At 50.5% G+C, this 144,179-nt stretch overlaps 2 protein-coding genes across 2 annotated transcripts in view; both read left to right on the top strand.

Moving 5' to 3' along the window:
• Positions 1–49,017: 49,017 nt before the first annotated feature.
• On the top strand, positions 49,018–93,260 carry LOC119974471 (mitochondrial import receptor subunit TOM40 homolog). The gene is given in 10 exon segments (XM_038813386.1): positions 49,018–49,369; positions 53,925–53,992; positions 57,673–57,765; positions 70,053–70,154; positions 70,602–70,707; positions 78,253–78,375; positions 80,662–80,738; positions 81,217–81,319; positions 92,854–92,925; positions 92,928–93,260. Coding segments are annotated over 10 exon segments (1,128 nt in total). The 5' UTR covers positions 49,018–49,167; the 3' UTR covers positions 93,110–93,260.
• Positions 93,261–141,557: 48,297 nt separating this feature from the next.
• The window catches only part of LOC119974895 (apolipoprotein A-IV-like), a 6,581-nt gene continuing 3,959 nt past the window's right edge, over positions 141,558–144,179 (top strand). Inside the window, exons 1-3 of the mRNA XM_038814229.1 lie at positions 141,558–141,653; positions 142,264–142,337; positions 143,982–144,135. Of these exons, the coding sequence (XP_038670157.1) occupies positions 141,607–141,653; positions 142,264–142,337; positions 143,982–144,135 (275 nt within the window). The 5' untranslated portion in view covers positions 141,558–141,606. The remainder of the gene's footprint in view (positions 141,654–142,263; positions 142,338–143,981; positions 144,136–144,179) is intronic.

Below are 144,179 nucleotides of genomic sequence, written 5' to 3'. Positions count from 1 at the left end.
TCCATGCCGAGAAGGTCGATGTTGATGGTTCCAACCAGAAATGAAGTGGGACCCCACAGTGTGTTGGCAATAGAATTCTGTAGGTATACACAAATGCCTTCCAGCGCTCAGTTAGTATTATATCATTCGCATTATCTCTAATCCTTTCTCATCTGCATCCTCTCCGTGCCTTTGTCTGTTCCTGTGCTGTAATTTCCTTTGTTCTTTGTTCTTGTTCATATCCTGTGTCACCCTGGTGGCTCATCTACAAATCCTAGTTATCCGGTTTTAAAGGATCTCATCTCAGGACACCCCTCTTAAGCTAGTTTACTTGCTAGTGTGGTGGCTCCCCTCCTGGGGCCGATCTATATCTCCCCCCTGAATGCTGCATTCCTTTCTCTTTCTCGTGTGTTCCCCACCTCCTCTCCATGCGCTCTTCCTCTTCCTGCACTCTGCTGCTCTCGCCCCCTCCTTTCTGGGTCCTGGTTCTACCATTGAAAGTGAGGCAGTACAGTCCCGTGTATTGTCCTAGCTCGTTCGGTCGTTTGACTCAGCGATGGGTTTGTTGCTGTCTTCCCAGCCCGTGTTTGTGGATGAATCTGTCTGCGTCCACAGGCAGTGAAATAGTATTCCCTGCCCAGGAAAGTCACCCAGAACTTGGCTGGGGACAGCATTGTAAATTTGACACTTGTAAAGGGCTGCGTTGGCCCTGTTGAACTCTGACCGGCTTGGCCAGGTCTGCCTCAATGTCTTGGTACACCCAGATTGAATGTCCCTCCCAGTTGCAGAATTTTGTCTGCATAGCCCAGTTCAAGATATTTTCCCAGTCCTGGTAACGGTGCAGCTTTGCAAGGATGGACCTTGGCTTTTCCCTAGCTTTGGACTTTGGCCAGAGTGATCTGTGGGCTCTGTGTATTTCTGGGGGTCTTGGGGAACTGTCTCGTCCCACCAGGTTACCCAGCATTTGGGCCATGTACTCCGTGGGGTTCCTGTCCTCAGTCCCCTCATGTAGGCCCACTATGCAGCGGTTCTGGCGTCGCAAGCAATTTTCCTGGTCCTCGACCTTCCCCTTTAGTGTCCTTTGTGCCGCCACCAAACTTGCTACCTCTGTTCCTAAAGCATTGATCCGGTCACTCTGATTGGTCAAGGCTTTCTCCAGCTCCTTGATTGTAGAGTCCTGTGTCTCCAGCTGCCTCTTCACCTTTTTGAGGGCCACCTGAAGGGTGATCAGTTCCTCTGCCACAGCCACCTTCACCGTTGCCCTCATGTCAACCTCAATGGCCTCCTTGAGCTCTTGGAGCTCCTGTGAGGACTTACCTCTATCTGCTGGTCAGAGGGGGAGGAGCTCTGCATGTGGCCTGGCGACCCGCCTCGCTAAGGTGTGGCTGGGTAATTGTTGTCCCTCATGTTTTACGTCTCCTTGTCTTTCCTATCCTGGCTTTTGTTGTTGGCTCTGCCATCTTTTTTGACCTCTGGAATTGCTGCCGCTTGGCATGGCTTGTCTTGGGGGGGGGGGGGGGGGGGGGGTTCCTCCGGTTTTTAGTGTGTTATTTTCAGTTTAAAGTGCCTGATTCCAGGTTTTCAGGAGGAGAGCCACCTTTTGTGCATCCGCTCAGCACATTCCCATCATCGGGAGTCTCAAAAGACCATAACTTTTACTTTTTTTTAAAACGTGGAGGGGTGGAGTCACAGGACTGCTAATTAGTTTTGACAACACAAAAAAATTATTAAACGTGAAAGTTTGGATGATACTATAATACTTCCTTCCTCCCCCTTCGTTTAACAAATACGCACATGGCGGGATTTTCTGGTCTCCTCACTGTGTTTCTCAGTGACGTACCATTCGCTGGCACTGTGATTTTCTCTTTACTTGCCAATGCTATTTCTTATTGAAACCACCCTATGCCGCCAGAAAACCCTCGGGCGGGGTTGTGCTGCCAGTGGGAAAAGAGAATCGCGATGGCCGGAGAATTCCAACCACAGATTTTAAGATTAACAGACTACAAAATACATCTGAAGCTACAATGGTCTCAATATCACAAATTCCCTTTAAGAACACATTGGCTGTGCTCAATACACTCCATTCTGAGCCAAAGTAAATGTGGATTTCTCCTCAAAATCGCTCCGGATGATTGCCATGTGAGAGTTTCCAAACTCCACTCCAAAAAAAATACTTTCAAATCTTCTTTCACAACAATGCTTTCCATCAGTGGTGTGCATTCCAAAATCCAGTCCACGTTTTCTAAATGATTCTTTGAAACAAAGTTTCCACAACAGTTTTAACACAATCCAGGTTTTATAATTCAATTTTCAGGATTTCTTTGCCTTGACTGGATTTTATTGGTTTATAAACATGTGTAACGAGGTACAGTGAAAAATATTGTACTGCATGCAGCTCAAACAGATCATTCCGTACATGAAAAGAATATACATAAGAGGGCAGATATAAAATACACAATGTAAATACAAAGACACGGGCATTGAGTAAAGCATACAGGAGTGTAGTACTACTCAGTAGAGGCGATGTATGAAGAGATCAGATCAGTCCATAAGAGAGTCATTTCGGAGTCTGATAACAATGGGGAAGGACTTCCGGTGGCGGCCATGGAGGAGTAGGTCGCGCATTTGATAGCTCCCGCCTGTAACGGACATTTGGACGTTTTTCCCCCGTTTTGTTTCGGATTTTATGGGATAAATTGGTGAAAAGTGAAACAGTAAGGAGAAATCCCCCTCCGGTGTATGGAGAATTTGACCAGAAGTGGCCTTGTGAGAAGACAAAGTCCTGTGAGGTAGACGCAAGCAGAGCTGGTAACATGGGACAGCATGGCGAGGCAGCAGGGCCGTGGGGAAACGACACAGTGGTCGACGGATCAGCTGGTGAAGTTTTTCGAGGATTGCTTCGCGAAGCTGAAGATGGACACGCTGGGCCCGATTAAGGCTTCGATTGATCAAGTGGTTCAGAATCAGTAAACCTACAGGAGAGCGATCCAGGAGGTGGAACAAAAGTTGTCCAAGCACGAGGAATATATAACCGTGCTGGAAAACAAGGTGGGGATGATGAATGGCCGCCAGAAAAGAATGCAGGAGAAGCTGGAGGACCTGGAGAATAGGTTCAGGAGACAGAATCTCAGAATTGTTGATATCCCTGAAAGCAGTGAGGGATTGGATGCGAGGGCTTATGTGATGGACATGTTGGAGAAGTTGATGGGGACTGAGGCGTTCCATAGGCCCTTGGAAGTGGATAGAGCGCACAGAGGCCTCGCGATGAAGCTCCGAGCAAACGAGTCGCCGAGGGCCATGGTGGTACGTTTTCACCGTTTCATGGACAAGGAACACATTTTGCGGTGGGCCAAGAAAGAACGGAGCAGCAAGTGGGAGAACTGTGAATTGCGCATCTATCAGGACCTGGGAGCGGATTTGGCCAATAGGCGAGCTGGATTCAATTGGACAAAAACGACCCTTTTTAAGAAGGGAGTGAAGTTCGGGATGTTGTACCTAGCCTGTGGGTGACACATGAGGAACGGGACTTCTACTTTGAAACGCCAGACAAAGTATTTAAAGAAATGAAGATGGAGGTGAATTAAAAGACACTGAAGCCTTGGAGAAGTACAGTGGCGGCGATTTGTGGTGCTGGATTGTATAAATTTAAGTAGCTCTATGTGAAATAATGGGCTGTATGGATGGTTAAAGGTTACTTTGTATCCAGGGTCCCAGGTTCGATTCCGGCTTGGGTCACTGTCTGTGTGGAGACTGCACATCCTCCCTGTGTGTGCGTGGGTTTCCTCCGGGTGCTCCGGTTTCCTCCCACAGTCCAAAGATGTGCAAGTTAGGTGGATTGGACATGATAAATTGCCCTTAGTGCTGGGTGGGGTTACTGGGCTATGGGGATAGGGTGGAGGTGTTAACCTTGGGTAGGGTGCTCTTTCCAGGAGCTGGTGCAGACTCGATGGGCCGAATGGCCTCTTTCTGCACTGTAAATTCTATGAATAATAATTCTATGAATTGCAGGAACCTTGTTTAGGGGGTGGGTGGGGGGGGGGGGGGGGGGGGGCTTTGAATTTGGTTCTGCTTTTGGGTCACTTTTTCTAAAGTGACTGTTTCTTCACTGTTTTTTCTGATGTTTGTTTACTGAGGAATGTGATGCTTTTAAAATGTTCATTCATGTGGGGGAAAAGAAGAGAGAACAATAGGGAGACTGACTGCTTGGTGCCAGGGGCCGGAGCTACCAAGTCAGCATGGGTCAGCTGACTCTCAGAAGTATAGTGGGGGGTGAGCAGTTGTTAAGCTGGAGCTTGACTTGGGGGATTGGGTGTCTGGTGTTGTTGCTAGGGGCGGAGGAAGGGAGTGGGAGGGAGTTGCTTTGCTGACGGGGGGAACTGTTACTAGGGGACAAATGGGAGGTCAGGAACGGCGACTGCCCGAGTGGGGACTCGAGGAAGCGAAGGGCGCGAGCTCGAGGCCGGCCTAAAAAGGGTGATGGCTAGTCGGCAGGGGGGGTTTGGTGTTGGAAGCCTCCCATCCAGGCTGATCACATGGAACGTGAGAGGACTGAATGGGCCGGTCAAGAGGACTCGTGTGTTTGTGCATTTGAGGGAGCTGAAGGCGGACGTGGCAATGCTACAAGAGGCACACCTCAAGGTTACAGACCAGACGAGATTGAGGAAGGGGTGGGTTAGCCAAGTGTTCCACTCAGCACTGGACTCAAAGACCAGTGGGTAGCGATCTTGATCAGCAAATGAGTGGCATTCGAGGCAGGGAGAATCGTGTCAGACAAGGGAGATAGGTACATAATGCTGAGTGGAAAGCTGGAGGGAGTGCGAGTGGTACTTGTGAACATATATGCTCCGAATTGGATCGACGTGGAATTTATGAGGGGGGTGTTAGATAAGATCCCAGACTTAGTCACATAAACTGATCATGGGAGGGGACTTCAATACAGTCATTGATCCGGAACTCGACCGGTCAAAATCCAGGACAGGGAGGAGGCCGGCTGCGTCAAATGAATTGAAGGGTTTTATGGAACAGATGGGAGGAGTAGACCCATAGAGGTTTGCACAGCTGAGGACAAAGGAGTTTTCCTTCTTTCACATGTCCACAAGGTATACTCTCGCATCGACTTTTTTGTTCTGAGCAGTGCGCTAATACCGAAGGTGGTGGATATTGAGTACTCGGCAATTGCAGTGTCGGATCATGCCCCGTACTGGGTGGATCTATGGGTTAGTGTGGAGAGAGGGCAACACCCGCTGTGGAGACTGGATGTGGGGTTGCTAGCGGAGAAAGCGATCTGTGGGCAGGTTAACAAGTCCATCCAGAACTACCTGGAAACAAATGATACGGGGAGGTCTCTGCAGCGACGGTCTGGGAAGCTTTGAATGCAGTAGTCAGAGGGGAATTAATCTCGATACGGGCTCACAGAGAGGCACAGGTTAGTTGAGGAGATACTCCACGTGGACAGGAGATACTCGGAGGTCCTGGATGTGGGACTACTGAGGGAGTGGCGGAGGTTACAGGTGAAGTTTGGACTGTTGACCACAGGGAAAGCAGTGGAACAGTTGAGGAAGGCAAGAGGGCGATCTATGAGTACGGGGAAAAGCAAGCAGAATGTTGGCGCACCAGTTCAGGAAAAGAGGCGGCCAGGGAGATAGGTAAAGTAAAGAGTAGAGACGGCAATACTGTCCTGGACCCAGCGGGGGTGAACGAGATGTTTAAGTACTTTTATAGTAAATTATATGAGTCGGAATCGCCGGCTGGGGTGGAGGGGATGAGGCAGTTTCTGGATTAGTTGAGGTTCCCGAGGGTGGAGGAGAACCTGGTGGAGGGGCTGGGAGTCCCAATTAAGATTGAGGAAATAATCAAGGGGCTGGAGGGCATGCAGTTGGGCAAGGACCCGGGGCTACCCGATGGAATTCTATAAGAACTTTTCAGGGATATTTAGCCCACTGCTGTTGAGGAAATTTAACGAAGCAAGAGAGAAGGGAGTCCTCACCCCAAGAATGTCACAGGCCTCGATTTAATTGATCCTGAAACGGGAGAAGGATCCGGAGCAATGCGTGTCATACAGGCTGATTTCTCTACTGAATGTGGATGCCAAATTTCTGGCGAAGATACTAGCCACAAGGATAGAGGACTGTGTCCCGGGGATGACAGGCGAAGACCAGACGGGATTTGTTAAGGGCAGGCAACTCGAAGACAATGTTCGAAGGCTTCTAAATGTTATTATGATGTCCTCAGAAGGAGAGGAGGTGGTGGTAGCGATGGATGCAGAGAAGGCTTTTGATCGGATGGAGAGGAATTACCCGGAGGTGTTGGGAAGGTTTGGGTTTGGTGAGAGCTTTATTGACTGGGTGTGGTTGCTCTATCAGGCACCAGTAGCGAGGGCATGCGTACGAACCGGCTGAGGTCGGGGTATTTTAAACTACACCGAGGGACGAGGCAAAGGTGCCCCCTCTCCCCGTTACTGTTTGCTCTGGCCATAGAGCCATTGGCCATGGCATCAAGAGCCTCTAGGAACTGGAAAGGACTGGTTCGGGGGGGCTGGAGCACCGGGTCTCGCTTTACGCAGACCCATTGGAGGAGATGGGGGAAGTTATGCAGATCCTCAGGGAATTTGGTAATTTTTCGGGGTATAAATTGAACATGGGGAAAAGCGAGATGTTTGCGATCCAGGCAAGAGGACAGGAGAAGAGACTGGGAGAGCTACCACTTAGAATGGTAGGGAAGAGCTTTCGATATCTGGGAATCCAGGTGACCCGGGAATGGGAGGTACTGCACAAGTTAAACCTATCCCGGTTGGTAGAACAAATGGAAGGGGACTTTAAGAGATGGGACATGCTCCCGCTATCACTGGCGGGGAGCGGACAGACCGTGAAAATGACAGACCTTCCCAGATTTCTGTTTGTCTTTTAGTGCCTCTCCAGCTTTATCCTTAGGGCCTTTTTCAAGCGGGTGAATAAGATTATTTTGGGCTTTGTGTGGGCGGGTAAAACCCAGCGGGTGAAGAAAGTGTTGCTGGAGTGCAATCGGAGGAGGGTGGGTTGGCGCTGCTGAAATTCTGAAATTACTACTGGGTGGCTAATATAGTCATGATTAGGAATTGGATAGTGGGGGAGGGGTCGGTATGGGTGCGGATGGAGGCAGCGTCATGTAGAGACACCAGTTTGGGAGCATTGGTAACGGCACCTCTGCCGTTCTTGCCGGCCCGATACTCTACGAGTCCGGTGGTAGTGGCGGCTCTGAGGATCTGGGGGCAAATGAGGAGAAATAAGAGAATGGAGGGAGCATCGATTTGGACCCCAATTTATAATATCCACAGGTTTGTACCGGGTAGGCAAGTTGGCGGCTTCCGGAGTTGGCAGAGGGCAGGGATTAGAAGGATGGGAATTCCCGTACCAGCCTCCCCGAACAGGCGCCGGAATGTGGCGACTAGGGGCTTTTCACAGTAACTTCATTGAAGCCTACTCGTGACAATAACCGATTTTCATTTTCATATTTATCGATGGGATCTTTCCCGGCTAGAAAGCTTTGGAGGACAAATTTAAATTGGCAGCAGGAAATGGTTTTAGGTATTTGCAGGTGCGAGACTTCCTGAGAAAACAGGTGGTGGGTTTTCCGCTGCTGCCGCCATGGGGGATACAGGATAGAGTAGTTTCCAGTACCTGGGTGGGAGAGGGAAAGGTATCGGATATTTACCAGGAACTTTCAGAGGCGGAGGAGACCCCGGTCAAGGAGTTTAAGGGCAAGTGGGAGGATGAGCTAGGAGGAGAGATAGAGGCAGATCTGTGAGCGGATGCCCTAAGCAGGGTTAATACCTCCTCATCATATGCCAGGCTTAGCCTGATAACATTTCAGGTAGTGCACCGGGCACACATGACAGAGGCTAGGATGAGTCAGTTCTTCCAGGTAGAGGAGAGGTGTGCGAGGTGCACGGGAAGCCCAGCAAATCATGTCCACATGTTTTGGGCATGCTCAACGCTTGAGGGTTTTGGCAGGATTTTGCTAAGGCAATGTCCACGGTGCTAAAAACACGGGTGGTGCCGGGTCTGGAGGTAGCGATCTTTGTGAGTGTCAGAAGATCCGGGAGTTCAGGGGGCGAATGAGGCCAATGTCTTGGCCTTTGCCTCCCTGATGGCCCGGAGAGACCCGAAGCTCCCGAGTGTAGAGACCTGGGTTAATGACATGGCTGGGTTTCTCAGTCTTGAGAAAATAAAGTTCGCCTAAAGAGGGTCAATGTTCGGGTTCACCCGGAGGTGGCAGCCATTTGGCGACTTTCCCGGGAAAATTAAAATGTCAGCAGATGCAGTATTCAAAGTGAGGGGGGGTGCGGGCGGATTGTTGTTGTATGGTTGAGGTGCATGAGATTGGGCTGGGGGGGAAATGTTTATTTCAAAAATGTTGACATCATTGTTTATGTCACTGTTATAAAAATTTTCAAATACTTCAATAAAATATTCTTTTAAAAAAAACAGTGGGGAAGCTATTTTTGAATCTGTTAGTGCATGTAATGACTTCGACCAGGCCTTTGAGATTGGCCAATTAGAATACAAGTTCCCTGATTAGTGGCCCAATCAGGGAACCCCTTTCTGTGTATATAACAGGGAGTGTCAGATCCTCTGCACTCCTGGTGTAGACAGCAGACTGAATGGTCATAGTTGTTCAGCTATTGGGTTTGTAAATAAAAAAAATTCTGGTGACGGGACTTCTGCCTCCGTGGACTTATTACAGCGGCGACGAGGAAAATGGAATGACCTGAAGAAACCTGCTTGTCAGCAACTGCCGCATATTGAAGGTAAGCCACTGACAGGCAAAATGCCTTTATAGAACATACAGTGCAGAAGGAGGACATTCGGCCCATCGAGTCTGCACTGACCCACTTAAGCCCTCTCTTCCACCCCGTAACCCAATAACCCCTCTTAGCCTTTTTGGTCACTAAGGGCAATTTATCATGGCCAATCCACCTAACCTGCACATGTTTGGACTGTGGAAGGAAACCGGAGCACCCAGAGGAAACCCACGCAGACACGGGGAGAACGTGCAGACTCCGCACAGACAGTGACCAGCGGGGAATCGAACCTGGGACCCTGGCGCTGTGAAGCCAGAGTGCTATCCACTTGTGCTACCGTGCTGCCCTAAATTCAGAAAGTTGGACTGTTTTGGCCCTGCAGTGGAAGACTGGGCCCAATATGTAGAACGGATGAAGTACTTCTTTGGAGCAAATGATATAATTCCGGATGAAAGCAACGGGTCATTCTGCTGACCGCGTAAGGGCAGGCAGCCTTTGCCATTATGCGCAGCCTCACTTTTCCGGAGGCACCAGACACGAAAACATTCCAGAATTGGACGGACTTAGTAAAAGAGTACTATGACCCTAAGCTACCTCTGGTCCTGCGAAGGTACCGGTTTTACTCAGCATTCTGAGGCATGCATGTAGTTCCAGAGGCAGTCCCAAATTCTACAAGGCCTGACCAGTACATTGAGGCAGAAAGTCGATATGGAAATAAAGCGATTGGAGCGTGAGGCAATAATAAAACCCGTCCAGTTTGCAGAATGGGCGGCACCCGTGGTGCCTATCTTTAAGCCGGCCGGCTCGGTCCGCCTTTGTGGAGATTTCAAACAAACGATTAATCGCTACTCACAACTGGACAAATACCCAATTCCCCGGATTGAGGATTTGTCTGCAAAGCTGGCTGGAGGACTCCTATTCTCAAAGCTGGATACGAGCCTCGCATATCTACAGTTGAAGCTGGACGAACAGTTCCAAAAATTCTCAACGATAAACAGCCTGAAGGGCCTTTTTCAGTATACACGATTACCCTTCGGGGTATCGGCAGCTTGTGCGATATTCCAGAGGACAATGGAGAATATATTGCAAGGGCTACTACAAGTCGCCATTTACCTGGATGGCGTCCTCATTACAGGAAAAACAAAGGCAGAACACCTGGAAAAAGTCCTGAGGAGGTTTTCAGCAGCAGCAAGAGGGAGAAATGTGTTTTCCTAGCACCTCAAGTAACCTATCGGGGTACAAAGTTGACAAATCAGGGCTCCACCCTATGGAGGATCGGGTAAGGGCGATTAAAGATGCCCCGGCCCCCACCACAATCCAGGAGTTAAGGACTTTTTTAGGACTAGTGACATATTATGGAAAGTTCATACAGAACAGAGCTTCCATCTTGGACCTCCCACACCAATTAATAAAAAAGGGGCAAGCCTGGGAGTGGTCCGCCCGCCAAGACAGGGCTTTCAAGAAGTTAAAAGAACAGCTTTCCTCAGAGAACGTCTTGGCACACTAGAAGCCCAGGAAAGAGTTGGTGCTCACGTGCGACGTGTCTCCATATGGCGCTGGTGCAGTTTTGGCAAACAGGACAAAACGGACAGGAACGACCCATAGCGTTTGCTTCCAGGACGCTGGCAACAGCAGAATGAAAGTACGCCCAAATCGAAAAGGAATTACTGGCTGTGATCTTCGCAACAAAGAAATCTCACCAGTACTTGTAAGGGCGCAAATTCACTATATAATTACAGACCACAAGCCATTGTTGGGTTTGAAGAAAGAAGACTAAGCAATACCACCAATAGCTTCGGACCGGATCCAACGCTGGGCCCTCCAATTGGCAGCGTACCAGTACCAACTGGAGCATCGGCCAGGATCCTGGGTGGCAAACGCTGATACACTAAGCAGGCTCCCATTATCGGACGCCCCGCCATTAGTACCCAAAATAGAGGAAACTGTGATGACGTTACATTTCCTCGACACCCTTCCAGTGGCTGCACAAAACATCCGTTTATGGACCCAAAGGGACCCGGTTTTATCAAAAATAAAACATATGGTGCTAACTGGGGATATGGAAATACTGGTCCAGGCAGAATTCCACCCTTAATGGAGCATAAGAGAGCAGATCACCATGGAAGACGGGATCCTGCTATGGGGGGGGCTCGAGTAATAGTTCCAAGTCAAGGCCGTCGAGCCAGACTGGCTGAACTGCATCATAGGCACCCTAGAGTCTCAAAAATGAAGGTGCTGGCCAGAAGCTATGTCTGGTGGCCGAGCCTGGACACAGACATAGCGGCATGGGTAGGTCGGTGCCAAGAATGCCAACAAGGGCAGAAGGGGCCACCAGCAGTCCCATTGCACCCATGGGAACGGCCAGGTAGACCATGGTCGCGACTTCATGTTGATTTTGCAGGCCCGTTATGGGTTCAATGTTTTTATAATAGTAGAAGCCCATTCCAAATGGCTGGATGTATACAAAATGAACTCTGCAAATTCAACAACTACCATTGGAAAAAGTCCGCACCTCCTTTGCAACCTATGGTATCCCGGAAGTGTTAATTTCGGATAATGGATCGGTTTTCACCGGCCAGGACTTCACAAAATTTATGAAGTTGAATGGCATTTGGCACATAAGGATAGCACCAGCAGAGCTACTCATGGGCAGACGACTCTGAATCTGGCTGAGTCTACTATTCCCGAATTTAGGTGGCATATTCGAGCGACACGAAGAGGCCAATGAATGGGGCCATAACAATACTTACTGAGACAGGCAGTTCGGAGAACACTTCCGGTCGGCGAGCGGAGCAGTTGCACGGAGAGGGGCTCCCACAGGGTAACTAAGTCGGGGCCTTTCCACAGCGGCAAGAGCAGGGAAGGGGACCCCCCCCCCCCCCCCCCCCCCCCAACGAAACTGTCGGCGGAGGATCCTCGGCGGCAGAGCGGTTCGGCGGAGGCCAGCGGCGGCGGTGGCAGGTCCACCTTCCCCCACCCGCCCAACGCAGGCCAGAAGCAGCAGCGGCCAGGACCGAAGCGGGGCCCAGCCAGCGGAACGGAGGGCGCAGAGGAGTGATCAGCGACCTAACCACCCCTACCGTAAGGGTGCGACGTGCGGCAGCCCGAACGGAGCAGCGGGGACCGACCCAACCCCCCCCCCCCCCCCCCCCCCCCCCCGGCCTCCCCCAACCGGCAGCGACCACCACGAGGCAAGAACAAAGAGACTCTGGACAAAAGCCTCTCTCTCTCTCTATCCTGGGTAAGTTAGGGGAAAGGAAGAAAAAAAGACTTTTACAAAAACCAAACCCAAAAGAAAACTATTAAAGAGTGGGGGGGAGGGGGAAATATATTATTTTCTCTCTTTTTACACTCTCCTCTCCAATCCAAAACAAGCACTCCTTAGAGGAGTTGTATAAAAGAGGGGGGGGAAAAAATAAAGTGGTAAAGGAAAGAAAGGAGGAGACAAGAAAAAGGGAAGAGACAAAAAAAAAATTAAAAATTGGGTGCGGAAAAGGGAGGAAAAGAAAAACAAGGAGAAGAAAAGATGAAAGGGAAGGGAGAGGAAAAAATGCCAGAAGGGAGCCAAGGCAGAGGGAGAGGGGGCACCAGAAGCAGACGGGGCAAGGGGCAAGCCAGTTCAGGCGAGCGAATCAGCACACTAAGCGGCGGAACGGATGTATCGCCGCATCAAAAAGAGCTGGACAGACAGGTACCCTCTCCCCCGGGGCCGGGGGGTGGGGGGGGCGGCTGGAATTGGAAGGCAGCCTTTACCGAGGCACTGAGGGAGCAGCTGCAGGTAATCAAGGCAGAGGTGAAAGCAGAAATAGAGGCCGCAGTGCAGGCAGCAGTGACGAGGGCCATGTCAGGGGTGCAGCAGGCTCTGACCAGACTGGAGGAGAAATTGGATGCCAAAGGGGAGAAACTAGAAGCCCAGGAGGCGACCATTCAGGAGCTGGAGAAAGCAGCGACCGACATGAGCGACCGGGTCACGGCCCTGGAGAGGGAAGTGGCGAGACTGGGCGCAACACAGGGGAGCCTGAAGGGCAGGGTGGATGACCAGGAAAATCGCTCGAGAGGGCAAAATGTAAGGATATTGGGCCTGCCAGAGGGGTTCGAGGGTAGAAACCCCACAGCATACGTGGCTGAGTTGCTGGGCAACTTAGTGGGGAAGGCAACTTTCCACAATCCACCAGAATTGGACACAGCGCATCGGTCGCTGCGCCCGAAGCCCAAAGCAGGGGACCACCCAAGAGCCGTCATAGCTAAACTGCACAGATACCAGGATAGGGAGTGTGATGATCGGAATACCTTGCCCCTTTAAGAGGCTTGGAACCCTGGGGGACTCCGCCTCTGGCTACGCCCCCTGGGAAACAGTACTTAAGATGAGACTCCATTTTGTGAGCACATTTCTCATGGAGGCTGCCATTGTTCACTGCTTATTAAAGCCTTTGATTACTGACCTAACTTTCGTGTCATAATTGAGAGTGCCTCAGGGAGACAATCCTGCGCTGGGCCAGGAAAAATAGAGCCTGCAAATGGGAAGGCCACGCCATTCGAATTTATGAGGATCTTGGGGCAGATATAGCCAGGAGATGGGCTGAGTTCAACAGGGCAAAAGCAGCTCTCCACAGGAGCAACGTGCGTTTTGGTATGCTGTACCCAGCGAAACTCTGGGTCACATATTAAAACAGGGAGCACTTCTTTACAGCCCCCGCTGAGGCAAACAGGTTCATCGAAGAGCACGGGCTGGAAAACCACCAGCGAGGGTAGGGACGAGGGGCCCCTGGCAAGGGGCAACGATACACCGACGGGGGGGTGTGGAGTGGCGAGGCAAGGCCACGCCCCCTCGCCATGGCAAGAACACCCAGAACAAAGAGCAAACCACTGCCCGTGGGACCGCTCCAGTTGGGAGGCCAGGCCCCAGCACGAGGGAACGAGAGCAATGGAAAAAGGAGAGCAAGCGGGAGGGGTGCAGGGTAGGATGGGGGAAGAACGGGCAGAAAACCATAGAGGCCAGGTGGGGGAGAAGCGAAACAATAACCCCCAAGAGGGGGGCCACCATACTAACAGGAAAGCTAGCGCCGGGGGCACGCAACAAAGCAGGGCTGCAGCGCGCCCCCAACAGTGGGGAAGGCGCCAGGCAGGGGATGGGGGCAACACCCGTCTGAGCCGGGAGAGCAAATGGGGACAGGAATAGGGGAAAGAGGGGCAAAGGAGGGAAATACGGGGGAGGAGGGAAAAGGGAGAGACCGGTGGGGGGAGGGGTACACAGGGAGCAAGAGACCGGGGAGGTGGGATGCAGTGAAGGAGGGACAAAGGAGGCTAGAAAAGGAACAGGGCTACAAAGTGCCACAATCAAGGGCCCGAAACAAGGAACTGCTGCAAGCACCCACCCAGTACGGTCTTTGGGCGAAGGGAGGCCCCGGAGTGCTGGGGACTACCTGCATGGTGGACACATAGTGGACGGCCATGGCAGGTGCCCCCGGGACAAGGGGAAACCCCGGAGCGCAAAGACCCGACCGCTTGGAGAGAGCAGCGAAAGCGGCCATCCTGGACGGCCCCCCCAACAAAGGGAAACCCCAGAGGGCAGGGACGCGTCCACCAGATAAGTATGGCTAATCCCACAGGAGCAAGGGGGCAGCAGCCTCCCACCAGGATAGTCACCTGGAACGTAAAGGGACTTAACGGCCCGGTGAAGAGATCCAGAGTCCTCACCCACCTCAGAAATATGAAGGCCGACATAGTCTTCCTCCAAGAGACGCACCTGAGGGAGCAGGACCAACTGCGGGTAAGAAAGGGCTGGGTGGGACAAACCTACCATTCCTGCTATGGGACAAGGGCCAGGGGGGTGGCGATCTTGATCGGCAAGAGGACGATGTTTAGGGTGACAAGGCCGGTTACAGACCCGGGGGGACGGTACGTCATGGTCAGCGGGGCAGTACGTCATGGATGGGGCACCGGTGGTACTAGTCAACGTGTACGCGCCCAACTGGGACGACACGAGGTTCATCAAAAAGACCATGGCAGAAACCCCGGACATAGCGACGCATCGACTAATCATGGGGGGGGGGACTTCAACTGTGTACAGGACCCAAAGACGGACAGATCAAACCCCAAAACGGGGAAAACCTCAAGCATGGCAAGGGAACTCAGTCACTTTATGGAGCAGATGGGAGCGGTGGACCCCTGGAGGTTCGCCCACCCGGGGGAGAAGGAATTCTCCTTCTTCTCCCCAGTCTACAACGTATACACCAGAATTGACTTCTTTGTGGTGGGGAAGACGGTGCTTCCAGGGATAGACAAAGTGGAATACTCCGCAATTGTGATATCAGACCACACTCCACATTACATGGACGTGCGGCTAGAGACGGAAAGGGCCCAGCACCCCACATGGAGGTTGGACGGTGCCCTACTAGCTGACAAGGCCTTCAGCGAAAGGATAGTGCGGGACATAGCAGAGTACACGGAGAACAACCAAAACGGGGAAGTCTCTCCCTCCACGTTCTGGGAAGCGCTAAAGGCCGTACTAAGAGGGGAAATCATCGCTTTCAAAGCACAAAGAGATAGGGAGGAAAGGGTGGCTAGGCAGCAGCTGGTAGACTCCATACAGGAGGTAGACCGTAAATACTCCGAGGCCCCGACCATAGAGATCCTGGCGGAGAGGAAAGAATTACAAAGGAACTTTGACCTGCTCTCCACCAGGAAAGCAATTCACCAACTCCGCCAGGCCCGCGGGACCCTGTACGAACACTGAGACAAAGCCAGCCACCTGTTGGCACACCAGCTGAGAAAGCAGGCAGCCACCAGAGAAATTGCGCAAATCAGGGGTACCAGAGGCATGTTGGAAACGGAACCAGAAAAGATTAACAAAACCTTCAAGGCCTTCTACCAAGAGCTGCACACCTCAGAACCCCCCAAGGGGGGAGTCTGGGATGAAACGGTTCCTTGATGGACTGGACATTCCAGTCGTGGGGGAGGGCAGAAAACAGCACCTGGAAGCACCACGAGCACTGGGAGAGATCATGGACAGTATCAGCTCCATGCACACGGGGAAGGCGCCGGGACCGGACGGATTCCCGGCAGACTTCTACAAAAAATTTGCGACAGCGCTGGCCCCGCACCTGCGGGAGATGTTCACAGACTCGCTAGCTAGGGGCACACTGCCACCCACGCTAGCACAGGCCTCAATCTCGCTGATACCTAAGAAAGACAAAGACTCAATGCAATGTGGGTCATACAGACCCATATCTCTGCTAAACGCAGATGCCAAAATACTGGCCAAAATCCTAGCCAAAAGGCTAGAAGACTGTGTAGCTGAGGTGGTCACAGAGGACCAGACGGGCTTCGTCAAAGGTAGACAGCTTACCTCGAACATCAGGCGCCTGCTGAACATGATAATTACCCCCTCCGGGGAGAGAACACAAGAGGTGATCGTCTCCTTGGACGCAGAAAAGGCCTTCGATAGAGTCGAATGGAAATACCTCAAAGAGGTACTGGAGCGGTTCGGGCTTGGAACAAGGTTCACCTCTTGGGTAAAGCTCCTATGCAACGCTCCCATGGCGAGCGTACGGACCAACAATACCAACTCCCAATACTTCCAACTGCACAGGGGCACCAGACAAGGATGCCCACTGTCCCCGCTGCTGTTCGCCCTGGCGATCGAACCGCTAGCAATCGCGCTCAGGGCAGCAAAAAGTTGGAGGGGATCCGAAGGGGAGGCAGAGAGCACAGAGTCTCACTCTATGCAGATGACCTGCTCCTCTACATTTCGGAGCCACAAAGCAGCATGGACGGAATCATCGCGCTCCTGAAAGAGTTTGGAGCCTTCTCGGGCTACAAACTCAACATAAGCGAGATCTTCCCAGTACACCCGCAAGTGGGGGGGGCAGCACTAACGGGACTGCCGTTTAAACAAGCCCGACACAAATTCCGCTACCTGGAGATCCAAATAGCCCATGACTGGAAAGGGATCCACAAATGGAACCTCACCAGTCTGACGGAGGAAGTAAAAAAGGACCTGCAAAGATGAATGAAATTAAAATCGCTTATTGTCACGAGTAGGCTTCAATGAAGTTACTGTGAAAAGCCCCTAGTCGCCACATTCTGGCGCCTGTTCGGGGAGGCTGGTACAGGAATCGAACCGTACTGCTGACCCGCTTGGTCTGCTTTAAAAGCCAGCGATTTAGCCTTGTGAGCTAAACCAGCCACTGGAACACACTCCCACTCTCCCTCGCGGGGAGAGTCCAGACGATAAAAATGAACGTACTGCCCAGGTTCCTCTTCCTGTTTAGATCCATCCCGATCTACATCCCCAAGGCCTTTTTCAAAGCGTTGGACAAACTAATCATGGCGTTCGTATGAGGGGGGGTAAAAATGCTAGCATCCCAAAGAAGGTCCTCGGGGGGGGGGGGGGGGGGGGGTGGCTAGCCACCCCAAACCTACAATTCTACCACTGGGCGGCAACAGCCGAGCGAGTAAGGGGATGGATCCAGGAGCCAGAAGCTGAGTGGGTGCGTGCGGAGGAGGCCTCCTGCGTGGGGACCTACCTCCGGGCCCTCGCCATGGCAGCACTCCCTTCCCCACCTAAAAAACACTCCAGCAGCCCGGTGGTGACAGCCACCCTCCAATCCTGGAACCAACTGCGGCAGCAATTTGGCCTGACCAAAATGTCTGACAAAGCTCCCATCTGCAACAAACATAGGTTCACATCAGCAGTGACTGACGCCACCTTCAAACTGACAGTCAGGGACCTATACATGGACGGCAGGATCGCAACACTGGACGAACTGACAGAGAAATTTTGGCTAGCCTGGGGGAACGAGCTACGGTATCTGCAGCTCAAAAACTTCTTACGAAAGGAGACAAGGACGTACCCACAACCGCCACGACAGACACTAAGACCTACTGGACACAAGTATCCTAGATAAAGGGAACTGTAGTGACATGTACGACCAAATGACAGAAAGGGCCCGTACTGGACGCAACAAGAAAGAAATGGGAGGAGGACCTGGGGATTGAGATAGGATGGGGACTCTGGAGCGAAGCACTGCATAGGGTCAACTCCACCTCCACGTGCGCAAGGCTCAGCCTGACTCAGCTAAAAGTGGTACATAGAGCCCACTTAACAAGAACCCGAATGAGTAGGTTCTTCCCGGAGGTGGAGGATAGATGTGAGCGGTGCCAAGTAGGCCCGGCCAACCACGCCCACATGTTCCTGGTCTTGCCCCAGACTGGTGGAGTACTGGACAACCTTCTTCGAGGCTATGTCCAAAGTGGTGGGAGTGAGGGTGGAGCCATGCCCGATAGTGGCGGTCTTCGGGGTCTCGGACCAGCCAGATCTATTCCTGGGGAGGAGGGCGGACATCCTTGTCTTTGCCTCCCTTATCGCCCGCCATAGAATCCTGTTTGGCTGGCGGTCAGCAGCACCGCCCAGAGCTGCAGACTGGCTGTCCGACCTCTCGGAATCTCTCCAAATGGAGAAAATCAAATTCGCCATCCGAGGGTCGGACGACGGCTTCCACAGAACGTGGGAGCCATTCACGCGACTGTTCCTGGACCTGTCTGTGGCCAACGAACAAGAGGAAGAATAGCCAGGTAGCCAAGAATCAGGGGAAATTAGTCTAGAATCAGGAGAGGGTAGCCAAGGCATGAAAGGGAGAGAGGGCTGGGAGGGAGGAAGGGGGGAGGGGGGGGGGCTAAACCTGAAGAAAGAAAGGCGAACCATAAGGGAGGGAGGGGGGAGACAGCTGAACCTGAGAAGGGAGGGGCGAACCGTGGAGGGAGGGGGGACAGGAGAGGAGAACCAGCGGGATGGGGCGGGGGGCAGGGAAACGGGAGCCGGAAGGAAGGCACGGGGTGCCAAAACGTGCATGACATCTCCAGGAGAGGGGAACGAGGAGGTTGGGGATGGAGGACGGGAGGAGCAGCGGGGGACGGTGGCGAGAGCCGTCCGGGAGAGGCGGGCGACAGCGGCATGTGACGCGGCCAGGTATCACACACTGTGGTTATCTCCCCAAGTCCCCGCCACCCCTACTCCCCCTCCCCCCCCCCCCCCCCCCCCCCCCCCCCCCCCCCCCGCTAACAGTCACGTACTTACGTGGTGTAAATAATTCTGCCAGATGCACAGAGCTGCCGCTGTCGAGCTGGTGCACAGTACCCCACCAGTTAGTCTCTTTCATATTTTATTGTATTCTATGTTGGGGTGTGCCCTTCTCTTTTAAATATGTGTGTATATATATATATCTTTCTTATTTTGTGTACATAACGGTAATTATACCTTGTTCAAAAACCCAATAAAAACATTTATTAAAAAAAAAGAGAAAGGCAGTTCAACACGGGTGAAATGTATGGGTCAGAAATTATGTGAATAGCCCCACATGGGTAGCAGGAACAGTCAAGGCCAGGACAGGACCTGTTGTATGAGATACATGTGGGAAAACATGTAATAAAGAAACACCTGGACCAGGTGCGGACCTCAGATTCATTTCCTCCTCAGACCAGCATACCAAGAACCGTGGAGAGTCCTCCCTGACAAACTATTCACGCTCCTTGGACATCATTGGTGAGGACATCGGACTCAGATATGGACACCATGGATGATGCCGCAGCTGTACCCCTGCCGCCGGAGGAAAGGGGCGAACCGCCCCTGAGGTGCTCAAATCGGAAAAGACGGGCGCCTAGCCGTTATACTCCCCCCCCCCCCCCTACGTCAGAGGCCGAAGTGGAGGAGCCGGACCCAGTGCAAAAACAAAGCAGGAGACCCGTGAGTCACAAGGACCATGGGGGCTCCTCAGACTTTGGGGAGGAGGGGTGTAATGACTTAGGCCAGGCATTTGAGATTGGCCAATTAGAATACGAGTTACTTGATTAGTGGCCCAATCAGGAAACCCCTTTCTGTGTATATAACAGGGAGTGCCAGATCCTCTGCACTGCCGGTGAAGACAGCAGACTGAATGGTCATGGTTGTTCAGCTGTTGGGTTTGTAAATAAAAGGAATTCTGGTGACGGGACCTCTTCTTCCGTGGACTTGTTACAGTGCGTGTTCTCAGACTTTTGTATCTCCTGCCCGATGGAAGACGTTGGAAGAGTGAGTTAGCAGGGTGGGAGGGGTCTTTGATTATGCTGCCCACTTTCCCCAGGCAGCGGGAGGTGTAGACAGAGTCAATGGATGGGAGGCGGGTTAGTGTGAAGGACTGGGCGGTATTCAGTACTCTATGTAGCTTCTTATGGTCTTGGGCCAAGCAGTTGCCATACCAGGCTGTGATGCAGCCAGATAGGATGCTTTTGATGGCGCACCTGTAAAAGTTGGTAAGAGTCAATGTGGACATGCTGCGATTCCTGAGGAAATATAAGTGCTATTGGGCTTTCTTGGTCGTAACATCGACATGGGTGAACCAGGACAGATTTTAGGTGATGTGCACGCCTACGAATGTGAAGCTGCCAACCATCTCCACCTCGGCCCCATTGATGCAGACAGGTGTGTGTACAGTGCTTTGCTTGCTGAAGTCAATGACCAGCTCTTTAGTTTTGCTAACATTGAGGGAGAGATTGTTGCCATTTGACCACTCCACTAGCTTCTCTATCTCCCGCCTGTATTCTGACTATCATTGTTCGAGATCCAACCCCCTACTGTCGTGTAATCAGCAAACTTGTAGCCTTGTCACAACCAACGAGAGTCTGTCACGCTAGTCTGTGACTCTAGCTTGGTTTGATATTGTCTCTCGCCATCCCTGATGACTTTGAGGAGGTTGTATCTAGATTTCATGTACAGGTCAGGGTCGCCTGATTTGAATACCTCCGATCTGACTTTCAGTAGGCTGTCAATCCTTCGATTTGCTGTACAAACTCCTCACAATTGCTTTAACTCTCGATTCCCAGACTCTATTAACATGTCACTAAACTTTTGATTTGCCTCTGAAGTCTGCTTTTCCACTTTAATTCTGGTTACTGCAACTGTTCCTTTCTCTAGAACACTTTGTCTGTTTTCCCTTGAATTCTCCTTTTAACAGTACCTTGATCTCTGTTCTCTTGACTTCAGTCTTAAGACTATAAGGGCCCTTCCTGTTTATTCCCTTATTTCCCCTTTTTGTTGCCATTATCATTTTTAATCCATGGATGATTATAGGACATGTATCTTTTAGTCAGCAATAGAATGAATGAGAAATTCAGAAGTTACAAGAAAAAAAAACACTCTAGTTTTTGTTTGTTTGAACAGGAGCTTCAGAATTTTTGGCACCAGAGAGAGAGATGGGGTGGGAATCGGTTTGATTCATTGGCTAGGAACAATTAATTAGCCAGAAAGGCCGTATTCTGCCCAGTAGCGGGAGGTAATTGGATCTTGTTCCAGTGAAATAATTTTCAGAATTCCAAGGAACTCAGTTTGATTCCTGGAAGCACATGAACAAGGACACTTTCTCCTCCAAGTTTTCTCAAGAAAGGCTATATTTCAGGAACTGCAGAGAACCTAATGAACGAATCTACAGGAAAACCATTACAGGCTGCAAACAAAGACTAGGTCCCTCTCCGGAAAGGCTTTGAGTTCTGTATTTCTGAAACTACAGAAGCTTAAATGAATCAACAGTAAAGCTTCAGACTGATAGTAGAGTTTGAAGAGGAGTAAGGTCCTGCATACAAACATCTGAAATAAAGACTCTTTCCTTTTTACTCCTTTCTTCCCCTCTGTGTTTTTCTGTCTTGTGTGTTGAGGGTGGGTGCGGGGCAAGTTAAAGCGGGGAATTAGCGAATAGTTAAACAGCTGTAATCGTGCATACATCATTACAGTTCTTGTTATTAATAAAAAGTAATTGCTTTTTACAGACCTGTGATGAGACCATCAATTCACGCGACACGTGGTTAGAAGTGAACAGTGGTTTTAATCGTCTTGCAACAGAGCCTGCCTGTGATGAGGTGAACTCTAGATGAACTGGCAGGCAGGCTCAGACTGCCAAGCTTTATACAACCGGGGGGGGGGGGAGAGGAGCCATGGGCGGTGCCAAGGGTGGAGCCCAGTACAAACTTCCGTACACTCCCAGTACATCTCCCCCTCGGGGCAGAGCCGTGCAACAGCTCGTATGCCGAGCTTACAGAGGCATAGTACAACATATGTAATAACAGTGTGAATTACGCTATTGTGATTCACCACAACCTGGTGACTAATTATTGGGCAGCTTCAGTTGTGACTCCATGTCACGTTGGGCAGGAATGTACCGTGCAATAGTCCAGGGTGTCATAACAAGGCATTCTTTCAGTCCGAATTCCTTTGTTATCTAAACTGTACAATGCAGTTCTGGTCATTGCATGCAGTTTTGATCACATTATCAGAATGATGTGTAAGCTTTGGACAGAGTGCACAGATGGTTCAGCAGGATGTTGCCTGTGTTCGCTATGAGGAGAGGTTGAATAACTAGAATTGTTTTTATTGGAAAGATAGAGGCTGAGGCAAGATGTGATAGAGGTTTACAAAATTATAAGAGGCATAGACAGGATGGATAGTCAGAGGTTTTTTCCAAGGGTGGAAGTGGCACAGGTTCGAGTTGAGAAAGGGAAAGTTTAAGGGAGATGTGTGGGGTAAGTTTTTCATTGTAGCGGGTCCCCGCGTCGTTCCGTGGCCTCCGGATAGGCGCCATCAGCCACGACTGCAGCAGATAACCTCTGTGACCCAAGAGCCAACCCAACACCCAGGGAAGCGTCTCGAAGGTGTCAGGAACTGTCAAGTGTGCCGGAATGAAGTTGTCATGCACACTACACGGGTATCAGGCATAGACGTACATGATGTGCATCTTGTGGTCACACACCAGCTGCAGATTCATGGAGTGGAACCCCTTTTGATTTGTGAAGGCAATCCCTTCATGCGCTGGTGGGGGATATGCGTCCCTTCGATCTCCCCCATACATGGGGCATCCCAACTATTGCGGCAAAACCGACTGCCGGGGCATCTACATTGAAGCTGATATGTTGTGCCGACTGAGCATGCAGGGCCTCCATGGCGGGGCGGATTCACCTATGCACCGAGGTCTGCGAGATCCCTGACAGGTCCTTATTCGGCTCCTGAAAAGATCCCATGGTGTAGACGTTCAGGACAACCATCACCTTGAAGGCCACCAGGAGCGTGTGTTCTCCCCATATCCCCGTGGTTCCAGGTGTGCCATGATCTGGCAGATATGCCCGTATGGTCACCCTGCTCAGCTGGAGTCTTCAACGCCATGCCCGGTCCGGCAGGTCCTCAAATGACATGTACTGCCAATACACATGAGGCCTAATACGGCGCCTCCTTCCCACCTCACCCTCGGCCTCTTGGCGGCTGGTTTTCCATCCTCACTGGCTGGCTCCTGTTCTCTGGTGTAGGCTCCGCTGCTGCAGGGCCCTCCCCGAGAAGCTGCTACTCATACAGCCTCAAGTACGTCCCCCACGGCTGGGGCAGCTAGGATGATGGCAACAATTCCTGTTTGTATTCCGAAATCCATTGTCTGCAGGGGGTGAAAGGCAGACATCTTAGCATGATGCATACACCTGTGCCCAGCCAGGTCCAATGAGCTGCATGGTAGCCCCTGCCTGCACTGCAGCTCCTGCCCTTGCATATCCCACTCGTTTCCCTCCTCCCCCATCTCCACCACCCCCCCCCCCCCCCCCCCCCCCCCCACCCCCCCCGACCATTTCTCCTGGCACTCTAACCTCCGTACTGGACCTCTGGCCTCATCGGTGCTCAGCCTCACAGGGGCCTCTGTCCCCAGCACCCAATCCTGCCAGCAGGGGTACCGGTGGCTGGCGCTACCCATGCTAGAAGTATGCTCTTCGGCCCCCATCCGGCGTTGGTGGAGGTGTGGTGAAGTGAGTGGGGTGGGTGCACCCATACGGCCGGTGTTGCTCTACTCAACCACAGGCCGCGGTGGGCGGTCAGTGGGGTGTGCAGCAAGGTGGATCCCTTGCAGGCCGTGGCAATGGCTATCCATGCCTGGACACCCTGGTCCTGGGGGTCACCCCAACGCCACAGTTCATCCCCTGGTCAACCTTCCTGCTACTCCTCCTGGTCCTGGATGATGCCCGCCCCTCCCAAGCTGACATGGCAGCGGTAAAACCGGCAGCCACGGACGTGCATCTGTGAGCATGACCTACCTCCACTCTCTCTCTCTCTCAGAAGCCAGGTGCCTGTTTCCCAATTTTTAAAACCACAAGTGTTCCTTGCTGTCAGAGCCCCAGGAGCATCGCGGGAGCCCCAGAGAATATGAGGACGGGCCCGTTAATTATATGCCAATAATGTTTACTGTACGTGCATCGGTGAATCCATTCACACCGCTGTCGCGGCACGGGTGCATGGGGTTCTGTTGGGCACCCAGCGCCAGCGTCGATTTGTGGTTGACATGAGATTCTCTGCCCAATCGCATTTCCCGATTCCGGCGTCAGCCGACGGAGAATTCTGCCGCCTGTCTTTTGACAAGAAAGAAACTGACCATATTTTCACCACATTATATATATGCTGCATACTGGATGTTGTGTCATGTGAGAGTTTCTTTAAGAAATGGATGTTTAAGCAATGTACCTTTCAGAAATTGAGCAGCTCATTTTACTGAAGTGATGTCAGAGGGTGGGGGGGGGGGGGGGGGAGCTGAGCTGAGCTCATTTCTGCTTTTTGGGAGTTTTACTTTCAGTTTTGAGGAAAAGAGCTTGGGTGTGTCTGTGTTTGCAGTCAGCTGGATCTGCTGTGATCTCTGCCAGGAAAGAATATCTCTGAATCATTTGGGTGATTTAAACTCATAATAGTAATGTCTTTAACCTGGTATGTTTCTGTTTAAAGGTGTTAAGTCTTTTGGAGGTTTGAAGGAACATTTTGAGGGATTATTTAGTGTTGAATTATTTTCAGGGTTATCTTTGAAGTACGGGGTGTTAAGGGATCCAATGTTTATTTAAAAAGGTTAAGTTGAATTCATGGAAGAAACATTGTTTTGTGTTTGAAAACCCACGTGTCCATAATTGTAATACCACACCTGGAGACTAAGCCATGTGCTTCAAAAGCAACAATACATTAAAGGGAGAGGTTGGTTGAACTCTATGATACATTTTGGGGTTCTGAAAATGCCACCCCCATAACAATTGGGGGCTCGAGGGGGATCAAAGTCTATCTATTGGATTGGCTTTTGTAAACTTAAAGACAGTGAAGGTTTGTTGCTTTTCCGGTGTGGTATTTTAGTTTAAGTGGGGAGAGTGTTGTGAACAATGGCTCTTTCAGAGGCTCAGAAGTTTTTGGGGGTGGAGAATGTCACATGCAGTACCTTACGGACAGAGACAAAAAGCAGACTGTTAGGTTTGGCAAAAACATTGCAGTTAACATTACCTGACAACATGCGAAAAGATGAGGTAATTATGGTGGTGGTTAAGCCTTTAATGTTGCCTGAGATAGTCTGACTCATTGGAAATGGCAAAAAGTATGTTGCAAATTAAACAAATGGAACATGAGAAAGAATTAAAGCGGCTTGAATACAAAAGAGAGAGAGAGGAAAAAGGAAGAGAAAGAGAGAGGAAAAAGAAAAGGAGAGAGAAGAAAGGAGAAAAGAAATACTAGCCCTAGCAGAACAAAAAGAAAAAGAAAGGGAGATACAGATCAGGGAAAAAGATAAAGAGAGGGAGTTTGAACTTCAGAAAATGGCCATGAAACATGAAAGTCAATTAAAATTGGCAGAGATAAAGGTTGGGTGATAGTGATGAGGATAATGAGAAAGAGCGTCATAGTCGAAGGCTTGGTGGGAATCTATTTAAATATTTCCAAGCATTGCCAAAGTTTGACGAGAAGGAAGTGGCAGCCTTTTTCATTTCATTTGAGAAGGTAGCTAAACAAATGAAATGGCCACAGGACATGTGGGTGTTACTGATTCAAACAAAGCTGGTAGGTAGACCTTGTGAAGTGTTTGCATCACTACCGGAGGAGGTATCTGGAACATATGAGGAGGTGAAGAAATCCATCTTAAGTGCATATGAGCTAGTGCCTGAAGCTTACAGATAAAGGTTTAGAAATTTAAGGAAATAATTTGGTCAAACATACATGGAGTCTGAAAGGCTCAAACAGAGTAATTTTGAAAGGTGTATAATGGCTTTGAAAATAGACCAAACGTATGAAATGAAAAATGAAATGAAAATCGCTTATTGTCACGAGTAGGCTTCAAATGAAGTTACTGTGAAAAGTCCCTAGTCGCCACATTCCGGCGCCTGTTCGGGGAGGCTGTTACGGGAATCGAACCATGCTGCTGGCCTGCTTGGTCTGCCTTCAAAGCCAGCGATTAGCCCAGTGAGCTAAACAGCCCCATAAGCTCTCAGAGAAATTGTACTTTTGGAGGAGTTTAAAAATTCAATTCCTGATGTAGTGAGAACTCATGTGGAAGAACAGAGGGTTAAAACTGCGAGATTAGCAGCAGAAATGATTATGAATTAGTTCATAAATCAAAGATTGGTTTCCGACATCAGTTTCAGCCGGTGAGGGATAGAAACTGGGGGCCTGAGAAATACTCAAGTGGTAAAGGTAAAGGTGATCTGATGGGAGACAATAAAAAGAGTGTACCTCAGATTAAAAAGGAAATCCAGGAGGGTGGAAAAGAGATGAAAAGTTTCAAATGTTTTCACTGTAATAAACTAGGACATGTAAAGTCACAGTGTTGGTGGTTGAAGAAAAGCACTGGGAAGGCTGATGTGGTAAAACAGGATAAAACAGTGGGATTCATTGGAGTGGTAAAGGAAAGCCCAAGGGAAGCGAAGGAGGTGCAAACGATTGTCCAGCCTGTTCAAGACTTAATTGTTAAGAAGGTGCCAGATGTCTTTAAAGAATTTACTTGTGTGGGTAAAGTTTACTCATGTGTATCAGGAGGAGCAGGTAAAGAAGTCACAATTTTAAGAGATACAGGGGCTAGTCAATCTTTAATGTTAAAAGATGAGTTATGTAGTTTGGGAGTAATGTTGCCAGAAAAGGTGGTGATATGTGGAATTCAGAGTGAGAGGAGTAGCGTTCCATTATATAAGATAAGGTTGGAAAGTCCAGTGAAGAGTGGTGAAGTGGTAGTAGGAGTAATAGAGAAACTATCTTGTCCAGGAATACTGTTTATCTTGGGTAATGATATAGCTGGATCGCAGGTAGGAGTGATGGCTATTGTGGTTGATAAGCCAGTGGAAAATCAGACAACCGAAGTGTTGAAGGACAAATATCCTGGGCTTTTTCCAGATTGTGTAGCAACCCGGTCGCAAAGTTACAGGTTAAGACAAGAGGAAAAATCAAAGAGTGAAGATGAAGTTGAAGTGCAATTTCAGAAACGATTTTTGATCAGATGTTTGAAAAAGAACAAGAACAGGTGGAGGATGAGGCGGAAATTTTTAGTTCAGGAAAATTGGTGGAGTTACAATAGAAAGATGTAGAAATTAAACTCATATATCAGAAAGCATGTACGGAAGAGGAATCTGAGAGTATACCAAAGTGTTATTACGGTAAAAGTGATGAGAAAATGGAGACCTGTACATATGCAGGCGGATGAAAAGTGGGCAGAAGTTCATCAAGTAGTATTGCTGCTAGGGTTTAGAAAGGAGGTGTTGCGAGTTGCACATGAGGTACCAGTGGGAGGTCATTTGTGAATCAGGAAAACTCAAGTTAAAATCCAGAAACATTTTTATTGGCCTGGACTACATAAAGATGTAGTTACATTTTGTCAATCATGTCACACATGTCAAGTGATAGGGAAACCTCAAGCAGTGATAAAACCAGTGCCCTTAATACCCATTTCAGCATTTGAGGAACCTTTTACAATGGTCCTAATCGATTGTGTAGGACCGCTTCCTAAAACAAAAAGTGGGAATCAATATCTTTTGACTATAATGGATGTGTCTACTATGTATCCAGAGGCCATTCCAGTATGTAATATTACAGCTAAACGGATTGTGGAGGAGTTACTTAAATTCTTTACTAGATATGGACTACCCACTGAAACTCAATCAGATCAAGGGTCTAATTTTGCTTCAAAGTTATTCAAAGAAGTTATGGATGGATTTGGAATAAAACAATTTAAATCAACTGCATATCATCCAGAATTGCAGGGAGTGTTAGAAAGGTGGCATCAGATACTAAAGACAATGTTGAGGGCGTAGTGTCAAGATTATCCAGAGGATTGGGATAAAGGAATTCCATTCGCATTGTTTGCAATTAGGGATGCACCTAATGAGTCTACCAAATTTAATCCTATTGAACTAATTTTTGGTCATGAGGTAAGAGGACCGTTTAAATTGATTAAAGAAAAATTGGTGGGTGAGAAATCAGAAATTACACTATTGGATTACGTGTCAAATTTTAGGGAACGATTAAATAGAGCAGGTGAATTGGCGAGACAACATTTGAAAGTTGCACAAAATGTGATGAAACGGGTAGCAGATAAGAATTCTAAAGATCGTAGTTTTGTCAGTGGTGATAAAGTCTTAGTGTTCTTACCAGTGGTAGGTGAGCCTTTAAAAGCTAGGTTTTGTGGACCATATCACATTGAAAGGAAATTAAGTGAGGTGAATTATATGGTAAAAACACCAGCTAGAAGGAAGACTCACCGAGTGTGTCATGTGAATACGCTTAAAAGGTACTTTGAAAGGGAAGGAGAGAAAAGGGAAGTTTTAATGATTCTAACTCAAAGTCACGAACCAAATCCAGATGACTGTGAATTTGACCTGCCTCAAATTAAATTGGAAAATGAGGATGTTCTTAAAAATTATGATGAATTGTTAAGGTACCTTCCAGAGGAAAAACAAATTGACCTGAAAGAGTCATTGATAGCACATGGGCCAGTTTGTAGAGAAAATTGGGAAGTACTAAAATGGCGATACATGATGTAGATGTGGGAAATGCTGTTCCTATCAAACATCCATATAGACTTAATCCTTTAAAATTGGCACAGGTTACATTGGAACAATTGGAACAGGGAGATTGAGAGTATGCTGAAAAATGGCATAATGGAAGTGGGTTGCAGCCAATGGAGCTCACCCATAGTGATGGTACCTAAACCAGATGGTACCCAACAGTTGTGTGTGGACTATCGAAAGGGGAATGCAGTTACAAGAACGGACTCTTACCCTATCCCATGTTTGAAGGATTGCATTGAGAAAGTGGGACAATCTGCTTTTATTTCCAACTTCCAGATGTGGAAAGAACATTTAAAACATCGTATGGAGTTCTTCGATCGACTTCAGGAGGCATGTTTGGTGATGAACCTGGCCGAAAGTGAATTTGGAGAAGCCCGAATCACTTTCCTTGAGGAGTTTCCGATAACCTCAAGACAATGGGAAATAATGCAATTTCTTAGCATGAGTGGATTTGATCGAACCTTTGTGCAAAGATTTTGTGGCGTGGTTACTCCATTGATGGACTTGCTAAAGAAACGTCAAAAATTTCAATAGACAGCAAACTTTCAACAGGCATGTGACTGCCTGAAAGCTGTGATAACCGATGCTCCTGTATTGGAGAATTGCAAGGGACTCTGTGATCAGATTGAACTGAAGTATCTAACTTTAAAGAGAATGGCCGAGGTGTAGAGGAATGGATGGATCGTGCATTGACTTGCTTGTTCAAAGAGACTGTCAATTGAGAAGGATTTTGGTTGAAGGAAGAACAGGAAAGATGGACTTTATTATTATGTCTGTTTGCGTGTGTTGTTTTTTGTTTGTGAAACAAAAAAGTATATTTACTCTGTACATTTCTTAGTGGATGGTGCAAAAGTGAAAAATGAAATCATTTTGAAGTTGATGGTTTATTTTTTTTTCTTGGGGGGAGGTGTCATGTGAGAGTACCTTGAAGAAATGGATGTTTAAGCAATGTACCTTTCAGAAATTGAGCAGCTCATATTACTGAAGTGATGTCAGAGGGTGGGGGGAGCTGAGCTGAGTTCATTTCTGCTTTTTGGGAGTATTAGTTTCAGTTTTGAGGAAAAGAACTTAGGTGTGTCTGTGTTTGCAGTAAGCTGGATCTGCTGTGATCTCTGCCAGGAAAGAATATCTCTGAATCATTTGGGTGATTTAAACTCATAGTAGTAATGTCTTTAACCTGGTATGTTTCTGTTTAAAGGTGTTAAGTCTTTTGGAGGTTTGATGGAACATTTTGAGGGATTATTTAGTTTTGTATTATTTTTGAGGTTATCTTTGAAGTACGGGGTGTTAAGGGGTCTAATGTTTATTTAAAAAGGTTAAGTTGAATTCATGGAATAAACATTGTTTTGTGTTTAAAAACCCACGTGTCCATAATTGTAACACCACACCTGGAGACTAAGCCATGTGTTTCAAAAGCAACAATACATTAAAGGGAGAGGTTGGTTGAACTCTATGATACATTTTGGGGTTCTGAAAATGCCGCTCCCATAACAGTTGTCACAGGAACGAGGTATTCGGATCGAAAGTAAACAGGAGGACAGAGTGTCTAACCATCTCCAGCAGTGGATTTGTGGTTCAGCAGCTTTTTGTCACCAACTTGCAATAAAGATCTAGAATGAGAAGTGAATTCATTGGTCAAATATTTCCTACCCAAGTTATCGTAAAAGAGTTGGAATACTCAGTATACTGAGATGGAAATTCTTCTGCTTTGAGTCCTCGTACATTGAAAAGAAGAATGCTAACATCATGGCCACAATAAAATTAGTGTTTCTAGACAAGAAGAACATTCTGAGAAAGCAGATATTGCCAAAAATGTGTGCCACTGTGATCCAAAGAAATCAACAGTAATATTGGAATTCTGCACCCAATTGTTTGGGAGGGATTGGGAATCAAATCCATTCATTCTCATGGGCTTCCTGGCAAAGATTTAGTTACAATATATAAAACAACGAATAAAGATGGGATGCTTTCTGCCTACTCACTATGGTGTTTGTCACTGTCACCCATTGCCCCAAGCCACTACAATAGTCTCCATTTTCTGCACATCTTGGGTATTATGTTGCAACGTGGCAGTGATAGATTTATCCTTACTTTCAATGAAATCCCAATCCTATTTAAATCTTCGACAGAGCTTCTCATTATGGCTTTCCCATTATCAAGTCTTGTGTCTGTGTATTCACACACCAACAGTGAGCAGGCTTTGAGACAGGAGCGTTTATAATGTGGGTGACTGGAGAATTCAAAGGAGTCTGACTAATGCGATTGCAAAAACAAATAAGTGCTTTGCCAGAGCTCTGAATGTTACGGATCTTCAATGCAGCTCAGCTCAGTGATGAAATGAGAAAATGGATCTACCACTGACCATTTTGTGCAGATCTCTGTAATACATCAGGTCCACAGTAAGAACATAAGGGAGACGTTTCTAATGCTGCTGACTGCAACACAATGAGAGTTTGGAGATAAAAGATGTCACCTTGATATCGCTTGCCATTGATGATATTCATTGGAGTCTGGGAGATTTTTCTAATTCCAACAGTCTTCAGAATACTAAAAGTGTATTTGATACTCTTAATGATGAACCTGGACTGGATATGAATAAACCTAAGACCACATTGGACCAATGTGATGCGAATACAGCATTTGACACACATTGAGAAGCTAGATACACCCACAACCAGTACCCCCACAGTATGATTAATGGTTACCCAATTAATTGCGAGTGAGTGCTGGTTAAAGACTGAATCTAGAGTTCTCAACCAATGTTTGGCCTGATAAAGGCCAGAGGTCTGAGAACCAGATCTGAAGGGGTTAAAAATCATTGAGTCCTGCAGAGTTCCTTGTAAAGGTCCTTCCTGTTCTTTCTTGTTTGTTCTTTTATTTTTCCTGTTACATTTTTGATCCATGGATGTTTAATGGACCTGTGACTTTTAAGACAAAGCAGCAGCCTGCACCTTTAATTCATACAGACAGATCTAGAAGGCTTGGCTGTTTTGGACTGACAGCTGCGATGACCTGGATTGATTGGTGTGTCTGGTGACCAATGTAATGGTCTAAAAGGCCATCTTCTGCCTGGTAACAGGTGGTAATTGGTTCTGTTCCCTCTGAAATGGTTCAGAAATCTAAAGAGCTTTCAGATTCACTTTGTCAGCTAAGGGAGAAAACTTCTCTTTTTCTCACTCTCTGTTTTCTCCAGAAATAACTAGCTAACCATGGTGGAAACTGACTCGCTCTGCAGAAAAGGCTGATGCAAGCAGAATACAGAATCTGATAACTCTCTCTGCAGAAAAGACTGATGCAAGCATAATCCAGAATTTGGTAACTCTGCAGAACTGGCTGATATGAAGCCAAGGCCTTTCCTGAAAAGCTGTGAGTAAGATATTGCTAACTGCAAGGAAGATTATTACAGGGTGTAGACCAAATACTTTAATCCACACTTGTACTGTGAAGAAAGTGTCCTAAAGAACTCATCATCTGAAAAAAGGACTCTTATCTTTTGACCTTTACCTTTATTATTTTTACCCCTTTCCACCCCTCTGTGTTTGTCTGTATTTTGTGTGTGGGTAGAGGGTGGGGAGGTTAAAAGAGGAGTCAGATATTAGTCTGTCACTCAGCAGCTGTATTTACTATGTATTTCATATTTGTTCTTGTTATGAATAAACAGTAGTTGTGTTTAAAATACAAACCTGGTGACTGTAATTATTGGACAGCCAAAGGCTAAAGATTTGGGGTAATTTTATAAGAATTATTAATTAATTCACTGGTGTTGTGACTCCAGGACAAGTGGGGTTGGAATTGACTGCGCACTTGCCCACGGCATCGTAAAATCCTGGAAGCTACGAAGACTGCAAGTTACAAGGTGTAAAATCACGGAAAACAATGGATAAAGAGGAACATTAATAAAAACCATCAGCCACTGCTCTCCAGACAACCTCGTACCAGCCTCCCCGAACAGGCGCCGGAATGTGGCGACTAGGGACTTTTCACAGTAACTTCATTTGAAGCCTACTTGTGACAATAAGTGATTTACATTACAACGGTCAAGGAATGTGCATATGTGTATTACCTAATGATTGGATAGTATAATTATTTTAAAGTGCCTAAGTAGTAATTGGATATTGTAATTAGGCAAGAAGATTGATGCTGTAATTGGTTAACTGAAATCATGCATTTCAAGTGTCATAAGTAGGTAATAGGCTATAGAAAGGCGGCATGGTGGAGTAGTAGTTAGCACTGCTGCCTCATGGCGCCGGGTCACTGTCCGTGTGGAGTTTGCACATTCTCCCCGTGTATGCGTGGGTCTCACCCCCACAACCCAACGATGAGCAGGGTAGGTAAATTGGCCACGCTAAAATGCCCCTTAATTGGAAAAAAAGAATCGGGTGCTCTAAACTCAAAAAAATAAAAGAAAGGTAATATACTATAGATAATAGTAAAATTAAATGTTCATTTTTGATTTGTATGTGTAGAATCACCCAGGTGATAATTTAGAAGTATAAAACCGGATGTTAAATACTATTCTGGCAGTCCAAAGCCGTATTTTTGGTTATGGCTCTCCTGTATGCTTGAATAAAACTGGTGAAAGAAGAATCCCGGCTGCTCGTGGTCTCTCGGGCTGAGGAACCAAACCAAGTATGGCTGGATAGCCGATAGTTCCCTAAAAGTTAGGCCAGATAAAAGCCAGAGCTCTGATAGCCAGATTCCTATATTAAAACCACCCGGAAAATGCACTTAGAATACAGCAGGAAAAGGGAGCTGCTGACATACATAGAGGCTTAATTACGAGGCTGATCCATAATTTACTTCACATGTCTTGTACAACTGTACCCAGAGTCAAGCTCAACTAACACCTCACAATTACTTGAAACCTGGACCAAAGCTTTTACCGTGGTATTTTCAAAAACAGCACGAGACAAAAGCACTAAGAGACTGGGATGCTTTACATGGAAGCTTTGGCTGCCCGGAAATATCTTTTAAAGCAAACATTGCACCAGGACCTATCCCCTGAATGTACGTCCTACACAATGAGGTTAGCCTCTTCAAATTTACGAGTTCTACTTTAGGTTGTTACCTGCCCTTCCCCAATATTAATTTAAGCCATATGATATCACTCTGACCCAAGTGTTCCCCCACAGACACGTGATCATCGAAAATCCCGCCCCCACCATGTCCAGAATTCTCCCACCCGCAAAAAGTCGGCGTGCCGCCAATCCCGAACGGCGGGCGGGCCAGTGCCGTGGGGGCACTTTTTCTCTTCCGCCTCCGCCATGGGTGAAGCGGAAGGGAATCCCCCAGCGCGCATGCGCCGGTGGTGACGGCAGCTGCCACTGACGTCACCACCGGCGCATGCGCGAACCGGTGAAGGCCTTTCGGCTAGCCCCGGCGCCGGGCGGCGGGCGTGAAAGGCCGTTGGTCCCGGTTTTGGCACCAGTCAGTGTGGTGCCAACTGCTGTGGCGCGGGCCTAGCCCCCAAAGGTGCGGAGAATTCTGCACCTTTGGGGAGGCCCGATGCCGAGTGGTTGGCGCCACTCCGCTACACCGGGACCCCCCCACCTCGCCGGGTAGGAGAGAATCCCGCCCCAGATGAGATCAGTTAAGGGATTTCAACAGACAGCTTGGAAGTGGTTTGAAGGAATTATTTTAAAAGTATAAAGTTGATTTTTGATTATTGCATCGATCGATGAACAATCAGTTCTTGTATGTTTTGTTTCCCAAGTAGATTGCGTCTTTCTGGAATGGCATTTTACTGTTTTTTTAGTGTAGTTGGCAGGATGTGTGGCTCATCTTTGTCATGCCCCAATTTCTGGTGACTGCAGTCAGAGCAGCAGTTTAACAATTTAAAAAAAATTTTTGGAACCAATAGATGAACTCAAACCAACACTGATTACGCTTGATTGTTCTCTCCATGCTGCTCTTTGTGAGTCAGTGGGCAAGAATTTCTCCAATATCAGTGTGGCGCTAACAATTATACTCAAAGCCGAGAGACTAGTACAATAGAGGCTTTATTGCTGTACGATGTTGTCCCTCCATCTGCAACAGTAGACTAAGGGTCTGAGCAGCTCTCATACATTTATACATAAGCTCCCTGTGGGCGGAGCTAGCCGGCAGGGGCTGACCGGAGGAACCTGTATTACTGGTACAGGCATACATCCCCCTACTGCAGTACACATAACTACAGTGGTTATCTCACCACAATCAGCAAAGGCTGATGTTGAACGGGACAAACAGCATTCAGGCCACTGAACAAATGGCAGCTTTTTTACCACATGGTCTGGCACTTAGGGAAAAATTGCGGCCACGAGTTGAACGATGTATGGCTGGCATACGGCCTCTGATTCACCTGCCCTGCCATCAATCAGCCACTTGATGCTCTGGGTGCCATTTTGAAAGGCAGACAGCTAGCAAACCAGTAAACAATCTTCACCCAGGTGCAACCAACCAGCATCAAGTTACCAACCCCTGAGACCCTCAGCATCAATCTGGCATTACCCTGGCACTACCCTCTTCCCCTGAGCACTGAAGTCATCTCCGAGCTCCCCGGGAGTGCTGTTCACCAGGTTCGCGCCTTCTGAGACCAGTTGTGCTTCATGCCGTTCTGACATCATGTCATGATGGATGGACCTTTTGATATGGAACTATGATTCCGGCATACGTGCCTGATAATATTTCATATATTATAGTTGGGAAATGCGGCTAGTTACTGATTGCCGGGAGGGTGGCGATTGCTTCCTCCTATTACCTCATTGTGAAACATAACTTTGGCCTTCCCGCGATTCTTTCTGCTCCAGTTGCCGAACCCGACAAACACGAACAGGAGCAGAAATTCCCGGCCCATGAGTCAGTTCCCTGACTGGGTTCTGAAATTTGGTGTCTCTTGGTATTCAGCAGCCATTTGGTGGACACAGTGACCTTTTAACCCAATGTTTTTAACAACTTACCTGTCCAATGCTAATATTGAATGAGTTCCATATTTTAAATCATGACTATGGTTTACTTCACAAGCCTTCCCCACAAGAGTTAAAAAATGGAAATTCTGGGGTGGGGGTATAATTCTTTTCACAATTTAAAGTACAGGAATAACACATTCATTCAAACATCTGCACTTAGGTCTTATGGTTACTAAGGTAGCATTGTCTCCAACAACCACCTTACATTCTAGGCAAAGGGTGTGCGCAATGGCATTGTTTTTGCAATATAAAGGGTTAACAGAATGGTTATGCTAATCTATGAAGTACATGATGATGTAGCAATGATATCAAGCAAACATGTGCTAAGTCCTCCCAGTTTAGTTCAGTTGGCTGAACAGTTAGTTTCTGATGCAGAGCAAGGCCAACAACGCAGTTTCAATACCCGAACTAGCTGAGATTATTCATGAATGCCCTGCTTTCTCAACCTTGCCCCTTGCCTGAGCTGTGGTGATCCTCAGGTTAAATCACCACCAGTCAACTCTCCCCCTCAAAAGGAGAAAGCAGCCTATGGTCATCTGAGACTATGGCAACTTTACCCCTAGGCAGCAGACAGTAGCCCTGAGAAAGATATGCCTTCTCTGTAACCACGATGTGGAGATCTTGGCACAACATGAACAACATGGCACAATGAAATTTTGAGCAACAAAAGAACCCTGGCCTGTTTTTCCACATATGTCTGAAAGTGGAAGGGCAGGTTAATAGGGATGTGAAAAGAGCACATGGGACACGTACCTTTATCAATCGAGGCATAGATTACAAAGCGGGGAGGTCATGTTGGAGTTGCTTAGATCTTTAGTGAGGCCACAGAGGAAATATTGAGAGCAGTTCTGGTCGCCGCATTATAGGAAGGTTGTGATTGCACTGGATGGGGTGCAGAGGAGATTCACCAGGGTGTTGTCTGGGGTGGAACATTTAAGTTATGAAGAGAAGTCGGATAGGTTTGGGTTGTTTCGATGGAGCAGAGAAGACTGAGGGGTGACTTGATCAAGATGTACAAGATTATGAGGGGCACTTCCGGTGGCGGCCATGAAGGAGTCGGTCGCACATTTGGTGGCTCCCGCTCGGGACGGACCTTTGGACCTTTTCCCTGATTTTTTCTCAGATTTTACTTGAAAAATCGATAGTGGACGCGGCCGTGAGGAGCAGTCCCACATAGTGCATGGATAGGCAGACCAGTAGTGTGAAGGAAGAAATAGGCGAACAGAGAAGGCTTGGGTTGAAGCTGCAGAGGGAAAAAGCTTGGCAGATGAGCAGAGTTCTGGCTCGATGGAGCAGTTGATGAAGTTTATCCAAAAGGGCTTCGCCAAGCAGAATGCTTCGACCCGATTAGGGAATCGATTGCTCGGTTGGAATAGAGATTGAATGCTCAAGATCGGGCGATCCAGAAAGTGGAGAAGGCACTGACCGAGCATGAGGAACACCAAACAGCAGTGGAGGTGGAGGTGGAGATGCCGAGAGACCAGCAGAAAAGGTTCCAGGAGAAGGTGGAGGATCTAGAGAATAGGTCCCAACCGCAAAACTTGAGGATCGTTGGTCTCCCAGAGGGGTCCGAAGGAGCGGATGCAGGGGCATATATAGTGGGTATGCTCGAGAAGCTAATGGGGATGGGACGTTAACCCAACTCCTGCAGGTGGACAGGGCGCACAGAACACTAGCGAAGAAGCCGCTTGTAGGTGACCCTCCGAGGGCGATAATAGTGAGATTGCACAGGTACCTGGATAAGGAGCCTATTCTCTGGTGGGTCAAGCAGACACGGAGCTGCAAGTGGGAGAATAGCATCCTGCACATTTGCCAAGACCTGGGCACGGATGTAGCCAGGAGAAGAGCGGGATTTAGCTAAGTAAAGTCGACCCTTTTCAAGAAGAAGGTGAAGTTTGGACTGCTGTAGTTTGGACCCGTCTTTGGGTCACCTATGAGGAGCAACACTTCTATTTTGAGTCGCCTGAGGAAGCGATGGACTTTGCCAGTAGGAAAGGGCTGGCATGGGACTGGGGTGTTTGAACTTTGCTGCAATGTTCACGTTAAAAATACTTTTGTTTTTGCACTATATTTGTAATGCCTTCTGTATCAATCCTGGAGCCGCCGCGTATTTTTGTAAGTTAAAGTTTGCATTTGTACTGGTGGGGGATGGAGGTGTGAATTTTCAATGTGGGGTTTCTCTTTTCTTTTTGTTTCTTTCGGTTAACTGGGATGGGAATGTTTTCTCTTGCATATGTGTGTCCGAGCGGGAGATGGGTGGGGGAAACAATAGGTGGGAAAATGTTTGGTGCCATGGGCGGGGGCTACCAAGCTAGCATGTTTTCCCACACGTATCTCATACGACACAGGTCCTGTCCACGCCTTGACTGTTCCTGCTACCCATGTGGGGCCATTCGCATAATTTCTGACCCATACATTTTCACCCGTGTTGAACTGCCTTTCTCGGCGAGTGTTGTCATGGCCCCTGCATTGGGCCTGTTGGTGTTGCTCTATTCTGCCACCTAAATTCGGGAATAGTAGACTCAGCCGGGTTCGGAGTCATCTGCCCATGAGTAGCTCCGCCGGTGCTATTCCCGTTGTGGCGTGTGGGGTTCTTCTGCAGTCAAATATCCAGCGCAACAGTTTGGTGTCCAATGTTGCTGCTGACTGTTTCTTCAACCCGACTTTTAAGGCCTGGACGGCTCTCTCCGCCAAACCATTTGATGCCGGGTGGTATGGTGCCGTCCTTATGTGCCGAATGCCATTCGACTGCATAAATTTTGTGAAGTCCTGGCTGGTGAAAACCAATCCAATTTGTTATCAGCCAGGGTTGAGAGAATCCCAAAGTGTATCATGGAGCTCACCTGACCCACAACGTTTAATCGATTGTGGTATGGGGAGCACACGGCCCACTCTGCAGGTGTGGTAGCAGAAATGGAAAAGTATTCAATTCAAATACAACACCCAAAGAATACAACACTGAGTAATCCTTAATAAATTCCCAAACAACATTCAGAAGACAAAAGACCCTTTTAACACAAAGATCAGGTTTAAATTCACTATCGAGAGCAGTTACCTCTTTGAAAACCCCAAATGAACATTCATAAGCTTGCAGAGATTTATACACATCCTGCTGTGATTTCAGTTTCTCCAAAACTAAAATGAAACCCACCCTGCAGGAAAAAGCCGAAAGCAAAAGTAAAAAGCTGACAGACAGCCCAGCTCCACCCACTCCCTGACATCAAGGCAGTAATAAACACCCATTTCTTAAAGGTACTCTCACATGACAATTGTCCGAAACTGACACCTCCGGGATACCATGAGTTGCGAACGAGATGCGGAGTTTTTCAATGGTACTTATTGAATTTGCAGAGTTAATTTTGTAGACCTCCAGTGTTGCTCGTACTGGGTGAGTGTGCTTAACACTCGATTTGGCTCTGTTTCATTACTTAACTTTGGAGTTGGCAGGTATCGTTAAGATACCGCCACAAGTTTCAAGTTCAAGTTCAAAGCAATAAAACCATACACCAATTAGTAAGTTCAAACAAATGAGTTTATTATAATACAATTCTAAACTACTCATGCACACGCTTAGATAACTAAACTATTCCTACCACTAAATAGACCAATACTTATCTGAATAAGGAACTGCCGGATCAGGGGAACAATGGCCTCTTGCTCTGCACTGGGTCCGCAGACTTCAGGTTGCTACGGGTTAAAAGGGGTCAGGAGTGTCTATCTCTGGTAGCGATCATTGTGAGACACTTACTTGCTGGCGGCTGCTGTCCAAATCTCTCCTCTCTCTCGGTCAAGGTCTTCTTCGGTAAAGGCTGGTCGAGAGGGCTGGTCAAGAGAGGAGGGCTGGTCAAGAAGAACAAACTGAGTTTGGGACCTGTCTTTTATAGGTCCCAGGGCTTCGCGCCCTTTTGGGCGGATCCTCTATCTGCTTGGGATCGATTGGGTCTCTTCCCAATTGATTTGTTTGAATCCCCCCAATACTGAGGCTGTCCCTCCACTACTGGGCGGGCCTTCAGGTGCTTTGTCTTCGAACCCCGCTGGTGCCGGGGTGCCTGGCTTCCCATACAATGTTGCAATCACTTCCCTAGTTGTGTCCTTTGTCCCTGGGATCGTTCCATTGCTATGCTAACTGTCCCGGAGATTGCTTCATTAGTATGTGGAATGTTCGTTTCGGTGCTGTCTGCTCTCGTAGCAGACAGAATACACAGTGGCGTGTTGCAGCCTGCTTGTGCTGCAAACTGTCCATTTTACCCTGCAAGCTTTGCGTTCCTCCATTTTGTATTGAGGGAATGGCCAACTTCGGTGGCTACACCAGCCATTTGGAATGGGCGTCTACTATTATAAAAAACATTGAACCCATAAAACGGGCCTGCAAAATCGACAAGAAGTCGCGACCATGGTCTACCTGGCCATTCCCATGGGTGCAACGGGACTGCCGGTGGCCCCTTCTGCCCTTGTTAACATTCATGGCACCGACCTACCAATGCCATTCTGTCTGTGTCCAGGCCCGGCCACTAGACATAGCTTCTACCCAGCATCTTCATGTTTGGGACTCCAGGGTGGCCATAATGTAGTTCAGCCAGTATGGCTCAATGGCCTTGACTTGGAACTATTACTCGAGCCCCCCCATAGCAGGATCCCATCTTCCACGGTGATCTGCTCTCTTCTGCTCCAGTAAGGATGGGATTCCGCCTGGACCGGTCTTTCCATCTTCCCCATCAGCACCATGAGTTTTATTTTTGATAAAACCGGGTCCCTTTGGGTCCATAAACAAATGTTTTGCGCGGCCACTGGAAGGGTGTCCAGGAAATGTAACGTCATTACCGTTTCCTCTATTTTGGGTACTAATGGCGGGGCGTCCGATAATGACAGCCTGCTTAGTGCATCGGCGTTTGCCACTCGGGCCGATGCTCCAGTTGATACTAGTACGCCGCCAGTAGTAGGGCCCAGCGTTGGATCCAGGCCGAAGCTACTGGTGGTATTGCTTAGTCTTCTTTTAAAAACCCAGCAATAGCTTGTGGTCTGTAATTATAGTGAATTTCCGCCCGTACAAGTACTGGTGAAATTTCTTCATCGCGAAGATCACAGCCAGTAATTCCTTTTCGATTTGGGCGTACTTTCATTCTGCTGCTGCCAGCGTCCTGGAAGCAAACGCTATAGGTCGTTCCTGTCCGTTTTGCCCTCTGTTTGCCAAAACTGCACCAACGCCATATGGAGACACGTCGCATGTGAGCACCAACTCTTTCCTGGGGTCACAGTGTGCCAGGACGTTGTCTGAGGAGAGCTGTTCTTTGATCTTCTTGAAAGCCCTGTCTTGGAGGGCGGACCACTCCCAGGCTTGCCCCTTTTTTAGTAATTGGTGTAGGGGGTCCAAGATGGAAGCTCTGTTCTGTGTGAACTTCCCATAATATGTCACCTGCCCCAAAAACGACCTTAACTCCTGGATTGTGGTGGGGGCCGGGGCATCTTTAATCGCCCTCACCCGATCCTCCATAGGGTGTCGCGCTGACTTGTCAACCTTGTCCCCCTGATAGGTTACTTAAGGTGCTAGGAAAACACATTTCCCGCTCTTTAGGCGCACGCCTGCTGCTGAAAACCTCCTAAGGATTTCCTCCAGGTTTTGCAGGTGTTCTGCCTTTGGTTTTCCTGTAATGAGGACATCGTCCAGGTAAATGGGGACTTGTAGTAGCCCTTGCAATATATTCTCCATTGTCCTCTGGAATATCGCACAAGCTGCCGATACCCCGAAGGGTAATCGTGTATACTGAAAAAGGCCCTTCAGGGTGTTTATCGTTGAGAATTTTTGGGACTGTTCGTCCATCTTCAGCTGTAGATATGCGAGGCTCGTATCCAGCTTTGAGAATAGGAGTCCTCCAGCCAGCTTTGCAGACAAATCCTCAATCCGGGGAATTGGGTATTTGTCCAGTTGTGAGTAGCGATTAATCGTTTGTTTGAAATCTCCACAAAGTCGGACCGAGCCTTCCGGCTTAAGGATAGGCACCACGGGTGCCACACATTCTGCAAACTGGACGGGTTTTATTATTGCCTCACGCTCCAATCGTTTTATTTCCATATCGACTTTCTGCCTTAATGCGAAGGATACTGGTGGGGCCTTGTAGAATTTTGGGACTGCCTCTGGATCTACATGCAATGTCGCCTTTGCTCCCTTTATTGTTCCGAGCCCTTCTCGGAAACTCTGGGTATTTGCACAGGAGTTCGCTCAGGCGGCCATTTTCCAGCTGGAAAATGTTTACCCAATCCAGATGGATCTCTTTTGTCCTAGTTTCGTCCCAATAAGCTTGGCCCCACACCTTTCACTACCATTAAAGGCAGCCTAACCAGTTGCTCTCCATAAGCCACAGGTATATGCGTTGTGCCCAACACTCTCAGTGGTTCCCCTGTGTATGTCCTCAGTTTTGCCGAGGTCCTGGTTAGGGATAAGGGTAGGAGTCCAGTGCAAATTTTATTGAATACTGTTTCCCCTATCACTGATACAGCTGCTCCAGTGTTGACTTCCATCAGTGTGGGACGTCCATTCAGCCTTATGGATAATTTAATGGGTTTTGATTTCACCATTGTTACACAATTTAGTTATTCCTCGTTGGAGGTAGGTGGGTCTTCTAGGGTGTGCATTCTCGTGTACCCCGGCCAACATGACCTTCTCCAAGACGATGGTTTGGGGCTTCTATTTCTCCTCTCTGGCTCCGATCTCTGGCAACAACTGCAATATTTTGCCGGGCGAAAGGCTGAAGGGGCTGCCGTCTGTCTGGACCTAATTTTCCCGTGCTTGGGAGGGCTTCTGCAAGTGGTTAACTTAGTATCCGAGTCATTCCTGCGGGTGGCTATGCAGTTGCCTTTCCCCAGCGGTAGTCCCTTAACTCACTTTCACTGGTGTGGCCGTCTACCTCCATCGGAGTACCCAGTAACTCATGCGCTCCGCTTGCCGCTTTTTCTAAGGACAAAGCCAGCTGCAATGCTCGTTTGCAATCCAGCTCGGCCTCTGCTAACAGACGTTTCTGGATTGCTATATTATTTATTCCACATACCAAACGGTCTCGGAGCGTCTCATTTAGCGTCAGGCCAAATTTGCAAGCCTCTGCTAATCGCCTTATTCCTGTTAAAAAGTTTGTAACTGACTCCCCCATGTCTCAGAATGCCGAGTAAACCCGGTACCTTCGCAGGATCAGAGGTGGCTCAGGGTCATAGTACTCTTTTACTAAGTCCGTCAATTCCTGGAAAGTTTTTGTGTCCGGTGCCTCCGGAAAAGTGGCAAAAGTTGCCGGCCCACACGCGGTCAGCTGAATGACCCGTTGCTTTTCATCCGGAATTACATTGTTTGCTCTAAAGAAGTACTTCATCCGCTCTATATATTGGGCCCAGTCTTCCGCTGCAGGGCCAAAACAGTCCAACTTTCTTACCACCCAGCCCTTTCTTACCCGTAGTCAGTCCTGTTCTCTCAGGTGCGTCTCTTGGAGGAAGACTATGTCGGCTTTCATGTTTCTTAGGTGAGTGAAGACTCTGGATCTTTTCACTGAGCCGGTGAGTCCCCTTATATTCCAGGTGGCTATCTTGGTGGGGGGGTTCTGTCCACTCGCTCCTGGGGGATTAATCATATTTACCTGGTGGACGTGCCCCTGCACTCCGGGGTTTCTCTTTGTTAGGGGGTCATCCAAGATGGCCACTGTCACTGCTCTCCCCATGCGGTCGGGTCTCTACGCTCCGTAACTTCCCTTTTTCCAGGGGGCACCCAACATGGCCGCCAACATTGCGTTCGCCACGTGAATCTGACCCTGCACTCCAGAGTCTCCCTTTGTCCAGGAGGCACTCAGCGTGGCCGCCCGCTGTGCATCAGCCTCGTGGGTAGGCACCTGCACTCCAGGGTCTCACTTCGCCCAGAGGCTGTACTGGGTGGCTGCTTGCAGTGCTTCCTTGTTCCGAGCCCCTGGTTGTGGCCCTTTGTAGCCTTATTGCTGCTCTCATTCTAGCCCTAATTTTCCCTCCCACCACCACACTTATCCCCCCCCCTCCCGTTTACGGGGCTGTTTAGCACAGGGCTAAATCGCTGGCTTTGAAAATAGACCAAGGCAGGCCAGCAGCACAGTTCAATTCCCATAGCAGCCTCCCCGAACAGGCGCCGGAATGTGGCTTTTCACTGTAACTTCATTTGAAGCCTACTTGTGACAATAAGCGATTTTCATTTCATTACCCCTCTTTTGTCCCGCTTTCCCCCAGTCCTATCCCCGTTTGCTCCCCCCCCCCCACCCCGGTTTGGCGCCACCCCCCCTGTTAGGGGCCCCCTGTGTGGCCCTGCTCTGTTGCATACCTTTTATGTTATTCTCGAAGTCTGAATAAAGATTGTAGACTTCCAGTTAACACAAATACTTTATTCAGTGGGCTTGTTCTGTTTTCAGAGCTCAACTGGATATAATAGAGTCAAGAGGTATGACCAGTAAAGCTAAGGTAAGCTGCCTGTGCTGAGCTATCTTTGTCTGCTGCTGCTCACTAGCCTTGTACTTCTGAAAGAGGTGGATCCTCCCTTGGGCTGGACCCTTTATACCCGTCTCTGATGCTGCCCTCAAGTGATGCTATGGCTGTATCACCTGTGCTGTCGTCCCTGGTGTATGTTCAGATGTACAGATCACTACACCTTTGGCGCTAGCTTTCCTGCTAGTGTGGTGAACCCCTTGAGGGAGTTACTGTCTCGATTCTCCCTTGCCCATTCTCTGCGGTTCCTGCCCGTTCTTTCCCCATCTTACCCTGCACTCCTCTCGCTTGCTTTCCCTTCTCCGCTTGCTCTCTTGTACTGGGCCATGATCTTCCACCTGAAGCGGTCCCTCGGGAAGTGGTTTGCCTTTTATCATTCAGGGTGTGTTTCCTGTGGGGGGGGGGGGGGGGGGGGGGGGGAGGCTAGGTGTTGCCTCAACCCTCACCACCACCCCCACCCCTCATGCTTCGATGTGCTGTGATCCTTGACTGGGGCCCCTTATTGCTTCCCCTGCTGTTGGTTTTACAGCCCCCATTCCTTGGCAAATGTGTTTGCCTCGGCAGGGGCTGTGAAGAAATTCTCTTTGTCTTGATGTGACCCAGAGTTTCGCTGGGTACAGCAGACCAAACCGTACGCCGTTCTTATAAAGGGCTGCTTTTGCTCCATTAAACTCAGCCCGTTTCATGGCCAGGTCCGCCCCAATGTCTTGGTATATCCTAATACTATGCCCTTCCCATTGGCAGTCCTTGGTCTGTCTGACCCAGCGCAGGTTTGTTTCCCGGTCTTGGTACCGATGCAGTTTGAGCCATTCATTTATGATCATGGCTGATCATTCAACTCGGTAACCTGATCCCGCTTTCCTACCGTGTCCTTTCATACCTTTAGTCCCAAGATCTGTATCCAACTCTATCTTGAAAACATGCAATGTTTTCACCTCAACTACTTTCTGTGGTGAGAATTCCACAGGTCGACCACTCTGGGTGAAGAAATTTCTCATCTGTCTTAAACAATCTACTCTGTATCCTTAGACTGTGATACCCCACCAGTAGGAACACCCGTCCTGCATCTATCCTGTCCAGTCCTGTTAGAATTTTATAGGTTTTTATGAGATCCCCCCTCATTCTTCTAAACTCCTGCGAATATAATCCTGAGCCAATCAATCTCTCCTATGTCAGTCCATGTGCAGTTACTTCTGTGATGTACTATTTAGAATTTGCTATGATTCCCTCCCCTGCCCCCCCCCCCCCCCCCCCCCCAGAAATGGCAGGGGCCAGATTCAGGAACCGGACATCCGGATTCCTGCCTCCGCATCCATTTTGGCTAAGATTCTCTGTCTGCATGAAAATTCAGGCTTTTGTTCTTCTGCAATTATAGAACTGCTTCAGCCTTGCTGTTCGATGTGTGTCAGTGAGAATAGTCTCTGCATCTTGTTTGTCCATCTTCAGAGCTCTGCTCCATACCAGGGGGACCATCGGACATGAACATGCAGCATTCACTGACTGATTCACTCAAAGCATTTCAAAAATTGTCAGGCAATACAAAATATCTTGAATCCTTTCTCACAGTTCTAAATATTCAAGAAACGTTTTCAAGACTCAGTCCCTGAAGTCTTGTTCCCCTGTCACTACAATCTAATTCCCCCCTAGATTTATAGAATCCCTACAGTGCAGAATGAGTCCATTCGGCCCATCAAGTCTGCACTGACCCTCCAAAAGAGCACCCTACCTGGCCCGCGACCCACCCCCGCCTTGCCCACAATCCCACCTAACCTTTGGACACAAAGGAAAAATTCTAACAGGACATGGCCAATCTACCTAACCTGCACATCTTTGGACTGTGGGACAAAACCCATGCAGACACGGGAAGAACGCGTCTTTCCATTATCCACAGTCACCCAAGGTCAACCTTTCCCTCGTTTTGGTGCCCCTTGCAGTCTCTTCCATTCCTCCTACTGCCACCTCCCTACCCTCACCATCTTTACAGACTAAGTTTTTTCAAAACATTACATTGAGGCACTGGCCGCAGGTGAGCATAAAAGAATACATGGCCGCTGTTTCAAAGAACCGCATGAGTTCTCTCTAGTACCCCACAAAATATTTATCCCTCAAACAATATCATGAAAAGATCAGCATTCAGGTCAATATCTCCTTTTTAGGACCTTGCTATATACAAATTGACTACAGTGTGTGGTAATATGCGTGTGCACATCAATATACAGTAAGAAGTCTTACAACACCAGGTTAAAGTCCAACAGGTTTGTTTCAAACACTAGCTTTCGGAGCACTGCTCCTTCCTTCACCTGAGGAAGGAGCAGTGCTCCGAAAGCTAGTGTTTGAAACAAACCTGTTGGACGTTAACCTGGTGTTGTAAGACTTCTTACTGTGCACACATCAATGTACATAGTGATCTGTCAATGTATATAGCTATCAGTACAACCTTTGACCAGCAGGTGGCGATAGTGATCCACCATGTGACTGGAGATATCAGCAGTCAGTAGTGAGCCGTGCTAGAGGAGTCGCATTCGAAGTAGCTCCAGGAGAATTCAATCAGTTACCGTTTGTATTGTAGTTTGTTAGTTATCTTTCCACGTGTTGATCATATTAATAATTATTTTACTAGTCAAGAAGTAGATATTCTGTGTGCAGCTATACTACGGCCATAACACAGAATATAACACCGTTTCCTACATTACAAGTTCATTCCAAAATAACATCCTTTTGTTATTTGGGGTATCTCTGAGATGGTGAAAGGCACTATATGCAAGTCATCTCTGGTCTCCAATGCACTCTTATTCGCTGCACGATTGTTGGCTATGCCTTTAGAAGATTCAGTCCTAAACTCGAATTCCTCACCAGAAGTAATTTCTCAATATTTACTCTATCAATTCCTTCCAACATTTTCAAATACTTTGATTAGATCACCACTCAATCTTCCAAACTCAAAAGAATTTCAGCCAATTTCTTCAATCCATTCTTCTAATTTAACGTTTTAAGCCCTAGCATCGATGATAATCCAGTTTGAGGGATTGGGATATGTGTTTCCAATATTAGGGACCATTAGCTGTAAGAAATAATCCTTGTAGCTAACAAATCTAACGGGTAGCATTAGAAACACGACACGCTTGTTAGGTGAATTGGACATTCTGAATTCTCCCTCAGTGTACCCGAAGAGGTGCCATAGTGTGGCGACTAGAGGATTTTCACAGTAACTTCATTAGTGTTAATAATAAGCCTACTTGTGGCATTAATAAAGATTATTATTAAATGCTTAATTTGACTTGCAAAATTCAACTTTCTTAAATGGGTTACTCATAGATATTGCCAAAGGTTAGAAGACTGATCTGTGCAGGTTAGTAAAAGGCTTGTGTTTATACACCGCCTTTCAGCATCTCAGAACATTGCACAGCATCTTTGCATTTTTGGGTAACATGTGGTTCGCGCGGCTGTCTCACAGCACCAGGGATCCGGGTTCCCTTCTGGCCTTGGGTGACTGTGTTCTCACTGTGTCTGCAGGGGTTTCCTCCAGGTGCTCCTCTTTCCTCCCACAGTCCAATATGTGCATATTAGGTGGACTGGCCATGCTAAATTACCCCTTAGTGTCCAAGGATGTCCAGGTTAGGTGTGGTTATAGAGATACGGCAGCGGAGTGAGGCTAGGAAGGGGGCTCTTTCAAAGGTTCAGTGCAGACTCGATGGGCTGAATGGCCTCCTTCTGCACTGGAGGAATTCTATGGAAAAACAGTTTCCTGTGACAGAGCAGCACTCCCTCAATACTGCCCCGACAGTGCCGCTCTCCCTCAGCATTGATCCACTGAAAGTGCAGCACTCCCTCAGTACTGACCCTCTGACAGTGCAGCACTCCCTCAGTACTGACCCTCTGACAGTGCAGCAACCCCTCAGTACTGACCCTCTGACAGTGCAGCACTCCCTCAGTACTGACCCTCTGACAGTGCAGCACTTCCTCAGTACTGACCCTCTGACAGTGCAGCACTCCCTCAGTACTGATCCTCTGACAGTGCAGCACTCCCTCAGTATTGACCCTCTGACAGTGCAGCAGTCCCTCAGTATTGACCCTCTGACAGTGCAGCAGTCCCTCAGTACTGACCCTCTGACAGTGCAGCACTCCCTCAGTACTGACCCCCTGACAGTGCAGCACTCCCTCAGTACTGACCATCTGACAGTGCAGCAGTCCCTCAGTATTGACCCTCTGACAGTGCAGCATTCCCTCAGTACTGAGCTGGGAGTGTCAGCCTGCCCTTTTCAATGCAAGCTACTCTCCAATTTTAAATGTGCACCAGAAGCTGACAGATACAAATCAAAACACGTTCAATGCAATAGTTTTGCAGAAGGCGACTCAAAACATCGTTTTTCTCTCTCTACAGATGCTGCCAGACCAGCTCATTATTTACAGAACTTCCAGTTAGTAAACTCCTCCTGGCTGACTGACTGCAGCTTGCAAACTGCTTCATGGCTCATCGGCACTAAATGTGCTTCTGCTTTAAAAAAAAGACAGTAAAGGTGTTTGTGGGGAGGAGGTTGCCAGAGAGACAGCCCTCAGGGTGGCTGCCCATGTGACCGGATGTGATGCTGCAGCAGCCTGACCCCTGACCCCAGCCCCATTCATTCACAAATGGCTGCGCGTTGCCTTCTGACCTTCAGAGCAGCACATGGAAGGCAGGACGCAGGGGCGCAACCTAACCTAAAACCGGCTCAGTCCCGCCCTCATCCACCTGACAGACAGCGGGCTGCACCAATCAGGCGGCGGCGCCCGCCGCATCCCTCCAATCAGCTAGCGCGGCAGCGGCGTAAAGTTTGTGTGCGCCGCGTGCCGCGCCTCAACCCACCTTGAGCTTGACCCCTGACCCCGCGCCAGGATGGACAGCCCTTCTGACCAATAGACGGCCAGAGAGGTGACGTCTACGTTGGTGGCGGACCAATAGTAAGACGGCGCGGGTGGAAGGGGCGGGACTAACGGGATGGGGCGGGACCAGCCGAAGAGTTTGGTTGCGCTTTGCCGGTTCACACACACACACGGGGGAGGGGAGGGGGCTAGTTATATTGCTAGTTAGTGATACCTTCCCCCCTCCCTTTGACTAATTAGTGGCCGAGTGGGAGCAGGAGCGTTCGCCGGGAGATGGGGAACGTGTTGGCGGCCGGCTCGCCCTTGCCTGGGGCCGGCTTCGCGGTGCCGCCCGGCTTCTCGGTGCCCCCGGTGCCGACGGGCCCCGAGCAGCAGCAGCGGGCGGCGGCTGGGCCTGCATCCGGTCCACACAGCCCGGCCCAGGGCAAGCTGCCCAATCCGGGCACCTTCGAGGAATGTCATCGCAAATGCAAAGGTAGGAAAGAGCTGAGGGTCGGGCGCGGGGGGAATGGTCAATGCACCCTGACCTTTGACCTCCCTCCAGTGTGTCCCCCACCCTCCCGTCTCTCGACCTCCAGCTTTTAACATTACATTTTTAAATGATGTATAAACCCCACCAATGGGGGTGAGTTCCAATCCTCTGCCCCACTTTCAACCCACAAGAGGTAAATTGCTTGTGGCCAGGGTGAGTTGGCAGGGGTCACCCTGCCCCATCTCTGACCATAGTTTTCTGCACCCACCTGCCCATCTCTTGACCATGACCATGGTGGAACCCACATCCCGCACCTGCCCATTGATGACTGTGATTTTCCACAATCCTCCCCCTAATCTCAGACTGTGATCATGGTGCTTTGTGGCCACCCCACCTCTCTCCGGGTTCATGTGGTCCAACCGGTCAATGCCCTTTCTGCCAACCCCCCCTCCTTTCTAGACTGCAGCTTGTGACATAGGCTGGCACCCCATGGTGCAGAACTGGGCCGGACCTGCTGTCCCATCATATGGTGCGACCACTTGGGTGTGGTGACACCATATTGCAGTCCACTGTCTCCTCTTCTGTCAGGGTGATCAGGATTCCGTGGTGCGTGTCCTGGAGATTTTGGGGATCAGTACTCACTCCCTCAGCGAGGTGCTGTCACAGAAGCAGATCACCCCACCCCTACCTGGCACGCTGGAGCAGGCCTGAGGGACTGAATGGCCTTCCTCCGGTTCCCTTGGCCATAGATTGTAACCTGGACTGTGCAAGAGGAAAGACGTTGTAATGTATACCATGTGTTTCACAAGCCCAGAATGTCTCAAAGTGCGTAGTGGACATTGAGGCACTTTTTGAGGTTGTCGCATGTGGAGTGAAGGAATTATTATACTTCTTGTTTCTGAAACATTTGTTGTACTTTTATTCTAGATCGGCAGATTAACTTTGTGATTTGGTTGCAAGGTTCCTTTTGATGCTTTTCTCATTTTTCCAGCTCTGAGCATCTTGCGGTGAGCTGGGTTTTGGATTCTGCAGTATGAGCTGGAGTAATGCTGGATCTCCCCTGATTAATTCACAGGAAGTGGGACCTGAACAAAACTCAGACTCGCACTCCCTGTGCCAGCTACAAGGGAGGTCTCCTTGGCACTGTCTGGTAGACGACAAAAATCCTACAGTCACTCTGAGAAGAGCAGAGTATGGTCAGGGATTGGGGTCTCCTCGCACATGAATCACAACAGACTGGTGTAAAGGTTCAGAGAATACTCAGGAAAACTGATGGAATGTTATTGTTTATTGTGAGGGGAATTGATTACAAAAATAGGGAGGTTATGCTTCAGTTGTACAGGGTGTTGGGGAGACCACATCTGGATTAACAATAATAATCTTTATTGTCACAAGTAGGCTTACATTAACACGGCAATGAAGTTACTGTGAAAATCCCTTAGTTGCCACATTCCAGCACCTGTTCGGGTACAGAGAGGGAGAATTCCGAATGTCCAAATTAATTAACAGCACGTCTTTCGGGACTTGTGGGAGGAAACTGGAGCACCCAGAGGAAACCCACGCAGACATGGGGAGAGCATGCAGACTCCACACAGACAGTGACCCAAGCCGGGAATCGAGCATTTCTGGTGTACAGTATTGGTCTCCTTATTTAAGACATTACGTAAATGTATTGGAAACAATTCAGAGGTGATTTAGTCGACTAATTCCAGGAATGGGTGGGTTTTCTTGTGAGGAAAGGTTGGAGAGGTTCGGTTCGTGTCCACGCGTTCAGAAGAGTGAGAGGCGACTTGATCAAAATCCTTAAGATACTGAGGGATGTTGACAGTGGATGTGGAGAGGATGTTTCCTCTTGTGGGAATCTAGAACTTGGGGTCACCGTTTAAAAATAAGGGGTTTTAAGGTGGAGCTGAGGATTTTTTTTCTCTCAGGATCGAGAGTGTGGAACATTCTTCCTCAAAAAGGAGTGGAAAGGGCAGCACGGTGGCCTAGTGGTTAGCACAGCTGCCTCACGGCGCTGAGGTCCCAGGTTCGATCCCGGCTCTGGGTCACTGTCTGTGAAGAGTTTGCACATTCTCCCCGTGTCTGCGTGGGTTTCACCCCCACAACCAGAGTAGGTGGATTGGCCACACTAAATTGCCTCTTAATTGGAAAAAATAATTGGATAATCTAAATTTATTTAAAAAAAGAAATGGAAGCAGAATATTTGAATATTTTCAAGGCCGAGGTCGATAGATTCTTGATTAACAAGGCGGTGAAAGGATATCAAGGGTGAACCAGGAATATGGCGTTGAAGTTACAATCGGATCAGCCTTGATCTTGTAGAAAAATAACAATATAGATATTAACTTATGTTGCTTTAATACAAATGTCGCTGGCAAAGCTGGCATTAATTTCCGAGCCCTAATTGCCTTGAGCAAGTGGTGCTGGGCCCCCTCACTGACAGCTAATTATCTCGCTAGGACCATTTAGAAGGGGTAATTCAGAGTCAACCACATTGCCGTGGTTTTGGAGTCGCATGTCGGCCAGACCAGGTAAGCCTGCAGATTTCCCTCAATAAAGGGATATTCAGGGCAGCACGGTGGTGCAGTGGGTCAGCCTTGCTGCCTCATGGCGCCGAGGTCCCAGGTTCAATCCCGGCTCTGGGTTACTGTCCATGTCGAGTTTGCACATTCTCCCCGTGTCTGCGTGGGTTTTGCCCCCCAACCATAAGATGTGCAGGTTAGGTGGATTGACCACGTTAAATTGCCCCTTAATTGGAGAAAATGAATTTGGTACTCTAAATTTAAAAAAATAAAAATTAAGGGAGATTCTCGGAGCAGGTGGGCTTTGGATGACAATTCAGGAGTATCACAGTCGATTCCAGATTGATTCATAAATGAATTTAATTGCTGCTGGTGGCTGTGTCTCTCGATCAGTTGTCCAAGGCACTGGATTAAATGCTGTAATATAACTACTAAGTTAACCACAATGTCACATTTGCTGAGCAGGGTTTTCTACATCACAATTGTGGCTTCATTTCATAAGCGCACTTTTGATTGCAAAGTACTTGGGGTGTGGGGAGGGGGTGTACTGTGGTAGTGGAAAGGGCTGCAGAAGTTAAAATCCCAAATTTACGTGTATGATTCAAAACTGAACCGTGTTGTCGAGATAATTTGGAGAAATTTGCTTGGACAGACACTGGTTAATGACAGGGCATCAACTTAAGATCAGAATCTAGAGAAGAAAAGGTAGAGTTCAGTGGAAATTGATTCGCACTGAAAGATTTGTGCATGCGGAACGGCCGACCTCAGGCAGCGGTACAATTGGTATCCATACGAGCGTTTAAGAAGAGAATTGGAAGGGACCAGGCAGTGGGACAGATTGTGTGGAGAGCCCTATAAGTGAGTGGTGGCCTCTGTCCTGCTGGTCGATTCAAACGTTTAGTAAACTTGCACAGGATATGGCACAGTGCAGCTCAGTGAGCTCCTTCCTATGATACCAATTTGTGCCTCAACATCACTTACAATAAGGCGCACCAGCAAGATCAGGACTCTGCAACTGTCTGCACCCCTCTCAGAACTGCTCCTCCAATTCTGACCGATTGCAAATTCCGTATGTGCATCAAGCTTACAGTTGCCTGGAAACGTGAGCACACTTATCTAGGCTGACATTTCTGCTGACAGTGCTGAGGGAGTGCTGCACCGTCGCAGGGTCAGTGCTGAGGGAGCACTGCACTGTGGGAAGCTAAGGGAGCACTTCACTGTGGGGAGCTGAGGGAGCACTGCACTGTGGGTGAGAGAGGGCTGAGGTGCGCTGCATGGTGGGAGGGTGGATTCTGGTAGCGTGCGCGGCAGGTGGGTGCTGAGGGAGCACGCACTGGGAGGGTGAGGGCTGAGGGCGCGCCGCACTGTAGGAGGGTGGGTGTGGAGAGGGCGGTTCACTGTGGGAGGGTGAGGGCTGAGGGAGCGCCGCACTGTGGCAAGGCGAGGGATGAGGGTGTGCCGCACTCGGGGAGGGTTGGTACGGAGAGGGCAATGGCGCTCTGTTGGAGCCAACTGTAGTCCCTATCTCGCACCTCCAGCCCTTTCAATCTTTCCTCTCTCTCTAACTTCTTCCAACCCCGACACCCTCCCTATCCCTGTAACCTCCTCCAGCCCCTATATCCCTCCCTATCTCTGTAATGTCCTCCAACCCCTACAACCCTCCGAGATCTCTGCACTCCTCCAATTTCAGCCTCTCAAATTTTGCTGATTCCCATTGCTTCACCATTGGTGGCTGTGCCTTCAGCTGCCTGGAGCCCGATCCTCTGCTAAACCTTTCCTCTCCCTCTATCTGCAGATTCTTTAAGCCTTCCCTCTTTGACCACCTGTTCTGAATATATCTTGATGTGATTTGGGGTCAGATTGTATTGTGTCCCCTGTGAAGTTGCTTGCAATGTTTTATTCTGTTATTGGTGCTGTATAAATGTGAGAAATTGTCCTGAGGCTTTGCCTATTATCGATAAGGTGGAATTCTTTGTGCTCCGGCACTGTGTTAATTGTTGTTTAATTGCGTGCTCTATATTTTTTATTCCCAGAACTTTTCCCAATTCAGATGGAAGGTGTGAAACTCATCGTCAACAAAGGTTTGAGCAATCACTTCCAGGTCAGTCTACCCAAGCGGTGCATCATGGTGTTTGTAATGGGAAGAAAGCCATGACGGGAGTGCTGAATCCACGGGGCAGGTTTCTGAAGGGGTAGGGGGTCAGCAGATAGAACAAATAACAATACAGCACAGGAACAGGCCCTTCGGCCTTCTAAGCCTGTAGCGGTCATGATACCAACCTTTGCCAAAACCCTCAGCACTTCCTTATGCCGTATCCCTCTATACCCATCCTATCCATGTGGTTGTCAAGATGCATTTTGAATGCCATTAATATCTCTGCTTCTACAACCTCCCCTGGCAGCGCATTCCAGGCACTCAACACCCTCTGCGTTAAAAAACCTGCCTCGCACATCTCCTCTAAACTTTGCCACTCATAGAATCCTCATAGATTCATCCAGCAGCGAAGGGGGCCATTCCGCCTATGATTCCTGTGCCGTATCTTTGAACGATCTCTCCAATTAGTCCCCACTCCCCCCGCTCTTCCCCCATATTCCTGCAAATTTTCCCCGTTCAGGTATTTCTCTAATTTCCCCCCCCCCTTTTTGAAAGTTCCGATTGAATCTGCTTTCACCGCCCTTTTAGATTACAACAACTCGCTGCGTAAAACTAAAATTCTCGTCCTCCCCGCGTCAGGTTCTTTGACCAATTCTCTTCAATCTGTCTCCCTCTGGTTACTGAGCCTCCTGCCACTGGAAATGCTTTCTCCTTATTTACTCTGTCCAAACACCCCTCAATACTTTGAGCATCTGGATGAAATCTGCCCATTAAAATTCGCTGCTGTAAGGAGAACAATCCCAGCTTCTCCCAGGCTCTCCGAATTAACTGAAGCCTCCCAACTATGGGAACATTGAAGTAAATCTCCTCCGCACCCCCTGCGAGGCCTCGACATGCTTCCGATAGTGTGCGCTGACCATAGTGTGCGCTGACCATAGTGTGCGCTGACCATAGTGTGCGCTGACCATAGTGTGCGCTGACCATAGTGTGCGCTGACCACAGTGTGCGCTGGCCACAGTGTGCGCTGGCCACAGTGTGCGCTGGCCACAGTGTGCGCTGGCCACAGTGTGCGCTGGCCACAGTGTGCGCTGGCCACAGTGTGCGCTGGCCACAGTGTGCGCTGGCCACAGTGTGCGCTGGCCACAGTGTGCGCTGGCCACAGTGTGCGCTGGCCACAGTGTGCGCTGGCCACAGTGTGCGCTGGCCACAGTGTGCGCTGGCCACAGTGTGCGCTGGCCACAGTGTGCGCTGGCCACAGTGTGCGCTGGCCACAGTGTGCGCTGACCACGCTGACCAGAATTGGACAGGATCCTCCAGCTGAGGCCTCAACAATATTCTTTCCATGTTTGCAATAATTCGGTCTAATGTAAATTCTATTTTTCACATTTGTATGTTAAATCTTCCAACCTGGAGAGATTTGAACACCCATTTGTCCTTCTCCAATGTAAGAGGCATCTTTATATCAAGCCATTGCATGTTCGGAAACCTCAACACCTCCAAACTGAATTGTCTCTCGAAGTATGTGGTCATTGTTACAGGAAACAAGCTGCCAGTTTGTTCACTATCTCCCACACACACAGTGAAATAATAATCAGCATATCTGTCGGGATGGGTTGGTTGATAGGGTCAGCACCACTGAAAACTCTGCTTTTCCAGAAAAGAGTGGTCGTGGTATCGTTTCTATCTGTCCGAGAGGTAATACAGGTCCTCTGTCTGACACATCATCTGAAACATGATCTAACTGACAGTGCAGCGCTCCCTCAGCACTGAGCCTCTGACGGCGCCGCGCTCCCTCGGCACTGAGCCTCTGACCGCACCGCGCTCCTTCGGCACTGAGCCTCTGACCGCACCGCGCTCCCTCAGCACTGAGCCTCTGACGGCGCCGCGCTCCCTCAGCACTGAGCCTCTGACGGCGCCACGCTCCCTCAGCGCGGAGCCTCTGACGGCGCCGCGCTCCCTCGGCACGGAGACCCTGACGGCGCCGCGCTCCCTCAGCACTGAGCCTCTGACGGCGCCGCGCTCCCTCAGCACTGAGCCTCTGACGGCGCCGCGCTCCCTCAGCACTGAGCCTCTGACGGCGCCGCGCTCCCTCAGCACTGAGCCTCTGACGGCGCCGCGCTCCCTCGGCACGGAGCCTCTGACGGCGCCGCGCTCCCTCAGCACTGAGCCTCTGACGGCGCCGCGCTCCCTCGGCACGGAGACCCTGACGGCGCCGCGCTCCCTCAGCACTGAGACCCTGACGGCGCCGCGCTCCCTCAGCACTGAGCCTCTGACGGCGCCGCGCTCCCTCAGCACTGAGCCTCTGACGGCGCCGCGCTCCCTCAGCACTGAGCCTCTGACGGCGCCGCGCTCCCTCAGCAGTGAGCCTCTGACGGCGCCGCGCTCCCTCAGCAGTGAGCCTCTGACGGCGCCGCGCTCCCTCAGCAGTGAGCCTCTGACAGCGCTGCGCTCCCTCGGCACCGAGCCTCTGGCCGCGCTCCCTCGGCACGGAGCCTCTAACGGCGCCGCGCTCCCTCGGCACGGAGCCTCTGACGGCACCGCGCTCCCTCGGCACCGCGCTCCCTCGGCACGGAGCCTCTGACGGCGCCGCGCTCCCTCAGCACGGAGCCTCTGACGGCGCCGCGCTCCCTCGGCACGGAGACCCTGACGGCCCCGCGCTCCCTCGGCACGGAGCCTCTGACGGCGCCGCGCTCCCTCAGCACGGAGCCTCTGACGGCGCCGCGCTCCCTCAGCACGGAGCCTCTGACGGCGCCGCGCTCCCTCAGCACGGAGCCTCTGACGGCGCCGCGCTCCCTCAGCACTGAGACCCTGACGGCGCCGCGCTCCTTCGGCACTGAGCCTCTGACCGCACCGCGCTCCCTCAGCACTGAGCCTCTGACGGCGCCGCGCTCCCTCAGCACTGAGCCTCTGACAGCGCCGCGCTCCCTCAGCACGGAGCCTCTGACGGCGCCGCGCTCCCTCAGCACTGAGCCTCTGACCGCACCGCGCTCCTTCGGCACTGAGCCTCTGACCGCACCGCGCTCCCTCAGCACTGAGCCTCTGACGGCGCCGCGCTCCCTCAGCACTGAGCCTCTGACGGCGCCGCGCTCCCTCGGCACGGAGACCCTGACGGCGCCGCGCTCCCTCGGCACGGAGCCTCTGACGGCGCCGCGCTCCCTCAGCACTGAGACCCTGACGGCGCCGCGCTCCTTCGGCACGGAGCCTCTGACCGCACCGCGCTCCCTCAGCACTGAGCCTCTGACGGTGCCGCGCTCCCTCGGCACTGAGCCTCTGACGGCGCCGTGCTCCCTCAGCACTGAGCCTCTGACGGCGCCGCGCTCCCTCGGCACGGAGACCCTGACGGTGCCGCGCTCCCTCGGCACGGAGCCTCTGTCGGCGCCGCGCTCTTTCGGCACTGAACCTCTGACAGCGCCGCGCCCCTTCGGCACTGAGCCTCTGACCGCACCGCGCTCCCTCAGCACTGCCCTTCGACTTTATTCTGGGGTAATTCACTTTTGAGTGGTGTCTGAAATCACTGACTGAGGACTTGAGTGGAATTTACTGAGTCATGTGTAGCAGGGGAACTCCTAAAGCAACAAACTCTCTTTACGCCATGAACACATAGTGATGTGTTTTACCTGTTGCTACGTGTTTTCAGTGTCATCACTTTAATTTAAGTGAGAATATCCTTCTCTCTCCTGGTATAGGTTAATCACACCGTTTCCCTCAGCACCTTAACAGAATCCAGCTATCACTTTGGCGCAACCTATGTCGGCACGAAGCAGCTCAGTCCCACAGAGGTAAGAGCAACTCTCTCTCAAAATAGAAGAAAATTGATTCTGACAACATTATTTATATATATATAAGAGCCCAATCATCTAGCCATGTTGATTCATTTCGAGAATACCAGGTATCAGGGAATGAGTTACAGACTGGAATCTAAACCAGGTGTTCTGTGTGGTTTATATACAGAATAACAGATACCCAGGAGTGAGTTACAGACTGGAATCTAATCGAGGGGTTCGGGGTGGTTTATATATAGAACAGATACACTGGAGTGAGTTACAGACTGTAATCTAATCGAGTGGTTCGTGGTGGTTTATATATAAAATAACAGATACCCAGGAATGAGTTACAGACTGGAATCTAATCAAGGCGTTCGGCTAGTTTATATATAGAATAACAGATAACTGGGAGTGAGTTATAGACTGGAATCTAATCGAAGGGTTCAGGGCAGTTTACAAATAGAATAACAGATTCCCGGCAGTGAGTTATAGACAGGAATCTAATCGACGGGTTCTGGGTGGTTTACATATAGAATAACAGATAGAGACTGGAATTGAATCGAGGGGTTCTGGGTAGTTTATATATAGAATACTAGATACTTTGGAGTGTTACAGACTGGAATCTAATCAAGGGGTTCAGGGTTGTTTATATGTAGAATAATAGACACCAGGAGTGAGTTACAGACTGGAATCTAATCGGGAGCTTCGGGGTGGCTTCGATATAGAACAATAGATACCCGGGACTGTGTTACAGACTAGAATCTGATTCAGGGTTGTTTTTGTATGGAATAACTGGTATCAGGGAGTGAGTAACCAACTGGAATCTAGTCAAGGGGTATTGTGGTGGTTTATACATAGAATATGGCTTATAAATAGAATAAAGAATAACAGATACCCGGGAGTAAATTACAGACTGGAATCTAATTGAGAGGTGCGGTGTGGTTTATATAGAGTATAACAGATACCCGGGAGTGAGTTACAGACTGGAATCTAATTGAGAGGTGCGGTGTGGTTTATATAGAGAACAACAGATACCCAGGAGTGAGTTACAGACCGGAATCTAATTGAGAAGTGCGGTGTGGTTTATATAGAGAATAACAGATACCCGGGAGTAAATTACAGACTGGAATGTAATTCAGAGATGCGGTGTAGTTTATATGGAGAATAACAGATACCCAGGAGTGAAGTACCGACTGAAATCTAATCAAGGCGTTTTGGGGTCGTTTATATGTAGAATAAAAGATACCTGGGAGTGAGCCCCAGACTGGAATCTAATCGAGGGGTTCAGGGTGGTCTACATATAGAATAACGGAAACCCGGGAGTGAATTTCAGACTGGAATCTAAACCAGGCTTTCTGGGTCGTTCATATAATTTTTTTAAAATTCATTTGCGGAATGTGGGTGTCACTGGTTAGGTCAGCATTTATTGCCCATCCTTCGTTGACCTTCAGAAGGTGGTGGTGAACCTTCTTGAACCGCTGCAGTCCTTCGGATGTAGGTACACCCACTCTACTGTTAGGGAGGGAGTTCCAGAATGTTGCCCCAGTGACAGTGAAGGAACGGTGAACATATTTCCAAGTCAGGGTGGTGAGTGACTTGGAGGGGAACCTCCAGGTGGTGGGGTTCCCAGGTATCTGCTGCTCTTGTCCTTCTAGATCAGGGGTGGGCAAACTTTTCTGTGCAAGGGCCACATTCAGAAATTCACAATTCACAAAGGGCCGCATAGTATATTAAGTAAAATAATTACTTCACCCGGTTATGATTCTGGGCACCTCATATAGAACATAGAACAGTACAGCACAGAACAGGCCCTTCGGCCCTCGACGTTGTGCCGAGCAATGATCACCCTACTCAAGTCAACGTATCCACCCTATACCAGTAAGTAACCCAACAGCTCCCCCCCCCCCCCCATTAACCTTAAAAAAAAATTAAAAAATTAAAAAAAATTTTTTTTTTTTTTTAAATGACTTGGTGGGCCGCAGAAATACCTTTGGCGGGCCGCATGCGGCCCGCGGGCCGTAGTTTGCCCACCCCTGTTCTAGATGGTAGTGGTCGTGGGTTGGAAGGTGCTGCCTAAGGAACCTTGGTGAGTTACTGCAGTGCATCGTGCAGATGGTACACATGGCTGCCACTGTTTGTCGGTGGTGGAGGGTTTGAATGTTCATGGAAGGGTGAGCAGTCAAGTGGGCTGCTTTGTCCTGGATGGTGTTAAGCATCTTGAGTGTTCTTGGAGCTGCACTCATCCAGGCAAGTGGAGAGTATTCCATTACACTCATGACGTGTACCTTGTAGGTGGTTGACAATCTTTGGGGGGGGTCAGGAAGTGAGTTACTCACCATAGAATTCCTAGTCTTTGACCTTCCCTGGAAGCCACAGTATTAATGTGGCTAATCCAGTCCTATTTCTGATCAGTGCTTAAAAGCAAATTACTGCGGATGCTGGAATCTGAAACAAAAGAGAAAATGCTGGAAAATCTCAGCAAGTCTGGCAGCATCTGTAGGGAGAGAAAAGAGCTAACGTTTAGAGTCCGATGACTCTTTGTCAAAGCCTTTTACATTTTCGAAGCACCATTTTGGAAAGTGGCATCATCGGAACAAATGCGACGGAGGCGAAGGAGTTGAGAGAAAGGGATGGAATCCTTACAGGGTGTAGGGTGTGAAGAGCTGTAGTCCAGATAGCTGTGGGAGTCAGTGGGCTTGTAGTGGATATTAGTGGATAGTCTATTGCCGGAAATGGAGACAGAAAGATTAGGGAAGGGAAGTGTCTGAGATGGGCCAGGTGAAAGTGATGGAGGGGTGGAAACTTGAAGCGAAGTTGATGAATTTTTCCAGGTCCGGGCGAGAGCACCAAAGTAGTAATCAATGTAAAGAAGTTGTGGCGGGGGCCCGGATAGGCCTGGAACAAGGAATGTTCCATATACCCCATAAAAAGGCAAGCGTAGCTAGGACCCATGCGGATACCCATTGCTCCACCTTTGATTTGGAGAAAGTGCGATGAGTTAAAGGAGAAGTTGTTGAGAGATAGAACGAGTTCAGCCGGGTGGAGGACAGCAGTAGTGGATGGGAATTGTCCAGGTCTCTTTTCGAAAAAGAAGCGAAGAGTTCTCAGGCCATCCTGGTGTGGGATGGAGGTGTTGAGGGATTGCGCATCCATGGTGAATAGAATGCGGTTAGGGCCTGCGAACTGGAAGCTGTCACTATCACGCAGTGCATCAGAGGAATCCCGGATGTAGGTAGGGAGGGAATGGACCAGAGGGGTGAGGATGGAGTCGAGATCAGAGGAAATAAGTTCGGTGGGGCAAGAGCACGCTGACACAATGGGCCTGCCGGGACAGTCCTTTTTGCGGATTTTGGGAGGTAGGTAAAAGCGGGCTGTCCGGGGATGGGAGACTGAGGTTGGAAGCCGTAGGGGGAAGGCATCCGGTGGAAATTAGGTCACTAACGGTGTTGGAGATAATGGCTTGATGTTCAGTGGACTGGTCATGGTCCAGGGGGAGGTAAGAAGAAGTATCTGAGAGTTGGCGCTCCGCCTCTGCGAGATAGATGTCAGTTGCGCCAGACGACAACAGCACCCCCTTTGTCGGCAGGTTTGATGACAAAGTTGGGGTTAGACCTGACGGAGTGAAGAGCAGAAAGTTCGGAAAGAGAGAGGTTGGAATGGGTGAGGTGGGCAGAAAAATTAAGACGGCCAATGTCCCGTCAACTGGCTTTGACAAAGAGTCATCAAACTCAAAACGGTATCTCTTTTCTCTCCCTACAGATGCTACCAGACTTGCTGAGATTTTCCAGCATTTTCTCTTTTGTTTCTGATCAGTGGTAACCCCCATGTTGATTGTGGGGGATTCAGCGACGGTAATGCCATCGAATGTCAAGGGACGATGGTTAGATCCTCTCTTGTAGGAGATGGTCACTGCCTGGCACTTGTGTGGCGCAAATGTATCTTGCCACTTGTCAGCCCAAGCCTGGATATTGTCCAGGTCTTGCTGCATTTGGATATGGACTACTTCATTATCTTAGGAGTTGCGAATGGTGCTGAACATTGTAGAGTCACCTGCAAACATCCCCATTTCTGACCACCTGATGGAAGGGAGGTCAATGATGAAGCAGCTGAAAATGATTGGGCCGAGGACACCACCCTCGAGGAACTCCTGCAGTGATTTCCTGAAGCAGAGATGATTGACCTCCAACCGCCACAACCATCTTCCTTTGTGCCAGGTATGACTCCAAGCAGCAGAGAGTTTTCCCTTGGATTCCCATTGACTCCAGTTTAGCTAGGGTTCCTTGAGGCCATACTCGGTCAAATGCTGCTTTGATGTCAAGGGCAGTCACTCTCACCTCACCTCTGGCATTCAGCTCTTTTGTCCATGTTTGATCCAAGGCTGTAATGAGGTCAGGAACTGAGTGACCCTGGCGGATCCCACATTGAGTGCCTGTGAGTAGGTTATTGCTGGGTGAGTGCCACTTGATAGCACTGTTGATGACTTCTTCCATCACTTTGCTGCTGATGGTGTGTAGACTGATGGGCCGTTACTTGGCTGGGTTGGATTTGTCTCGTTTCTTGTGTACAGGACATACCTGGGCAATTTTCCACATTGCTGGGTAGATGCCAGTGTTGTAGCTGTACTGGAACAGCTTGGCTAGGGGTGTGGCAACTTCTGGAGCACAAGTCTTCAGTACTATTGCCGGAATATTGTCATAACCCATAGCCTTTGCAGCATCCAGTGCCTTCAGCCATTTTTTTATATTACGTGGAGTGAATCATTTTATTAAAAAATATTTTTATTGAAATTTTTTACAGACAATGTAACAACAAACAATAACAAGCAACAATAACACAACATAATAAGTATAACACCCCCAAGACCTTAGCAACACATGTATCGCACCCCCCCAAACCCAGTAAACAACAAGAGAACTTAAAAATAAATTAAAATTAAATAAACATAGTCAACGCCCCCCTCCCCCCCGGGTTGCTGCTGCTGCTGACCCAGTACCCTATCGCTGAGCCAGAAAGTCGATGAAAGGTTGCCACCGCCTAAAGAACCCTTGTACCGATCCTCTCAGGGCGAATTTGACCTCCTCCAGCTTAATAGGGGCTGGTTTAGCTCACAGGGGCTGGTTGAGCTCACTCAGCCAAATCGCTGGCTTTTAAAGCAGACCAAGCAGGCCAGCAGCAAGGTTCGATTCCCGTACCAGCCTCCCCGGACAGGCGCCGGAATGTGGCGACTAGGGGCTTTTCACAGTAACTTCATTGAAGCCTACTCGTGACAATAAGCGATTTTCATTTTCATTTCATTTCATTTCATAATAAATCCCGCCATGTCATTGATCCAGGTCTCCACGCTTGGGGGTCTCGCATCCTTCCACTGTAGCAAGATCCTCCGCTGGGCTACTAGGGACGCAAAGGCCAAAACACCGGCCTCTCTCGCCTCCTGTACTCCCGGCTCCACCGCAACCCCAAAAATCGCGAGTCCCCAGCCTGGCTTGACCCTGGATCCTACCACCCTCAACACTGTCCTCGCCACCCCCTTCCAGAACTCCTCCAGTGCCGGGCATGCCCAGAACATATGGGCATGGTTCGCTGGACTCCCCGAACACCTGACACACCTGTCTTCGCCCCCAAAGAACCTACTCATCCTAGACCCGGACATGTGGGCCCGGTGCAGCACCTTGAATTGGATGAGGCTAAGCCGCGCACATGAGGAAGAGTTAACCCTCTCCAGGGCATCAGCCCATGTCCCATCTTTGATCTGTTCCCCCAGTTCCCCCTCCCACTTAGCCTTTAGCTCCTCTACCGACGCCTCCTCCACCTCCTGCATTACCTTGTAGATATCAGATATCTTCCCATCCCCGACCCAGACCCCCGAAAGCACCCTGTCACTCACCCCCCTCGCGGGAAGCAAAGGGAATCCCTCCACCTGCCGCCTAGCAAACGCCTTTACCTGCAGGTACCTGAACATGTTCCCCGAGGGGAGCTCAAATTTCTCCTCCAACTCCCCCAGGCTCGCAAACCTCCCATCAATGAACAGGTTCCTCAGCTGCCTGATGCCCGCTCTGCCAACCCTGGAACCCCCCACCAATGTTCCCCGGGGCGAACCGATGGTTCCCCCTTAGCGGAGCCTCCATAGAGCCCCCCACTTCCCCCCCATGTCGCCTCCACGGCCCCCAAATCTTGAGGGTAGCCGCCACCACCGGACTCGTGGTATACCTCGTAGGAGGGAGCGGCAACGGCGCCGTTACCAGGGCCCCCAGGCTTGTGCCTCCACAGGACGCCATCTCCAACCTTTTCCATGCTGCCCCCTCCCCCTCCACGACCCACTTGCGCACCGTCGACACATTGGCCGCCCAATAATACCCCGAGAGATTGGGTAGCGCCAGCCCCCCACCATCTCTACCCCGCTCCAAGAAGACCCTCTTCACCCTCGGGGTCCCATGCGCCCAAACAAAGCTCATGATGCTGCTAGTCACCCTCCTAAAAAAGGCCCTAGGGATAAAGATGGGCAAACACTGAAAAAGGAACAAGAACCTCGGGAGCACCGTCATTTTGACGGACTGCGCTCTACCCGCCAGCGATAGCGGCACCATGTCCCACCTTTTAAATTCCTCCTCCATCTGCTCCACAAGCCTGGTAAAATTAAGCTTGTGGAGAGTCCCCCAACTCCTGGCCACCTGCACCCCCAGGTACCTAAAACTCTTCACTGCCCTCTTAAACGGGAGCCTCCCAATTCCTCCCTCCTGATCACCCGGGTGCACTACAAATACCGCGCTATTGCCCAGATTCAGCTCATAGCCCGAGAAGCTGCCAAACTCAGCCAACAGCTCCATCACCCCCGGCATTCCCCCCTCTGGGTCTGCCACATATAGCAGCAGGTCGTCCGCATACAGCGATACCCGATGTTCCTCCCCATCCCGCCCCAGACCCCTCCACCTCCCCGACTCCCTCAACGCCAAAGCCAGAGGTTCAATCGCCAGTGCAAAAAGCAAGGGGGACAGGGGGCACCCCTGCCTGGTCCCACGGTAGAGCCTGAAGTACTCTGATCTCCTTCCATTAGTGACTATACTCGCCATCGGGGCCTCATAAAGCAGCCTCACCCATTTGATGAACCCCTCCCCAAATCCAAACCGCTCCATCACCTCCCACAGGTACCCCCACTCAACTCTATCAAACACCTTCTCTGCATCTAGCGCCACCACTATCTCCGCCTCCCCCTCCACCGCCGGCATCATAATAATATTTAACAATCTCCACACATTCGTTTTAAGCTGTCTTACCTTGACAAACCCTGTCTGATCCTCGTGTATCACCCCTGGCACACAGTCCTCTATCCTGGTGGCCAGGATCTTCGGCAGCAACTTAGCATCCACATTGAGGAGCGAGATAGGCCTGTATGATCCACACTGCAGGGGGTCCTTATCCCGCTTCAGGATCAAAGAAATCAGCGCCCATGACATCGTCGGGGGCAAAGCCCCCCCTCCCATGCTTCATTGAAGGCTCGCACCAACAGGGGGCCCACCAGGTCCGCATACTTTTTATAAAATTCCACCAGGAACCCATCCGGCCCCGGGGCCTTACCTGACTGCATTTGTCCAATCCCCCCGACTAGCTCCTCCAACTCAATCGGCGCCCCCAGCCCCTCCACCAGCTCCTCTTGCACCTTTGGGAAACGTAGCCTGTTCATGAAGCTCTCCACACACACACACACACACACACACACACACACACACACACAACCGGTGGCTCCGACCGGTACAGTCCCTCGTAAAAGTCCCAAAGACCCCGTTCACCTCTGCCCCCTTCCGCACCACATTCCCACCCTTATCCATCACTCCACCAATTTCCCTAGCCGCATCTCTCCTGCGGAGCTGATGCGCCAGCATCCTGCTCGCCTTCTCCCCATACTCATAAACCGCGCCTTGCGCCTTCCTCCACTGTGTCTCCGCCTTTCTGGTGGTCAGCAAGTCGAACTTGGCCTGCAAGCTACGCCGTTCCCCCAGCAATCCCTCCTCCGGGGCCTCCGCGTACCTCCTATCCACATCCAGGAGCTCCCCCACCAGTCTCTCCCTCTCCCTCCTTTCCCTATGGGCCTGGATGGAAATCAGCTCCCCCCGGGTCACTGCCTTCAGAGCCTCCCAAACCATACCCACCCGAACCTCCCCCGTGTCGTTGGTCTCAAGATACCCCTCAATACTTCCCCGGACCCTCCTACACACCACCTCATCAGCCAGCAACCCCACGTCCAGACGCCACAGCGGGCGCTGGTCCCGCGCCTCCCCATCTCCAGTTCGACCCAGTGCGGAGCATGGTCTGAAATTGCTATGGCCGAATACTCGGCATCCTGCACCTTCGGGATCAATCCCCTGCTCAGGACGAACAAATCTATTCAGGAGTAAACCCTATTCACATGGGAGAAAAAGGAGTACTCCCGCGCCCTCGGCCTCCCAAACCTCCAGGGATCCACCCCTCCCATCTGGCCCATCAACCCCCTCAGCACCTTGGCCGCCGCCGGCCTCCTATCCGTCCTTGAACTGGACCGGTCCAGTGGGGGATCCAGCACCGTGTTAAAATCTCCCCCCATGATCAGGCCCCCTGCCTCCAGGTCCGGAATGCGGCCCAACATACGCCTCATAAAGCCAGCATCATCCCAATTCGGGGCATATACATTAACCAGCACCACCTTCTCTCCCTGCAGCCTACCCTTCACCATAATATATCTGCCCTCCTTGTCCACCACCACCTCAGACGCCTCGAACGCCACCCTCTTTCCCATCAGAATTGCCACCGCCCGGTTCTTCGCATCTAATCCTGAGTGGAAAACCTGCCCCACCCACCCCTTCCTCAGACGAGGAACCTGGTCCGCCACCTTCAAGTGGGTCTCCTGGAATATAGCCATGTCCGCCTTCAACCCCTTCAGATGAGAAAATACCCGAGCCCGCTTAACCGTTCAGCCCCCTCACGTTCCAGGTGATCAGCCGGATCAGAGGGCACCCCGCCCCCCTCCCCCGCTGACTAGCCATAGCTTATCGACTGCTCGCCCCAGGCCAGCACACCCCGCCCGACCCGTTCCCCATGACGATACCGCCTCTCCTCTACCCCCCCGGCCCACATCAGGTCATTCCAGCAGCAACCCGGTACCCCCCCCCCCCCCCCCCCCCCCCCCCCCCCCCCCCCCCCCCCCCCGGCTAGGACCCCTCCTCGCCGCGACGCACCCTCCATGGTACTTCCGTGAGTCAGCTGACTTCTGCTGACCCCGGCAACTCCCGCCAAAACCCGGCCCCTCCCGACATGGGGTCATCCCCCCCTCCTGCCACACCTCCTTGGCACCGCTTCAGCGTGGGAAAAAACCAGTAGAGGCCACGCCCCCACCGCCAGCTCCACCCCTCCTGCCCCGCAGCGCGGGAAACCAGAGGAAAGCCCGTGCTTTCGCACTGCCCCACCCAACCCTTCTGACGCAGCTCCCGAACTCCAGCTCCACCCCAGCCCCGTACAGAAGAAAAAACAAACCCCCAACATTCCCCACATAACACAAAACCATACCCAACAGAACCACCCGGAAACAGAGCAAGAACCAGCATAAAAAACACATACCTAAATTACAAAAACTTCAACAGGAACAACTGTAGTACACAGGGCCCCGCAGCCCCCAGACCCTAGTTCGAGTCCAGCTTCTCCGCCTGTACAAAGGCCCACGCCTCCTCCGGGGATTCGAAGTAGTAGTGCCGGTCCTTATATGTTACCCACAGACGCGCAGGCTGCTGCATTCCAAATTTGACCTGCTTGGCATGCAGCACCGCCTTCGTCCGGTTAAACCCGGCCCGCCGCTTAGCCACCTCCGCACTCCAGTCCTGGTAGATTTGCACTACCGAGTTCTCCCACTTGCTGCTCCTCTCCTTCTTGGCCCAGCGCAGCACACACTCCCGGTCACTGAACCGATGGAACCGCACCAGCACCACCTGCGGGGGTTCATTTGTCTTGGGCCTCCTGGCCAGCACTCTGTGGGCTCCCTCAAGCTCCAGGGGCAAATGGAAGGACCCCGCCCCCATCAACGAATTCAGCATTGTGGCCACATAGGACGGAAGATCCGACCCCTCCGCCAGGCCCAGGATCCTCAAATTCTTTTGCCTCGTGCAAAAGTCCAGCTCCTCCAAGCGGTCTTGCCATTTTTTGTGAAGTGCCTCGTGCATCTCCATCTTTCCCACGAGGACCACGGCCTCCTCCTCCCGATCAGCGGCCTGCTGCTGCAACTCCTGAATGGCCGCCCCCTGGGCTGTCTGGGTCTCAAGCAGCTTGTTTGTAGTTGCATTCAGGGAGTCCAGCAACTCAGCCTTCAGCTCCGCAAAACAGCGCAGAAGAGCAGCTTGCTGCTCCTGCGCCCACTTCCACCAATCCTCGGGTGCTCCGCCGCCTGCCATTTTGTCCTCCTTCCCCCGCTTTTTCTGGGGAGCTGCTGCAGCCTTTTCCTTTGCCCCACTTCCGGTGCGCACCATAAATTTCGGGGAATGTTCCTCCAAACACCTTCCCCCACCGGGAATCGTCGAGACAGCGCCGTTTGGGGCCCTAAAACAGGGCCGAAAGTCCTTTGGTAGCGGGAGCTGCCGAACGTGCAGTTTAGCTCCGCATCACCGCAACTGGAAGTCACGTGGAATGAATCATATTGGCTGAAGACTAACATCTGCGATGCTGGGGACCTCCGGAGGAGACCGAGATGGATCATCCACTCGGCACGTCTGGCTGAAGATTGTTGCGACTCCCTCAGCCTTGTTTTTTGCACATAAGTGTGTTGCTGTATTTATTTATCTCGGTGAACAGCAAGCCTTTCTCTTACATCGATCAAATGACCACACAAGCAGTTAGTTAGCTCAAAATATGGTTTATTTACATACACAAGAGTTATCTCAACATGCAAACACAATATCTACTAGGAGTTAAACTACACCTATCAGCTACATTAACCTATACTTAACTTCAGGGCGACCGGCACTGTGCAAATGGATAAAGGCCTTTATCTGGATTTCACTTGGCTGGTTCGAAGAAAGTGGCTCTGTCTCTGCTGGGCTCATCCGTCAGGTAGCGATCGTTAGTCTTGAACTTAGCTGGCTGTTCCTGCTACAATAGGGTTGGCACATGCCGGATCCAAAAGAGACAGAACACATGGCTGTGTTCTCTTTTATCCCTCTGGGATTTCGCGCTATTTGGGGCGGTCCTTATAGTTGGTCCCAATAGTTCGACCGGGCTTGGATTACTCTCTTCGATTTTGGCCAATAAAGGGGCGGGTGCCTTGGTGGCTGGGCGTGTCCTTAGCGGTCATTGACCTTGGCAGTTGTGCTTTCTGAGTAAGGGGAGTGGCGCCGATCAGTCTGTGGCTGTACCGGTTGCTTGATTTGAATTCTATTGTTCTGGGGAAATGGGCCATTAAAATATAAACGAGCGGGGGTTTCGATCAGGTCTGGTTACCTGTGTTTTAGGTACACATAGGCTGTTATCTGTCTGAGTCCTGGGTTGGCCACAATTCCCATGATCCTTTGCAGGTGGCCACCTTAGATGGCTACAAGTGCTAGGCTCCTCCATCAGTGAGGATGGGGATATTTGTGGCGCCTCCTCCTCCAATGAGTAGCTTAATTGTTAATGCCGTTTTTTGTGATGTAGTGGTTAGCAGTGTGGTTTCGCAGCGCATCGGACCTGGGTTTGATTCCCTGCTTGGGTCACTGCCATTGAGGAGTCTGCACATTCTCCTTGTGCCTGTGTTGGTTTCCTTCGGATGCTCCGGTTTGCTCCCATGAGTCCCGAAAGATGTGCTAGTTAGGTGAATTGGGCATTCAGAATTCGCCCTGTGTACCTGAACAGGCCCCATAGTGTGGCGACCAGGAAATTTCTCAGTAACTTAATTGCAGTGCTAATGTAAGTCGTCTTGTGGCACTAGTAAAGCTTATAAGAGGAGTAAATTACAGACTGGAATCTGATGGAGGCGTTCGGGGTGGTTTATATATAGAATAACAAATATCCAGCAGTGAGTTACAGACTGGAATCTGATCGAGGGGCTCGGGGGGGGGGGGGGGGGGGGTTTACATATTCAATAACAGATTCCTCCGAGTGAGTTACAGACTAGAATCTAACTAAGAAGTTCAGGAGAGTGAGCTGCTATCACTGATAACCAGGAGTGAGTTACAGATTGGAATCTAATTGAGGGGCTTGGGATGGTTTATATATAGAATAACAGATGTCCAGGAGTGAGTTACAGGCTGGAATCTAATAGAGATTCACTAGAGAGAACTACGACAACAGATATCTTGTGTTTTATTTTGCAGGCATTTCCCGTGTTAGTAGGAGACATGGATAACACGGGCAGTTTGAACGCACAGCTCATTCACCAACTAACAAACAAAGTTAGGTCGAAAATGGTGTTACAGGTGAGTGCATTGGGACTGCCTGGCAACAGACCTTAGGTGCATGTGAGAAGTCTGATTGGAGTGGAAGGCTGGGCCAGAGGGATTGAGGTCTACTGCTTTCATTAGGATGCTCTCAAATCTGCTGCTGGTGGCCATGTATTGGCTGACTGTGGCTATAAACATCAAATTTCAAACCTTTGTGGAGGCATTGGATGGGATCTTTTACCTGTATCTTAACCTATTCTGTACCTGTCCTACGAGTGTTTGATCACAGTGTAGAGGGGGCTTTACTCTGTATCTAACCCCATGCTGTACCTGTCCTGTGAGTGTTTGATGGGACAGTGTAGAGGGAGCTTTACTCTGTATCTAACCCCATGCTGTACCTGTCCTGGGAGTGTTTGATGGGACAGGGTAGAGGGGCCTTTACTCTGTATCTAACCCCATGCTGTACCTGTCCGTTTTCTCCAGACGCAACAGTCAAAGTTTATAAACTGGCAGGTGGACTCAGAGTATCGGGGCGATGACTTCACCGCGACATTGACACTGGGAAACCCTGATTTTCTCCTGGGATCGGGTAAGAAAAGAATCCCATTTCTGGAGCACTATTTACCACCCGTGGTGTCCCAAATCAGGAGGAGGCCCATCCAATCCCCTCAAGCAACTTACACAAGAACAGGGGGAGGCCCATTCAGCGCCTCCCCGCTCACCCTGTTACACAGCAAAATAAGAAATTCCACGCCCATTCCTCCCCCAAGCCTGTTACACAGGATCAGGAGGCCTATTCGGCCTTCCACTCACGAGATAGAGCCACCACAACAAACACCATGTCCCAGTGTTACACAGGCACAGGCCATCTCCCTCCAGTACTGTCCCCCAGTGTTACCCAGCGACAGACTCGTCCACGCCAGCACCATGTCCCAGTGTTAAACAGCGACAGACCGTCCCCACCAGCACCGGGTCCCAGTGTTACACAGCGACAGACCTGTCCCCACCAGCGCCGTGTCCCAGTGTTACTCAGCGACATACCCACCAGCACAGTGTCCCAGTGTTACACAGTACAGACCCGTCCCCACCAGCTCCGTGTTGCAGTGTTCCACAGCGAGAGACCTGTCCCCACCATCACCATGTCCCAGTGTTACACAGCGACAGACCTGTCCCCACCAGCACCCTGTCCCAGTGTTACACAGCGAGACCTGTCCCCACCAGCACCATGTCCCACTGTTACACAGCAACAGGCGCATCCTGACCAGCACCGTGTCCCAGTGTTACACAGCGACAGACCTGTCCCCACCAGCACCATGTCCCAGTGTTACACAGCGGGAGACCTGTCCCCACCAGCACCGTGTCCCAGTGTTACACAGCAACAGACCTGTTGACACCAGCATCACGTCCAGTGTTACACAGCGACACACCTGTCCCCACCAGCAGCATGTGCCAGTGTTACACAGCGACAGACCTGTTGACACCAGCACCGTGTCCCAGTGTTACACAGCGACAAGACTGGTCCCCACCAGCACCATATCCCAGTGTAACACAGCGACAGACTCGCCACCACCAGCACCATGTCCCAGTGTTACACAGCGTCAGACCTGTCCCCACCAGCATCTTGTCCCAGTGTTACACAGCGACAGACCCGTCCCAATCAGCGCCGTGTCCCAGTGTCACACAGCGACAGACCATCCCCACTTGCACCGTGTCCCAGTGTTACACAGCGACTGACCTGTCCCCTCCAGCACCATGTCCCAGGGTTACACAGCGACAGACCCGTCCCAATCAGCGCCGTGTCCCAGTGTTACACAGCGACTGACCTGTCCCCTCCAGCACCGTGTCCCAGTGTTACACAGCGACTGACCTGTCCCCTCCAGCACCATGTTCCAGTGTTACACAGCGACAGACTCGCCTCCACCAGCACCATGTTCCAGTGTTACACAGTGACAGACCCGTCCCAATCAGCGCAGTGTCCCAGTGTTACACAGCGACTAACCTGTCCCCTCCAGCACCTTGTCCCAGTGTCACACAGCAACAGACCATCCCCACTTGCACCGTGTTCCAGTGTTACAGTGACAGACCCGTCCCCACCAGCACGTGTCCCAGTGTCACACAGCAACAGACCTGTCTCCACCAGCACCTTGTCCCAGTGTTATACAGCAACAGACACGTCCCCACCAGCGCCGTGTCCCAATGTTACACAGCGACAGACCTGTCCCCACCAGCGCCGTGTCCCAGTATTACTCAGCGACTTCCCCACCAGCACATTGTCCCAGTGTTACACAGTACAGACCCGTCCCCACAAGATCCGTGTTGCAGTGTTACACAGCGACAGACCTGTCCCCACCAGCACCATGTTCCAGTGTTACACAGCGACAGACCTGTCCCCACCAGCACCATGTCCCACTGTTACACAGCAGCAGACGCATCCTGACCAGCACCGTGTCCCAGGGTTTCACAGCGACAGACTCGTCCCCACCAGCACCGGGTCCCAGTCTTAAACAGCAACAGACACGCCTCCACCAGCACCGTGTCCTAGTGCTACACAGCGACAGACCTGTCCCAACCAGCACCTTGTCCCAGTGTTACACAGTGACAGACTCGCCTCCACCAGCACCGTGTCCTAGTGCTACACAGCGTCAGACCTGTCCCCACCAGCACAGTGTCCCAGTGTTACACAGCGACAGACCTGCCTCCACCAGCACCTTGTCCCAGTGTTACACAACGACAGACCTGTCTCCACCAGCACCTTGTCCCAGTGTTACACAGCAACAGACACGTCCCCACCACCTCTGTGTTCCAGTGGTACAGAGCGACAGATATCCCCCCCGTGCCTACCAGCACCGTGTCCAGTGTTGCACAGCGACAGACTCACCCCGACCAGCACCGTGTCCCAGTGTGACACAGCGACAGACCAGCCCCTGCCAGCACCATGTCCCAGTGTTACAGAGACAGACTCGTCCCCACCAGCACCGTGTCCCAGTGTTACACAGCGACAGATTTGTCCCCACCAGCACAGTGTCCCAGTGTGACACAGCGACAGACCCGCCCCGCCAGCACCGTGTCCCAGTGTTACACAGCGACAGATTTGTCCCCACCAGCACCGTGTCCCAGTGTGACACAGCGACAGACCCGCCCCTGCCAGCACCGTGTCCCAGTGTTACACAGCGACAGATTTGTCCCCACCAGCACACTGTCCCAGTGTTACACAGACACGTCCCCACCAGCACCATGTCCCAGTGTTACACAGCGACAGACAGTCCCCACCAGCACAGTGTCCCAGTGTTACACAGCGACAGACGCGTCCCCACCAGCACCATGTCCCAGTGTTACACAGCGACACACCTGTCCCCACCAGCAGCATGTGCCAGTGTTACACAGCGACAGACCTGTTGACACCAGCACCGTGTCCCAGTGTTACACAGCGACAAGACTGGTCCCCACCAGCACCATATCCCAGTGTAACACAGCGACAGACTCGCCACCACCAGCACCATGTCCCAGTGTTACACAGCGTCAGACCTGTCCCCACCAGCATAGTGTTCCAGTGTTACACAGTGACAGACCCGTCCCAATCAGCGCCGTGTCCCAGTGTTACACAGCGACTGACCTGTCCCCTCCAGCACCGTGTCCCAGTGTTACACAGCGACTGACCTGTCCCCTCCAGCACCATGTTCCAGTGTTACACAGCGACAGACTCGCCTCCACCAGCACCATGTTCCAGTGTTACACAGTGACAGACCCGTCCCAATCAGCGCAGTGTCCCAGCGACTAACCTGTCCCCTCCAGCACCTTGTCCCAGTGTCACACAGCAACAGACACGTCCCCACCAGCGCCGTGTCCCAGTGTTACACAGCAACAGACCATCCCCACTTGCACCGTGTTCCAGTGTTACAGTGACAGACCCGTCCCCACCAGCACGTGTCCCAGTGTCACACAGCAACAGACCTGTCTCCACCAGCACCTTGTCCCAGTGTTATACAGCAACAGACACGTCCCCACCAGCGCCGTGTCCCAATGTTACACAGCGACAGACCTGTCCCCACCAGCGCCGTGTCCCAGTATTACTCAGCGACTTCCCCACCAGCACATTGTCCCAGTGTTACACAGTACAGACCCATCCCCACAAGATCCGTGTTGCAGTGTTACACAGCGACAGACCTGTCCCCACCAGCACCATGTTCCAGTGTTACACAGCGACAGACCTGTCCCCACCAGCACCATGTCCCACTGTTACACAGCGAAAGACCTGTCCCCACCACTCTGTGTTTCTGTTTTCCAGTGGTACAGAGCGACAGAATAACCCCCCCCCCCCCCCCCCCCCCCCCCCCGTGCCTACCAGCACCGTGTCCAGTGTTACACAGCGACAGACTCACCCCTACCAGCACCGTGTCCCAGTGTTACACAGCGACAGACTCACCCCTACCAGCACCGTGTCCCAGTGTTACACAGCGACAGGCCCGTCCCTACCAGCACCGTGTCCCAGTGTTACACAGCGACAGGCCCGTCCCCACCAGCACCGTGTCCCAGTGTTACACAGCGACAGGCCCGTCCCCACCAGCACCGTGACCCAGTTTGACACAGCGACAGACTCGTCCCCACCAGCACCTTGTCCCAGTGTTACACAGCGACAGACCTGTCTCCACCAGCACCTTGTCCCAGTGTTACACAGCAACAGACACGTCCCCACCACCTCTGTGTTTCTGTGTTCCAGTGGTACAGAGCGACAGATACCCCCCCCCCTCGTGCCTACCAGCACCGTGTCCAGAGTCACACAGCGACAGACCGTGTCCCAGTGTTACACAGCGACAGACTCTCCTCCACCAGCCCCGTGTCCCAGTGTTACGCAGCGACAGACTCGTCCCCACCAGCACAGTGTCCCAGTGTTACACAGACACGTCCCCACCAGCGCCGTGTCAGTGTGACACAGCGACAGACCCGTTCACGCCAGCACCGGGTCCCAGTGTTACACAGCGACGGACTCGTCCCCACCAGCACAGTGTCCCAGTGTTACACAGCGACAGGCTTATCCCCACCAGCACCATGTCCCAGTGTGACACAGCGACAGACCGTGTCCCAGTGTTACACAGCGACAGACTCTCCTCCACCAGCGCCGTGTCACAGTGTGACACAGCGACAGACCCGTTCACGCCAGCACCGGGTCCCAGTGTTACACAGCGACGGACTCGTCCCCACCAGCACAGTGTCCCAGTGTTACACAGACACGTCCCCACCAGCACCGTATCCCAGTGTACACAGCGACAGACTCTCCTCCACCAGCACCGTGTCCCAGTGTTATACAGCGACAGGCCCGTCCCTACCAGCACAGTGTCCCTGTGTTACACAGCGACAGACACACCCCCAACAGCACTGTGTCTCAGTGTTACACAGCGACAGACCTGTCTCCACCAGCACCGTGTTCCAGTGTGACACAGTGACAGACGTGTCTCCACCAACGCCGTGTCCCAGTGTTACACAGCGACTGACCCATCCCCTCCAGCGCCTTGTCCCAGTGTCACACTGCGCAGACCCGTCCCCACCAGCAGTGTTACACAGCGACAGACCCATCCCCACCAGCACTGCTTCCCAGTGTTACATAGCGACAGACACACCCCCACCAGCACAGTGTCCCCGTGTTTCATAGCGACAGACACACCCCCACCAGCACAGTGTCCCCGTGTTACATAGCGACGGACACTCCCCCACCAGCACCGTGTCCCCGTGTTACACAGCGACAGACCTGTTCCCACCAGCAGTGTCCCAGTGTTACACAGCGACAGACATTCCCCCACCAGCACAGTGTCCCCGTGTTACATAGCGACGGACACTCCCCCACCAGCACAGTGTCCCCGTGTTACATAGCGACCGACACACCCCCACCAGCACAGTGTCCCCGTGTTACATAGCGACAGACACACCCCCACCAGCACAGTGTCCCAGTGTTACACAGAAACGTCCCCACCAGCACCGCGTCCCAGTGTTACGCAGCGACAGACTCGCCTCCACCAGCACCGTGTCCCAGTGTTACACAGCGACAGACACATCCCTACCAGCACCGTGTCCCAGTGTTACACAGCGACAGACCCCACCCCACCAGCACCGGGTCCCAGTGTTACACAGCGACAGACGCACCCCCAACAGCACCGTGTCCCAGTGTGACACAGCGACAGACCCGTCCCTACCAGCACCGTGTCCCAGTGTTACACAGCGACAGGCCCGTCCCCACCAGCACCATGTCCCAGTGTTACACATCGACAGACTCGTCCCCGCCAGCACCGTGTCCCAGTGTTATACAGCGACAGGCCCGTCCCTACCAGCACAGTGTCCCTGTGTTACACAGCGACAGACCCCACCCCACCAGCACCATGTCCCAGTGTTACACAGCGACAGACAGTCCCCACCAGCACAGTGTCCCAGTGTTGCACAGCGACAGACCTGTCCCCACCAGCACCATGTCCCAGTGTGACACAGCGACAGACCGTCCCCACCTGCACCATGTCCCAGTGTGACACAGCGGCAGACACACCCCTGACCAGCACCATGTCCGTGTTAAACAGCGACAGACCTGTCCCCACTAGCGCCTTGTCCGAGTGTTACACAGCGACAGACCCGTCCCCGCCAGCACCGTGTCCCAGTGTTACACAGCGACAGACACACCCCCAACAGCACTGTGTCCCAGTGTTAGACAGCGACAGACACACCCCCAACAGCACTGTGTCCCAGTGTTATACAGTACAGACCTGTCTCCACCAGCACCGTGTTCCAGTGTGACACAGTGACAGACGCGTCTCCACCAACGCCGTGTCCCAGTGTCACACACCGACTGACCCATCCCCTCCAGCGCCTTGTCCCAGTGTCACACTGCGCAGACCCGTCCCCACCAGCAGTGTTACACGGCGACAGACCCATCCCCACCAGCACTATGTCCCAGTGTTACACAGCGACAGACTCACCCCCACCAGCACAGTGTCCCTGTGTTACATAGCGACGGACACTCCCCCACCAGCACCGTGTCCCCGTGTTACATAGCGACAGACACACCCCCACCAGCACAGTGTCCCCGTGTTACATAGCGACAGACACTCCCCCACCAGCACCGTGTCCCCGTGTTACACAGCGACAGACCTGTCCCCACCAGCACCGTGTCCCAGTGTTACACAGACACGTCCCCACCAGCACCGTGTCCCAGTGTTACACAGCGACACTCTCCTCCACCAGCACAGTGTCCCAGTGTTACACAGCGACAGACTCGCCTCCACCAGCACCGTGTCCCAGTGTTACGCAGCGACAGACTCGCCTCCACCAGCACCGTGTCTCAGTGTTACACAGCGACAGACCCCACCCCACCAGCACTATGCCCCAGTGTTACACAGCGACAGACCCCACCCCACCAGCACCGTGTCTCAGTGTTACACAGCGACAGACCCCACCCCACCAGCACCGTGTCCCAGTGTTACACAGCGACAGACCCCACCCCACCAGCACCGTGTCTCAGTGTTACACAGCGACAGACCCCACCCCACCAGCACTATGCCCCAGTGTTACACAGCGACAGACCCATCCCCACCAGCACCGTGTCCCAGTGTTACACAGCGACAGACACACCCCCACCAGCACCGTGTCCCAGTGTGACACAGCGACAGACACTCCTCCACCAGCACCGTGTCCCCGTGTTATATAGAGACAGACACTCCCCCACCAGCCCCGTGTCCCCGTGTTACATAGCGACAGACACACCCCCACCAGCACAGTGTCCCCGTGCTATGTAGCGACAGGCCCGTCCTCGTTAGCACTGTGTCCCAGTGTTACACGACAGTCTCACCTCGTCCCCACCAGCAGTGTCCCAGTGTTAGAGACAGACACTGCCCACCAGCATCATGTCCCAGTGTTGCACAGCAACTGACCCATCCCCACCAGCACTGTACCCCAGTGTAACACAGCGACCGACGCACCCCACCAGCATTGTGTCTCAGTGTTACACAGCGAGCAAAAGACCCGTCCCCATTAGCACCGTGTCCCTGAGTGACACAGCGATGGACGGTACCTCTCCGTTCAGTGATTAACGTGTACTTTAGAAGGTGTGATGTGATTTGTTTGTGTAGTGTGAACCTTTCCCATGTTGCTTTGGCAGGTATCTTTGTGGCCCACTATCTGCAGAGTATCACAGCCAGCCTGGCCCTGGGAGGAGAGCTCGTCTATCACCGCCGACCTGGGGAGGAGGGTGCTGTGATGTCTGTCGCTGGCAGGTATACAGGTACGTCAGCCAGGCGTGTCCAGTACACTTGTTAAGGTCATGTCTCCACCTGTCTTTCTGCCATCACACTAAGTTAAATTGGATGCCAGCAGTCTATCAGGGGCTATAGTGGTATGCACTGAATGGATGATTAAAAATGCCATTGTTCTGCGGAGAGGCATGGGTTAAATTCTGAGGGCAGGTTGTGGAGACTAGGTTTGTATTGCCCCGCGTATCGAAGATTAATGGGTAATGTAAAATGTTAAAGATGGCTAAAGAATTCGACATGCTCAATAGAGGGAAACTCTGGTGGGGACGGGTTCACAGGCAGCAGGGGCTGGGGAATCGAGAACAAGGGGCAGTACATTAAAATCTGAGCCTAGCTATTATGGGTGATGTCATAGACTTTTACAGCACAAAATGAGACCCTTTGGCCCATCGTGTTGGGAAACACTTCTTCATACCTAGGGGAGTGGGAATGTGAAGGTCCCGTCCCCCCCCTGCCAAAAACATGTCCAGGCTGGGGGAAGCTGGTCAGCTGAGATCGCTCGCTTTCTGTTGGGTGAAGGGTTTTAGAGCCAGCTCCAACACACTGAGTTGGGATTGAGATTAGCTGCCATTTACCTGAAATGTTGATCAGATTTGGGGGCCCGTTTAGCTCAGTGGGCTAGATAGCTAGATTGTGATGCAGAACAAGGTCAGCAGAATGGGTTCAATTCCTGTACCGGCTGAGGTTATTCATGAAGGTACATTTTGCCCCTCACCTGAGGTGTGGTGATCCTCAGGTTAAACCATCACCAGTCAGCTCTCCCCCTCAAAGGGGAAAGCAACCTATGGTCATCTGGTGCAATGGTGAATTTACCTCGACCTTAAAATCAGACTTGATGGGCAGGCATTGCCGTAGTTTCATTTCCAGCCACCAGGTGGTGGTGTTGCTTTATTCTGTGCAGCGGCACTCGTTCCTCAGCCGTTCTGACTCCTCAATCTGTCCCTCACCAAATTTATTGCTGAGGATGATGGTTTTGTGACTTCCTGGATGCTGGCGAACCAGACCACCCACTCAAAACAGAATGGCCCATACTCGGGACCGCTTTCAATCCCAAATTGGGAAGAGGAGGGAAACCCGGAGGGCTGAGCCAGTAGCATTGACTGTTCTCTGTATGGGTGCTGGAAACTTAGTCAATAAACAATGTGTGGGGCTCCTGTCAGTTTCCTACAGTGGGACCCCTAATGGAGCACCCTCCCCATTTCCATGGTTAGATTTATATAGCTCCTTTAACACAGCAAAACATGCCAAGGAGTATCAGAGGGATATCGACCTGACCCTGGACCATATGAGCAGATATCAGACTTTAAGCTCAGTCAATGAGGTTGGTTTTAAGGAGCCACTTAAGGGAGAGGCATGGGGTAGGAATGAGATGGCAAGGTTTAGGGAGGTAATTCCAGAGCTTTGGGTTCAAGGCAGCTGATGTCACAGCCACCAATGGCTTAGCGATGGGAATCGGGATGCTTAAGAGGCCGGAATTGGATGGGAGCGCAGAGATCTCGGAGGGCTGGAGGCGGTGAAAGGGAGGATTGTAGGGGCTGGAGGAGGTTACACAGATAGGGAGGGTTGTCGGGGCTTGAGGAGTTTAAAGAGATAGGGAGATTTGTAGGGGGCTGCAGGAAGATAGATATAGGGAGGATGTAGGGGACTGGAGGAGGTTACAGAGATGGGGAGGGTTGTATGGGCTGGAGGAGGTTACAGAGATGGGGAGGGTTGTATGGGCTGGAGGAGGTTACAGAGATAGGGAGGGATGAAGGGGCTTCAGGCGGTTACAGAGATGGGGAGGGTTGTATGGGCTGGAGGAGGTTACAGAGATGGGGAGGGTTGTATGGGCTGGAGGAGGTTACAGAGATGGGGAGGGATGAAGGGGCTTCAGGCGGTTACAGAGATGGGGAGGGTTGTATGGGCTGGAGGAGGTTACAGAGATAGGGAGGGATGAAGGGGCTTCAGGCGGTTACAGAGATGGGGAGGGTTGGAGGGGCTGCAGGAGGTTACAGAGATAGGGAGGGTTGTAAGGGCTGGAGGAGGTTACAGAATTGAGGGTTATCTGGGCTGGAGGGGGCACAGTGTGGGAGGCTGACCTGGAGTGTGTTAGTGTGATGAGGTTCAGCGGTTACAAGGACAGGGATGAAGATTACAGGAGCACGAGCTGTGCCGGGGCTGCTGTTGGTGTGTAAATTGCTGCTGTTTGTCAGGGTGAGAATTCAGTATGGAGCTGTCTGCATGATCTGATCCATCTCCTCTGCCTTACACCCCCACAGGGAGCAATTGGATTGGGACACTGACACTGAGTCAGGCAGGAGCACATGCTTCCTATTACCACAAAGCCAATGAGCAGGTAGGAATGGTTCAAATAATCCCAACACTCAGGTTAATTTGCAGCCTCTATTGTTCTGTGCTGCACCCCCCCCCCCCCCCCCCCCCCAGTCCTGATTGTCTGTCCGGCGCGCGCTGTCGTCTGTCCGGCGCGCGCTGTCGTCTGTCCGGCGCGCGCTGTCGTCTGTCCGGCGCGCGCTGTCGTCTGTCCGGCGCGCGCTGTCGTCTGTCCGGCGCGCGCTGTCGTCTGTCCGGCGCGCGCTGTCGTCTGTCCGGCGCGCGCTGTCGTCTGTCCGGCGCGCGCTGTCGTCTGTCCGGCGCGCGCTGTCGTCTGTCCGGCGCGCGCTGTCGTCTGTCCGGCGCGCGCTGTCGTCTGTCCGGCGCGCGCTCCCGCTGGTAACCTCCATCCCTGATCTCTGCTCCATCTCGTCGCCGCTCTTTTTCCAGCCCACTTCCTCTTTTCGACCGCTTTTACAGTCTGCACTCTTTCTCCGTCTCAGTTACAAGTTGGTGTGGAACTGGAAGCCAGTCTCCGGATGCAGGACACTAGTGTGACGTTCGGTTATCAGTTGGACCTTCCCAAAGCAAACCTCCTGTTTAAAGGTCAGTAAAGTAAGGTCAGTTTCTGCAACTGTACAAGGGACTTGTGAGGCCACATGTAGAATACTGTGTACGGCTTTGGTCCCCTTGTATAAGATAAGGCATTATCATTGGAGGCCGTACAGAGGAGGTTTACTCGGATGATCTCCCAATATGGAGGGACTGCCACATGAGGGAAGATTAAACAGTTTGGGTCCTAAGAATTCAGAAGAATGAGAGGCGATATGATTGAAACATATAAGATTCTGAGGGGATCAGACAGGGTAAATGCTGGGAGGGTATTTCCACTCATGGAGAGTGTCGGACCAGAGGGCATTGTCGCAGAATAAGGGGATGCTCATTGAAGATGGATTTGAGGAAGAATTTCTTCTTTCAAAGAGCCGTGATTATTTAGAATTCTTTACCCCAGGAATTTGTGGAGGCCGAGTCCTTGAACATTTTAAAGACCGAGATCAATAGGTATTTAATCAGTCGGGGATTTAAAGTTACGGAGATAAGACAGGAAAGTAGACTTAGTGAGTGTTAGATCACCATGATCTTATTAAATAGTGGAGCAGGCTCAAAGGGTTGAATAGCCTGACTCCTGTTCCTATTTCGTATGGGTATTATCACTTCACTGTTTTTGGGGGCCTGTGTATAAATCGCTGCTACGTTCTACACCACGACAGAAATTACGCTTAAAGAGCTTCATTGACTGTAAAGCATTTGAGATATCGTATGGTTGTGAAAGGTACAACCATACCTTGGAGGTATGGAATGGCAGAGGTGCAGTCACCAACGCCCCCAGACTGGTGCCCCTACATGAGGCTGCCTCCATCCGCTCCCAAGTCGCCCCCCCCCCCTCCCCCAACCACTTCCTTATTTTGTCTATGTTAGCTGCCCAATAATAGTTGCTGAAATTCGGCAGTGCAAGCCCCCCTTCTCTCCCCCCCCCCCCCCCCCCCCCCCCCCTAGGTTCTGCTCGAGCATCACCCTTTTTACTCGCGGGGACTTGCCCGCCCGTACAAAGCCCAAAATGATCTTGCTTACCATCTTAAAAATGGAACGTGGAATGAAAATGGGGAGATCTTGGCACACCCCCAAAATGCTGTTGTCCCACTTACAGCTCCGCGTGCGTTTGGCCCATTGGAGAATACGCTCCTTATCCAGGTACCTATGGAACCTGGCCACCATCGCCCAAGGGGGGTCTCCCTGCTGCGGCTTCCTCGCCAGCGCTCTGTACGCCCGATCCACCTCCAACAGTCGGGGGAAAGCCCCATCTCCAAACAGCTTCTGGAACATGTTCGCCATAAACTCCCTGGGATCAGACCCCTCCGCTCCCTCCGAAAGAGGGAGATAGCTAGGGCAATAGGTAAAGTGGTGGATGGAGGCAGGAACTTGGTAGGGGATGCGGCGGGTGTGAACAGAGCTTTCAAGGACTTTTATTGCAAACTCTATAGCTCGGAGCCCTCCTGTGGGGCCGGAGGGGATGAGACGCTTATTAGACGGCCTGACATTCCCAAAAAGTGGGCAGGGAGCTAGTGGAAGGGCTGGGCACCCAGATCAGAGCTGAGGAGATATTAGAGGGCGTAAAGGCCATGCAATAAAGCCCCGGGGCCGGAATGGTACCCAGTAGAATTTTATAAAAAGTTCTCCAGGATATTGGGGCCGCTGCTGGCCAAGGTTTTTAATGAGGCAAGGGACAGAGGGGTGCTTCCCCAGACGATGTCGCAGGCTACCATCTCCTTGATTTTAAATTGGGACAAGAACCCGGAGTTGTGTGGGTCTTATAGGCCGATCTCCCTTCTTAACGTGGATGCCAAACTGCTGGCAAAGCTTTAGGCCACTAGGATTGAGCATTGTGTGCCGAGTGTTATTAGGGAGGATCAAACAGGATTCGTTAAAGGTAGGCAACTGGGGGCGAATATAGGAAGATTGCTCAATGTGATCATGATGCCCCCGGAGGGAAAGGAGGTGGAGGTAGTGGTAGCTATGAACGTGGAGAAGGCATTTGACCGGGTAGAGTGGGACTACATATGGGAGGTGCTGGGACAGTTTGGATTTGGGATGGGTTTCATCGACTGGGTCAGGCTGTTATATCAGGTCCCGGAGGCGAGTGCGAGGACAAACAGGATGACTTCCGACCATTTCAGACTGCACTGTGGGACGAGACAGAGGTGCCCCCTCTCCCCACTGCTGTTTGCGCTAGCTACAGAGCCACTGGCAATTGCTCTGAGGGCTTCAGGGGGTTGGAAGGGGCTGGTTTGGGGGGGGGGGGGGGGGGGGGGGGAGCATAGAGTTTCATTGTATGCAGATGACCTGCTTTTGTATGTTTCAGACCCGATGGCGGGGATGGGCGGAATCATGGCGACCCTGGGGGAATTCGGCCGGTTTTCGGGGTACAAATTGAATATGACAAAAAGTGAAATGTTTGTAGTCCAGGAGAGGGGCCAATGGGACTGGCTGAGGGAGCTGCCGTTCCGGCTAGTTGGGGACAGTTTCAGAAGAAACTTTTTGTTTCTTCCCTTTCAATCTCTTCGGGCTCTCTGTTCCATAAACCAATATATACACCGAACACTTGTTCACTGTTTCTTCAAATCCAGCGCTTAAAAGCGCAAACAAAGTCGGGGGGTATAGGTCCGAATGTCTAGCCAGAGCGGCAACCACCAAATGTGCGACCTACTCCCTCATGGTCGCCACCGGAAGTTGTCGAGTGGAGGATAGTTAACTACAACAGTGTCCTGACAATTCAGTGAGTGGAGGATAGTTAACTACAACGAAGTGTCCTGACAATTCAGTGAGTGGAAGATAGTTAACAACAGCAAAGTCTCCTGACAATGCAGTGAGTGCGCAGTCGGGAGGAGGGTGGGTTGGCGTTGCCGAACTTTTGCAACTACTATTGGGCGGCCAACATAGCCATGATTAGGAAGTGGGTATTGGGGAGGGGTCGGCATGGGAGCGGTTGGAGGCAGCGTCATGTAAAGGCACCAGTTTGGGAGCGCTGGTAACGGCACCTCTGCCATTCTCGCCGGCCCGGTACTCCACACGTACGGTGGTGGTGGCGGCACTGAAGATTTGGGGGCAGTGGAGGAGACAGAAGAGGGTGGAAGGCACGTCAGTCTGGACCCCAATATGTAATAACCACAGGTTTCTACCAGGTAGGATGGATGGTGGGTTTCTGAGCTGGCAGAGGGCAGGTATCAAAAGGTTGGGCGACCTGTTTATAGATGGGAGCTTTCCCAGCCTGCAGGCGCTGGAGGACAAATTTATACTGCCGGCAAGGAACGGCTTTAGGGACTTCCGGTGTGCATCATGGAGTGAGTGTGCACACAGAGGCAGCTCCTGCCTAAGGTTGCAGAAAAGAGCTCTTTTTTGGGCAGCACGGGTTGGAATTTCGATGAAAAGGCGTGGGTGAAGGTTCAAGGAGTATTTTCCCCCAGGAATAGGATGTTTCTTGGTTATCAGACCCTCAGAAACAGTGCAAGATTTGTCTGAACAGCAGCAAACAAAAGCCTCTGCAGGCATGCAAGTGGGGGAATAGGTCTCAAGCTGACCTGAGGGCCTTTATGAAAGCTGAATTCTAGCAGCAGAGGGAAGAACTGTGAAAAGATCTCACCAAGGCCATTGAAGAAGCGGAGACGGACTTCCGGTAGCTGTGATGCGGAGCTAAGCCGCACGTTCAGTGGCTCCCACTATTTTCGGACTTTGGGGCTCTTTTAAGGGCTCGTAGTGGTGCTGTTTGGACTTTTCCCCGTGTGGGAACACTCCTTCTCAGATTCTCCACCGGTGGATGGCCTGGACTAGGAGTGGAGCGGTCAGAAAATCGGCTTTGCAGGTGCGGCTAAGCCGCACCGCAGCTCCCGCTACTTAAGGACTTTTGGGCCGATTTGAGGGCCTCAAACGGCGCTGTCTCGACGAATCCCGGTGGGGGAAGGTGTCTAGAGGAGCATTCCCCATAATTTATGGTGCTCACCCGGAGTGGGGCAAAGGAAAAAGCTGCAGCAGCTCCCCAAGAAAAGCGGGGGAAGAAGGACAAAATGGTGGCCGGCGGAACACCCGAGGACTGGTGGAAGTGGGCGCAGGAGCAGCAGGCCTCTCTTCTGCGCAGTTTTGCGGAGCTGAAGGCTGAGTTGCTGGACTCCCTGAATGCGACTACCAACAAGCTGCTTGGGGCTCAGGCGGCTCAGGAGGTGTCCATTCGGGAGTTGCAGCAGCAGGCCGCTGAGCGGGAGGAGGAGGCCGTGGTCCTCATGGGGAAAGTGGAGTTGCACGAGGCACTTCACAAAAAGTGGCAAGACCGCTTGGAGGAGCTGGACGTTCGCACGAGGTGAAAGAATTTGAGGATCCTGGGCCTGGCGGAGGGGCTGGAAGGGTCGGATCTCCCGTCGTACGTGACCACGATGTTGAGCTCGTTGATGGGAGCGGGGTCCTTCCATTTGCCCCTGGAGCTTGAGGGAGCTCAGAGTGCTGGCCAGGAGGCCTAAGGCAAATGAACCCCCGCGGGCGATGCTGGTGCGGTTCCATCGATTTAGTGACCGGGAGTGTGTGCTGCGCTGGGCCAAGAAAGAGAGGAGCAGCAAGTGGGAGAATTCGGTAGTGCGAATCCACCAGGACTGGAGTGCGGAGGTGGCAAAGCGGCGGGCCGGGTTCAACCGGACGAAGGCGGTGCTGCATGCCAAGCAGGTCAGATTTGGAATGCTGCAGCCTGCGCGTCTGTGGGTGACATATAAGGACCGGCACCACTACTTCGAGTCCCCGGAGGAGGCGTGGGCCTTTGTACAGGCGGAGAACCTGGACTCGAACGAGGGTCTGGGGACACACTATGGCCGATGCTGTTTTTGCTGTTGCTGTTCTTCAATTTTGACACGTGTTTTTTTTATGCTGGTTTTCTTTTTGCTCTGTTTCCGGGTGGGTTTGTCTGTTGGGTGTGGGGTATGTGGGGAACGTTGGGGGCATGTGCTTTATATGTTCTCTTCTGTACGGGGTTAGGGTGAAACTGGATTTTGAGGAGCTGCGTCAGAAGGGTGGGGTGTGGCAGTGTGAAAGCGCGGGCTTTTCTCTGATTGTCCGCGCTGCGGGGCAGGGGGGGCGGAGCTGGAGGTGGGGGCGTGGCCTCTACTGGTTTTCTTTCCCGCGCTGAAGTGGTGCCAAGGAGGTGTGGCAAGAGGGGGATGACCCCATGCTGGGAGGAGATGGGTTTTGGCAGGAGCTGCCGGGTCAGCAGAAGTCAGCTGACTCACGGAAGTACCATGGAGGGTGCGTCGCGGCTAGGAGGGGTCCTAGCCTGGGGGGGTGGGGGGGGATACCGGGTTGCTGCTGGAATGGCCAGGAAGGAGCTGGCGTGGGCCGGGGGGGTAGAGGAGAGACGTTATCGCCATGGGGAACGGGTCAGGCGGGGCGAGCTTGCCTGGGGCGAGCAGTCGATAAGCTATGGCTAGCCGGCGGGGGAGAGGGGCAGGTTGCCCTCTGATCCGGCTGATTACCTGGAACGTGAGGGGGCTGAATGGGCCGGTTAAGAGAACTAGGGTAATTTCTCATCTGAAGGGGCTGAAGGCGGACGTGGCTATGCTCCAGGAGACCCACTTGAAGGTGGCGGACCAGGTTCCTCGTCTGAGGAAGGGGTGGGTGGGGCAGGTTTTTCACTCCGGATTGGACGCGAAGAACCGGGGGGTGGCGATTCTGGTGGGGAAGAGGGTGGCGTTCGAGGCGGCTGAGGTGGTGTCGGACAAGGAGGGCAGATATATTATGGTGAAGGGTAGGCTGCAGGGAGAGAAGGTGGTGCTGGTTAATGTATATGCCCCGAATTGGGATGATGCCGGCTTCATGAGGCGCTTGTTGGGCCGCATTCCGGACCTGGAGGCAGGGGGCCTGATCATGGGGGGAGACTTTAACACAGTGCTGGATCCCCCACTGGACCGGTCCAGTTCAAGGACAGGTAGGAGACCGGCGGCGGCCAAAGTACTGAGGGGGTTTATGGACCAGGTGGGAGGGGTGGATCCCTGGAGGTTTGGGAGGCCGAGAGAGCGGGAGTATTCCTTTTTCTCCCATGTCCATAAGGTCTATTCCCGAATAGATTTTTTCATCCTGAGCAGGGGATTGATCCCGAAGGTGCAGGATGCAGAGTATTCGGCCATAGCAATTTCAGACCACGCTTCGCACTGGGTTGATCTGGAGATGGGGGAGGCGTGGGACCAGCGCCCGCTCTGGTGCCTGGATGTGGGGCTGCTGGCTGATGAGGTGTGTAGGAGGGTCCGGGGAAGTATTGAGGGGTATCTTGATACCAACGACACGGGGGAGGTCCGGGTGGGGATGGTCTGGGAGGCTCTGAAAGCAGTGATCCGGGGGGAGCTGATCTCCATCCGGACCCATAGGAAAAGGAAGGAGAGGGAGAGACTGGTGGGGGAGCTCCTGGATGTGGACAGGAGATACGCGGAGGCACCGGAGGAGGGGTTGCTGGGGGAACGGTGTAGTTTGCAGGCCAAATTTGACTTGTTGACCACCAGAAAGGCGGAGACACAGTGGAGGAGGTCGCAGGGCACGGTATATGAGTATGGGGAGAAGGCGAGCAGGATGTTGGCGCATCAGCTCCGCAGGCGAGGTGCGGCTAGGGAAATTGGTGGAGTGACGGATAGGGGTGGGAATGTAGTGCAGATGGGGACAGAAGTAAATGGGGTCTTTAGGGACTTCTACGAGGAACTGTACCGGTCAGAACCTCCGATGGGGAGAGGGGGGATGGAGAGCTTCATGAACAGGCTATGGTTCCCAAGGGTTCAAGAGTGGCTGGTGGCGCCGATAGAGTTGGAGGAGCTAGTCGGGGGATTGGACAAATGCAGTCAGGTAAGGCGCCGGGGCCGGACGGGTTCCCCGTGGAATTTTATAAAAAGTATGCGGATCTGGTGGGCCCCCTGTTGGTGCGAGCCTTCAATGAGGCATGGGAGAGGGGGGCTTTTCCCCCGACGATGTCGCGGGCACTGATCTCTCTGATCCTAAAGCGGGATAAGGACCCCTTGCAGTGTGGATCATACAGGCCTATCTCGCTCCTCAATGTTGACGCTAAGTTGCTGGCGAAGATCCTGGCCACCAGGATAGAGGACTGTGTGCCAGGGGTGATACACGAGGATCAGACAGGATTTGTCAAGGGACGGCAGCTCAACACGAATGTGCGGAGACTGCTAAATGTTATTATGATGCCGGCAGTGGAGGGGGAGGCAGAGATAGTGGTGGCGCTGGGTGCGGAGAAAGCGTTTGATAGAGTTGAGTGGGGGTACCTGTGGGAGGTGTTGGAGCGGTTCGGATTCGGGGAGGGATTCATCAAATGGGTGAGGCTGCTCTACGCGGCTCCGATGGCAAGTGTAGTTACCAATGGAAGGAGATCGGAGTACTTTAGGCTCTACCGTGGGACCAGGCAGGGGTGCCCCCTGTCCCCCTTGCTCTTTGCACTGGCGATTGAACCTTTGGCTATGATGTTGAGGGGGTCAGGGAGATGGAGGGGTCTGGTGCGGGGTGGGGAGGAACATCGTGTATCGCTGTATGCGGACGACCTGCTGTTGTATGTGGCGGATCCAGAAGGGGGAATGCCGGGGGTGATGGAGCAGTTAGCGGAATTTGGGGGCTTCTCGGGCTATAAGTTAAATTTAGGCAAGAGTGAGGTATTTGTAGTACACCCTGGTGATCAGGAGGAGGGAATTGGGAGACTCCCATTTAAGAGGGCAGTGAAGAGTTTCAGATACCTGGGGGTGCAGGTGGCCAGGAGTTGGGGGACTCTCCATAAGCTTAATTTTACCAGGCTGGTGGAACAGATGGAGGAGGAATTTAAAAGGTGGGACATGGTGCCGCTATCGTTGGTGGGTAGAGTGCAGTCCGTCAAAATGACAGTTCTCCCGAGGTTCTTGTTCCTTTTTCAGTGTTTGCCCATCTTTATCCCTAGGGCCTTTTTTAGAAGGGTGACTAGCAGCATCATGAGCTTTGTTTGGGCGCATGGGACCCCGAGGGTGAAGAGGGTCTTCTTGCAGCGGGGTAGAGATGGGGGGGGGCTGGCGCTACCCAATCTCTCGGGGTATTATTGGGCGGCCAATGTGTTGACGGTGCGCAAGTGGGTCGTGGAGGGGGAGGGGGCAGCATGGAAACGGATGGAGAGGGCGTCCTGTGGAGGCACAAGCCTGGGGGCCCTGGTAACGGCGCCGTGGCCGCTCCCTCCTCCGAGGTATACCACGAGTCCGGTGGTGGTGGCTACCCTCAAGATTTGGGGGCAGTGGAGGTGACATAGGGGAGAAGTGGGGGGCTCGATGGAGACTCCGTTAAGGGGGAACCATAGGTTCATCCCGGGGAACATTGATGGGGGATTTCAGGGTTGGTACAGAGCGGGCATCAGACAGCTGAGGGACCTGTTTATTGATGGGAGTTTTGCGAGCCTGGGGGAGTTGGAGGAGAAATTTGGGCTCCCTCCGGGGAACATGTTCAGGTATCTGCAGGTAAAGGCATTTGCTAGGCGGCAGGTGGAGGGATTCCCTTCGCTTTCCGCGAGGGAGGTGAGCGACAGGGTGCTTTCGGGGGTCTGGGTCGGAGAGGGGAAGATATCTGATATCTACAAGGTTATGCAGGAGGCGGAGGAGGCGTCAGTAGAGGAGCTGAAAGCTAAGTGGGAGGGGGAACTGGGGGAACAGATCGAAGACGGGACATGGGCTGATGCCCTGGAGAGGGTTAATTCTTCCTCCTCGTGTGCGCGGCTTAGCCTCATCCAATTCAAGGTGCTGCACCGGGCCCACATGACTGGGACGAGGATGAGTAGGTTCGTTGGGGGTGAAGATAGGTGTGTCAGGTGCTTGGGGAGTCCAGCGAACCATGCCCATATGTTCTGGGCATGCCCGGCGCTGGAGGAGTTCTGGAAGGGGGTGGCGAGGACGGTGTCGAGGGTGGTGGGATCCAGGGTCAAGCCAGGATGGGGACTTGCGATTTTTGGGGTTGGGGTGGAGCTGGGAGTGCAGGAGGCGAAAGAGGCCGGTGTGTTGGCTTTTGCGTCCCTAGTAGCCCGGCGAAGGATCTTGCTACAATGGAAGGATGCGAGGCCCCCAAGCGTGGAGACCTGGATCAATGACATGGCGGGTTTCATTAAGCTAGAGAAGATCAAATTCGCCCTGAGAGGGTCGGTACAAGGGTTCTTTAGGCGGTGGCAACCTTTTCTCGACTTTCTGGCTCAACGATAGGGTACGGGGACAGTAGCAGCAGCAACCCGTGGGGGGGAAGGGGGGAAGGGGGAGGGAAAAGGTGGGGGTGGGGGGGACGATGACTATGTTTGTTTATTTGATTTAAATTTATTTTTAAGTTCTTCTGTTCATTGGGGTTGGGGGGTGGGGGATGGGATACATGTGTCGATACAGTTTGGGGGTGGTACAGTTATTATGGGTTATTTTGTTGCATTTCATTGTTTGTCGTTGCGTTTTATATTTTCTGTAAAAAATTCCAATAAAAATTATATTTAAAAAAAAAAGGAACGGCTTTAGGTATCTACAAGTGCGGGCCTTCCTGAGAAAACAGGTGGTGGTCTTCCCACTCCTGCCACCATGGGGGATACAGGACAGAGTAGTTTCCGGTAGCTGGGTGGGGGAGGGGAAGGTGTCGGATATCTACCAGGAGCTGTTGGTAGCGGAGGAAACCCCGGGGGAGGAACTTAAGGGAAAATGGGAGCCGGAGTTAGGAGGAGAGTTAGAGCCGGGTCTGTGGGCGGAAGGCCTCAGTAGGGTCAATTCATCCTCATCATGTGCTCGGCTCAGTTTAAGGTGGCCCACCGGGCACACATGACGGTGGCGAGGATGAGTACATTTTTCGGGGTGGAAGACAGAGGTGTGCAGGAAGCTCAGCAAACCATGTCCATATGTTTTGGGCATGCCCGAAGCTTGGAGGGTTCTGGCAGGGGTTTGCCAAGGCAATGTCCACGGTGCTAGGTGCGTGGGTGGTGCCGAGTCCAGAGGTAGCGATCTTTGGAGTGTCAGAAGACCCGGGAGTTCAGGGAGTGAAAGAGGCTGATGTCCTGGCCTTTGCCTCCCTGGTAGCCCGGAGACGGATCCTGTTAATGTGGAGGGACTCGAAGCTCCAGAGTGTAGAGACCTGGGTTAGTGACATGGCTGGGTTTCTCAGGCTGGAGAAAATAAAGTTTGCCTTAAGAGGATCAATGCTCGGGTTCTCCTGGAGGTGGCAGTCATTCGTCGACGTTCTTGGAGAAATTTAAAATCTCGGCAGTAGCAGCTTTCTGAGAGTGTGTGTGTGTGGGGGGGGGGGGGGGGGGGGGGGAGGGGGCTTCATGTTATTTCATGTGGTCTGTGAAGATAGAGACGATGGGGAAATGTCTCTTTTTCACCATGTTAATGGTTACTGTTCTTTTTCTGTTATTGTTATAAGATTTTACAAATACTTTGATAAAATATTTTTTTAAAAGACAATGCCAGTGAGCGGAGGATAGTTAACTACAGCAAAGTCTCTGATAATTCAGTAGAATCATAGATTTACAGTGCCGAAGAAAGCCCATTCGGCCCATTGTCTGCCCCGTTCTCTTGGGAAGAGCATCCCAACCTTAAGCCCACTTATCCTTACCAACTTATCCTATCCCAGTAATGCACCTAGCCTTTTGAACATTATGGGGCAATTTAGCATAGCCAATCCATCTAACTGCACATCTTTGGACCATGGGAGGAAACCAGAGACAGGGAGGAAACCCACACAGACACACTCCAAACCAACAGTCACCCAAAGCCAGAATTGAACCTAGGTCCCTGGAGCTGTGAAGCAACAAAGAACAATACCGCACAGGAACAGGCCCTTTGGCCCTCCAAGCCTGTACCAGTCATGATACCAACCTTTGCCAAAAGCCATATCCCTCCAGACCCTCCTATCCGTGTGTTTGTCAAGATGCCTTTTGAACGCTGTTAATGTGTCTGCTTCCACAACCTCCCCTGGCAATGTGTTCCAGGCACTCACCACCCTCTATGTAAAAAACCTGCCTCACACACCTCCCCTAAACTTTGCCCACTGAACTGAAACCTATGGCCCCTGGTGACTGATATCTCACCCCGGGAAAGGGTGCCTGCCCATCCCATGCCCCTCATAATCTTGTAGACCTCTATCAGGTCACTCCTCAACCTCCTTGTTTCTAATGACAAACATGTTCGAGTCTATTCAGCCTCTCCACATAGCTGACACCCTCCAGACCAGGCAACATCCTGTAAACCTCCTCCTCTGCACATTCTCCAAAGCCTCCACATCCTTCTGGTAGTGTGGCGACCAGAATTGTGCGCAATATTCCAAGTGCAGGCCTTACCAAGGTGCCATACAACTGTAGCATAACTTGCCAGTTTTTATACTAGCCAGTGCTAACCACTGTGCCACCATGCCACCCAAGTAAGTGGAGGATAGTTCCAGAATGCATTTAACATGTGTAATTCATCCTGTGGTTGTCTTCCAGCCTGATTGCCAGGCTTTATCACCCAATGATCTGTAGTTACAAACTGTGGGAATATGTTGAGGGTTGAACATGCTGTTTATCCTGTGCGTGTTTCTCTCCGCAGGGTCCGTAGACAGCAACTGGGTTGTTGGAGCGACTTTAGAGAAGAAGCTAATTCCGTTACCTTTGACCTTAGCAATGGAGCCTTCCTAAACCACAGGAAGAACAAGTTCCAGTGTGGTTTTGGCCTGACGATGGTTAACTGGAAGGAGGGGGGAAGAATATGGAAGAGTCACATCCATGGCATCGAGCAGAGGAAGACAAGTTTTTATTTTTACTGGAATGTACAGAGACCTTGTTATCTTGGATCATTACACTGATGGTACAACACGCGTCGCTACAACAGAGAGGAGGGGAGGGGGGAATGTGAGGGATGAGCAAGTGGGGGCAGGAAGAAATGTTGTGAATTTTCCAGACTGTGATGAGGCTGCGTTGCAGTTGGTCGACACCCTGCCAACTTGGGGGGTGGGGGGGGGGGGGGGGGGGGGGTCTGTCCTGAGGAGTGCCCTCGCCAGCACTCTCGCTCTGCTCACCCCCACGCACCTCAGCGGGGCTTTATCCCAAAGGGAACAGGCTGTGATCCAGCGCAGTGACCTCTCTGCTGTGTAAAGTTGTCAATGTCGTGTTGTCTTCCTCTCTTTCCCTCTCTCTCTCTCTCTCTCTCTCTCTCTCGCTCCCTTTTGTGAATCCTCTCCCACATGCCTGCCCTCTATCCCGCACGTGTGTCCCCCACCCCGCATGGCCCCCCTTCTCTCACGCCTGCCTCAACCAACCCCCTTTCTCTCTCTCTCTCTCTCGGTCTCTGTGGCATGTGAGCTGCTGAGTACAAATTCAGCCTGTGACTGGAATTTAATCCTCCTGTGGGTTTTATTCTAAACGGTCAGAGTCAATCTCATTAGTAACCGTGCAATGTTAAAACAGCTCTCTGCTCCTCCCCTCCCCTCTCGGGACCGTGCTATCGTCTTTCCAAATCTTTGTTTTATTTCTTCCAGGGACAAGGAACGAGCTTGGGATCTGTTCCAATTTATCCCTAGGCAGAATCTTAAGTAGGTTTTATATGAAGATGGCGCATTTTTTTTATTATTCATTGGTGAGATGTGGGTGTCCAGGCCAGCGTTTGTTGCCTTTGAGAAGGAGGCAACGAGTCACCTTGTTGAGCTGCTGCAGTCCGTGGAGGTACTGTCACAGTGTCAAACATCCCGGAGGGCGGGAGCAGATTTGTTTATTGCTGGTTAGCGAGTAACATCGAAATGCTAAATTGAAAGGGGTCTGAGCACAGATTATTCTACCTTCCTGGGGTTTGGAGGCTCAGGACGAGGTCATTCAGCCCCTCGAGCCCCTTCTGCCATTCTTGCAGATTACAATTCATTGTATCTAAGCCCCATTGTATCTACCTGCCTTGTTTCCATAATCCTCAAACCCTGCCCCTCCATCCAACAACAATCCACCAATCTCTGGGACATTGATAACTTTGTTGGTGGGGAGAAAGTTCTGGATTCTCAGTTTTCCTTTTATAAATTTAGAGTACCCAATTATATATTTTCCAATTAAGGGGCAATTTAGTGTGACCAATCCACTTAACCTGCACATTTTGGGTTATGGGGGTGAAACCCACGCAGACACGGGGAGAATGTGCAAACTCCACACGGACAGTGACCTGGGGCCGGGATCTAACCCTCAACACTGTAGGCAGCAGTGCTAACCACTGCGCCACCGTGACCCCACCACCACCATTTTGTATGAGGAAGCAACTCCCTGACATCACCCCCCAGACAGCCTGGCTCCAATTGTAAGATTCTGACCCTTTGTTCTGGCCTTTTCCCTCATCCACCAGAGGAAATAATTTCTCTCTCTCACCCCTATCGAATCCTTTAATCACTTTAAACCCTTCGATTAGTTCACCCCTGAATCTGTGCAGCAAATAAATCCAGCCTCCAACCCTCTCCTTTCGGTTTGGTTTACATTTGCCCTCTTCACAGCTGTTATGGACTGTATCAGGCGAGGTATTTGTGAGCTGGGGTTGGGGGGGGCACGAGGCAGAAGGTGAGATTCGCAGTTGCTGGATTTTGTCCTCCTGTTCTCTCTCCTGCCACGCCCCACACAGCCCTGACCCCAGGTCGGTGCAGCCTTTAGAACTTCGATTTCCCACATCCTCACACCAACGCCACTCCCCTCTCCGCTGACTGCAAAGGCACGAGCTGGTCTTTCAAGATTCTCCATAGCAACGTGGGCTGAGGGAGAGTGGCGTGATGCCAGTCTGACGAGCGGGCCACATGCACAGAAAGGGAGAGAGAGGAGGCGGGCTGCTGAGGGACCGGAGCTGAGGTGGGGAGGGTCGAAGGAACTGTCTGCCTCTCCTGTTGGGAGGAGGCTGGGAAGAGTTGGGAGTGAGCCGTGGGGTCTTTTGGGACAGTCGAGAAGCGAGGGCTGTGTTCCCTTCACCTTCAGCCTTGCGTCCTGATTACTTCCTTTTGTAATCATACAGACGGTTAAATAGCCCTCGCTCATCGCGTTCATGATACAGTCAGAAGCCCTCTGATGTGAGGGCAAGAGATTTAAACCCCTGGGGAAGAGATGTACAGAGTGTTTGATACTGTAAGTGAAAGGACAGTGCGTGTAAATCATGTTTGATAACTTAAAACAAACAAACCTGTTTTTGCAAATGATGTTTTGCGTTGTACTGTGTTAATAAATGACATGGACAAGCCTCACTGCTGCCATTCTCTGTTATCATCCTATCGAGCTGAGCCTGAAATGCCTCGCGTGTTTGTATTGATTGTGTTGTATTGATCCTGCAATAGATTTTTCTGGGTTACGTTAATCTCAAACAATCGCACCCTCTTCCCACTTAACCCCAAATGTCCCCGGTCAAATTCTCCAGGGACAGGTACAGCATGGGGTTAGATAGAGTAAAGCTCCCTCTACACTGTCCCCATCAAACACTCCCAGGACAGGTACAGCACAGGGTTAGATACAGAGTAAAGCTCCCTCTACACTGTCCCCATCAAACACTCCCAGGACAGGTACAGCACAGGGTTAAATACAGAGTAAAGCTCCCTCTACACTGTCCCCATCAAATACTCCCAGGACAGGTACAGCACAGGGTTAGATACAGAGTAAAGCTCCCTCTGCACTGTCCCCATCAAATACTCCCAGGACAGGTACAGCACAGGGTTAAATACAGAGTAAAGCTCCCTCTACACTGTCCCCATCAAATACTCCGAGGGAAGGAATGTGTCCTCGGCCCTTCAAACCTGCTGTTCAATAAGATCATGGCTTGTACCTCACTCCGCTTTCCCGCGTATATCACTTGGTGCTCAAAAATATATCTTGGTCCTGAATATAATAATAATCATACCCAGTAGCTCTCTGGGGGGAGAAAATTCCAAAGATCTTCAGAGTGAAGATATTTCTCAGTTCAAAATGGCTGTGCCCTTGCCCTGAGAGTGTGACCCCTGAGATCAGGACTCTCCAGCTTGGTCAGGGGAAGGAAACAGCATCTCAGCATCAACCGTGTCAAAACCGCCTTGAATTTTATACATAGAAGTGAGATCACCTGATTCTTCTGAACTCCAGGGAATATCAACAAGTTCTACTCAACCTCATATGGGATGGCCCCCTCTTCCCAGGAATCAGCCCAGTGAACCCTCGTTAAATCCCCTGGGAGGCAAATAATTTCACATGCAAAGCTCCCGGTTGCTGGTAGAAACCAGGAATCCCCGTGGCGCCTTCTCCAGCCTGGTGACTTGCTCCCGTTCTGTGGAACAAGGTGAATAATCTGAATGTCGACCCTGATCGTTAATCCAGGTGTGCGGAGAGTTACATGGCTCCACAGAGAAAAGTGAATGATCATGATCGGGATCTCGTTCTTTGCCAGCAGCGGATTTCAATCTTGATGCTGGAACTACCCATTGGCCAACGGTGAAGTAACATGGTGGGGGTGGGAGGGAATGTAATGGCGTTACATCCCTTAGCAGTGGTTATTCTAGAATTTTGCTGAAGGGTCGCACAGGGAACAAGGTTCCCAGTGTGGTCAAACACCACTAATCATTTTCACATTGGGCTTGATCCTAAAAATTGCAAAGGTCAGTGGAACATATTTTTTCTGGGTGGGGAGAGTCCAGAATAAGAGGTAGGTGGGGGCTTCAGAACCTTAAATTTGTGCCAGGATGTTCAGGGTGATGTCAAACACTTCACATAATGGGAAGTGGAAATATGGAACTCTTGTCTCCTTCCCCCAATTGAGCTTTCGCGGTTGAGATGGATGGAGTTTTGTCGGGTAAAGTTGATGAGGGATATAGAAAAGTGGTGGAAAAACAAGGGTAAGATGTCAGTCGGTCATTGAAGGGTGGAACAGGCTTGAGGGGCTGAATGGTCTCTTGTTCCTCTCCTCTCAGATGTACCAATACTCTCAGGACAATTGAGCACTGTCCTTGCTGTTTCTCATTTTAGGTGGGAGGGAGGAGCAATCGTTCGTTTTGATTTTGGGTAGGGGGGGGCAAATAATGTTTTTTTCTCTTCAACCCTTCTCCCAATAGCCCCCCAAAATAAATCTGCCTTTTTTGCTGTCCAACTCAAGTAAACTCATAGGGCGGAGAGAGTGACAGAGCCAGCTAGGTGTCTCTATAATAGGATGTTGGGGGGGGGGGGGGGGGAGGGAGGGGATGGGGACTGAGAGAGAGGCCTATGAAAGAGGAAGGAATCACCTACCTACCCAGACAGTAGCCTCAAATCAGGAAGGAACTATTCATCCAAATTCACTTCAATCTCAAAGAGTCAGTGACCTCTGACACAGAGACAGCGCTCCCTTGAATGAGGTGCTGTCTGGTCCGGTCAGACCAGGGACAATCGATACAGAACAGTCTCGCAATAATCTGGTCACCATCACAAACAGCAGAATCCAATAACAAGCACCTTGACCTCCCTTCTGAAATTCAGGATATACCAAAGTGCTTCGCAGCCAATGAAATGCTCCTCTAGTGTTGTCACTAATTGTGTTACATGGGGGTGCAGCAGCCAAATTGTGCACAGCAAGGTCAAACAGCATGTCATAATGACACATCATCTGGTTTCTTATCAGTGATGTTGGCTCCGGGGTACATTCTGGCCTCAGGACACCAGGAAGAATCCCAGCTCTTCCAAAGAGCAGCTGTGGGATCTGTGATGCCCATAGTAGAGGGAAGTGGGCGGAGCTGGGTGTGGAATATCAGTTTAATGTCTTACGTGAACAAGAGAACACTGCAGTATTCCCTCAGTACTGACCCTCTGATAATGTAGCACTCCCTCAGTACTGACCCTCTGACCATGCAACACCCTCCCAGTACTGACCCTCAAACAAAGCAATGCTCCCTCAGTACTGACCCTCAGAGTGCAGCACTCTCCCAGTACTGACCCTCTGACAGTGCAGCACTCCCTCAGTACTGAGGGAGGGGGGAAGTGTCTGACCAGACCTTATAAACTTGAGACATAATGTCAGCACTGCAGCCCACCCTGTCCCTGTAAGATCCCGTGCTGTGTGTGAGTGCAGTTGTTGTTTTGGCAATTCAGGCTCTGTGAGCCTGTCCCAGCATGTCCAGCAGTGTTGATCATGAGCGAGTTGTTGATTCCTCGCTCTGTGTTTCGGTTTCCCATTCGTTTCTCCCCCACCCAGGACCTGACACCTGAGCAGAAAAACAAGGAGCAGGATTGTCTGCTTCGCCGGCAGTGCACTCGTGGCGCGGACATCCCAACGGTGTGGGGGTTCCAGAAACCCCATTGGACGGGTGCCGGGACGGAGAATCCGGCTGCCGGCAGGAGCGCGCAGTACCAGAAAACAGGTGTGGCGAGACAGAGGATTCCGCCCAAGGATTTTCAACACCCGAACTGCTTCACAGCCAATGAAGTGCTCTGTATGAACGGTGGTCACCTGGCCACCAATCGGAGCACTGCAAGATCCCAAATGGCCCATGTAACTCGATTGTCCCTTTTCCCAGTGGTGTTGCTTTGAGGAATAAATATTGAACCCGGGTCGCCGGGGAGAACTCTCCATCACTCAGAACGCTCCTTCCACCGCACCCACCCCTGTTCCCTGACACCCTGTTCCCCGACACCCTGCTCCCTTACCCCGTTCTCCTTCCAGTTACTAGCTGTGGGATCACTGAATCCCACCCAAGAGGACAGGTGGGAGCTCTCATTCCGAAAGACAGGACAGCGCCCTCCTTGCTCTTGGCACTGGGAATTTTTCTCATCCCGGACTATCCATTCGTGTCTCTGTGGAGGATCTCGGAGCTCTCGCCTTCTGACCAAGAAAGAAAGAGAAATAAAATGCTTATGGTAGAACCTTTTGGTGCCACAGTGTGTTGGGTGCACTGAGGCCCACCATCTGATTCAGTTTGCCAATCGGTGCAGCGCTGGTCCCGTGTTGTGCTTTACCGTCACCAATAGCCGGGTCTGGGTCCAACCAAACGCACCACACAAAAGGAACCCCAATTGCCCGAGGCTGGGTTTGACCCCATGCTTCCAGTTCCCAGTGTCGAACCCACCCGGTCACCCAGTACGACAGCGCATACCCAAAAACTGCAAAAATTCATCCCAGAGGTCTGCTTTGCTCCTGGCTCTGCCTCCAAAAGCCCCGGCCAGCATACGGTTGGTCTGGATTACAGCCCTGGGCCTCGTGATCTGCTTTTCCCAGTTCCCCAACCCCTTCCAGCTGAGGCCTCGGATAACTGAGAATGGGGTGTTCTGTAATGGCACCAACTCAATGAAGAGGAAGCATGAAAACCTGTGTGCCCACAGAAGAGACAAAGTAAACATTTACAGGCTCAGGTAAATCAACCAAAGACTTTTCACCCCAAGACATACTGGGCTGGAGAGTAAGTTTGGGACATTTGGCCCAAGTATACTATCCCTTTCTTTGCATTCCGTGCAAATCCAAAATCTCACCACGCCGCTTCTCTTCCTGCACACAGAAATGTCCTCCAATTAGATATGGGGAAATGTGAAACTATTGTTTCCAGCCACTGTTCCCTCGTAACCAACTCCATCCTTTTCCCTGGCAACAGTTGGAGACAAAACCAGACCGTTCTCAAACTTGGTGTCACATTTGGTCACGTGATGAGTTTATGGCCTCATACTCATGACATCAGCCGACTTCACACCTGTCTCACCTTATTGGCTGGTGAAACCCTCATCAGTGCCTTTATGGGCAGCACAATGGTGCAGTGGGTTAGCCCTGCTGCCTCACGGCGCCAAGGTCCAGGTTCGATCCCGGCTCTGGGTCACTGTCCGTGTGGAGTTTGCACATTCTCCCCGTGTTTGCGTGGGTTTCGCCCCCACAACCCAAAGATGTGCAGGGTAGGTGGATTGGCCACGCTAAATTGCCCCTTAATTGGAAAAAATAATTGGGTACTCTAAATTTTTTTTTTAAATAAATAAAAAAATCAGTGCCTTTATTACATCTAGACTCGTCTATTCCAACACTCTCCTGGCTGGTCTCCCACATTCTACCCTCCATTAAAAATCTCTGCTGTCTTAACTCACACCAACCCCCAATGCATCATCATTACTTTTGTTTGCTCACCTGCTTTGGCTCTTGGTCAAACAACATCTCCATTTTAAAATTCTCAAGCTTGTTTTCAAATCCGCTCATTGTCTCACCCCTCCTAATTTCTGAAACCTCCTCCTGCCCCTATAACCCTCCCTATCTCTGTAACCTCCTCCTGCCCCTATAACCCTCCCTATCTCTGTAACCTCCTCCTGCCCCTATAACCCTCCCTATCTCTGTAACCTCCTCCTGCCCCTATAACCCTCCCTATCTCTGTAACCTCCTCCTGCCCCTATAACCCTCCCTATCTCTGTAACCTCCTCCTGCCCCTATAACCCTCCCTATCTCTGTAACCTCCTCCTGCCCCTATAACCCTCCCTATCTCTGTAACCTTCTCCAGCCCTGACAACCCTCTTGATTTTGGTAAACTCCTCCAGCCCCTACAATCCTCTTGATTTGGGTAGCCTCCTCCAGCCCCTACATCCCTCCATCTCTGTAATCTCCTCCAGTCTCCACAACACTGCCTAGCTATGTAACTTCCTCAAGTTCCTCCAATCCTCCCTATCTGTATAATCTCAGCGACTATAATTCTCTCCCTGTAATCTGCAGTCCCCACAACCCTCCCTATCTGTAACCTCCTCCAGCCCCTACAACCCTCCCTATCTGTAACCTCCTCCAGCCCCTACAACCCTCCCTATCTCTGTAACCTCCTCCAGCCCCTTCAACCCTCCCCATTTGTGTAACCTCCTCCAGCCCCTACATCCCCCTCATCTCTGTAACCTCCTTCAGCATCAACAACGCTCCCTATCTCTGGAACTTCCTCCAGCCCCTTCAACTCTCCCCATTTGTGTAACCTCCTCCAGCCCCTACATCCCCCTCATCTCTGTAACCTCCTCCAGTCTCCACAACGCTACCTGGCTCTGCAACCTCCTCAGGTTCCTACAACCCTCCCTATCTATATAACCTCCTCCAGCGCCTACAATCCTCCATTTCTCTGTAACCTCCTCCAGTCACTACAACCCTACCTATCTGTATAACCTCCACCAGCCCCTACAACCCATGTCATAGTGGGTATCACTGCCTCACAGCTCCAGGGTCCCAGGTGCAATTTTGGCCTTGCGTGACTGTCTATGTGGAGTCTGCATTTTCTCCCCATGTCTGTGTGGGTTTCCTCCTAGTGCTCCGGTTTCCTCCCATCGTCAAAAGATGTGCAGGTTAAGTTGATTGGCCAAGCTAAATTGCCTCTTAGTGCCCGAAACAAATGGGTGGGGTTACTGGGTTATAGGGATAGGGTGGAAGCCTGGGCTTAAGTAGGGTGCTCTTTCCTAGGGCCAGTGCAGACTCGATAGGCCAAATGGCCGCCTTCTGCACTGTAAATTCTCTGATTCTATGAACCCTCTGAGATCTCTGTGCTCCTCCAACTCCAGCTTCTTCAAAATCCCCTGATTTCCATCACTCCACCATTGAAATGAAAAATTAAATGAAATGAAAATCGCTTATTGTCACAAGTAGGCTTCAAATGAAGTTACTGTGAAAAGCCCCTAGTCGCCACATGCCGGCGCCTGTTCGGGGAGGCTGGTACGCTGTGGGGAGGGGGGCTAAGCTCTGGAATTCCCTCCCTAAACCACTTGACCTCTTTCTCTCATTCTCTCTCTCCTTCTTTAAAATGATACTTAAAACCTCCCTCTTTGGCCCAGCATTTGGTTGCCCGTCCCTAATATCTCCTGATGTGGCTCCTGTTTGTGTTTGATAATCACTCCTGTGACTCTCCTCGAGATGTTCTATTACATTAGAGGCACTATATAGATGCAAGTGGATGTTCAATTCTGTCCAACAGTCTCTCAAGCCTCTTCAACATCCTGAAGGACTCTCACTGCCTGCAAGGGTTACGTGTGGTTTGATTCTGATGGGATGCCAGGGGTTAATGCTGAGCGGTCTATTTTTTTTTGGTTGGTTGTGTTGTTTTGGGAGAGGGAAATGCTGCAGTGTGCAATCATTGTGAGGGAAATGAATCAGCCACAGGTGACCGCAAAACCATTTTCAAAAAAACACAGGAGCTGAAAATTACTTCAGGTCATTAACCAGGGACCCAGAACCACGTCAACAAGCCTACATTGTGCCAAGAGCCCTTTCACCCAATTCACAACAGAAACGGTTAACTCCTTAAACCTGTCTCCCTAATTACAGAATACTAGGAATCAACACATAACTCGTGGAAATCCCATGGCAATATAACTCCCAGCTTGTTCCAGTGAATGTGTTCTGAAGATCTGATTGGCTCGATGTCAAGTTGGATGATGTCAGCCTGTTGCCAACAACCTCCCCTGGCTTTGCAAGTTCAAACTGCTCCCCCGAATAAAGCCTTTAATCATCCTGTTTATGTCTTTCTGATCACAACATACTGAAAGATTAATGTTCAAATATTACAACATAAATATCCCAAATTCACTGGATTAATATATTTTTGAAACTCAGTGGATGAACATCTCAAATCTCACTGGTTAAATATTCCCAAATCTAATTCAGCATATATCCCCAATACGCACTGGTTAACCCTCCTCAAATCTCATTGTGCACATGTCCCCAAATGTCACTGAATAATTATCCTCAAATCTCACTGGATAAATATGCCCAAATTTCACTGGATAAATACCCCAAAATTGCACTGGATAAATATCCCCAAGTCTCACTGTGTAAATATTCCAAATCTCACTGTGTAAACATTACCAAATAGCACTGCATGTGCATCCTCAAATCTCAATGGATAAATATCCCCAAATTGCAGTGGGTAAATATACACAAATCTCACTGGATAAATATCCCCAAATTTCACTTTGTAAATATCCTCAAATCATGCTGAATAAATATCCAAAATTTCACAGGATAAATATCCCTAAATTGCACTAGATAAATATCCCCAAGGAGCACTGAATATGTATTGCACTGAGTAAATATCCCCAAGTTTCACTGGATAAATGTCCCCAAATTTCATTGAATAAATAATCTCAAATGTCACTGGATAGATATCCCAAATCTCACTCAGTAAATATCTCCAAAATCACTCGCTAAGAATTCCCAAATCTCACTGGATAAATTTCCCCAAATCTCACTGGATTAATATTGCCAAATCGCTCTGTGTAAATATTCTCAAATCTTACTGTGTGAATACCCTTGAATTGCATTGGATAAATATCCCCAAATAGCATTGGGTAAATATCCCAAACCTCCTTGGGTATAATACCCAAATCTTATGATTTAATATCCTAAATCTCACTTGATAAATATTCCTAGATCTCACTGGATTAATATTCCTAAATCTCACTGTGCAAACATCCCTAAATCTCCTGAACACATGTCCCCATATCTTATTGTATAAATATCCCCAAATCGCACTGGATAAATATCCCAAATATCACTGGATAAATAACCTTAAATGTCATTGGATAGATATCCCAAATTTCACTCTATATATATCCCAAAAATGACCATTAATATCTCCAAATCTCACTGTATAAATATTCCCAAATTTCACTGGGTAAATATTGTCAAATCTCACTGCATATATATCCTCAAATTTAATTGTGTAAATTATCCAAATCTCACTGTTTAAATATCACCAAAATGCACTCTATAAATATCCTCAAATCGTACTGGATACGAATCCCCAATCCTACTGGATTAATATCCTTAACCCCCATGGCTAAATATCCCAAATCTCATTAGATTAATATCCCCAATTGTATTTGGTAAATATCCACAAATTGTCCTGAGTAAATATCCCAAATTGAACAGGTTAAATATCCCCAAATCACACTGGATAAATATGCACAAATGTCATTGGATAAAATACCCCCAAATCACACTGGGTAAATATCCCAAAATGGCACTGTGGAATCATCCCCAAATTTTACTGGATAAGTATCCCCAAATCTCACTGTGTAAATATCCACAAATTGCACTGGATAAATAATCATAAATTGGATGTATATCTCCAAATCTCACTGAATACGTACTCCCAAATTTCCCTGAAATAATATCCCCAAATCTCACTGTGCAAATATCCCCCAAATCTCACTGGATAAATATCCCTAATCCCACTGGATAAATACCCACAAAATACACTTGGATAAATATCCCTAAATTGAACTGGATAAATAACACAAAATTGCATTGGATCTGTATCCTCAAATCGCACTGAATAAATATCCTCAAATCTCACGGGATAAATATCCCTAAATCGCAATAGAATAGAAAATATCCCTTAATTGCAATGGAAAAATATCCTCATATCTCACTGGAGAAATATCCTAAATACCATTGGAAAAATATCCCTGAATCCTACAGAGTTAATATCCAGAAATCGCACCTGATAAATATCCTCAAAACGCACTAGATGGGGCGGCATGTGGCGCAGTGGTTAGCACTGGGATTGCGGCGCTGAGGCCCCGGGTTCGAATTCAGGCCCGGGTCACTGTCCGTGTGGAGTTTGCATATTCTCCTCATGTCTGCGTGGGTTCCATCCGCACAACCCAAAGATGTGCAGGCTCGGTGGATTGGCCATTCTAAATTGCCCCTTAATTGGACAAAAAAAAATAATTGGGTACTCTAAATTTTTTTTAAAAAGAAATAAATATTGCACATTTGATATAAATGCGCTAGCAAAATTAGGTCCAATACGGAAAACAGAGAACTTCAGCATTAAAACAAAAAAATAATAAAATAAATAAATAAACTGACTCGATAAATATCCTTGAATCACACTGGATAAATATCCCCAAATAGCACTGGGTGACTATCCCCAATTGCCCTGGTAAAATTCCAGAATCTCACTGTGTAAATATCCCAAATCTCACTGGATAAACATCGCCAAATCGCACTATGTTAATATCCCCAAATTCCACTGGATAAATATTCTTGAATTGCACTGGATAACTATCTTCAAATCGCACTGGGTAAATATCCCAAATCTGACTGGATAAATATCACCAGATCTCATTGGATTAATATCCTCAAATCTCACTGTGTAAACATCCCAAAATCTCACTGGCTACATATCTCCAAATCAACCATCACCAAATCTCACTGGTTACATATCCCCAAATCTCACTGGAGAAATATCCCAAATTCACGAGTTAAGTACGCTTGAATCACACTGGATAAGTATCCTCAAATTGCACTGGGTAAATATCCCCAATATCTCACTGGATAAATATTCCAAAATCTCATTGGGTAGATACCCTAGTACCACATTGGTTAAATATTCTTAAAATGCTCTGGACATCCCCACAATTCTCTGTGGTTAAGTCTGGGAGTATGTGTGTTTAAGTGTGTTTGTGAGTGTGTGTGAATTTATGTTCAAAGTTTGTTGTTATGTATGTGTATGAGTTTGTGTTCACACCTGTTTGTGTTATGTCTGTGAGATAAAGTGGGTTTGTGTGAGTGTTGTGCAAGAGTGTTTGTCTGAGAGTGAATGTGTGTTAAGAGACTGTGAGTGTGTTTCTGTGTCTCAGAGGTACTGAGTAAATATTGTGTGAAAATGCGCTTATGTGTATGAGTCTGTGTGAATGTTCAAGTGAATCTAAGAGTATGAGTGTGTGTGTGTGTTTACAAGAGTATGTGTGAGACTGTGAGTATGTTTGTGTGTACAAGAGTTCGTGTGTGAGAGACTGTATAAGAGTGTGTTTGCATGTGCGCATGTGTGTGAGAGAGCATTTGTGTGTATGAAAGAAAGACTGTCGTGCGTATGAGTGTGAGAGCGTTTGTGAGATTGTGTGTTGTGTTTGTGTGTATGAGTGTGTGAGTGTGAGAATGTGTTTATGTATATGAGTGTGTGTGTTGTGTTTGTGTTTATGAATGTGTGTTGTGTTTGTGTGTATGAGATTGTGTATTGTGTTTGTGTGTATGAGATTGTGTGTTGTGTTTGTGTGTATGAGATTGTGTGTTGTGTTTGTGTGTATGAGATTGGGTGTTGTGTTTATGTGTATGAGTGCCTGTGTGTAAATGTTACCCATTCCATGAGTTTACACAGTGACACATATGTAAAGTTGATGCAGGACACGGGCCCAGAGTGTTGCTATCTGTTGGACGTTGCTCCACTGACCCCTCTCTCTCTAAAAGACTGTAGCGATGGGAGCTGCTATTGCACCATTCAAGTGACTCAGGAAACACCCAGTTGAATCATTGTCACAAGACTGTCTGCTTTTTCATTTGTGATGAGCACTGTCTGGTCTCACCTTCCGCTTCTATTCCAGTCAGTGAGGCCAACCTCGCCACATTGAGTCTGGGGCCCCAGGCAGCTGAAGACTGAAGGCACTGCCACCAATGGGGGAGCAAAGGTAATGGGGGATGGGCAGGATTCAGGAATTGGGGTGTCCTTCAGCATCCACAGCCTTTTGATGGAGAAAGTTCCAGATTTCCACTCCCCTTTGTGTAAAGAATTGCTTCCTGCCATCATCCCTGAATATCCGAGGTTTGCACTTTGAGCCTGTAGCCACAGAGAGATGTAGAGAGGGGCAAAGTGTCAGCAAAGCCAGCAAGGTCAAAGGAGCAACTAACAGACATGGGGATTTACACTGCTCTGACAGTGCACAAGTTAATAATCCAACCTGTTTCCTGCCTGTAATCTACTTGCAACAAAGGGTCTAAACATTGATCGATGAACCCAGTTCTGGTCATGGTCTCCCATCAATGTTCATCATTGGCACCCTTTCAAAATGACAGCCTGATCTCTGAGTTCAGCTCCCCAATGCTAAAACAAAATCTAAGGGGTGATTTTTCCAAAAAGTTTCAAAGTGTGGTAGCGAGTGGGAACTGCTGCAAGCTCCCAGCGCTCGGCCTAGCGAGACCATGACTGCAATACAACGTTAACTGGCCCACTTACAGAGGCCCCACAGGCTTCATACCACAAATTACGGCTCGCCAGTTGATTTGCCGGGACCCCGCCCCCCCTACTAACAACGTAGAGCAACACATAAACTGCTCTTGCACATCCAACCCCACTCAGCCTGCAGCCATGGCTCTGAGACAACCGGCCCCACAATTTGGGGATGCAGACCAGGGGAGGCTCCTATAGACGGTCACGACAAGGAGGGATGTCCTGTTCCCCCGAACGTGCTGGAGAGCCAACCACAGGGTAGCCAGTGCCGCAAGGAGGTTAACGACCTACACCGGGTGAATTGGCACTGCGCCCCATCACGTGATTGCACCTGGTGTCGTCCCTGCCCGGCACCGTGCCATGCCCTGGCCCATCCATGCCGCCCACGCCCACCCCTCCCCAAAGCCCTCTCTGAAACCTTATTCTACTCCCCCACACAAACCACCCCCCCCCCCCACTCCAAACCCCCTCTCCAACCATCTCCCCACTCCAGAACCTCCTCCCTCTCCACCCACAGTGAACAACATGTGCAGCTAACAATGCCCTTTCTGTATCTCCGCAGCAGAAGTTGTCCCACAACTGTCGGGAGAGGGTCCAGAGGCGGCAGCCTGCAGAATCCTCACCACCTTCGAGGAACGGGCCCTGGAGGTGACGGGGGGTGGCCGAGAACAGAGTGGTCAACACTGGGCCCCTCCCAGATGGATGGTCACACGTGAGTTGTTATTGCCATACTGAATGACCCATCCCTCCCACTAACCACATGTCCATTCTCCCATAGGAACTCCAGCCGATGGCACCGGCCCATCCGGGGTGGTCACCCCCCACCCCAAGCTTCCCAGGAGAACACCTCGAAGGTGAATGTTGTTCCCTTGTTCGAGAAAGGGAATAGGGAAATCCCGGGGAATTACAGACCGGTGAGCCTTAGGTCTCTGGTGAGCAAAATACTGGAAAGGAGTCTGAAAGATAGGATTTATGATTATTTAGAAAACATAGTTTGATTAAAAATAGTCAGAATGGCTTTGTGAGGAGCAGGTTATGCCTCACAAGCCTCATTGACTTCTTTGAGAATGTGACGAGACATATTGATGAATGTCAGGCAGTGGATGTGGTGTATGTGGATTTCAGTAAGCCATTTGATAAGGTTCCCCATGGTAGGCTCATTTAGAAAGCCAGGGGGCATGGGATACAGGGAAATTTGGCTCTCTGGATACAGAATTGGCTGGCTGAAAGAAAACAGCGAGTGGTAGTGGATGGAAAATATTCCGCCCGGAGGTCGGTGACCAGTGGTGTCCCGCAGGGATTTGTTCTGGGACCTCTGCCCTTTGTGGTTTTTATAAATGACTTCGATGGGGAAATGTAAGGGTGGGTTAGTAAGTTTGCCGAATACATGAAGATTGGGGGAGTTGTAGATAGTGTCGAGGGCTGTTGCAGGTTACAACATGACATTGACAGGATGCAGAGCTGGGCTGAGAAGTGGCAGATGGAGTTCAACCTAGATAAATGCGAAGTGATTAATTTTGGAAGGTTGAATTTGAATGCTGAATACATGGTTAAAGGTAGGATTCTTGGAAGTGTGGCGGAACAGAGGCATCTTGAGGTTCACATACATAGATCCCTCAAAGCTGCCAATGTAGCCATCTAAGATGGCCACCTGCAAAGGACCATGAGAATTATGACCAACCCAAGACTCAGACAGATACAGAGCCAATGTGTATCTGAAACACAGGTAACTAGACCTGATCGAAATCCCGCGCGTTTGCATTTTAATGGCCCATTTTCCCAGGACAATAGAACTCCAATCAAGCAACCAGTACAGCCACAGACTGATCGGCGCCACTCCCCTTGCTCAGAAAGCACAACTGCCAAGGTCAACGACCACTAAGGACCCGCCCAGCTACCAAGGCACCCGCCCCCTTTATTGGCCAAAATCGAAGACAGTGATAGGGCCCTGTTGAACTATTGGGTCCAAGGTTAAGGACCGCCCCAAAGAGTGCGAAATCCCACAGGGATAAAAGAGAACACAGCCATGTGTTCTGTCTCTTTTGGATCCGGCATGTGCCAACCAAATCATAGCAGGAACAGCCAGCTAAGTTCAAGATCAACGATTGCTACCTGACGGATGAGCCCAGCAGAGACAGAGCCACTTTCTTTGAACCAGGCAAATGAAATCCAGATAAAGGCCTTATCCATTTGCACAGTGCCGGTCATCCTGAAGTTAAATATAGCTTATTGTAGTTGATATATGTAGTTTAACTCGTAGTATATATTGTGTTTGCATGTCGAGATAACTCTTGTGTATGTAAATAAACCATCTTTTGAACTAACTAACTGCTTGTGTGGTCATTTGATCGATATAAAGGAAGGCTTGTGGTTCACCAACATTATTAATAGAGCAACACCACCCAGGTTGATAGGGTTGTTAAGAAGGTGTATGGTGTGTTGGCTTTCATTTACAGGGGGATTGAGTTTAAGAGCCACGAGGTTCTGCTGCTGCTTTATATAACCCTGGTTAGACGACCATTGGAATATTGTGTCTAGTTTTGCTCACTTCATTATACGAAGGATGTGGATGCTTTGGAGAGGGTGCAGAGGAGATTTACCAGGATGCTGCCTGGTCTGGAAGGCATGTCTTATGAAGAAAGGTTGAGGGAGCTAGGGCTTTTCTCACTGGAGCGAAGAAGGAAGAGAGGTGACTTGATAGAGGTGTACAAGATGATGAGAGGCATGGAGAGAGTGGATAGCCAGAGACTTTTCCCCAGGGTGGAAATGGCTGTCACGAGGGGACATCATTTTAAGGTGATTGGAGGAAGGTATAGGGGAGATGTCAGAGGTAGATTCTTTACACAGAGTGGTGGGTGCGTGGAATGCACTGCCAGCAGAGGTGGTGGAGTCAGAGTCATTCGGGACATTTAAGCGACTCTTAGACAGGCACATGGACAGCAGTAAATTGAAGGGGTGTAGGGTAGGTTGATCTTAGATTCGGATAAATGGACGACACAACATCGTGGGCCGAAGGGGCTGTACAATGTTGTAGCTTCTGTGTTCTATATTCTAAGAGAGCTCTGAGAATGCCACCACAGATATGACACAGCTGTTATCTCACCCCCTGCCGCATTCCATTGCAGAGCCACACACCTTGGTGGGCAATGGTAGTGGTCAGGCTTCTGGGGCACAATCTGGTGAGCACCACACAGTTGCTAATGCCTATCAGGTGGAGGCAGGAACGCCCATGCGAGACAGCAGTCAGAGGCCTGCTACATCCCAGGACCCAGCTGGTTTCCAGTCTGATGCTGAGCCTCTGCAATAGGTTTACCCGGAGCTGATGCAGATGTTAGGGAGCAGCCGGGACATTGAGAGGGGGATGTCAGCGACACTTCAGCAGGTTCATAGCGATTGGAGGAGTCCCAGAGGCTACAGGCATAAGTGATGGCGCAGGAAATGCGTGGCACTGAGGCCAACACTGCTAGGATGGTGACCGCAGTGAAGACCCTGGTGTACGACATCAGCAGCATGAGTGAAGGTGTCCAAGTCATCGCGTAGTCGATGACGGACATGGCTGAGAGTTTTGGCAGAATGTTCGACTCGCTGGGCATGTGACCCAGTGCCAGGCTGACTTTGAGAAAGTTCTGCGGGAATTGTCCTGGTCTCAGCTAGGAATAGCAGAGGCGCTGCGGAGTTTTTCCCAGTCACAGGTGGGCATTGCCGAGGCGCTGCCGAGCATGTCCCAGTCGCTGAGGGGCATTGCCGAGGCGCTGCCGAGCATGTCCCAGTCGCTGAGGGGCATCGCCGAGGCGCTGCCGAGCATGTCCCAGTCGCTGAGGAGCATCGGCGAGGACGCTGACACTGGGGAGCCACCATGGCTGGCAGAGCCAGATAACGCAGGGGCAGCCGGGCCTCAATCCAGCTGCCTCTGCGTCCCGAGGTCAACCCCAGGGTCCTATGGGCACCGACCTGGAGGAGGTGGCACTAGGTGCCAACCCGCACCCATTGCATGGAGTGGTGATGGTCGCCACCAGCTCCCAGGAGTGTCAACCCTCTGACAATGACGCATCTCACAGTCAGCACCCGGGACAGGGCGGCAAAGCTGTGCATGTGCCACCGTCAAGTGAGCCGGGGACCTCTGGCCCCAGAGCCCCCAAAGGACACCCACCAGGGTGGGGTATGGTAAGTAGCTGGCTGCCCCCACCTCTGATGTGTATCCTGGGAATACACCTAGATGCAGTCGTAGAGCAAGGAAAGTTAAGCACATTGAGGATCATTGAGAGAGCACTTGGGGAATGGAGGGAAGAGGAGGGTAGATAGAGGTAAGGGGGAGAGTCTGCGTTGTGGGGGGGGGGGGGGAGAGTAGGGTGGCACCATTGGGAGAGTGGGGTAGTGGTAGACACTTGTGTTCAACATTAAAAATCCTTCACCACAACCAGTGTGACGACTGGCACTTTCTCCCGCAATGCCGGCTGACCTTCGACCCCTTGCCCCATCTCCCCAGGCATGGAGGTCCTGCCCCCAACCCGGGCACACCGCGTTCAGGTAATGGATGTGAGTCACCACTCAGCAGGTAGGCGTTGACGGACCAGGCCATGTCCAATGTGAAGTGGGCGAGGATGAGCCCTCCATGACTCTCAGGGCTTGCGGGACCCTCACTACTGCAGCCTGTCCTCCTACCCCTGGCTGGTCCTCTGGTTCCTCCTCGGGATCATCCTACAGCCCCCGCTGGTCTGGCGCCAGTTCATCATCCTCCTCGTCCTCCTCCTCAGAGGTGGCCACATGTTCCTCATCCTCCACCTCCAGGACGTCAGCTGCTGCTGCGCCAGGTTGTGGAGGACAGAGGAGAACACCACGAAGTGGGCGACCCTCCTAGGGATGTACTTGAGGGCACCACTGGAGCAGTCAAGGCATCGGAACTGCATCTTGAGCAGTCTAGTGCATCGCTCAATGACAACCCGGGTTGCCACATGGGCCTCATTGTATCGGGTCTCCACATTGGTCTCCGGTCTCCAAACTGGCTCCATTAACCAGGTCCTCAGTGTAATGTTCTTTGATTGGGTGATGTTGAATCTTGATATTGTCGTGTGAACAAGAACATTAGACTTTGTTTTCTAAACAAAGCTATTTATTACGAACACTACACTAACGAATTACTAAAATGTCTAAGATTAATACAGTTGGAAATAGTGGTCTAACTCCAACTTACACTAAGATACTACAGAGCTGCTCTAATATGCGACTGCTACCAACTCCTTACTAACACCTTCTTCAGGAACACATGGCACGCCTGGATCACGTGTCTGCATACACACCACTTGGTGGTCGGATGCTGGAACTACAACAGTTATACATATATTATTATTTACATACAAATGATAATGCAGATGACAATCTACTTATCATCACACTCAGCGTGTACCCCTTATCCCCCAAGAGCCAACCAGACATCCTTGCTTGGTCCTCGAAGAGGCCGGAGATGTCTGACTGCCCTAGGATGTAGCTGTCGTGCACACTCCCTGGGAAGCTGCACTCACGTATTTGATCTTCATGTGGTGGTCACACATGAGCTGGATATTCAGGGAGCGGAACCCCTTCCTGTTAATGAAGGGCACTCCCAGATGGCGTGATGCGTGCTAGGCGACATGCTTGTAGTCTATCAACCCCTGGACCTGGGCATCCTGGTGCTGGTGGAGAATCCTGTTGCCCAGGCATCCTGTTAGGCTTGGTGCGTGTCAAAGTTTATATAATTTTCTGCCCAGGCAAATAGAGCATCCATAACCTGTCGGATGTATCTGTGGGCTGTAGACTGAGGGATATCACACAGGTCCCCGCTGGAGCCTTGGAATGATCCCGAGGCATAAAGGTTTAGGGATGTGGTGACCTTTATGGCCACAGAGAGTGGGTGTCCTCATCCTCCATGTGGTGCCAAGTCTGCATGGACATGGCAGAGATGCCGAACCACCTGCTTGTTGAGGCGGAGCGTCTGCACTGTTCGTTATTTTCACGAAAGACCAGCGACTTGCACATCGGGCCATTGTGGGCCTCCCCCTCTGGGTCTCACCCTGGCCTGATGGGCGACTGGGTTCTCAGGGTGTGGGACAGGGTCTGGTACATGGACTTCTGCCTCGAGCCTCTGTCGATGCTGCTGCTGCCGCTGTCTCCAACGCCCGGTCTGCCAGTAGCACCAGTAGGGCAAGTTCCACATGGTCCAAAATATCATCCACACTGTAAGGAATTGGGAGGGGTGTTAGATTGACAAACAGCGATGCCTTCCACCCGGGACCCTCCATTCCCTCATTGATCCTCCCTCCCCCACACACAGAATGCCCTTCCCATGCACACCCAGCTGGAACGGGGACCCCGCTCACCTGACCCCAGACCCGATACCCCAACACCCATACATAATGATATCTGGACTGGTCCCTGGTCCCCTGCCGTTGCACTCACCCACGCTCTGGCCATAGACATGACCCCAGGGCTGGAGCCCAGCCCCTGGGGGGTCGGGTGCTGTCTGCTGTGCCCATGGTGTTCCTTCCCACAGTGTTCAGGCATCACGATCTGATTGGGATGCTCGGTAATAACTCCCACATGCTAAATGGCACACCCACCCATGGGAATCCACTTGGGTTGTGTGAAACGCTCACTTAACTACGATCGCTAGATCCCAATTAGCAATAGCCAAAGCCGCAAGGCCAGAGGCCTCTGCGGTCAATAGGAGTTATGGGTAGCATGGATAAGGGTTGCCCCCAGAATGGGTACGCATGATCCAGGGATTGGCATGGCGGAGCCACGCGTGATTGCCCCCCCCCCCCCCCCCCCCCAGCAGAACAGCCCCTCCATCCCCCAACTCCGAGCCCCCTCTGGCAGACCACACCAATCAAGAGTGGGCCCCCCTACCCAGTTGCCTCCCCAACCCTCTCAGAGCCCAGTGCCCCTGGGCATATTGCCTGTGAGTGAAGGTGGCTGCTCATCTCCTTGGCTCCCCGCAGCAGCCCTACTGCCAGGTTCAGGTTTGCTATTGAATATGGGGGTGGCTCCCGTTAATTTTTGGAAATAGGGTCTAAGTGGTGATTATTGGGTGGGCACGGTGCGGCCGGTGGATGCTGGGAGAGGTCTCCCATGGGTTTGCCAATAGCCTTCCCTCGTGGGACCCAAATCCTGCAAGGCAGCGGAGTCAGGGACTTGCCCAGAAGGGGCAGGGCCAAAGGCGCACACACAAGTCAGTTTTAAACTGACTTTGGAGAACTTACCCTGGAACTACCAGGCTCCCCAGTGAGGCCGCAGTTGGGTGCTGTTCAGCACTGGCCCACACAAATGTGGATCAGGTGGAACAACACCCGGGGGGGGGGGGGGGCTTCCGGACTGCCGGAGGCCCCTGGGTGGTCAGGAACAGTGCCAGGTGGCCCACTGGCCTTTCCCCTGGAACATGAGCCCTTTGGCACTGCCCAGCTGACATCTTGGCAGAGGCACTGCCAAGGAGCCCATGTGGCACTGCCAAGCTGGAAGGAGCACTGCCCAGGTACCAAGGTGGCATTGCAATGTTGCCCGGTGCCAGGGTGGAATTTTCAAAGCTCAGAAACTGAGGGGGCCTTGTCCATGAAAGGAGGGTGTGGGGGGGGGGGGGGGGGGGGGGGGGGTTGTAGGGTGGCGGGGTGTACGACAGGTAAGTAGGGAGTTTGGGGGGGTCACGGGTGGGGGTCCTGTAAGTGGCAGCTTGGAAGGGGGTGTGGGGGAGCCTGAAGAGAGGGGACACCCAGGGACCCCGTAGTGGGGTGTCCTCACTTGGGGGTGTGTGGGGTAGCACCCATGTGTGTGGGGGCCGACATTGTTCATGGGTGGGGAGTGTGGAGCCCACAAGCTCACTTAGAGATCAGGCGGCTTTCAAAATGGCGGCCCAATCTCTGAGTTCAGCTCCCGAGTGCTGAAAGACATTCAAATGCCGTGATTCTCCCAAAAGCGAACAAAGTCCCCGAGCGAACGCGGTAAGCAGCATGTTTCCCTGCGCTCGCTGTTTCATTGGATAGTGGTGGAACTTTTTCCGTTGAATCGCACCCTTGGTTTCTTGCCATGCTACTGCAGGATCATGATTTTGGCTGTGGGAGCGCGCCGACTGCATCGCAAATTGTTTGGTGCCCGATGCGGTTCTCATTTTTGGCCTCTCCTGCCATTACCCAGCCTCCTCACGCCCTCACTCTAGTGCAACGAGGCCATTGAATCACATCATTGTGGGATAAACTGATGAGAAACTACCCGGGGCCCAAAAAGGTGACTGAGGCGTGTGATTCTCCGGAACAATTTCTTTTCTTTTTCTAAATTTAGAGTATCTAATTATTTTTTTCCAATCAAGGGACAATTTAGCGTGGCCAATCCACCTGACCTGCACATCTTTGGGTTGTGGGGGTGAAACCCACACAGAAACGGGGAGAATGTGCAAACTCCACACGGACAGTGACCCGGGGCCGAGATTCGAACCCGAGTCCTCAGCGCCGTAGCTCCAGAAAAATGTCTAAGTTTATTCGTGGGGCGTTTTCAGGAAGTTTCCCACTGGCTCTGCCGGCAGGTTCCCCGCCGTTATTCAATGTCATGAGAATGTCACTTTCAGAAATGTTTGTCTGCTCATGTTACTGCAGTGATGTCAGAGTGTGGGTGGAGCGGAGCTCTGGCTCTGCCTTTTAGTTTCACTATGAGAAAAGCTTGGGTGTGTCTGTGTTTTTTTGGTTTCATTTCAGTGTTGGAGCTGAAGCCAGACAGAGCAGGTGTACTGTTGTTCTCTCTGCCATGAAAAGACTATCTCTTGATCATTTGGTGAACTCAGAATAATAAATGTTTTCAGTAGTGAATTTAAACCTGATGTGCTTCTGTTAAAAGGCATTTCTTTTGTCTTCTAGATGTTGTTTGGGAATTTATGAATGATTACTAGTATTGTATTATTTGGGCGTTGTATTTAATTAATGGTTGCTAAGATGTTCACTCTATGTTTTAAAAAGGGTAACTTGAGTTCATAGAATAAACATTGTTTTGCTTTAAAAAAATATTTTTCGATTTCTGCTGTACCACACATGTAGAGTGGGCCGTGTGCTCCCCATACCACAATCTAATAAAAGTTGTGGGTCAAGTGAACTCCATGATACACTTTGAGATTCTCTAAACCCTGGCCCATAACATCAATGGCATTTAGGACTGGATTCTGCTGCCCTGCTGCCACAAGAAGACCACGGACGAGACGCTGCCAATGGAAAAATCCATTGCCCTCGGGAGGGATTCTCCGGTCGCCGGCCGGACGCAACAGAGAACGCTGCCTTTAGCCATCTTCTCAGTCCCTGGGGAGTTTCTCACTGGTTTAGCCCACATTTTAGAGGGCTCGATTCTCCAGCCTTGTTGCACTTTGACTGAAGCGAAACGAAGCCAGTCAATAGTGGGAGAGGCCAAAAACGACATCTGCGCCAGGCACCAAACAGTTTGCGATGCAACCATCCCACTCCCATAGGTGAAATCAGGATCTCGCCATGGCATAGCGAGAAACCAATTATCACCACTTAAGCCCCATTTCCATACAATTAACGAGTCCCATCCCATATCCAACGGCCTCCCGTGATTCATCGGCCTCCCCAGCAAGCTGTCATTGATTAGTACTCCTTTTGAAAAATGTGAAGCTGGCGGAAGGGCTTCTGTGTGGAGCCGAGGAGGTGAGTATTCATCTTTGCTCACAGGCAACGAGCCACGGTGTGCTGGGCTTGGTACCGCAGGACTCGGTGGGGGACCCTCGGCTGGGGGCCGGGGACCCTCCACAGGGGTGGGCCGCCTTAGGGGACGTGGGAGGCTGTGCTGGGGGGGCAACCGCTTGTGGCACCACCATGCCACCTCCTGGATCGTGTTTACCCATTCCGGGGGCAACCCCTTACTACCTGTAACACTGAATGCTGAAGGCTCTGGCCGTGCGGCTGAGGCTATTGCGAATAGGTAATTGGCAATCGTGGTTAAGTGACCACTTCACAGGTGCTAATTGGTTTCCCGTGGATGAGTGGGCCATGTAGCATGTGGGAGTCATTGCCTCGCATCCCAATCACACCATGATACCTGGACACTGTGCTTGAACACTGCGGGAGGCAACACCACAAACGCAACATCCGAATACCCAGGGGATGGGACACAGCTCCAGGGACATGCCCATGATCAGAGGGTGGGTGAACGCCACGGGGAGGGGGTGGATGGCTGAAGAGATGGGCCAAGGGTTCGAAGACCAGCCTGCATTACGAAAGAAGTGATACAGACATCATAATGCTTGTGCAAAAGGGCAGCATGTGGCACAGTGGATAGCATTGCTGCCTCACGGCGCTGAGGACCCAGGTTCGAATCCCGGCCCTGGGTCACTGTCCGTGTGGAGTTTGCACATTCTCCCCATGTCTGCGTGGGTTTCACCCCCACAACCCAAAGATGTGCAGGTTAAGTGGATTGGCCACGCTAAATTGCCCCTTAATTGGAAATATTAATAATTGGGTACTCAAAATTTATTTATTTTTAATAAAAAAATAATGGTTGTGTTGTACAAACCCAACTCCATAGGATGGGCCCGGGTTGCCACTCACCGTCCCTCCTCCCGCTCGGTGCCCAGAGGGCTCTGGGGTTCACCTTGGAATGGAGGGGCAGCTGGTTCAAACCCCGGCTCTGGCAGTCTGGCGGTCCCCACGGTCTACACCATTGTGTCGACACCATCAGCGATGCTCTTCAGTGGTTGGCAGAATCTCAGAATCTCACCAAGGTCGGCCTGGTGACATCCCCCAGCGAGTCAGACATTCTGCCGAGACCCTCGGCCATAGCTGCCATCGACAGCACGGCACCTTGGCCACCTTCACTCATGGCGCCGACGTCGTGCACCAGGCTCTCCACTGCGGTCGTCACTCTAACAGGGTTGGCCTCAGTGCCACTCATTGCCGGTGCCATCTCCTGCACCTGTGGCTTCTGGGACTCCTCCAAGTGCCTATGGGTCTGCTGGAGTGACACTGACATCTCCCTCTGAATGTTCCCACTGCTCCCTATTGTGCCAATCCGGGCACCTCTGTACCACAGGCTCAGCATCAGGCTGGAATCCGGCTGCTGTCTAGCCTGAGGGCTCCTGCCACATTGTGCCCCCAAAGCCTGTCCACTAACATGTCCCACCGAGATATGTGTATCTGCGCTGGTGGAGGGTGGGGATGACAGCTGTGCCGTGACTACGGTTACATCCTCAGAGCTCCCCTCCGAAGTGTTCTCCTCGGAGTCAGGAGAGGGCGCCGCCTGGGATTGGCCGGCATCGTCGGCTGGAGGGCCTGCAGGAGAATGGACATGTTGTCAGTGGGAGGGATGGACATGTGGTCAACAAGGCAATAACAACTCACGTTTTACAGGTCGTCCGGGTGAGGCCTGGTGGTTCCTCACTTCTGCGGCGTCCGCCAGCCTCCGCATTGGTGACCAATCTGTCCACAGTCACCCTAGTCACCCCCACAGCACGCTCCTCAAAGGAGGTGAGGATTCTTATGTCTGGCATCCCTCCGCCGGTCCAGTCCCTCTCCTGACAGTTATGGGAGAGCGTATCCTGAGGAGACAGCATGGCAGCACGGTAACATAGTGGTTAGCACAGTTGCTTCACAGCTGCAGGGTCCCAAGTTCGATTCCCGGCTTGGGTCACTGTCTGTGCGGAGTCTGCACGTTCTCCCCGTGTTTGCATGGGTTCCCTCCGGGTGCTCCGGTTTCCTCCCACAGTACAAAGAGGTGCGGGTTAGATGGATTGGCCATGTTAATTTGTCCTTAGTATACAAAAAATGTTAAGTGGGGGTTACTGGGTTACGGGAATAGGGTAGATACGTGTGCTTCAGTAGGGTGCTCTTTGTAAGGTCTGGTGCAGACTCGATGGGCCGAAAGGTCTCCTTCTGCACTGTAAATTCTATGATTCTATGATTCTATGACACAGAAGGGGCGTCATTAACCACATGGGTGGGAGGAGGGGTGTGAAGGGAGGGTTGGAGCGGTTTGAAGGGGGAGGGGAGTGGGGGATTGGGGAGTGCTTGCTCCCTGAGGGGTGGGGGGGGGAGCGTTGGTGTCTACTCACTTGTGCTGCCCAGTGTAGGCCATTAACTTTTTTCTGGCACTGGAGGCCAGTCCTCCTGGTCACAGTCCCCGAGCTGACAGCTGCCGTCACTCCACCCCAGGCAGCTCCGGGACCCTTGGGGGAACAGGACATCCCTCCTGGCCTTCACTGCGTCCAGCAGCCTCCCCAGATCTGCATCCCCGAATCTTGAAGCTGGTCTCCTCGGTGCCATTGTTGCGAGCTGGCTGGGGTTGGCTGAGCAAGTGCAGCTTAAGTGCTGCTCGACCATGTTAGCGGGGATGTGGTAGTATGACTAGAGGTACTACGGTACCTGGGAGTGTGAGCTGCTATTGGTGGAGAAGGCTCGCTGCCCATTGTACCAAGTGTTGCTTTCTCATTGGTCAAGATGAAGGTAGCTCCGCCCACGAGGCGGGGTATAAGAACCCGTGTTTCCCAGCAGCCATCGTTCTTTCTGTACTCAAGCTGCTGGGGAAACATCTTGTAGATTAATGCTTCGATTCGGACTACTCCTTCGTTTCTGTGGTTATTGATCGCGCATCAATTTAATCCAGAAGATATTAAAGGATGGAGCTCCCCGTCGAGCCTGAGTGTCTACGACTCAGCCACCACGCAGCGAATGCAACAGCCACATTCAAGCACTGGCTGGCTTGTTTCAACAGCTACCTTAGTACGGTTGAAAATATACCAACGAGGGAGCAGAAGCTACACATCCTCCACTCGTGCGTCGGCACCGCCATCTACACGCTCATCGAGGACACGACCGACTACGACGCGGCCATGGAACTGCTGAAAGGACACTTCATACAGCCGGTAAATCAAGTTTACGCTCGGCACTTACTGGCCACGAGGCAGCAGATCCCTGGTAAGTCGTTGGACGATTTTTACCGTGCCCTCCTCGTACTGGGGAGGAACTGCGGCTCTGTATACAGTTACGGGCCAGTGGGCAGCCGCCATTGGAGAAGCATATTCCCATATCACTAGTCATACTACCAGTATCTTGTCCCACCCGCATTGGACGCCCCCCACCCCCCCCCCCCAGGCTTCTCAACGAGCACACCCACCCCCCCCCCCCGGTTCCTTTCTCAACAAGGGGTGAATGTGGTAGTATGACTAGAGGTACTACGGTACCTGGGAGTGTGAGCTGCTATTGGTGGAGAAGGCTCACTGCCTATTGTACCAAGTGTTGCTTTCTCATTGGTCAAGATGAAGGTAGCTCCGCCCATGAGGCGGAGTATAAGAATCCGTGTTTCCCAGCAGCCATCGTTCTTTCTGTACTCAACTGCTGGGGAAACATCTTGTAGATTAAAGCCTTCGATTTGGACTACTCCTTCGTTTCTATGGTTATTGATCGCGCATCAATTTAATCTACAAGCTTGCAGGAGGCAAGCGTGGTGCCGACGAATTAGCCGCTGAGCCTTCATTTGCTACGAGAAGCCCGTTAGGTGGACCAATTAAGGTTGAATTGCTTTGCTGGGCCGAGCGCTGGGAAGCTGGCGGCAATTCCCCCTCGTTACCACATTTGGAACTCTCCGTAGAATTGCATTCAGCATTATTTTAACACTGGAGAGCTGAACTCAGAGATCGGGCCACCATTTTGAAAAGGGTGCCCTGATCTATAAGTGAGCTTGTGGGTCCCCCACACCTCCCACCCATGAGCTATTTCACCCCCCCCCCCCCCCCCCCCACACACACATGGGCGCTCCCCCACACCCCTCAAGTGAGGACACCCCGTTACGGGCACCCCCACCTCAGGCCCCCTCAAGCCCTATTACAGGTTCCAGGACCCCCACCCGTCAGCCCGCCAACCTCCCGGATCCCCTACCTCCCTGTCCTGCACTCCCCCACCCTTTAAACTCCCCTACACCCTAATTTCATGGGCATGGCCCCCCTCACCCCCTGACCATTGGCACTGCCATCCTGGCACCCAGGCAGTGCTCCTCATGACTTGACAGTGCCACCCAGGCACTTTGGCAGTGCCAGGATGGCAGTGCCAGGGTGGCAGTGCCAGGGTAGCAGTTTCAAGGTGAAAGCTGGGCAGTGTCAAGGTTACGCATTCCGGGAGGGGAGGGGGAGGTTGTGGTTCAGGGAGCCACACTGAACTTACCCTGAGCACCGAGTGGTCTCCGTTAGTGTTGTTCCGCCTGACCCATGTATGTGTAGACCAGCACAGAACAGCGCCTGGCTGCACCCTCTCTGGGGAGACCGATGAATCGAAGGAGCCCAGAGGATTCCAGGCAGGTAGGTCATAAGTAGGTTTATGACCTACTTCCGCATGGTTATTTGGTCCTGTCCCTTTAGGGCGTAGCTCCGACTCTGACTCTCATGGGGCTTGGGTGAACCCAGCAAAGCGCAGAGGCTGTCAGGAGGTCCGCTAGAGGCCTCTCCTGGGATTCTCCAGCCGTGTTCTGCTCTCGCTTAAGCGCAATGTGTCAAGAGAATTGCACCCTAAGTGTCATTAGATAGCAGTGGGGAACTTGCTGGCAGATGCGGTGGGAAACTGCCTTAAAAACACCCCAAAAATGGAATTCGAAATTTTTCCATTGAATTCCACGCTATGAGTGAGGAGAAATGTTCCTGCCATATTTATAATGTCATTAAGGTACAATTATTGGGCAAAATCTTCCTGCCATATTTACAATGTCATTAAGATGTAATGAGTGGGGGAAATCTTCCTGTCATATTTACAATATCATTAAAATACAATGAGTGAGCAGAAATCTTCCTGTCATATTTATGATGTCACTAAGATACAATGTGTGGGGGAAAATCTTCTTGCCCTGTTTAAGATGCTAGTAACAAGCAGGGAATGTCTTTCCATCATGTTTTACATCAATCTGTTTCATTTGATGATTATGACCTGTGTGAGGTTGGAGCGGAGATTGTTGGTCGCTGCTCATTCTTAATGAAGGGAGTCGTTATTTAACCGCGGAGATTTCTCCTGCCCATAAACGTGGCTGTGGGTCTAAGTGGAGGCCTCAGCCCCTGTCTGTCTCCAAAGAGCCAAGAAATCATAGAGGGAGCAGAGACATTGCACAAACACCTGGGTAGGATTTCATCCACAGAAAATAGAAGCAAGAGAACATCATTCACCCATTTATTATGATCATGGCTGATCATCAAATTCAATAGCTTGATCCTATCTTTCCCCGATATTCCTTAGTTCCTTTAGCCCCAAGAGCTGTATCTATTTTTGGCCTTAACTGCTTTCTGTGGTTCTGAATTGCACAGATTCACAACTCTCTGGGTGAAGAAATTTCTCCTCACCTCAGTCGTCGAACGTTTACCCCTTTTCCTCAAACTATAACCCCTAATTCTGTGCTCCCCCACCTTCAGGAACATTCTATCTGCATCGACCCTATCTAAACCTGTGAGAATTTTATACGTTTCTATGAGATCCCCTCTCACTCTTCAAAACTCCACTGAACATAATCCTAGCCAACTTTATCTCTCCTCATATGACAGTCCCGCCATCCCAGGAATCAGCCTGGTAAACCTTCGCTGCACTCCCTCCATAGAAAGAACATATTTCCTCAGATAAGGACACCAAAACTGCACACAATACTGCAGGTGTGGCCTGACCAATGCCCTATACAATTGCAGTGAAACATCCCCATTCCGATACTCAAATCCTCTCGCTTTGAGGGCCAACATTCCATTTCCCTTCTTTACTGTCTGCTGTACCTGTGCACTTACTGTCAGCAACTGATGCACAAGGACACCAAGGTCTCGCTGAGTATCCACCTTTCTTAATATACACCCATTCAAATAATAATCGGTCTTCCTATTTTTGTTGCCGAAGTGGATAACCTCACCTTAAACTGGAGATAATAGCTGGAATTCCCCCTTTTGATGACTAAGTCCGACGCCGGCGGGAGAACAGGTGCCAACCACACTGGCGTCAACAGGTGGACGCTGGAGGTGTTGCTGCCGCTCCAGCCGGTGCCCAAGGGACTGCGTGAGTTTACGCATGCGCCAAAGGGCCGGCGTGATCTCGCGCATGCGCAGCACCGCCGGCGTGTTTTGGCGCATGCGCGAGAGTTTTCTCTTCTCTGCGCAGACCATGGCGGAGCCCTACAGGGGCTGGTGTGGAAGGAAGGAGTGCCCCCATGGCACTGGCCCCCCCACAGATCGGTGGGCCCCGATCGCGGGCCAAGCCACCGTGGTGTGGTCGGATCCCCCCGTGCCCCCCGAGGACCACATCGCCGACTTACCTGCTAGGTCCCGTCGGTACGTAAGCTGAGGGATTCACGCCGACAGGACTGCCCAAATACGGACGGCGGCTCGGCCCATTGGGGACCGGAGAATTGGCGGGGGGGCTGCTGCCAATGGCCCCCGACCGGCGTGGCATGAACCCCGCCTCCGCCAGAGAAATGGTGCCGGAGAGTACGGCAGCCGGCGGAGGGGCGGGATTCCCCCCCCCCCCCGGGGATTCTCTGACCCAGCGGGAGGGGGGGGGGGGGGGTCGGAGAATCCCGCTTAATATATCTAGTTCCCTCGTCCAAATCAATAATATATAATGTGAACAGGTGGGGTCCTGGCACTGATCCATGGGGTATCACACTAGTCACTGCCTGCCAATCAGTAAAATACCCACCTATTCTAACCATTTGCTTTTGCTTCCTTTTGCTAACCAGTTTTCTATCCATCTCAAGACACTACCTGTAATCCCATGCATTTACATAGTAACCTGCTCTGTAAGACTTTGTTGAAAGCTTTCTCTGGGCGGTCCCCCTGTTACAGTGGTCCCTGTGGGAGGGGGGGGGGGGGAGTCCTCCATTACAGGGGTCCATCTATTACAAGAGTCTTTGTGTTGGGTCCCCCTATTACAGGGGTCAATGTGGGGACCCACTATTACAGGGGTCCCTGGGGGGGGGGTTTCCCTCTATTATAGGAGTCCCTGTGGCGGGTCCCCCTATTACAGGGGTCCCCAATTCCCCTCTATAAGAGGAGTCCCTGTGGGGAGTCCCCTATTACAGGGGTCCCTGGAGGGGGGCTCCCTATTACAGAGGTCTCTGCGGGCCCCATTATTACAGAGGCCCCTGTGGGGGGGGGGGGGGTCCCCATTACAGAGGTCCCTGGGGGGGTCCCCCTATTATAGGGGTCCCTGAGCGGCCTCCCTATCGCAGGGGGTCTCTGTGGGGGGTCCCCATTACAGGGGGTCCTCAATTACAGGATCCTTGTGTAGGGTCCCCCTATTACAGGCATCCGTTGGGTTCACCCCCATTACAGGAGTCCCTGTGGGGGATTCCCCCTAATACAGCGGTCCCTGGGGAGATCCCACTATTACAGGAGTCCGGGGTGGGTGGAGTGGGCCCGGTCACCCCCTTACTTGGGGGTGGGGAGGGCCACCCAGGAAATCTTGAGGGGGGGGGGGTGCTGTTACGTGGTGGTTAGTGGGGGGGGGGGGGGGTTGTCTAGCACAATTTACACGGGCGGGGGTTGGGGACGATTTGCGGTGCGGGGAGGGTGGCCGGCCATGAGACCTCGCTATTGGGCTGCTTGCTGAAGGTGATGGCCCAATAGCGAGATTTCCTTGGGAGTTCCCCGTATTCCACGCCATGCATAAAGTTGCCAGGTGTGGATACTGAATTGCATCCCACTTTACAACTGTAAGGGGATCATAAAACTGATGCACTTCATCTCCGGTGGGAAGATGCAGGGCATGATCCAATGGCCTCCCATAGCGCGTTCCGGCTGTTGGAGGAGTTCGGGGATCGCTTTGGGGGCCTTGGAGATTTAAAAATGGTGTCCCCATCTCTCGCTACATTGGGGAGTTCCAGTAAGCAGAGTTTCCATTGTACAAAACGGGGTTCTGTGCGAGCGATGGAAAACATGTGGCTAAATGCGCTCACTGGGGGACTTTGTTCCCTTTTGGGTGAATCGCGCCCATAGTCTCACAAATGGAGAATCCAGCCCATTATCTCTGCTATGGATGGAAATCTGAGAAACACAAGTTTTAGTTAGGAGCTACATCAATATTAGTAGAAAAATGGTTTTGGGGAAATTAATGGGATTGAAGGCAGATAAATCTTCAGAGCCTGATAATCTTCATCCCAGAGTCCTTAAGGAAGTATTCTTCGATGAAGTACTCCCTCCCCCAGGGACCCCTGTAATAGGGAGCCCCCCCCCCCCGGACCCCTGTAATAGGGGGACCCCAACAGGGAACACTATAAAAGGGAGACCCTCATAGGGAACATTGTTATAGGGGACGCCCCCACAAGGAGCCCTGTAATGGGGGACCCTCATCAGGGATACCCTGCCGAAAGGAATCCCTTCCACTAACCCCCCCCTCCACACAGACACAATCCTCCCAGTCCACACAGAGACCCCTCCCCCCTCCCGCCCCGAAAATGGACCCCTATCTGGAAGATAGAGGGCAGTGGGAAGCAATATAGCGGCCATGCTTACCTTGCAGTTCAGAAGGAGAGCAGCTGTGCCTGGGTCTGGTTCCCACAGATCTATTATCTGCAAACCATTCTTTTTTTTCTTCTTTTTTTTAAAATTTAGAGTACCCAATTATTTTTTCCAAAATAATAAAATCACTAGCTTTCAAAGCACAGCTCCTTCCTCAGGATTCACCTGAGGAAGGAGCTGCGCTCTGAAAGTTAATGATTCGAAACAAACATGTTAGACTTTAACATGATGTTGTAAGACTTCTTTCTGGAAGACTGCCAACAGAAACTCTCCAAATTATCCCAAATTCCAGAGCATTGAATTGTTAACAATTCCCAATTTCCAGATATGCCTATGGGCCCTCTGTGAACACCGAATGCTACTCACCTTCTTATAAACAAAACACAGGCATGGATTTATAGAAACAGAAAGTGCCATAACAGCTGACCAAGCCTGGCAGCATCTTCCAAAGGAGCGATTGTGGATTCGAAACAAACTCAGCTACTGTCTCCACAGGTGCTGGGGACCTACTGAGTTTCTCCAGCATTTTCTGTTCATATTTTCAATCTCCAGATCTGCTGTGTTTTGTTTTTATTCCAGAAAAAATGACACTGGGGAATGTGGAAAGAGATTGGCATTTTACCGGAACGTAGAGCTTCTACATTGTACAGGCCTGGCCTCGGTGAAAGAGAAGTTTGAGGGAGAGGCCTGTTGCATGGTTATTAAGTGGATTTTGATACGGTCGATGGAGCGAGGGTGTTTAATGTTGAAGGGGGAGACCAGAATAAGTGGCTATTAATATGCGACAGCCACTAATAAATCCAAGGGGGAATTCAGGTGAAACGAGGGGGGCGTGCTTCTCCGGAAAGATTTTTAAGTGTTGTAATGAGCGTGAATTGCCGTGAGCTTCCCGGTGCTCAGCTGAGCGAGGCTATTCCACATTAATTGGTCCACTTAACAAGGCTTCACGGGCTTCTCGCCACAAATGAAGGCTTGCCAGCTGATTCGCTGGCAGCGCGCTCGCCAGCCCCTCGCTAACAGTGATAGATAGATTCTTGATTAATAAGGGGCCAGGGGTTGTGGGGAGAAGGCAGGAGTATGGGGATGAGAAAAATATCAGCCATGATTGAATGGCGGAGCAGACTTGATGGGCTGAGTGGCCTAATTCTGCTCCTATGTCTTATGGTCTTAACAAGGTCGAGCAGCACTAAACTGCACTTGCTCAGCCAACCGCAGTCAGCTCGCAGCAATGGCGCTGAGGAGACCAGCCCCATGATTCGGGGATGCTGACCTGGGGAGGCTGCTAGACGCAGTGGAGGCCAGGAGGAATGTCCTCTTCCCCCTAATGTCCAGGGTGGTCAGTCATAGGGCAGCCAGTGCTTGCTGGGACAAGGTGGCGGTAACAGTGAGCTTGGGGAGTGTGACCAGGAGGACTGGCCTTCTGTGCAGGAAGAAGGTCAATAATCTAGCATGGGTAAGTGGGCACAAATCACCCCCCCTCTCCTCAAGACCTTTCTGCCCCCACAGGAGCATCTGCCCTCCCGTCCCCCTTCAACCCTTCCTCCACCTCCTACCCATTCAACCCCCCCCCCCCCGAACTCTACCTTCACACCAATCCCTCACCACCACTGTGAACCAGGGTTAGGGTTAGGATGTGGCTAATGACACCCTCGCCGTGTCTCCTCACGAAGAGCTCTCCCAAGGGCAGAATGGTGGCGCAGTGGGTTAGCCCTGCAGCCTCACGGCTCCGAGTTCCCAGGTTCGATCCCTGCTCTGGGTCACTGTCCATGTGGAGTTTGCACATTCTCCCCGTGTCTGCGTGGGTTTCGCACCCACAACCCAAAGATGTGCAGAGTAGGTCAATTGGCCACATTAAATTGTCCCTTAATTGGAGAAAATGAATTGGGTATTCTAAATTTATTTTAAAAAAGGAAAACCTCTCCCAGAATCGCCGGGAGAGGGCCCAGACTGGCAGTCGCATGCCGGACATAAGACTCCTCACCCCCTTCGAGGAGCGGGCCCTGGTGGTGACTGGGGTGGCCGAGGACAGAACAGTAACCCACGTGAAGGCTGGGCGTTGCCACAGAAGTGAAGACCCACTGGGCCTCACCCGAAGGACCTGTCAAACGTGAGTTGTTATTGCCTTACTGACTGACCCATCCCTCCCACTAACCACATGTCCATTCTCCCATACGTCCTCCAGCCCACAGCGCCGGCCCATCCCAGGCAGCACCCTCTCCAGCCTCCCACGAGACCATCTTGGAGGTGAGCTCGGAGGAAGACACCATAATAGTCGCGGCACAGCTGTCATCTCCACCCTCCACCAGCGCAGATACACGCACCTCCGTGGGACATGTTAGTGGACAGGCCTCTGGGGCACATTCTGGTGAGGCAAGAACACCCAGGCGAGACAGCAGTCGGGGATCTGCTGGATCCCAGGCCCCACCTGGGTCCCAGCCAGATGCTGAACCTCTGGAACAGGGTTACCCGGAGCTGATGGAGACATTAGGGAGCAGTCAGGACAAACAGAGGGAAATGTCAGCAACAGTCTAGCAGGTCCATAGCTGCTTGGAGGAGTCTTAGGGGCTGCGGACGTAGGAAATGCCGCCGGCAATGCATGGCACCGAGGCCAACATTGCTAGGGTGGCAACCGCAGTGGAGAGCCTGGTGCACAATGTTAACACCATTGGTGTAGCTGTCCAAGGCGTCGCTCAGTCGGTGATGGCCATGGTTGAGGGTCGCGACAGAATGTCCGCCTCGCTGGGGCATGTCACCCAGTACCAGGCCAACCTTGATAACGTTCAGTGGGACATGTTCCACTCTCAGCTGGGCATGGCTGAGGCACTGCGGAGCTTGTCCCAGTCACTGAGGAGCGTCGCCAAGGGTGTCGACATGATGGTGCAGTCCACGGGGAACCACCAGGGCTGGCAGAGCCAGATGATGCAGGGGCAGCTGGGGCTTGAACCAGCTGTCCCTCCATCCCGAAGTGAATCCCAGGTCCCTACGGGCACTGACCTGGAGGAAGGGGTGCTGAGTGCCAACCGGGACCCATCCCTTGGAGAGGAGATGAAAAAATGAAAATGAAAATCGCTTATTGTCACAAGTAGGCTTCAATGAAGTTACTGTGAAAAGCCCCTAGTCGCCACATTCCGGCGCCTGTCCGGGGAGGCTGGTATGGGAATCGAACCGTGCTGCTGGCCTGCTTGGTCTGCTTTAAAAGACAGCGATTTAGCCTGGTGAGCTAAACCAGCCCCTGGTGAGCTAAACCAGATGGTGGCCATCAGCGCAAACCCCCACCCTCCCATGGGGGCCACCCCTACGAGAATCCCCCACCCCCAGCTGAGGGTCCCCCACTCCCCACCGAGCAGAGGGAAAGCAAGTCCAGCACCCCGGGCTCTTTGCCTGTGAGCAATCATTGCTGCTCACCTCCTCGGCTCTCCACAGAAACCCTTCCGCCAACGTCACGTTTTTCAAAAGGAGTACTAATCGACGCCAGTGTGAGCACTTGCTGGGGAGGCTGCTGAATGACAGGAGGCTGTTGGATATGGGGTGGATGGAAAAGGGCCTTAACTGGTGATAATTGGTTTCATGCTAAGCTATGGTGAGATCCTGATTTCACCTATGGGAGCGGGTCGGTTGCTTCGCAAACTGTTTAGTGCCAGGCGCGGTTCTTGTTTTTTGGTCTCTCCCTGCCTATTCACCTACTCACTGCTCGAGCGAGAGCGTAACGAGGCTGGAGAATCGCACCCTGGGACTGGCTCCCATGGGGAGTGGGGAGAATGTGGAACTCGCTCCCATAGGGAGCGGGGAGAATGTGGGAATTTGCTCCCACAGGGAGTGGATGAGGTGAATAGCATTAGTGGATAAAAGCAAATTACTGCGGATGCTGGAATCTGAAACCAAAGGGAAAATGCTGGAAAATCTTGGTGTGGAGGTGGGAACACCGGCACAGAGTCGATGGGCTGAATGGCCCATTTGAGGGCTGTAAATCCTATGCAATACGATTGCACAACATGGAGCAGTAAAACATTATTGGATCTTATGTGAGGGTTGTGCCAATTTGGGCGTCATTTTATCCCTGACTCACTCTTTGACTTGATGAGGCAGTCAGGAGCCTCGTTGGCATGAAACTTTGGAACATTGCAATGTCAAAGGATTAAAGTTCCTGGAAAATCCCGCCATATAACTGGCAGAAGTCCAAAGGTTGCCCCTGTCACTTCAATTCCCCACAGTCATATCTTGTGTACAGTAATGTGTTGATACCGAACTACGAACCCACAATCCAGAGTTCAAATCCCAACTGGCCAAGATGTGCAAATAAGATAAACAAACTGGATGGAGTCAGGAGTGGACCACAGAGGAGATGACTATGAACAATTATCCTGCAAACAAACTTCTTCAACTAATGTTCCGGCTTTGGTCTCCATGTGAATCCAGCCCTACATCGCATGCCCCAGGAGATCAGAAGGCCATTCAGCCCCTCAAGCCCAGCCTGCCATTTGATCAGTTCATGGGCTACTCTTAATTTTCATTCCATATTCCCACCTTGGTCCTCTAATCCTTAATCGCATTATCTAACAAAAATCAGTTTTCAAATTTTCAATTGATCCTCCTCCCAGTCTCGACAGTATTTTTTTAGGGGAGTGGAGGAGAGTACTGGGCGAGATTCTCCCACCCCCTGCCGGGTCGGAGAATCGCCGGGGGCCGGCGTGAATCCCGCCCCTGCTGGCCGCCGAATTCTCCAGCACCAGATATTCGGCGGGGGCGGGAATCGTGCCGTGCTGGTTCGGCAGCCCCCCTCCTGGTGATTCTCCAGCCTGTGATGGGCTGAAGTCCCGCTGGTTTTATCCCGGTCCCACCGCTGTCAATTGAACCACCTCCCTTACCGGCGGGGCCAGGCGGCGCGAGCGGGCTCCGGGGTCCTGGGGGAGGCGCGGGGCAATCTGGCCCCAGGGGTGCCCCCACGGTGGCCCGGCCTGCGATCGGGGCCCACCGATCCGCGGGCGGGCCTGTGCCGTGGGGGCACTCTTTCCCCTCCGCCTCGGCCATCAGCCTCCGCCATGGCCGACGCAGAGGTGACTCCCCCCCGCGGACGCGCGGGGATGATGTCAGCAGCCGCTGACGCTCCCGTGCATGCACGGACTTCCGCCGGCCGGTGGAGTCCCTTCGGCCCCGGCTGGCGTGGCGCCAAAGGCCTTCCACGTCGGCCGGTGGGATGCCAACCACTCCGGGGCGGGCCTAGCCCCTAAAGGTGTGGAATCTTCCGCACCTTTGGGGCGGCCCGACGCCGGGTGGTTCAAGCTACTCCATCCCGCCGGGACCCCCCGCCCTGCCGGGTAGGGGAGAATCCCGCCCAGTGTTCCGGATTCCCGCTCCTCTTTGCGTGAGGAAATGCTTCCTGACATCACCCCCAGGACTGCCTGGCTCCAGGTTTGAGACTGTGACTCCCCTCTTCTTTTTCTGCTTCCCTGCCACTGCGGGAGCAAGTCCCACCAGAGGTTTCTATTGACACCAGTGAATACTTTAATCATCTTAAACACTCCAGGTTGACCAGCCCTTCAAACTCCAGTCAACAATGCATCTAAGGTTGACCCTTAATGTTCCCGGAGCTTCTCCAAACAAAACACCTAATGGTAAAAGTCACTGAGTCAAGAAGAGGCCGTCCATTATCTCCTGAAGACAATTGAATGGGCACTAACTGTAGCCTTGCCAACAATGCACACATTCCAAATAAATCCCCTGATTCACTTTCCAGTTCATCCGCAGCCATGCCTTCAGCTGCCTGGGGCCCTAGGCTCTGGAATTCCCTCTCTAAACCTCTCCACCTCTCTCTCTCTCACACACACACACTCTCTCTCTCACTCCACCTCTCTCTCTTCCACACTCTCATTCCACCTCTCTTTCTCTCTCACTCCACCTTTCTCTCTCACTCCACCTCTCTCGCTTCTCTCTCACTCCACCTCTCTTTCTCTCTCACTCCACCTCTCTCTCTCACTCCACCTCTCTCGCTTTTCTCTCACTCCACCTCTCTTTCTCTCTTACTGCACCTCTCTCGCTTCTCTCTCACTCCACCTCTCTTTCTCTCTCACTCCACCTTTCTCTCTCACTCCACCTCTTTCTCTCTCACTCCACCTCCCTCTCTCTTTCTCTTTCTCACTCCACCTCTATCTTTCCATCTCTCTTTCTCTCATTCCACCTCTCTCTCTCTCTGTCTCTCTCTCTCACTCCACCTCTCTCTCTCACTCCACCTCTCTCGCTTCTCTCTCACTCCACCTCTCTTTCTCTCTCACTCCACCTCTCTCTCTCACTCCCCCTATCTCGCTTCTCTCTCACTCCACCTCTCTTTCTCTCTCACTCCACCTCTCTTGCTTCTCCCTCACTCCACCTCTCTCTCTCACTCCACCTCTCTTTCTCTCTCACTCCACCTCTCTCGCTTCTCTCTCACTCCACCTCTCTTTCTCTCTCACTCCACCTTTCTCTCTCACTCCACCTCTCTTTCTCTCTCACTCCACCTTTCTCTCTCACTCCACCTCTCTCTCTCTTTCTCTTTCTCACTCCACCTCTATCTTTCCATCTCTCTTTCTCTCATTCCACCTCTCTCTCTCTCTCTGTCTCTTTCTCTCATTCCACCTCTCTCTCTCTCTCTGTCTCTCTCTCTCATTCCACCACTCTCTCTCTCTCCATTAAACACTTTAAAAACCAAACTCTTCGACCAAGCTTTTTGATCCTTCTGTGACTTGGTGTCACACATGTCTGATGTATCCCCCATGAAGCTCTTTGTAACTTTCTACTTTGTGAAAGGTTCTATTTAAACAAAGTTTATCATGCTTTGGCACAAAAAGAGGCCATTCAGCCCATCAACTCTATGCCAATATTACCGTCACAGGAGCCTCTGCCGTGTCCACCATTTAAGCAACTGTCCAATTCTTTCTTAAATCATAAAATAATTTAATGGTTACAGCATCGAGGGAGGCCATTCATCCTGTTGGGTCTCTGTTGTCCTTCTGAAGAAACAATTCAACTTGTGTCACTCCACTGCCTTCTCCCCTAGCCCTGTAATTAGCCCATTTTCCGACAGTGATCGAATTTGCTTTCAAAAGCCTTGACTGAACCTGCATCCCTCACAGACTCAGACAACAGTGGTTTAGCTCAGTTGGCTGGACAGCTGGTTTGTGACACAGAGCGAGGCCAACCGCATGGGTTCAATTCCAGTTGAGGTTATTCATGAAGGGCTCCATCTTCAAACCTGCCCCTCACCTGAGGTGTGGTGATCCTCAGGTTAATTCACCACCAGTCAGCTCCCTCGCTCAAGGGGAAAGCAGCCTATGGTCACCTGTGATGTGGAGATGCTGCCGTTGGACTGGGGTGAGCACAGTAAGAAGTCTTACACCACCAGGTTAAAGTCCAACAGGTTTGATTCAAACACGAGCTTTCGGAGCACTGCCTCTTCCTGAGCTGAATAATTCACCTGAGGAAGGAGCAGTGCTCCGAAAGCTAGTGTTTGAAGCAAACCTGTTGGACTTTAACCTGGTGTTGTAAGAACTTCTTACCCTGGTCATCTGGGAATCATAGAATAGAATCCTACAGTGCAGAAGGAGGCCATTCGACCCATCGAGTCTGCACTGACCCTCAGAAAGAGCACCCTACTTAAGTCCATGCCTCCACCCTAACCCAGTAACCCCACTAAGGGGCAATGTATCCTGGCCAATCCACCTAGCCTGCACATCTTTGGACTGGACAATGGTGACTTTGCTTTACTTACTAACATAACTTCCTTGTTGCTGTACTATCTGCCACTATTGATAAAGGCCCTTTAATAACCACATGCTCAACCTGTCCTGCCACCTTCAATGATTTATGCACATATACACCCAGATTCCTCTGCTTCTGCCAAAGTGAATCACTTCACACTTCTTTGCATTAACCTTCATGAGCCTCTTGTCTGCCCATGCCACCCAACATGTACATGTCATTTTGAAACTCTGCAATGTCCTCCTCACATTTCACAATGCTTCCAATTTTATATCATCCATAAATTTTGAAATTGTGCCCTGAACACCAATGTCTAGTTTATTAACCGAGACGAGGAGGAACAGGGGTCCTAATGCCAATCCGTGGGATCGCCATTTCCTCCAGCCTAAATTCCTTTCTCCAGCCCAGTAAACATCCATTCACCACTACTTTCCATTTCCTGTCACTCAGCCAATTTTGTATTCATGGTCCATTTTTTCCCCTTGAGCTCTAACTTTGCTCATAAATCTGTTGTGCGACACTGTTTCAAATGTCTTCTGGAAGTCCATGTACACCAGATCCACAGCATTACTCTCATCAACCCTTTCTGTTACCTCCTCAAAAAACTCCAGCTAGTAAGTTAAGAATGATTTGCCCTTAATCAATCAGCAATGCCTTTCCTTAATTATTTTCCCAAGTGACTATTCATTTTGAAAATGAATTTAAATTGAATTCATTTCATTTAACCCAGGCCTGTTGAGATTTTCCAGCATTTTTTCTCTTTGGTTTCAGATTCCAGCATCTGCAGTAATTTGCTTTTATCCATTTAGTAATGGGTTGTGGCAGAATTTCTAACCATCCAACATTTGAAGACATTTTTCTGATTCCTCTTAATTTGTTTTTGTGATTCTCTTCAATGTAGTTTTCACCATTTATCCTACCTGAACCTAGTCATGGTATTCAAGACATTGATTAGGTCATCCCCCAACCTTCCTAATCACGACACCCTCATCCTGGATAACATCAGGTCAATTAGAGGGTAATTGTTCTCTCACAGACCAACACATCAGTTAGAGTTTTAATTGTTTTACAGCAGATCAACAGGCCAGTTTGAGATGAATTGTTCTGAGGCAGAGAGATTAAATGTTCTCCGGCAAATCGACAGGTCATTTAGAAGCTAATTTTTCTCCAGCATGTCAATCTCATGTTCTCAGGAAGATAAAGTAAATTATCCTCTAACTATTGAGATAGTTCAGATAAAAGATAATATTTCTCAGGCTGGTGATTCAGAGAATAATTGACTTGTTCATCTTCCTGAGAACAATTATTCTCTAAGTGGCCCTACTTACACCTTGTGTCCTTAAATTAATACACATTGTTAACTACTCTGTGGCAGCAGAATAATCCACATTGTTAACTACTCTGTGGCAGCAGAATAATACACAGTGTTAACTACTCTGTGGCAGCAGAATAATCCACATTGTTAACTACTCTGTGGCAGCAGAATAATACACATTGTTAACTACTCTGTGGCAGCAGAATAATCCACATTGTTAACTACTCTGTGGCAGCAGAATAATACACATTGTTAACTACTCTGTGGCAGCAGAATAATACACATTGTTAACTACTCTGTGGCAGAAGAATAATACACATTGTTAACTACTCTGTGGCAGCAGAATAATACACATTGTTAACTACTCTGTGGCAGCAGAATAATACACATTGTTAACTACTCTGTGGCAGCAGAATAATACACAGTGTTAACTACTTTGTGGCAGCAGAATAATACACATTGTTAACTACTCTGCGGCAGCAGAATAATCCACATTGTTAACTACTCTGTGGCAGAAGAATAATACACATTGTTAACTACTCTGTGGCAGCAGAATAATACACATTGTTAACTACTCTGTGGCAGCAGAATAATCCACATTGTTAACTACTCTGTGGCAGCAGAATAATACACATTGTTAACTACTCTGTAGCAGCAGAATAATACAGTGTTAACTACTCTGTGGCAGCAGAATAATACACATTGTTAACTACTCTGTGGCAGCAGAATAATACACATTGTTAACTACTCTGTGGCAGCAGAATAATACACATTGTTAACTACTCTGTGGCAGCAGAATAATCCACATTGTTAACTACTCTGTGGCAGCAGAATAATCCACATTGTTAACTACTCTGTGGCAGCAGAATAATCCACATTGTTAACTACTCTGTGGCAGCAGAATAATACACATTGTTAACTACTCTGTAGCAGCAGAATAATCCACATTGTTAACTACTCTGTGGCAGCAGAATAATACACATTGTTAACTACTCTGTGGCAGCAGAATAATACACAGTGTTAACTACTCTGTGGCAGAAGAATAATACACATTGTTAACTACTCTGTGGCAGCAGAATAATACACAGTGTTAACTACTCTGTGGCAGAAGAATAATACACATTGTTAACTACTCTGTGGCAGCAGAATAATACACATTGTTAGCTACTCTGTGGCAGCAGAATAATACACAGTGTTAACTACTCTGTGGCAGAAGAATAATACACATTGTTAACTACTCTGTGGCAGCAGAATAATACAGTGTTAACTACTCTGTGGCAGCAGAATAATACACATTGTTAACTACTCTGTGGCAGCAGAATAATACACATTGTTAACTACTCTGTGGCAGCAGAATAATACACATTGTTAACTACTCTGTGGCAGCAGAATAATCCACATTGTTAACTACTCTGTGGCAGCAGAATAATCCACATTGTTAACTACTCTGTGGCAGCAGAATAATCCACATTGTTAACTACTCTGTGGCAGCAGAATAATACACATTGTTAACTACTCTGTAGCAGCAGAATAATCCACATTGTTAACTACTCTGTGGCAGCAGAATAATACACATTGTTAACTACTCTGTGGCAGCAGAATAATACACAGTGTTAACTACTCTGTGGCAGAAGAATAATACACATTGTTAACTACTCTGTGGCAGCAGAGTAATACACAGTGTTAACTACTCTGTGGCAGAAGAATAATACACATTGTTAACTACTCTGTGGCAGCAGAATAATACACATTGTTAGCTACTCTGTGGCAGCAGAATAATACACAGTGTTAACTACTCTGTGGCAGAAGAATAATACACATTGTTAACTACTCTGTGGCAGCAGAATAATACAGTGTTAACTACTCTGTGGCAGCAGAATAATACACATTGTTAACTACTCTGTGGCAGCAGAATAATACACATTGTTAACTACTCTGTGGCAGCAGAATAATACACATTGTTAACTACTCTGTGGCAGCAGAATAATACACATTGTTAACTACTCTGTGGCAGCAGAATAATCCACATTGTTAACTACTCTGTGGCAGCAGAATAATACACATTGTTAACTACTCTGTGGCAGCAGAATAATACACATTGTTAACTACTCTGTGGCAGCAGAATAATACACATTGTTAACTACTCTGTGGCAGCAGAATAATCCACATTGTTAACTACTCTGTGGCAGCAGAATAATACACATTGTTAACTACTCTGTGGCAGCAGAATAATACACATTGTTAACTACTCTGTAGCAGCAGAATAATACACATTGTTAACTACTCTGTAGCAGCAGAATAATACAGTGTTAACTACTCTGTGGCAGCAGAATAATACACAGTGATAACTACTCTGTGGCAGCAGAATAATACACAGTGTTAACTACTCTGTGGCAGCAGAATAATACACATTGTTAACTACTCTGTGGCAGCAGAATAATACACATTGTTAACTACTCTGTGGCAGCAGGATAGTACACATAGTTAACTACTCTGTGGCAGCAGGATAGTACACATTGTTAACTACTCTGTGGCAGCAGAATAATACACAGTGTTAACTACTCTGTGGCAGCAGAATAATACATATTGTTAACTACTCTGTGGCAGCAGAATAATACACATTGTTAACTACTCTGTGGCAGCAGAATAATACACATTGTTAACTACTCTGTGGCAGCAGAATAATACACATTGTTAACTACTCAGTGGCAACAGAATAATCCACATTGTTAACTACTCTGTGGCAGCAGAATAATAGTAAGAAGTCTTACAACACCAGGTTAAAGTCCAACAGGTTTGTTTCAAACACGAGCTTTCGGAGCACGGCTCCTTCTTCAGGTGAATGGAAAGGCTTGTTCCAGAAATGTTTATATAGACACAGTCAGAGATGCCCCGGAATGCGAGCACCTGCAGGCAATCAAATCATCAAAGATGCAGAGAGAGAGGTAACTCCAGGTTAAAGAGGTGTGAATTGTCCCAAGCCAGTTCAGTCGGTAGGCCTCTGCAAGTCCAGGCTTGTTGGTGGGGGCCGAATGTAATGCGACATGAATATCAGATCCCGGTTGAGTCCGCATTCATGCGTGCGGAACTTAGCTATAAGTTTTTGCTCAGCAATTTTGCGTTGTCGCGTCTCCTGAAGGCCTCCTTGTAGAATGCTGACCCGGAGATCAGAGGCTGAATGTCCTTGACTGCTGAAGTGTTCCCCAACTGGAAGGGAACAGTCCTGCCTGTTGATAGTCGCACGATGCCCGTTTATTCGTTGTCGCAGTGTCTGCATGGTCATGCAGACACTGCGACAACGAATAAACGGGCATCGTGCGACTATCAACAGGCAGGACTGTTCCCTTCCAGTTGGGGAACACTTCAGCAGTCAAGGACATTCAGCCTCTGATCTCCGGGTCAGCATTCTACAAGGAGGCCTTCAGGAGACGCGACAACGCAAAATTGCTGAGCAAAAACTTATAGCTAAGTTCCGCACGCATGAATGCGGACTCAACCGGGATCTGGGATTCATGTCGCATTACATTCGGCCCCCACCAACAAGCCTGGACTTGCAGAGGCCTACCGACTGAACTGGCTTGGGACAATTCACACCTCTTTAACCTGGAGTTACCTCTCTCTCTGCATCTTTGATGATTTGATTGCCTGCAGGTGCTCGCATTCCGGGGCATCTCTGACTGTGTCTATATAAACATTTCTGGAACAAGCCTTTCCATTCACCTGAAGAAGGAGCCGTGCTCCGAAAGCTCGTGTTTGAAACAAACCTGTTGGACTTTAACCTGGTGTTGTAAGACTTCTTACTGTGCTCACCCCAGTCCAACGCCGGCATCTCCACATCATAGCAGAATAATACACATTGTTAACTACTCTGTGGCAGCAGAATAATACACATTGTTAGCTACTCTGTGGCAGCAGAATAATACACAGTGTTAACTACTCTGTGGCAGAAGAATAATACACATTGTTAACTACTCTGTGGCAGCAGAATAATACAGTGTTAACTACTCTGTGGCAGCAGAATAATACACATTGTTAACTACTCTGTGGCAGCAGAATAATACACATTGTTAACTACTCTGTGGCAGCAGAATAATACACATTGTTAACTACTCTGTGGCAGCAGAATAATACACATTGTTAACTACTCTGTGGCAGCAGAATAATCCACATTGTTAACTACTCTGTGGCAGCAGAATAATACACATTGTTAACTACTCTGTGGCAGCAGAATAATACACATTGTTAACTACTCTGTGGCAGCAGAATAATACACATTGTTAACTACTCTGTGGCAGCAGAATAATCCACATTGTTAACTACTCTGTGGCAGCAGAATAATACACATTGTTAACTACTCTGTGGCAGCAGAATAATACACATTGTTAACTACTCTGTAGCAGCAGAATAATACACATTGTTAACTACTCTGTAGCAGCAGAATAATACAGTGTTAACTACTCTGTGGCAGCAGAATAATACACAGTGATAACTACTCTGTGGCAGCAGAATAATACACAGTGTTAACTACTCTGTGGCAGCAGAATAATACACATTGTTAACTACTCTGTGGCAGCAGAATAATACACATTGTTAACTACTCTGTGGCAGCAGGATAGTACACATAGTTAACTACTCTGTGGCAGCAGGATAGTACACATTGTTAACTACTCTGTGGCAGCAGAATAATACACAGTGTTAACTACTCTGTGGCAGCAGAATAATACATATTGTTAACTACTCTGTGGCAGCAGAATAATACACATTGTTAACTACTCTGTGGCAGCAGAATATACACATTGTTAACTACTCTGTGGCAGCAGAATAATACACATTGTTAACTACTCAGTGGCAACAGAATAATCCACATTGTTAACTACTCTGTGGCAGCAGAATAATAGTAAGAAGTCTTACAACACCAGGTTAAAGTCCAACAGGTTTGTTTCAAACACGAGCTTTCGGAGCACGGCTCCTTCTTCAGGTGAATGGAAAGGCTTGTTCCAGAAATGTTTATATAGACACAGTCAGAGATGCCCCGGAATGCGAGCACCTGCAGGCAATCAAATCATCAAAGATGCAGAGAGAGAGGTAACTCCAGGTTAAAGAGGTGTGAATTGTCCCAAGCCAGTTCAGTCGGTAGGCCTCTGCAAGTCCAGGCTTGTTGGTGGGGGCCGAATGTAATGCGACATGAATATCAGATCCCGGTTGAGTCCGCATTCATGCGTGCGGAACTTAGCTATAAGTTTTTGCTCAGCAATTTTGCGTTGTCGCGTCTCCTGAAGGCCTCCTTGTAGAATGCTGACCCGGAGATCAGAGGCTGAATGTCCTTGACTGCTGAAGTGTTCCCCAACTGGAAGGGAACAGTCCTGCCTGTTGATAGTCGCACGATGCCCGTTTATTCGTTGTCGCAGTGTCTGCATGACCATGCAGACACTGCGACAACGAATAAACGGGCATCGTGCGACTATCAACAGGCAGGACTGTTCCCTTCCAGTTGGGGAACACTTCAGCAGTCAAGGACATTCAGCCTCTGATCTCCGGGTCAGCATTCTACAAGGAGGCCTTCAGGAGACGCGACAACGCAAAATTGCTGAGCAAAAACTTATAGCTAAGTTCCGCACGCATGAATGCGGACTCAACCGGGATCTGGGATTCATGTCGCATTACATTCGGCCCCCACCAACAAGCCTGGACTTGCAGAGGCCTACCGACTGAACTGGCTTGGGACAATTCACACCTCTTTAACCTGGAGTTACCTCTCTCTCTGCATCTTTGATGATTTGATTGCCTGCAGGTGCTCGCATTCCGGGGCATCTCTGACTGTGTCTATATAAACATTTCTGGAACAAGCCTTTCCATTCACCTGAAGAAGGAGCCGTGCTCCGAAAGCTCGTGTTTGAAACAAACCTGTTGGACTTTAACCTGGTGTTGTAAGACTTCTTACTGTGCTCACCCCAGTCCAACGCCGGCATCTCCACATCATAGCAGAATAATACACATTGTTAACTACTCAGTGGCAACAGAATAATACACTTGTTTTTTTGTTAAACAGAGCCTGCATTGATAAACCACCAGAAACATCGATCGATGTCCAAAAGCATTTTAATAGATTGCAGGCAGTGGGATTGAGCGATACAGAACAGCAAAATCCCACATTTAAACCACAGTGCCTGGTGAATTAACCAATCTTAGTCAGTGTTTTGGATATGTGTTGATTATGGTGATCATGCCCATCCCCTTGTTGGTAAATTCTCAAATGTGAATGTTCATTGTTTACTATTCATGCAAGTTTCTTTTCTCTGGTAGCTGAGGATCCAGCATTTGCCTCAGTAGTTAGCATTGCTGTCTCTGAGTCAGAAGGTATCGAGTTCGAGCTCTGCTCCAGGCTGTTCCCGGGTGTGCCGATGAGAATTTCAGGTTGCGATCAGCAGTACACCCTCGTCCTGTGCGTAAGGGCCTAAGCAACCTCACGTTGTGGGAATTCATCAAACCATATCGGGACTAGCACCCTGTTTCCCCCTTTGACTGATATAAAGACAGTTTTGGTCATAGTGTAAAGTACAAAAACAATGTTCACACCACCTTGCCAGACTATCAAACATCTTTCTGAAAAGTCACAGTGATTATACAAAGCTAATTCTAAACCTGTCTAAATATTACAACACGTTTTTAATCAGCGGTCTATTTATAAGAATAAATGTCCCCTAATTACCCGAAACCAATCATTTTACAGTTTGTTCCCAGCCTTTGAGTTACAACAAGGCAGTGGGAGAGGGTCATAAATGGTGCTGGAAGTTGAGGTCAAAGAGTAGTGAAGTGGTTGGACTTTAAGATTCCAACGGAATAGCAGCACACCTTTATCACCCACGAGAGATGCCTATATATATATAGCCTATGCAAAGCAGATTGCCAGTCTTCCTCAGAGCTGCTAATCTAAGAAGGTGAGTGTTTATGTGAAGAGTACTTTGTGATTCTGAGCTGAGCCAATGATGTAGTATTCTGTTTTGACTTGTAGTGAAGGCCATGTTTCTTGTGATTCAATCCGTCGTAATGATTTGAGAGTACTGCCCTGTCCCAATGGTTAGTTATGTATTTGCCTTGTGCTGCGCCAGTGGTGAAGGTTAATCAGAAAAATTGCGGGTGTTTTTTACACATTACTGATTTGAAGTGGGAACTGGGCAGTGGAAATGCTGGGAGGGCACATTGGTCGGAGCTGCTCTCAACTTGTAAACGGTCCAAGAAAAAAGGTATCAGATTTCAGTCTGTCCTCTCAACCAATACCATTTCCAATGGTGTGGAGATGCCGGCGTTGGACTGGGGTGAGCACAGTAAGAAGCCTTACAACGCCAGGTTAAAGTCCAACAGGTTTGTTTCAAACACGAGCTTTCGGAGCACGGCTCCTTCCTCAGGTGGGACAGTGTTGTCCGATTATAAGGGTAATTCTAATATCAAGTGGCTTGCTTTGGACTGTGATCAGGCATTCTAGTCTGCTTCTTTGGATATTGAGGTGAAAAATATTCATGTCGCTTTCTATTTTTGAATCTTTTCTAGTTTTGCAATTGAACCCAAAGCCCCCAACACCATGAAGTTGATCAGCATCGTCCTGGCATTGACAGTCCTGACTGGTGAGTATCACTGGGGGGTCCTGTTCTGGCGAGGGGATGGCAGCTATGTGGTAATGTTACCGTGCTGACAATGCAGAGATCCACATTAATGCTCTTAAAGTGTGAGTTCAAATCCCATCAAGGCAGCCGGGGCACTTAAGCACAATTGGAAGTTAAATTTAGAATGAAAAACATGGTCTCATTAATAATGACCATCAATTGTAAAAACCCTTCTGGCTCACTAATGTCCTTCAGGGAGGGAAATCTGCCAGCCTTACCAGGTCTGGCCTACACGTGGCTCCTGGCCCACAGCGATCATGTTGGCTCTTAAATTGCTCTGTGAATTGGTCGAGCAAATCATCAGTTGAATGAAACTGCTAGAGGCTTGGGCACTGTCTGTGCGGAGTTTGCATGTTCTCCCTGTGTCTGCGTAGGTTTCCTCCGGGTGCTCCGGTTTCCTCCCACAAGGCCTGAAAGACGTGCTGTTAGGTGAATTGGACATTCTGAATTCTCCCTCAGTGTACCCAAACAGGAGCTGGAATTTGGTGACCAGGGGCTTTTTACAGTAACTTTATTGCGGTGGTTAATGTAAGCCTACTTGTGACAATAAAGGTTATCATTATTATTCTTATTATAAATTGAACAATGCTCACCCTGAGACCTGCTCGGGTTGGAAGGCTTTTCGCTCACCCTCTGCCACTTGAGCACGAGACCCAGGCCAGTGCACCCAGTGTCAGCACCGAGGGAGTGCTGTGCCATCAGTAGTGCCCTCATTTGGATGAGATGACAAGTGCCCTCAGACTCAAAAGACGACAAGGCCATTATTTGGAAGAAGAGCAGCGGGTTGGCGTGGGGAGGGGTGGGGGAAAGAGGGACCAGTAGGGGTCGGGGGGGGGGGGGGGGGGGGGGGGGGGGGGTTGTTCTCCCTAGTGTCCTTTGAGCAATATTCATCCCTAAACCAACATTGAACAAAACACAGATGACCTGGACCACTATCACATGGGTGTTTGTGGGATCCTGCTGTGTAAAAATTAGCTGCTGATGTTTCCTCCATTATCACAGTGACCACACTTTAGCAGAAGCACACCAAGCCATGTGCGGTACCCCGAGGTTGCGAATGATGTGATAAAAATGCAAGACAATCTTCGGGTGCCAGGTACTTTAAACAGGACAAAGTGGGGTAATCTGATAGTGGCCAGGCTTGTGCGGCTGCTGCTGATAAACAACTTAACTCTCTCAACCTAAAAGTAATGGCAAATTGGACAAAACTAGATCAAATTGCCTTTGTTTATCTGAGTCAGCACATCTCTTCCCTCATGTGACTTTCTCGAGTCTTGGTTGAGAGCAGAGCTAGTGTCGTGACCAACATTTTTCCAGGATGAATAAGCACCACAAACAGGTCAGCTTCACTCCCTAACCTCTCCAACTCTTTCTCTCTCTCTCTCTCTACTTTAAGATGCTCCTGAAAAATGTCTCTTTGACCAAGCTTTTGGTGACCTGTCCCTAATGCCTCCATGCTTGGCTCAGGGTCAGAATGTGTTTGATAATCACACCTGTGAAACTGCACGGTGTTTTACAATGTCAAAGGCACTATATAAATGCAAATTGTTTATTGGTCCTCTCCAGTCTCCATCTCCTTCTGAATGATCTTTCCATTCCCCCCAGGGTCTCAGGCCTTTACGTTTCCATGGCAACAGGAACACCGCACCAGGTTTGAGGAAGCCAAAGCTGCATTTTGGGACTATGTCAGCCAAGCAACTGATATCGCTCAGGAAAAACTTGAGACCATCAAGCAGTCTGAACTGGGAGCGAAAATCAAGTACGTCCAGTTTACCATCACAAACTGAAAAGTGAAAATACGGA

Source organism: Scyliorhinus canicula, chromosome 12, assembly GCF_902713615.1.
Source record: "Scyliorhinus canicula chromosome 12, sScyCan1.1, whole genome shotgun sequence".
In the NCBI taxonomy this organism is placed as follows: domain Eukaryota; kingdom Metazoa; phylum Chordata; class Chondrichthyes; order Carcharhiniformes; family Scyliorhinidae; genus Scyliorhinus; species Scyliorhinus canicula.
The sequence above is the reverse complement of the archived record's forward strand: the minus strand, read 5'-3'. Positions and strand labels throughout refer to the sequence as shown.